The sequence below is a fragment of the Danaus plexippus genome, chromosome 17, assembly GCF_018135715.1.
Source record: "Danaus plexippus chromosome 17, MEX_DaPlex, whole genome shotgun sequence".
NCBI lineage: Eukaryota > Metazoa > Arthropoda > Insecta > Lepidoptera > Nymphalidae > Danaus > Danaus plexippus.
In genome coordinates this window covers 2479016-2623194 of record NC_083548.1, presented here as the reverse complement: position 1 = coordinate 2623194, position 144179 = coordinate 2479016, and the positions used below count along the sequence as shown (strand labels likewise).

General features: G+C 31.8%; 10 protein-coding genes across 12 annotated transcripts; 6 read left to right on the top strand and 4 right to left on the bottom strand.

Moving 5' to 3' along the window:
• The first annotated feature begins 25733 nt into the window (after positions 1–25733).
• LOC116771490 (protein lozenge-like) lies at positions 25734–52465 on the top strand. Of its 2 annotated transcripts, XM_032663335.2 has the most exons (6): positions 25735–26694; positions 30733–30972; positions 36558–36671; positions 40485–40655; positions 51583–51714; positions 51798–52465. In XM_032663335.2, the coding sequence occupies exons 1-6, from the start codon at positions 26583–26585 to the stop codon at positions 52295–52297; spliced, it is 1269 nt and encodes a 422-aa protein (XP_032519226.1). In that variant the 5' UTR covers positions 25735–26582; the 3' UTR covers positions 52298–52465. The 2 variants fall into 2 exon arrangements, with proteins under 2 accessions (XP_061379323.1, XP_032519226.1); XM_061523339.1 differs by lacking the exon at positions 36558–36671 and having other exon boundaries at positions 25734–26694.
• A 1812-nt stretch (positions 52466–54277) lies between these two features.
• LOC116771285 (pre-mRNA-splicing regulator female-lethal(2)D) lies at positions 54278–59532 on the top strand. The gene is made up of 5 exons (XM_032663105.2): positions 54278–54438; positions 54561–54785; positions 57196–57320; positions 57698–58025; positions 58626–59532. The coding sequence occupies exons 2-5, from the start codon at positions 54596–54598 to the stop codon at positions 58877–58879; spliced, it is 897 nt and encodes a 298-aa protein (XP_032518996.1). The 5' UTR covers positions 54278–54438; positions 54561–54595; the 3' UTR covers positions 58880–59532.
• Positions 59533–62978: 3446 nt separating this feature from the next.
• LOC116771245 (centrosomal protein of 162 kDa) lies at positions 62979–74323 on the bottom strand. Its single transcript, XM_032663045.2, has 5 exons — positions 73847–74323; positions 66865–67417; positions 65998–66513; positions 65717–65928; positions 62979–64491 (listed from the first exon to the last, which is right to left on the bottom strand). Exons 1-5 carry the CDS (start codon positions 74219–74221, stop codon positions 64279–64281), a joined length of 1869 nt encoding a protein of 622 aa, XP_032518936.2. The 5' UTR covers positions 74222–74323; the 3' UTR covers positions 62979–64278.
• LOC116771246 (carboxypeptidase B-like) lies at positions 68007–73824 on the top strand. The gene is made up of 9 exons (XM_032663046.2): positions 68007–68166; positions 70726–70986; positions 71070–71261; positions 71773–71906; positions 72377–72537; positions 72607–72741; positions 72919–73015; positions 73237–73383; positions 73469–73824. The coding sequence occupies exons 1-9, from the start codon at positions 68079–68081 to the stop codon at positions 73706–73708; spliced, it is 1455 nt and encodes a 484-aa protein (XP_032518937.2). The 5' UTR covers positions 68007–68078; the 3' UTR covers positions 73709–73824.
• A 540-nt stretch (positions 74324–74863) lies between the features above and the next one.
• LOC116771176 (pre-mRNA-processing factor 6) lies at positions 74864–83382 on the top strand. Its single transcript, XM_061523126.1, has 17 exons — positions 74864–75052; positions 75134–75193; positions 75336–75459; positions 75609–75739; positions 76293–76552; positions 76873–77133; positions 77378–77571; positions 77968–78238; positions 78409–78545; positions 78783–78860; positions 79297–79513; positions 79840–80003; positions 80222–80398; positions 80655–80788; positions 81450–81600; positions 82297–82407; positions 82686–83382. Exons 1-17 carry the CDS (start codon positions 74958–74960, stop codon positions 82908–82910), a joined length of 2790 nt encoding a protein of 929 aa, XP_061379110.1. The 5' UTR covers positions 74864–74957; the 3' UTR covers positions 82911–83382.
• Positions 83383–83574: 192 nt separating this feature from the next.
• On the top strand, positions 83575–85570 carry LOC116771384 (uncharacterized). Its single transcript, XM_061523127.1, has 2 exons — positions 83575–84927; positions 85237–85570. Exons 1-2 carry the CDS (start codon positions 83699–83701, stop codon positions 85472–85474), a joined length of 1467 nt encoding a protein of 488 aa, XP_061379111.1. The 5' UTR covers positions 83575–83698; the 3' UTR covers positions 85475–85570.
• Position 85571: 1 nt separating this feature from the next.
• Positions 85572–87510, bottom strand: LOC116771383 (early boundary activity protein 1-like). The gene is made up of 6 exons (XM_032663227.2): positions 87378–87510; positions 87057–87223; positions 86380–86940; positions 86189–86301; positions 85926–86069; positions 85572–85850 (listed from the first exon to the last, which is right to left on the bottom strand). The coding sequence occupies exons 1-6, from the start codon at positions 87508–87510 to the stop codon at positions 85715–85717; spliced, it is 1254 nt and encodes a 417-aa protein (XP_032519118.2). The 3' UTR covers positions 85572–85714.
• A 2315-nt stretch (positions 87511–89825) lies between these two features.
• LOC116771526 (uncharacterized) lies at positions 89826–91505 on the top strand. The gene is made up of 3 exons (XM_032663401.2): positions 89826–90036; positions 90118–90261; positions 90832–91505. The coding sequence occupies exons 1-3, from the start codon at positions 89936–89938 to the stop codon at positions 91436–91438; spliced, it is 852 nt and encodes a 283-aa protein (XP_032519292.2). The 5' UTR covers positions 89826–89935; the 3' UTR covers positions 91439–91505.
• A 443-nt stretch (positions 91506–91948) lies between these two features.
• Positions 91949–102343, bottom strand: LOC116771179 (endoribonuclease ZC3H12A). Of its 2 annotated transcripts, none has more exons than XM_032662950.2 (4): positions 101953–102343; positions 94969–95139; positions 94431–94675; positions 91949–94263 (listed from the first exon to the last, which is right to left on the bottom strand). In XM_032662950.2, the coding sequence occupies exons 1-4, from the start codon at positions 102175–102177 to the stop codon at positions 93150–93152; spliced, it is 1755 nt and encodes a 584-aa protein (XP_032518841.1). In that variant the 5' UTR covers positions 102178–102343; the 3' UTR covers positions 91949–93149. The 2 variants fall into 2 exon arrangements, with proteins under 2 accessions (XP_032518841.1, XP_032518842.1); XM_032662951.2 differs by lacking the exon at positions 101953–102343 and adding an exon at positions 100687–100844.
• Positions 102344–131775: 29432 nt separating this feature from the next.
• LOC133319295 (protein insensitive-like) lies at positions 131776–133337 on the bottom strand. Its single transcript, XM_061523242.1, has 7 exons — positions 133292–133337; positions 133080–133162; positions 132813–132992; positions 132488–132550; positions 132244–132356; positions 132026–132169; positions 131776–131914 (listed from the first exon to the last, which is right to left on the bottom strand). The coding sequence occupies exons 1-7, from the start codon at positions 133335–133337 to the stop codon at positions 131776–131778; spliced, it is 768 nt and encodes a 255-aa protein (XP_061379226.1).
• Between the last annotated feature and the right edge of the window lie 10842 nt (positions 133338–144179).

The window sequence follows — 144179 nt, the reverse complement described above, 5'->3', positions numbered from 1 at the left end:
TAAATTTGGAACTAAAAAACTATGACGCGTGCCTTGACAGTTTTTTTTAATCTACTACGTCAAAGAGTTCAAATAAACATACTTAGTTACAGGTTGTCTGAAAATTTTCATAAAATCCGCTTTGTTACTTAAATTGCATTTATTTTTAATTTTCTATAATCCTTTTAAAAATACAAGCTTTGATTTTCGAACCTCTGCTTGGATGTAGATCCAAAACAATATATACGAGTTTGCCATCACTCATTGATTTAACATGAATTTAAATTAGCTGAAATTTTATATATATAAGTACAAATCCATTATATAAACTACACTCACAACGTAGTAGACAAATTGTATTTCGTTCATAAAATACACTAAAAATAGAAATCTAATCAGTAGCTAACTCAAAATAAAATGCATAAATAACTCTATAAAGTGATGACTAAACTGTCGCTCTTATAATCATTATTATTATATAGTAAAAAAATAATAATTAATAACTAATTAACTGAGGAAATTTATAAAAGCGACGTGACAAACCGTCACATAGAGCTTAAAGTGGCGTGACACGGCCAGTGAATTTGGTAGCGATTGCAATTTGCGAAGTTCCCTTCGACCCCGGCCCGAATGTTTGTCGGGTGACGGCGACGCATGTCGAAAATACTTATTGGGGCTGTGCCTCATTATAATCCGTGCAACCCGCCCTCGCCGATATTAACACGCTCCTCGGCTGTATGGATACGATCTTCGCTTTTATATTTTAGAAAAATTCATATAACGTTTTAATATTTACCAAAAAAAGGTAGTACTATAAAACTTATGTGTGTATTAATGGACTTAAAACATTTTTGCTAAAAAATTCAATGAATTTTGGTCTTAAATAAGTATTTCAGAAGTGTCATTAAAAAGTACGATTGTGATTTTAAAGAATTTTATATGGGAAATATTATTTAAAAGTTAAGTAGCTTGCATGGTGTTCAATATATTTTTTATAAACGAATATATTCTGATAACAAAGAATAAATATTTTATTACAGCCTCATCCACAATGCTCCGCCGAAATCAGTGAGTGTTAAGAGGGCGAGCGCGGTGTGCCATTGTTATAATTTTCAATAAGGGGCGCGTTCGAGGGGGATCGATCGCAGCATCCCATGCAGTCGACTATGAATATCCGTCAAACTATCACGCACACGCATCTATAAAAATAGTTCCTTGAAATATATATAATCATGCATAAGTCGTAATACAAATGGATTCAGGACAAAACAAATCATATATTTTTTTTCAAATTTTACTTATGTATGGACTGTCAAATATAATTATTTAAATTTCATGAACGCATCCGTAACAATTAAATACGTTATACCTAAAATACTTGGAATGCAACTTTTTTGAAAGAATCTGGAAACGCAACAGTTGTTTCGTATACAACATTTTATAATGTAATATCATAGTCATCGATATAGAAACTGAAAATAAAGAACTCATTTTATGTCTTTTTTCATTACCAACGAAGCTCTTTAATTTAGTAAATATTTAAATTATTTTAAATAAACATAACAGTAAGTAAGACATCTACATTTATTACCATGAATTTGAATATTGAATTACTTCCCCTTATGTATAAATATAACATATTTTAACTATATAATGCTCTTAATATGATTTCAACAAAGTAAATAATCATATGAACGATCCTCGAAGCCGGAGTCTACTACAATATTCGCAATCTATTTAAAAAGCTTTATAAAATTTTATTATATTTACAAACAGAACAATTTGTCAAGTCTACTTTATGAAAACAATTCAAAGCATGCTCTATACACGTGTTAGCTATGCAGTCCATATACCCAGCCACCCGGGGCGATACTGGATTCTATTAAAACAAACAATACCTTACCCCAACTAATATCTGGACTAAATCCCTAATAAGTATGCCATTGTGAGAGGGACGCGACACAAAGAACACGTTATACTGATCCATCAGATTTATTAAGCAACCCCATCAAGGGATTGTGGCCCATGTGGTGATGCGATAAGCGGATATAGTCGCGTGTTTGTTTTGCGTGTGTTGAGACGTTATGGTGGTTGTACTGACGGTCGAGTGTGGTGAGCGTCTGGCCATGGAGGCACACCGAACTTGCCGCACTCCCCTTCCAAACTAGATTTGCAGTCCGTTTATAATACAGTGGCGGTCATTCATTATCGGGCTACGGTTTTGTATAGTTTTAGATGACACTCACATCAAGACACCTCTATAATATTCATATTTGATATATTTAAACTGTTCTTTGTACCACTTCAAATAAACTTTAGAAGCTGCTATTGATTGAAACTTGTATTTTTTTTAATACTTTATTATTTGATACTACTTCAACTTCTACTATTGGTAAGAACAGCGAAGACAGATATTGTTTAGGAAAATTTAAGTAAATAATAGATACATATATCTTTAACATATTCATATTTGATGTCTGTGCTTCAAAAGTTTTTAAATTCATCCAAAAAAAGTCAAGCAAAAATAATACAGTTGTAAAAACATCGAATGCATATATTTAATTCAAATTTAATTCATTCTTTTTGCTATGCATTTTTCGGAACAAGCAACTCGCTGTTCCTGATGATTTTGCAACGGAATAAATTCCCATAAAGAATCCTCTAACACGCTCATTTAACTTTCGCATAAAGAATGACTAATGAACACATTTTCAGTGTCAATTTAGAACAATTAATGGCGCCGTCACTGCATCTGAAGTAGACTGAGCGGTTAAGTATAATGTTAACAGAGCTAAGTGTTTCCCGTGTTCTCGTCTTTGTGGGGAGATCGCTAGGGTTTGATGGAGAGGCTTAATACAATACAATACAATCTGGGACCCAAAATAAATATTTATTTATAAAGTGGCATACATATATACATATATATATGTATTAGTTTTACTTCATGTAAATTCAATTAGGAGATTATAGATGGAATAAATTTAATTATATTATAATTTTTTTTTCTAATCTACGTTACTTTAGTACTGTTTTTATTTTATTTTTATGAAAGTTAAATGTTAAATGAAATAAATGTTCGTAGCCACATTTGATGTGACGTCAGTACCCGTGCGTCGTGCTGGGGTTAAAAGACAATAGCGGCTAACTACCCCTTTCTTGTAAGGGAGGCGCGTTTAACCAAGCATACAGTGCTCTTTGTGGTACGTACAATCCATAACAACGGTTCTAAAATTATTATCTTTATATATAACTGTTTTTACTATACAAATAAATAGGTTTTTAATGTGTTGTGTTTTTTTAAATTTGTACTACATAAAATATATTTAATTTATTCTGACACTTAAATCAAACATGATAATTAAAATGTACTAGGCTTTGAAATGTTAAAACCTACCTACCAACCTTCACTTACCTTCTACCTTCAACTATTGTTACCAAAACTCATAACAGAAAATTCCCCTAAGCGAGAAATAACTAAAAGTACATAATATTGACAAAAAAATCGATAATTCATCGAATACATTACAATGAAATATGATATACGCACGAGTGTACCGAAAACTAGTAGTCGGGGCCCCGCAGACCCACAATGCAGATTTCAAACTGGGGTCGTAACCGGATCACCAAATTGAAATGTTTTATTTCACCCCCCAGCATTATCCGCATAATGGCGACTTTTAAATTGATAACAAGCCCAATGCTATGACAACGAACATTATATATATTTTTTATATTCGGTTAAACTTTAACCGTAACGTTTAATTCCTATAAGCTAATTTGCATGCGACTGTACGTGTTCCCGCCACCGGCTTCTTTATGATTGATGGCCGCAAAATCTCGCACTTCATAAATATATCTGTGGCGTTTTCGACTTGGCACAATTGTTTTATTGTGGGTTATAAATAATATATTCTTTACTAAAAAAATTACTGTGAAATAACGCTATCAATCGAAAAACTTGAAATAATCGAATAGAGTTAAATTCATATTTCAAATGATTCAGCACATTTCTTTGTTTGTTTTTTATTTTATTTTTTTTGTAATATTGTGTTTCTTTATTAAAAATTACACTCGTAATAATTTACAAAGCTGATATATAATTTATCTTCCTTTTATTAAACTGAAATCTCGGAACTGTTAATGTATGTAGCTTCCAAGTAAATCATATATCTCATAAGAAAAATACATTTGATAAAAATCTCTAAAAAGACTGCAATGTACTTAAATTTATTACTAAATTCAATTCCTAAAAAGAATTTAGATATGAATTAAAATGTAAATACAAATGTAGAAATATAAAAGCTCGTAAAAACTTTCTCGAAGCACATCTCACTGTAACTGGATTCGTTACAGCGATAATAAACTTACTCTACATTTAAAGTTAATATTAAAAAATTAATAAAGTCAATACAAATGTACGTAAGCCGTATATAGTATTTCCCACGTCACGGTACCACGTCGATCTCTCTGTACCTATTATCGCAATAATATCGCGATCAATCGGAAAAAAGGGGGGTTCGTGGTAGGGGGAGGGGGCGCAAATAAATGTATCCGTCGGGCGGCGGGCGGATAAATACGCAAATAATACGAAACTACAAAAATCAAAACCCATCCGCTAGTACTCGGAACCAATGATGACATGAACTGTGCTCTTCATTAATTTTATATCTGTACCTACTGCCATACAGTATCTACATACATTCCTATATAATAAGGATTTCTAAAAAAATCTAATAAATTTATTTAAAAACACTTAAAGAGAATATAATAACGTACATATATTGAATTCGTAATCGTATTTGTCATGTATAAAAATAAAATACTGAAGTAGAGCATTCTTCATGATGGCACCCGGGCCCGCGAGGCCATTATCAAGCCTATAGCTATTTGCCCCGAAAAACAAACTCTCGCGGGACGTGGGGGGGCTCACAATGCAACCAACTGCGCGTTCACATCCCCCCTCATGCAGCTGTGCTATAGGTTTGATTTCCACTAATATTACAGAGTTACGGTCATTAATGATATCTATGATATCTATGATAAATATTAACCATAATTATAAATAAAAGGAATCTTTATATTATTATATGATATTTATACTAATTCAAATGAATTTACAAATATCTTAACTTTTTTCTTTTTTGGATTGAATAAAATTTAATCTTTAAAAAAAAATTAAAACGATATTCATGTTAAAACTGTAATAGATAAGGTTTAATTTTGTGAAAAATTGATACCGGGAAACAAATGTCCTTTAATTGATACGTTCAAATTAATTAACACTAACTTATAATAGAGCAAAATCACCGCTTTAAATAAAAACTTTTATCGACAATTGACAGGCTACAATTTGGAAGCTTGTCGGTGTCAAGGTAACTTGTTAGCGAATTTCAAGTAGAGCATATTCCAAACTTTAGTATAGCAAAGTTAACAATTAATAAATTTAATATAAGTTTAATGAAATTGTATGCCATTAATCATATGTGACATGACGTAACTTAAGAATTCATGATAAAATCATGAGTCCTTCATAAACGCAGGTTTAATTAAAAATATCATAAAATTATAAATGTATGTACATAAGTTATGACTAAAATGTATAGATAATGGAGACTTTCGCGAATATTAATTTATATCAAACTAATATTTTCGGATTTTAATGATTACTTTATATTACATACTCCCGACGTTTCGGTTACTTTACAGACATTTCATCTCGTCTGCCCGTGATCACGGTTGCTGCAAAGTAAGCGAAACGTCGGGAGTATGTACTTTAAGTAACAGAATAACGCGTAATAATCCAAAATTATTAGTTTCATTTAGGACTAATCGTTGCACCTATCCCGAAATAATAAGTCTGTAAATAATAACAATGTTCGAAGTTCCAATATTAGTTAAAATAATACATATCTCATGAAAATCTCATCTTATTACAGTTTTTCCGTTATACGCATTTTAAACCGGACGAAATCTATAACATTGTAAATCATATTTTCTTTCATTACTGTTAATTATTATTACTTGATATGCATGCAACATAAATGGTAAAATATTAAAGCTATAAATACATCGTGAAGTTGCAAAGCGACTGGGACTAATGACAACATTCGTATAACAAAATATGGATTCCATGGAAACCAATTTGTAGTATGAAAAACTGCGTTAAAACCACATATATCAGAGGCTGACGGCTCGGCGCAGTTATGGTGGCGTAAAACTGAGATTGGCCGACATATCGACATACGGCTGCAAACAATGCCTGGAAAAACAATGCATTTACTATTTTTAATTATTGAATACACCGATAACGAATTTCATATTTATATAACATTTAAATATCTAACGTTATTAATAAAGTTTTTATTGTAATATGTCATACATTCGGATGATACTACTTATATTAATTATCATTCAGTGTAGAATGTGTTGTAAATTTTGGAATTAGATGTTATCGGCAATTGTTACGTTAATGTTTTAAAAAAAAATACACACTGTATATAATATAAAATTTCTTTAAAATCTGTGGTCACATAATAAAAACTTCCTATATCCAACATATAATTTCTGTGAGGTATTTACTTACATCTATATAATAACACACAAAAACACAAAGAGCCCATAAAACCCTCTCCACACATTCAATAAAGCGTTGAACAAACAAGCATAAATCTGGATATACGCGCGTCCCAAATTATGCCATTAAATGTCACCTAACGTTGACAGTATTTCCATACAAATCGTTTTGCCACGGTTGACCTAACCTCGAGTCACACCTCATATATTTTAATATAATTTCTGACACCCCTGACTTTGACTGGACGGTAATGTAATTAAATTTGGCACAGCCCTGTCTAATGTACTCAATGCGCAATTTGTTACGCGAGTATATTCAACAAATATTGCAAGTAATTTGATAAAAGTAAGTCATATAATATTATTATTATTTTCGACTCATAGTTAGAGACTCTAATTTGAAAATATTATTTTACCATTATATACTACTTCAATTTACCATTCATAATTATTAAAGCGGTCATTGAGATAAATTAATTGCACAACAAACTTTGATTAAATATGCCGAGTAACCTTAAGATTATTGACAATTGACTAGATGTTACTATGTATTTTTAATCCATATACGAATTGCTGTCAATATTATATATTATTCCAAAGAAAAGATATAAAAACTACCATATATCTGGCTTGAATCTGATGAATCTGGCTTTATAGTGCTGAGGGAGGCATTTCGGTTACTGATCTCAATAACAGGCTATAAGGTCTGGCGAGGACGCTTTGCTATTCCGGATAAATCAGCCAAGGTTGTTTAAAACGTCTTTATTTCCGTGACACCCCGAGTTCATTTTCTCTCCGACCATAAGCCGCGTGCACACAGGCAATAACAGAGATAAGGTATCGGAGCTGAAGCCATCTCCGGCTTATTGCTATGTAAATAACCTCCATTGAGCTCTGATTGCCCGATACCCGCCGCGGCAGCGCCTTTATGAGCCTCTTATTATTGTCCTTTACACAAACATAAACAATGTCAATTACATAAGTCAATATTAATCAATATATATATAAAATCCCCGAACAAACCCATATAGCTCTCGTAATGATGCTTATCATGTACCGGTTTGATAAATAAGAGATGGTAGAAGATAAAACCGTATCATTAGCTTAAAAAGCCCCATGAATTACAAACTACAATAACCCGGAATTGTACGTTGAAAAAATATACAATGCTCTGTGTTTTTTCCCTCCGCATTATGGGATGATCCGTCATTGTGCCTCTGGCACACAGATGGCGCTGATAACGCTCATCGCTTTATTAAAATAATACGACCAGAGTACTTTGAGCTCCCTGAGCTAATATACGTATTTGGGTCGAAACGCTTTTATGGAGAATCGAAAAGGGCAGGTGAGTTCAAGTTTTAATGGCTTTATCAGATGTAATACTATCAGACTAGCGAATCTAAGAGTTTCATTCAGTAATACAGTCGTGTGCACTCATATGAGATACCTAATACCTTCCCACGGGGGAGTTGGAGCACACGCCGTACGTGGGAAATATTCGTCCGCTAATAATCACGTTGACCAAATCAGGTGTATGCTCGTTGATATATAAATTGTAATAATGATCATACTGACATAGAGCTCATGAATATTTGACAATTTTATGACTTCTCAAAAAATGTATTTTCGTTCAAAAAGATACAATACTCTTATACGTTCCTCAAATGCAGCAAAGCTTTAGAGCAAAACAGTAATTGTTTACACATTACCAACTATATAATTATGTCAACAATAAATAGGCTGTGTCCTGAATACTAGTAGTGCTGATGCAACAAGTAATATAGGGTTAACATTCTTAAATATACATAAGGCTATATAATGTATGATGATGAAGCGGCGCTCTTCGAACATTTATTAAAAGTTACAGGGGTTGTAGGGAAGCCGCATGAGCCCTAATTAAGCCTTTTTTACAAAAAGGCCGAAGCGAGGGACTTTACCCTTCAGACTCCTTAATGAGCTGTTGTTACCCACCTATAGTGTGGATTACAAGCCATCTTTGTTTTTTTATTTTGACAAGGAGTTGCCAGCTAAGGAAATTAACACGTTCATTGCAAAGGTCTGTGTTTGAGTATATTGAGCAAGGCTACTTACGTCAACAAATATATGATCGGGTGTCATATACATAGGTTATTGTAAATTATATTTATACGCCAGTTAGGTTAATCTTATTAGTTTGGTAGGAGACACTAGTGAACATAGTTTTATATGTATATGACATGACAAAAATCAAAGACTGAACATTCCACTTTTGGGTCACATCAATTGATTTTCACCTATTAAAACAGTAAAATTTATTAATTTTACTCACGTAACAGGTTATGCTTTTGATATTCTCCTTGATGTTATAAGATTTGATAGTACTATGATATGATACTATATTATTCGTGTAAATGAGATACTGGTTTGTTCGTCGGCACCAAAGAATTAAATCAATAAGTAGATAAGAAAGATTTTGAGAAAAATCGAATAACAGGAGCGAATCATAAATCAATGAATTCACAAAAGATAATGAGGAATATATCATTATGGGATTGCAAACGTCTTTTTGGTCATCCTCTTTGGACTCAATTTTTACATATAAATATGATTATTTTTTTTTGTGCGTGACAATTGATAATCTACCTGGTTTGCAAGTTAAGCAAAATTTATTGAAAGTGATTGTTTCATTATATTTGTCTTTGTTATTAACATATAATAGATCATGCTATTTAAGCGTTTTTATTAAAATAATAATAAATATCCTCTGTCATTTAACTTATTTAACTTACGACTAATGTTGAGACCGATTTGCTTTAAACATTTTGGACTTCAATAAGGTTGACCCACGCCAAATGGCTTAAGATCCCTAATTCCTCATTGGACCCTGTAAATGGACTTACTTACTATAACATAAGTAAATCAACTTCAAACACAGGAGTATAAAATTTAACTATATACACCGAAGAATATTATAGGAGCTGCAAGAAGAAAGTCAAACAAAGCGCGCAATGTAAGTTGTTTTATAGATACTTACAAGGTTGTTCCATTGTAAAAACGGAGTATAGTAGGACACTGAAGTAAACTTTCGCAGCAAAAGGATTAATTCAAAACCTTAGATATAATTAGTCGCATGTCATTAAAGTCGGTTAAATCGGTTCATTTTTGTTATCCCGGTAACATTTCAGCCTTTCTAAAGTAACAAGGATAATCTCCCTAATTTTTTTTTACAGTATTAAAATTCTAACAATCCCAAAGCTTTAAAGTGGCCAATTAAAATGATGTAAATATTAAATAAGAATACATTTATGACAAACTAAATTTCAAAGGAAGAGATAAAAAAAAAATGTTTTTATTATATTTGTACTTACATAACAGACTTAATATTTTTGGACCGCTATCGATTTTTGATTACGTTAAATATATTGCAACAATTTTATTTTCCTTTGTCCCTTCTCCCACGGATTTATGACTAAATTCTTTAAACTCATGTTATAATATTAACACACACATTATTTATCCCACTAACGCCTAGTTTTCGTTAAAATATACACATTAAAACCTATTTAGCTTCGTTGGCTTTTTCGTACTTTATTATATGGATGACATCAACGTAGCCTTATTGCTAATTTATACAAATATGAAAACACCCCATGTAGACAACCTGGGCTGACGTCTTGCGATGTGAATGTGACCAAATTGCAAATCCGGAAGTTACATCCGCGACTTGACCGGAACCCGTCCACCCTCCTTGAGACCAGACTCCATACACACAAATGACGGCTTTATTTTACGTGTTTCAATAAGAATATTTCCGATAGCTATGTTAAATTAACCAACCTCTTCAAGTGTGGTTGTTTTAAATTTAATACCTGTATAAATTTAAAAATTAGAGCCACCTTTAATAAAACATTTCGTCAATATTTTTCTATGCGCTTAGTAGGTCTATGTCTGTTGTTTACCTACTATAAGCTATGTAATGGGGACTATAAATAATAGAAAAATGATTCAATCTCGTCTCGTATATCAATGGAAACGCGTTACCAACCAAGTTACCGGGTTCTGTGCAAGTATACATTTGCCTAAATTCATATTCATTGAGGTAGGCCATTACATTTCTGGCCCGACTTAGGGACATTTAAGGTCATAATGCAAATATTGTAATATTCAATATTCCTGTTCATTTCATTTGTACAAAATGTATGGGAAATTCATAATATTTATTCTCAACTACCCATAGGACATATAGGACGAACAGAGCAGAGTTCTAAACATAATAGTTAAATGGCTTAATAAATGTAAAATTGTTAAAATATCATAAAAAAAAAAATTTAATTTAATTCAAGCTTTACAATTTTCTATATTTTAAAACTTGTAATTCCTATGCGTGACTTTTTTTATTTCAAAAGATTAATAAAAAGTTTAATTGAGTACTGTTAGTTAAAAAAGTACAAAAATGTCTTCATATTCTAATTTTTATAAAGTCAACGGAAGACAAATGTCTCTAGAGAAGCATGAATAATTCGTATTATACAAGACAAAATATCGTAAACTTGAAGTCCAAAGTGTATGGCTTAAATGATTTTAAATCAATCCGATCCTTTTCTGATTCTTAAACACTCGACAGAGCCATCGACATCAAAATAAAGCTCAGAATATTCAACTTCAATAAAGCTATCAATGTCACAACAGCGACCATAACGGATCACTTACAGCAATAAGTGTCGCACCGAAACGAGAGCACAAAGATCGTTTAGACAAAGCCGAGGTGCTATACATTGAGTTAAGAGTCAAATCCCTCCGACTATTGCATTCGCACGAACCCGGCAGATGTATGGCCATTGTGACTTGACCAGATCTATATATTGACCGTTGGTTTAAATTTCCTTTATCTTTGGTTATGGACGTTGGATAACTGTCCTGCTTATGTAATCAAATAATTTGAAAGTCTTGTGTTTTATTAATTTATTAATTGTATTCTTAGTCGTTTTTTTTTTTTAAGGTTTGGCACTTTATATTAATTCAATCAGATTTAAAGCTTGAAATTGCTATTTATACAAAAATGAAAATTTTGAATAAAATAATGGGCATTTTTTTATAAAATTTATATATTTTTTTCTTTCTAAACTTATTTGTATTTTTTTATGAAATATAGTTTTTTTTAGTGACTGACCCACGATATTATTCCACTTTCATGATGTGAAAATGTCAGCAGAAAATTTTGTAGCTATGGTGTCTTGAGGGAATTGATCATCTTGAACCCGATATTCCTGAGATTCTAGATTCGAATCTTGCTTGTGTCAATCCACTTTTCCTATATATTTTCTAAGTAAAGTTCGACAGTGCTTTTATGCTAAAAACGTAATTGCGAATAAACAATATATTGCCCTACGTTTACTTCTCTTTCTTTGTATACGCTACTAACTTTAGACTATTATAAAAATAAAATGTGTAACTCTATTCACTATCACAAACACACAAGCGACACAACGTTATAGAATTTAAATATTTCATCGTGCTCCCATATTAAAGAGCTCCACGTTAAAAATATGCAAAAGCCGAGGGGGGGGCGGCTTATACATAACTAGTGATAGTGCGTCCGAAAATCCTTTTAACGGGAACGATCGACACAAAGCGCCTCATCAAACGTCCATCTCCCAGGCTGCGCCTTTGCTTCTTCGTTTTGTTCACCGTCCGGCGATAGTGGCAAAAAGACATAGAGTATGTGCTGACCCGATCATTAAATAGATTGATGGCACCTGGGCGCAAGGCTGGAGCGATAAATAGTGGCGATTCGGGTAATCCTGGAGCGGCCGGTGCCTGCCGATGGGCGGCATTCATTCTCTTTATTGCACCGTGCTTTATAGCAGCCCAGACTTGCCTTGATGCCTACGACGCCGTACCGACTAACATATTGGCTGCGTTATGTGATACGACCTCCCGGAGGAACACGCCGCTTGCTCCGTCCTCCCAACTAACTCACGAATCAAACTGACCGTATTGTATCTTACCGAATGATTAATTGAGCCGTTACCGACGGAGTTCTAGGATTCGTCACAAACTTTATAATCAATTAAGGGTGCTCTTATCTATTTTATGGTTAACAACAAAAAAAATGTTGGCGTCAGCGGGCAAAACAATAGCAAATTAGCTATGACGGTTAAAAATGACGTTCGAATTGGGCAGAGTAATAAATGCAGGATTCAAAAACCGGCGACGCGCCGGCGGCTCCCGATATTAATACAACCTTTGAAATATGCATCGACACTTGGATGAATTTTATTAGCACTTTAAAATAAAAACCCAAAAACTAACATTAGAATATGTTTAGGTTTATTAATTTGGAAGTCTTTTTACGCAAATCCTTTAATGTTAAATAAATCACCTGACTATAAATACACTTAATATATTAAACAATATTAACTTATATTAATAAGACAAATTTCGCCAAACAAGAGTACCCCATAGGTACCTATGTTTTATGTGGTATAAAATGGCACTAAATCATAAGCATTTTTTTCGATAAACAATTGCAACTACCTGAAATCGGTGATAATATTGACATACCCTAACGTCAGATGTCTGTTAAATTAATGACCATGACTTAATGGTGTTTTGTGTTTCGCATAGAGATTAGAAAATGCAGACATCAAGATCGTGCACCATATGAATCTTTGTTGTCAACTCCCATGTAAAGAAAATATATTTAGATGTACTATCACCAACAGCACCCAACACAGACGCTTTTATGTTAAGTTTATTCTTTGGTATTAATCTATCTCATTTTATATTCGTACGTATGTATATCTTGTTTTGTATATATTAGAAAAAAAAATATGTGAATAAAATCGAAAAAACAGCTATTCAATGGTATCATACGAAGCTCTCTAACAACGGGTTCCCGATATATGGACAACAATGAATGTATAAAAAATTATATTTTTTGTCCTTCGCCATGATAAATCCCGATCGCGGTGAAAATAGACACGAGTGCAAGTTTCAAAAGCCAGCAGCAATACATATTTTATAAGTTAGCTTCGATTGTTCCGGTTCGGTTTTAGTTTTTTTTTTTTTTTTATCAGTTCGCGTCCACGTCGACACTCGTGGAATTTTTTCTTGTTTTTAAAATACTAGCGAATTGTTTGTTTGCAAGTGCTTGTTAAGTGATGGACGCACTCCGATTGGCTTATAGATGTCAACGATTAAACCATTAGGATCTAGTAGAACCTTTTAGTATGAAGTTTTTAGGAAGCTGTACGAAGTAGGTTGCCGTCATATAGAATGAAAATGTCCAGTAGTCAATCGCGAATATGCTATGAAACTTACTCACGACATTATGAGAATTTAAAGAGCAGTAGACGTGTTTAATGAAATGAAGTAAAGAATGGACTAGGACAGACAATATTTTTTATATTAGATTAGCATCATTGGTTTTGAAACCCATTTTATGAATTATTTAAAATTATGGATTCTAATAAAACAACATAGTGAAACGTAATATTTTCACTAAACACTCGTGATAAAATAATAAAAACAATAGATACGCTCACAAAAAAAAGCATCGAAAATAGAAATGCAAAATAATGAAAAAAAAAAGAAAAATTATGTTTCCAATATTAAAAAATCCAAGTAGTTTTATTTAAAAAATATAGAATAAAAATAAAATATCTTTTTTCAAACGAACTATATATAATTTTTTTCAATGGAATCACAATGCACTACGCCCGATGAGAACCGCGTAGGTGTATGAATGACGTATAAATATCTAAAGTTTATAAAAAAAAAGTATCGAATATCGATAGCAAGGTATCGCCCCGGGCATCGATCCCGGTACCGGCCGGAAGCTCTTCCTTCTCACATGCCATTATATTCAGACAAAAGCACACTTCCATGACAAATTCGTATCTCACAATCGTAACGATGACAACTGAATACGACTCCTTTGTATGTGTGTGTATGTGTTTAATAAAATTTATTAACACATATAAGTATAACATTCGCGAACGCGTCAGTGAGACGTTTTTACGAGTGTTTACTTTAGGTGGCTCGCACAAAGACTAAATCCGGCTTTTGTAGCTATCTCGATGCCAGATATTAAAAGCACGTGTGGCCAAACAAAGGTTGCGTTATGCGGGGGATTATTTGCCAATTTATGGCACTTTTTGTAAAATTCTGTTGGGAACAAGCTCCGGAAATTTGGCTCAAATTCAACAAATGATATTTTCACTATAAATATTACTTGTAATGTGTCCGCAGCAAAAAACACACGAAATACGACATCATCCGACTGGCTCGTGGGATTTTAAAGCGTTGAAAGAAAATAAGATCCTGTTAATTATAATTCTGTACGTTTAAGATTGAATATGTATCATTTACTACAAAAAATACAATTAAAGGAAATATTTGTGTTACAGAAAGGTTTTCTTAAAATCCAACCATCAAGCAACCTATTAGTCTATTTAAACTATACTATCGTCAAAAAAAATCGGTTTTTAAATGAGCTTAGATCTTAATGTTGTAAAAACAATATTTATTCCACATATCGTAGATTTATAATTACTATTATCATAAAAGAAATATGTCAGTACATTAATAGAATGATTTTCATTAAATATTTGTACGGACCGATGTATTAATTATTTTGAAGCGCTGAATGTGATGTCACACAAATCAGAGCGAGCGTTCATTACAGGTGATAAAAGTTTATGGATGAACCGCCTCCTGGTCTCTGACTTGTTCATGTGATGGGCTCACATGGATTTATTATATTATAACTTATCATATAAGTAGTCCAACATATTCTGATATATTAATCGAAAAACGAAAAAGTATTACATATTTATTAAGATCAATGAAGTTTCGTTAAAAAAAATATTATTCTTTATTATTAAATTATTTGTATTCTTTGCAAATAAAAGCAATTTAATAAAAAATAATAATAATAAATATGTTATTAAAATATATATAATTAATTTATAGATAAAATATGAGATAGCTCCATGTAAGCCGAGCGTAGTGACTATTATTTCGTCACACTAATTTTAGACTGCATTAGTAGACCATTACACTGAAAATTGTTGCACTTAATTACCCATGTTTAACTTCATCCAGCCAAATAAACCATCCGAATCCATTTAAATGCAGTTTTGTATAAAAATACATCTAAGGTGGTCTAGGGCGGGGCTAGATGTATGTCTTCCGTAGATCATAAAATTCTACGATCAACCATACGGCGTTTATAAAAGAGATTATTAAATAAGCCATAAAAATTTATAACAACGTCTGTAATGTGGGTTTATATTTATTTCAACAAATTTTAACAAGATTATTGTGTTATATACTTCTGACGGTCAACGAAATTAAAATTTTCGTACTTGCATCTATTGTACTTGATATTTAATGTATTACTTGAAATTTATTTTAAGATCTCGTGAAATAATTTAACATCTAACATGATTGCGACATCCATAACTCATTCGTCGATCCTTTGTTGGACATCGCAAGACCGAAACGGCTGCAAAAAAGTTTTGAACACATCAATACCAACATTATGTTTATCACCTCCACTTACACTTATCCTGACAATTCAATCGACAGGTTTACTTGGAAAGTTCGAAAAAACTCAGTCGGTTGCACCCCCCGCTGAAAAACCTTTGCGGTCAGAAATGTATCAATTTCGGATATAAAAAAAATAACTTAATAGTTTTCTTTGGCACGCCGAGCAGGTACGGAACCCGCTGTGCAGATAAAATGATTTAAACGACACATTGTAACCAAATTGAGAAATCACTAAAATTCTCTAGGAAGCTGTCTTAGAACAATATTTTGTAATTGCAACTAAAACAAACAACGCTAAGACCCTCTCATTTCAAAGGTTTAATTGCTTTTTTATTTAATTTGCAGAAACACAGCTATTTGCAAAACAAGCTAACAATGAAACCTTGTGCAAATAAATAAATAGTTTTTGCACAACCTTGGCGATTATGAAAGGGTAGTTGGTAGAAAGTCGGCAATAAAAGTAAACCTTTCAGCGGCAAACGCGCCGCAACCGAAGGGTTACTATTTATTTCTATTAGCCTGCAATTTAGGGTTCGACACCTTTAACTGTCAGTCCCACACAGCCAGGGTCCCTGTAAACTTCGTCGGTTAATGCCAACTTTAACAGCCGGTCCATCACTATACAGTTGTAAATGACATAAAAAACTGCCAACTCCAAAATGAAAGCTCACTCATAAAGTAATTTGCACAAATTCGCAAAAGGGTAAATATTCTATTTGAATACAGCTTTTATTTAAACCGTTACCTATTGAATCAAGTTAAATTTTATATTTACAGTTAACTCCATAGTTTTATAACTGTTTTGGTTCTTACTTCTCACTTTAAGACAAACTTGATTTTTTAAGGACACTGGCTTGCGATAGCCTTAACAGCGAATTACTAATTCATATTAAATCGTCCAAATGTTGTCCTGAGTTTGCGTTTATTACATTTATCAGATATTTATCGACAAACCAACATGCAAACATTCTCAGAATATTGCTTTCATTATATAATTATGAATAAAATAGAAAAAGTCCGTAATCGTCGTGACGCGGTTCAACCTATTTAATCAGAAATAAAGTTTGGCATGAATGAAATAAACGCTTCTATATTCCCTTAACCCCATATAAAGCCGACCATAAAATTCTAGAAAGATCGGATCGCCGATATGAGGCGGAAATAAATCGCCATTTAAAATCAATTTGTGTAAAGGGAGTTCGGAAGAAGTTCACGGGTCGAGTGGACTCCAGCCAATAGGTTTATTTAGCCTCATAACACTAACCTACGTAATGGCACACGTGTGAACGGTCGCGATAGTATCGGCCGACCAATAGCGACATCGCGACTGCTCTCAATTCATTCCCAAACTCACAGAGTTAACAAATCGAAAAATATATTATCCATGCACTGAAATAAAATATACGTAATTGTACATAATCGCCCATTAGTTTATATTGCGTTTAATAATTTAAGTTGGTTATAACATTATACTTAAAACAATTCCGTAGTCAATTCATAAGTTTGGAACGGAATTTAAAAAGTATCTCAAAATCTCAGAACTTTATGCCGCGGGGTATCGCTTGCCGACTTTACCCTATAAAGGGTAATCCGCGTACCGTTAAGTAAACAAAAAAGGCAAAGATCGACCCGCGAGGCGACGTAACGAGTAAATCACGGTAAGCCCCAATACGCCGCCGCCGCCCGGGTAAGCCTCCTAACCCCTTTAACTTCACCTTCGATATCCCCGGATGGGAATAAACGGGTATTTGGCGCGATTTTGTTTTTTTTTTTTTTTAATTCGAACTTACATGGTTAGGATTCGATGCTGAATGTTATGACTTTGTAATACCACACAACTACAAACTTTTTATTCAAAAAAGTTGACTGTATAAAGTTGAATAATCAGCTATATTACCTAAATCTTTTGGATTCTTTTAAATTTTTTCAATTAGAAAGATAATAAAAAAAAATAATAATAATTAAAAATCTAAAAGATATAATACTGTTTTTGTTTTTGGGAAATTTTATCATATAATAATTCTATATTGAAACTTGTGTAAAATTTTTCATTCAAAACATAATGACTTGCTAAAAAATTGTGACGTAATATATTATGTATAGCCAGACACGAAGGTCAGTCTAATAGATCATTCGAAGCTAAATTTCTAATAAAAACCGATGAAAATTGCAAAACTCTACAAACATCATTAATCATCATTCTCATCGGAATTGACGATAAATGGCCACAAGCTGTTTACTTCAATTCATTGTAACAGCCCGTGAAATCTTTGCTCGAAACCCATACAACTCCGTTGCGTTCTCATGTATTGTGACATTTAAAATTCAACATTAAACACAAGTATTAAAGTTCACTTCTGTTTATATCAGGTTTTTTTTATATTAAAACTATTTCCATACATAAATCAATGCTGAACAAGATATTAACGCTAAACGTCACAGCGTTGTAGGTGTGAATGAATTCCGGGATGCGGTTTAATGCCCTTTAGTGTGCGTTGACATTCTATTGAACGACCAGCCCTAGGGATTAGTGGACTCGATATGAAAAGACTGAAGTGAAATAATCCAATATTATATTTAGGTATTCTCATATTATGACGTGGTTATGTTAAAGTCCTACACACTGTCGATTAGAAAGATTTCTAGTAGATTAATAAAGCTATGGTCTCAAAGGAAGTCGAAAAATTCTTAAAGACAATTTATAAATGGAAAAAATTACGGTCAATTATGTCATATGAAAATCCGATTGAAAGTTCCAAAAAAATCGTCCAATCTATAAGTGGATTAAAAGTCGTTGAACGAACAGCAAATACAGCTGACAAAATATTTGCACATATTCGGAAAGGTCAACTTAACAACTTAAAGCTAACTTATATATTAGGAAACGCAACGAAAGGTTCCAAAAATATTCGAAGATAATATAATGTCATCACGAAAGAATATATTTTATATTATTTAACAAACAAGTCACTAAAAGTAAAACTCGATTTCTACATAAAATAAGAGTATTTTTTTGTATCTTTATTAAGTACTTACTTTAGTAATTAACAATACCTTTCTACATTCCAAATAAAAGTTAGAATAAGAAAAAATAGCATAAAATTCTCATTATAAATATTATAACACTATACTTCTTCAAAATACTGAGTTCTGAGTTCTGCAAATGACTAAATTTACTAAAGATTACTACGAAATAAAAAAAGTTATTTAGCACACATATCAATTCCTTTTTCAAATCATTACATTTTTAGCGTCCATTTTATTTAAGACAAGTACCTACGTTATAGTCGCTAAACATGTCGTATATTATAAGCCTTATTCACTAATTCCGTTCAACAAACATATATCCTTTCTTTAATGTTGAAAAATTTATAGCAGACCATTATTGATAAAATATCCATCTTATATACATACATATAGCAAGTATTACAAATATTCATTAAATACACCAGCTATAATTATTTAACGGATTTTAATACTGGCATTGGAGCATTGGTATCTTTAGATTTCAACTCTATTTATAATAAATCAAATCGTTTTTTTTATCGACCAAAACCACTACCAAACTTCAATACCATTAAATCATGAACTAAAACAATGCAACTCACAACGCCATCTGTCGTCAGTGAACGCGTTTAATATACTTACGCTCTGTTTGCACACACCGTAGTCGGTACCCCGCGGGGTTATTTTTTATAATTCAATGTACCATGCCCCTGTATTTTGACAAAAAGCGACGACATGCCTCTAAGTGGATTATTCCTTTAAAGTGATTTCACATCACATTTATCCCGTCTTTATCTTGACACAATACAGCTTGTTACGTAGGTGTTTTATGAAGTTCTTTTTAGGAATTCATCTGTAGATATTTGGACATCTGTCTCTAAGCGGACTCTGGCATAGTGCTGTAAAAAGAGCAACTGATTGATAAAAAAATGTACATTTGAAGTGGAGTATAATCTTGAAGTACAAAAGTTTTATACGGATATCTACACGTCACATTGATCTTAAAACCAACATTTTTAAAAGAAACATATTTTTTAGTTACGTAGAAAATGATCGCAAGCGTTATTATACCCTAAAATATTTATTGAAATATGTATGAATTATAACATATTTAATATACATATGTTTATATATTATATACATATGTATATATATTTGTTTAAATGAAACTAGTATTTTTCGGATAGACTACGCGTGATTTATTTTTGTAAAAAACTACATACTCCCGACTTTTCGGTTACTTTTCAGCAACCGTGATCACGGGCAGACGAGATGATTTCAATTAAATGAATAAAACTCGTGAAAATCTTAGATCTCGTTATATATATATTTTACAATAGTGTAAAATAAACTGAATATAAAGATTTTTATGCCATTTTTTTTTCAGTAACTGAAACTAATATTTTTCGGATCACTACGTGTATTTTATTATTTTTAAAAACTACATACTCCCGACGTTTCGGTTACTTTGCAGCAACCGTTATCACGGGCAGACGAGACGCAAAGTAACCGAAACGTCGGGAGTACTGAGCGGGTAAGTAGTTTTTTAAAATAATAAAATACGCAAAGCAATCCGAAAAATATTAGTTTCATTTAAATGAATACTCGAGAAAATCTTAGATCTCATAATGATACTAAACTTATTCTAGCAGATAATATTATGACATAAAACATGCAGTTATTCTACAGCTATATAATAAACATAACAAGATTTATAGCGACGTCTTACACCGACGTGCGGAGGCGTTGCTTTGAAAACACGTGGCTTACAATACAGCATTTCGCGATCAACTATAAATCAAGCATTATTATAAAAATGACTCTTGGAGTGGACCATTGTCACTTTATGGATGTTATGCCATTCATTACACGCCATTAAACGTATTATAATTCGCTCACCAGTCTACCATGAGCCCCCATAAACGCTTGCCAGCTTAACGTTTAACAAGATTTAATGATGTCACTACTAGGTCGAGTTACATTGGACGGCGACACCTCAGGAAGCTTTGTTTGGGCGCGATACGACATGCCATTGATAATATATAATAAATGGCGAATGTTGATAGAAAAATGTGCGAACAATGATTTAAAATACACTGTAGGAGGCAGTGAGATACTTAGATTCTTTATTCTCATACATGTGTGTATAATTATTATGTAATGGCCAAATGGGAGAGGTTGTTAATATCTAAGAGACAACACACTATGATAGCACATAACTGTCTGATACTACGTTCGCTTTATTTGACATACTTAAAAAGTTTCCCAACTTGCAAGGAAACAAACTTTTCTGTATACGTTCGGCTTACAAAAGTAATTTCTAAGAAATGTAACATAAAAAATTCTATCGATCCAGTAGTTTCTCGTGAGTCGTGATGCAAATCTGCAGTCACTATAATTTTATTTATATACTGCAGTCACTATAAAACTCTCGCAAACAGAATCAAAAAATTCTATAAATTTTCACAATTAAAATTTTTACTAATGACAACGATTTCAAAAATACGAATAAAACGTCAGTTGTCACGTGAATTTATATAGTACATTTGACAGTGACAACGTTTTTAGGTTAAGGTACATTTAAAAAAGCGATCCCTTTCCGCCACAGCTCAATCCCACATCTGCCGCATTTTTAAAAGATTAATGTTAACATGTCTTTATATTGAATTCATCTAAAATTTTATGGCGTGGAAACAACAATTTGCTGTTCGGTGAAGATTTCATTGTCACTTAGAGGGCGTGACTGCTCGGACCCTAGTCGTTTCATACAAATATTTTGAGATACACTATATAAATATTGCTAAATGTTTTATTTTGTTGTAATACTGTGAATGAGATCTTTATGTTTCTCGCTATACTCGCGTATTGTCAAAAATAATGTTAGCATTTGAAGCTAGCTATTGTTAAACGTGAGAGAATGTCTGATCGCAAAAACTAAGTTCATTACAATGAATCTCATTATCCTTTTCAATTACATTGGAATAAGTAAAAGTAATTAGTAAAAATTAAATCCCATAAAAATATAATTAAAATGTCTGCTAAAATCTATTAGATATAAATAAAATACTATGTACTACTTAGTACTTACCAGTGTTTCTTTATTAACAAAACTTTCAATCGAATAATTACACCACTTCAGCCATACAAGTGAAAATATTTACCACATATTATAGCTTTCCTATTATCTTTTATCACATCTTATGCTTATTTTTATAAACAAGGTAACCCTTTGGTCAGAGTAGAAATTGTTGTTTGTTTTTAAGTACAGGATAGACCTTTTATATCTAAAAATATAGGTATACGTATGTAAATATTTTGTACTATCTGGCCTCCGTAAAGAAAAAATATTAATACTTTAACACATGTTCCCGAAGTTAAATATTAAATAATGTTAATGTAAAATAGTTACATACTATTTAGAATAAAAAAAATAAGTTTGATTACGCTGCCATCTCTCAAAACACTTGGAAAAACCACTCATTGATCAGCAAAGACAGCAGTTCTGAAGTTTAAACGTATTTATTGAAGAGATATTATAGTACTTACACAGATGGCGCTGATACCAGTAATTAATACTTTTAACAATAGATGTCGCGTTTTACTTATGGTTAAAAACGCCATCTTACGGAAAAAATTGTAAACGAAAGATTACTTAACAAATGATCGCACTAAATCGTATAAATAAATCATATTATGAATTTCTCACTCTACAATTTTTTTGAATAAACTCCTTATCACAACCAAATTTAATTTCTTGTTCTTTTGTTTTATTAAAATTTATTGTCTGGTTCGTTTATGATGATATGATGGTAATCTAGAGGAAATCTTATTAATTACGGAACTTACATAGAAAAGTCTTTACCCAAGAACAACGCCATCTCTACACGATATAATGTATTAAAACTCGTAATCCTGATACTAAAAATCTTATAAGAAAACTATATAAGATTACAATCTGTTTGACAATTCCAACTAATTCATCTCCCTGTTTTTGGTACAAAAATTAATTGGCTTCGTTAATATAGTCAAAGGTTTAAATCTTTTGAAGGAATGTTAACAGGAGAGGCTGTAATCGGCTTAAACATGCACGTGGCGTTAAGAACTCTGTGCAAATATTAAGGGTCAACGGAACAATGCAAATTAATATTTAATATTATCTAATGACTGATTACGATTACATCGATTAAGAATTTGATAAAAAACTCCGTCGCTATTTAAGTTTATAATTTAGTAGTAATATAAATTCTTTATTGAAATTATGTTGCCATGCTTTAAACATAACTGTCCAATATTCTTATGGGTTCTGTTTTAATTATGGCTTTAGCTAGTTAGAAATTATTCTTCTCTTATGTGTCATTATTTTTTAATAAGTTTAATTCTCATCTGTATGCAAAACCTAACATTATTAAAAAAATATTTTATAATTAACGATATATAGACCGTAATAACTAACACTTTCTAATATAGGTAAAAATGTTTTGTTAGTTACGTATAATTTTAATAGTAATAACTTACTAAACCCCCTTATTTAGATTAGTCGCAGTCGGTTAAAAAGCGTTATAACTAAAACAAATGTAAGTTAAATATTTTCAATTAAATCCAAAAACAAAATAACGAGTAAGTAAGTAAGTTTGTTCCTGTATTATTTGTCTTAATTTTCTTTAATTTTGAAGAAGTGAAACGGAATTAAAAATATAGTTTTGATACTAAAAAAATATTATCAATTCCAAGAAAATATATATACAAGTATTCTATTATAACATCACAGAGATACTTACAGAAAAATTTAAACGACGGTAGAATAACAAACAGATTTGAACATTACTATCTTTTCACAAAAACCTCACATAACTATTATTATAAATAACAAGTCTTACATCTGAAATACTTTAATAAAGTATTGCTGAGAGCTACTCAAACTGTTATAGAAACAGAGTACAATGTATGTGTATATGTCTGTGTGTTACGGCCTTGTTTGTAAACAATCAAGCTTGTTAGGCGCCACAGGAATTCATAGACGAGGCCAAAACGTCGTTCGCAATTTCCCATACAATTTCCACTTCCCTTATGTATGAGAGTGGATTTTGTCGATAAAATACGTACATACATAATGTACTTAGATCATATTGATTTATATCGTATATATAGATATATAATATAGATTATTATGTCTATTAAAGGAATCTATAAATAGCTTTTTTTTGGTAATTTTCAAAGTAAATGTTGTCGCATAGAAAATATCTTTTTCGTTAAGTCCAGATTTTAATTAATTATAATTTATCTATAGTAATAAATAAAATTGATGTGTACGTTTTTAGTTTCTAATTATTAGCTTTTTACAAAAAGTACGAGAAAGTATATATCAAAAATGCCATTTTTAAACTTTTATCTGACAGTTTAATTGTTCCAGCTAATCTCTAGAACACCGACACCGATTTTGACCTCAAGTTTACAGGTAGCTAAAATCGTAAATATTAGTTTAGGCTACTTTTTACGATTGTCATATATCGCATATCTCTAAGCGGGTTTAATATAGGTACAGGTCAAGCCGCAGGCAAAAGCTAGTACTGAATAAGAATATAAACTTTCAAGTGTAGTTTAAAATCGGATGTCCAATAGTATAACATTTACGATTTCTGTAATTATTTAACTAAAACATTTTTTTTTATTATATAAAAGAATATATTTCTATATGTTTAAGACTTATTTAACATAAAGTTTTTTTCGATACACCTTATACAACAGGATAAACATATATACAGGGAGTTCATTTTATAACCTCCGAACCATATTATATCTTTACGGCAAACGATTTCATAGAATTCATCTCACCAAGACCTGATCTCCTATACTTCATATCAATATAAAATCCTTCAGTCTAGTATATTTATGCATAGTATTGTAGAAGACGCGTATCCAACAAGTTGTGTATTTTTCCCGCGTCGCGTCTTGCAGGGCGGTCCGACACGCCTACCCGCCCACTCCTTAACACAGCCTCTGGAAAATTTTGATACGCTAATCACAATCTAATAAGATCTAATAAGATGATATAACGATATTTGAACAGGTTTAAATTAACCGAGTTGTTACATCATCCAAATTTTGTTGTCATTAAGCGCTGTAATTTCGCAGTCGATTATGAAGACATAAGGCGAACTCCTGTTTTTACTAATCGTTATAACCATTACAAGCAAATCGTTTGTGTATATCGAAGCAATTAGTGTTTTGGAATTCCTGACATACCTAATTACATTACAAATTCTTTAAAAATCCGTTTCTCAATAGAAACTTTGACTTCAGTTTCGTCCAACAAAACCTTCACAAACAATTAGTTGTAGATGTTGGTCATATAGACATCTCTCTCGGCACAAACCGCAGGAAGAGAGGCTAAAGAGCGAGATACTAAACGCGGTTCTACTATGAAAAACATTATAATATTTCCCTTTCAACAATGGAACTAAACAAAAATGTTTGATAGAATAAAACTTGGCTCCGTCCCGCTCACGCTACAGCACATCACTATGGGTGCGAGCGTGATGTCTGCGGGCACATTTTCCCGGCAAATGAAGCGTGGCCAGACCGCAGATTGACCGCAGAGAATGGAGGCAGCGAGTGACAGGATGGCGGCGGATCAGTAGTGTTTTGTCGCGCGAGCGATCAACACGTGCAGCCTCCCGTGTAGACACGGGGCACGAGTGACTCACGCGTACGTACCTCACGTCTCGGAACTTACTCTCTTAGCAAAAAATATATCAGACGTCTATCTCACCGGCGCTGACGCAGCTGGGGAATACACGTACCATACGATCAGCTGATATCGACGCTGCGTACTCGCTGGACGGTTCGCGCCAGTTTCCACGAACTTAAGCTGCCTCGTCTCGAATGATAGATAATATTTTTGATGATTCCGAGCCAACCCATTCGACCCGTGAGTCATATAAAATGACGAAAGTTAAGTTGAAACACTCCTCAAGGCCCGGTTCCCGCTAATGTGTTGTAAGTTGAGGAAAATTATGTGAGCCAGCGTGATTATAAACCAAGTTCAGTTCTAATTAAGTGAACACGAAAACTCAAATGTGATGTGTTGTTTATAAAACAATTAGCTTCCCATGTATAAACATTTTAATTGTTCAAAGACTACGTACTTCCAAGTGTCGACCCTAACTGTACAAACGAGTGAACCCAATGAACAATAACGCGGAAAAAGTTCTGGCTAAGCGCCAAAGAAGTTAGTTTTGAATACATCAAACATACAATAAATTACTCACCCGTGCAAGTCATACGAGAAAGCTATTCATTCTATATTTACCAAAAAAAAACACTTTAAAATTATTTTGAGCTTAAAGGCTGAAATTGAATATAGGCCAAGAGCTAGCGTTTGGTAGAAGAAAATAAATTAAGGAGTAATTGTCATAAGTGGGACGCATTAGAGCTTGTACCGTCCACGAGCCTACGGCTGGTGTCAAGGATCAGCGGTGATGTGTTAAAGGATGCACTTGCCGTACGAGTCTCGAGGCCGTCGGCGGCGCGAGATGGCCGAACTCGAACCCTGGTGGCTGCAGTCCATCATCGACGAGACCTTAGGAGAGCATCCCGACCTAGGTATATAACTCTTAAACTATAAAATATATAAATAACGTACATAATGCAATCGTCATATTTGAAATCGATATCGTAAGAATGTTTTAATAAAAAAATATAATAATACTCCTTGCTTTTTTTATGCTTTAGATTTATAAAGCAAACTAGACGTGCCTATATAGATATAAATCTGTAAATACGTTTCGTACTCTTTACTAACAATAAACAAACATACATCCATCTATTTATATGTATACATTTCATTCGTATGCCCGTGATCATGTTGGCTGTAAAAAAAGAGCACCAATCGTATGAAACATGTGGACATAAAATAATAGAAAAGCCTAGCATTAAAAAAAATCCATAAACATTATATATATATATATATATATATATATATAGACGCTGAAGTAATAATTAAAACACTTTAAATGTCTCCGCTAATGTATTTTTTTATGAGATCCTCACTTTATTTATAATCATAAATAATATTTAAATAGTTTCATGATGTGTTCAAACCAGTGTATAAATTAAATCGTGTATTTTCCTTTATTTGCGGAAATATTTTTGTCTAAATGCAAACTTGACATTGTTTATTACACGCAGGACGTAAGAATAACGTGTAAGTTGTGGGAATTACCGAGTTTTAATTACCGTCTATAGTATTAGTGATGCCGTTTATGTTTGTATGTCTGTCACCCAATTACTCCGAAACGCAATCCTAAATTCATACAAGCTTTGAAATTATATTTATCAAATTAAAAACTTTTACTTTACGTTTGAAATTTTGATCATATGTTTATATAGCAGAAACTCTTAAGTTTCACAATAAAAATCTTAAATTCTCTTGTCACCTTAAATCAAAGGAACTAATTCTATACTTTTCAAGCAACTTCATAAATGTTTTTCCAATAGTTATAATTAATTACGGTACCGATATGGGACTTTACCTTTATCATAAAAAAAACGTGATTTTATTATTTGCTTAATACGATTACTATTGTTATAGTAATAATCTAAACTTTTCAATTTTATAAATATTATAAATTAAATAATACGTTTGTGACGTCACAATTCTTTTTTTCGACTGTAAAAAGTATTTACTATTTTTTTACCAATATATGAATTTTTTGTAATCGGTAATTCCTAATTTGAATTAATTCTAACAGATATGACTAATTTTTAAGGAGATGATTAGGTTTCATAAACGTGTAAAATGTCGTATTATTATTTCAAATGGGAGAAAGAAGAAGGCTATTGGATTTTAATACAGTACTTAATATAATAAAAATATCAACAAAAATTTAGAATTCCATCTATTCGGATTTGAGAGGGCTTAGATATAACCCGGTCTAACAAAAGACATCAACGCATATCATATACTAAATAATATTGAAGCCTACGTCGTCACTTACGTAACCGAAATATACACATTAGATATTTTAAATATAAAAAAATATATATATTATCGGAAAATAACAAACAAAGAGTCACTAGTGGAGTTAAAAAGCAACAATTTTCAGCACAACTAGTACTATTCTGAAAGCACTGATGGTAATGAGATCGTTCAAGCTGATGAGGTCAGAGCAGACGAAGGAGGATACCTCAAACAAATAGCACGTTAATAAAACGACCTGTGAAGTGAGAGTCTCGTTACTTTTGTTTTTTTTTTTTTTAATTCGACTGGAAAGTGTCTATATTTAAACTTTATAAAGACTATCATTCAACTAATTAGAAGGTGGAAATGTAGGTGGTAAAGCCACTCTTTCGTAACAACCTATTCGCTATTTTCATTAAGACACCCAAATTATAACTCCAAGGAAACAGAATCAGGCAAGCCGTATTAAAGTATTTTCCATACATAAAGCGGGGAAAGAATTGTTTTATGAAATACAAAGGTTTGAGTGTTAAATGTTATATATTTTTAAATCCTATATTTTAAATACACCGATTTAAAAAAAATCATTCACATAACATATTTCGTTTCTAATACACAAAATAAATTTTTCATTTAAATTAAAATTATAACAATACTATCAAGTATTTTGTTTATTAAATTGTATTTACGTGTAAGTCTATAATGAATCGATTTTTACGCTTTCTCTAATCTAAAGATCGTCTCTAACCCTTCATGGTGTTTAGACCGCACCAATCCGCCGCGGCGTGTAATTTGTACAGAACATCCGTAAATAGAGAAACCACAGTTAAAATATTAATGTTTTTTATCACTACCGGACCGCTATCTGTTTTTGTGAGACATTTAAACTTGACCGTTAAAATATTTAAACCGCATCCTAAACATAACCAACCTCATTTCACTTCGATAACAATACATTATACACGTGTTAACTATGTGACTTTGACATTCGTATATTAAAATTATATATGTCATCACACAGTTAATTATTACATAATATGAATTAAAATATTATAAAAAAAAGATCTCTAATAATGTCGTTCAAAAATATATAATTTCTGAACTGAATATATATCACATATATAGTAACAAAAAAATAAAAAAGAATGAATCTGTATTCTCTAAATGATTCTAAAATTGTATCTCGTATATATATCTCATAGAAAGAAATTAAAAGTACATTTTTTGTACCAAATTAAACACATTTATACACAAGACATCAAAGAAACGGACGGGGTCATGACAACCGGATAGTTTAAAACAAATTAAATCTATATAATCTTTTAAAATGTTCGGTTTTTTTTTTATATTATCTTCTATAATTTGAATTAACCACTAATAAACCACAACGCCACACGACCGTTAAGTATTTTTTAACTTCAATCCATCTTAAGGTTTAACTTTGTTGTGGTAGTCGCTACCGCGTCTTCACCTGAGTATGCTTATCAATAGTATCGTAGTCAAACTTATTACTTGCAGTTTCCAGTATCATTGTCAGCTATGACAACTAAGTATTTATTCAAATAAATCTAATACTTTCGGATTACTACGCGTTTTTTTATTATATAAACTACATACTTCAGACGTTTCGGTTACTTTTCAGCAACCGCGATCACGGCAGACGAAATTCTCTTGCCAAATATTAGTTTTATTAAAGGTTCATTAATTTTAGTTAGCGAGGCTTACTCGGTTAAGATCCTGTTCGTCAATATAAACGAATGACATATAGTACAGTGTCTAAAAATGGATTTGTCTTAACTCCACACAACTAAAGTTTATTTGATCGCACCAAGTGTGACGGGTATTCGTTGAATTGAATCTCAACTCAATTATTTTTTGAACGTACCAATATATATTTTTAGAACATAAAATGTATCAAATTAGCTTATATATGAAATTTATGTAATTGTAGTTTTTGTCCGCTATTTATCTTCTAATAGGGTTTTGATGGGAATGTATAAACTGTTAAAACAATAGGTACGGTCATCAAGAAGCAGCGTGTATAGTCGGAATCACGGGACTTCACACCCGGGTACTTCACCGGCTTCCGGGATAAATTATATCCTGTGTCTTATTCTGATATATAAGCTACATTACTATAAAGTTTAATCATAATCTGTGTTCTCGTTTTAACGTAAAAGCGTAACAAACATCCATACATCCTCACTAATTATAGCACTAAAATATTAGTCGGATTAATAGGACTGTCTTCACCTTCAGCAATAGGTATATCTAAATAGTAATAGTAATGATTTTATTATGTTCTTATCTATTTAAAATCATTATGAATCAAATATTTTTTAAGACTTTAATTTCTCAAGACACCGCGATTACATATATCTCCAATAGGTACACGCCCCATTAAGACACTAAGTTAAGATAAGTTACAATAACCAAAAATATCATAAAATATAACACGCTCATTAGTTTTTTAATTATCAATTAGATAACAATGTCCGGCTTTTAGAATGTCAAATGTAATGAGCTATAAACTTAAATTATTTTCCTCGTGTTATCTTAGTCTATGGTATTTCCAATTACATATAATTCATACGTTGAAATTAATATTATTGGCAACAGGGCCTTACGTGACGATAACAATTCGTTTAGTTATGTATATATTAACATAGTTCTTTTTTTAGTGCGAACGGGCAGTCCTGATTACATGTGCTCAATGCTGCCACAACACTGGCGCTCGAACAAAACTCTACCTGGTGGCTTCAAGGTGGTAGCATTGGGGGACGTGGTAGATGGCACACAAGTCACCGTACGAGCAGGCAATGATGAGAACTGTTCTGCCGAACTGAGGAATAATACGGCTGTTATGAAGAATAGGATCGCTAAGTTTAACGATCTCAGATTCGTCGGTAGAAGTGGACGGGGTATGACATTTATATTATTTTTTATTGAAATACATTTTAAAAATAGCACTTTACAGTCTGTCTGTCTTAATATAATCTGTTATTTAGAGTCAGGTGTGTGATTAAATATAAGCTAATCACAAGCGAATCGAACTGTAAAATTTAAAAGGTCATTATATCTGAACGCAAATCGTGCCGGACGTTGGATTAGTCAACTATTATCCTGTGCCGTAGGTATTAGTTCAACGGTTATTGTTGAACCCAAGTTAAATTTTAACATATAAAGTTCAAGTTCAATAACAAAAAATCTATAAAACCTCAATGCAGGCTTGATTACTGATAAATTTTTGAATTTCTCCATATTTGATTTTCCGCTATATATATTTAGTATATTAAAATAAAAATTATAGTAAAACGATAATATATAAGATACTCCATTAGGTATAAAATTAATTTATCCATATTTTTCCCATTAAAAAAAATATTAAATCTAAAAAACTTTCCCCAGCATCAGATTTTAATTTCCAAACCGCAGGCAGTAAACGACGTTCGCGCTTTACTGTTCCATTGTGTTGGCAACACCGACGCCATTACAGGCCCTCATGGACATGTAAAAAGTTGTAAAGTTTCTGCGACTGTTACTAAATATGTATATATCTCTGTTACATGGCCGGCTTTTGTTACACATAACACAACCAGTACATAAGATTATATTACTCATGTAACCGAAGAAATAAAATATGTTTTTCCACTACATTACAATTATTTAACCTTATGCTTTGGATTTACAATTATTTATTAAACTTTTGAATTACCAACAATTAATGCAAAACATACCTTTTCGGGCAATTAATAAATGGTATTCTAACTAATTTTACGATTTATACTAATTAAAACGATCTGAAATATTCTTCATATAGAAGGAAATTAAAAAAAAATTAGTTTCGTTGTCTAAATCTGTCTATAGGCTGTTTAAAATCTATCTATGTCACATAACATCTATAGTTATCTGACCCTTTAACTGTTGGTATACTTTAATACGCTGTTAATATGGTTAGATTGTTATGAATGTAAGTGGATACTACGGTGTTGTGACATATCACAGAGATCGCATCTGACAGGCGGCACTCACTGGTGTGCATTTTGGATATCGGTATAACTTACGTGCTAGTGAGATTGAATGAATATGATATAGGACCTCTCTTAAAGTTATTCCACAGTTTAAAAAGTATATAAAAAAGGAGTTTTGATATAAAAACAAACACAAGCTAGATATATCAGCAGTTATTTAAAAAAAAATTGCTGTACATTTTAAATAGCAATTCGAAAAATATTTTAAAAATATGATCATAAAAAATCACTTCAAACTATATGAATTAGGAGTGCACTGTACTTATGGATATATAAAAAGAGACGAGATCACGCAAATTTATTTTTAAATAAGACGTTACCAAATGTGATCATTAAATGGAGCACACAATCAACGTGCGACGGTCGTGACCAGAGTGTGCTCATCATTATGGTCGGTGAATTCGTTTTGTACATTTTCTAGTTACATGTTTGAAGAGGCAATCTAATGTCATATATTTATTTTTTTTGGAGACCGGCTTATAAATGTTTACTTGTTACTAACCCGTATGATTTTATATTTTTACTATGTACAGCTTTTATGAAATCGAGACTAATTCTTCTGTCCATGAAGTTTGATAATAAACTTCATCTTAAAGTTTGATAATAGCCTTTTTTGTTAATTGTATATAACTTCGAATGTTTATTTTTCTTTGCTTATAGATAGTGATGTTAGCATTCGCTGTATTTCCGAGGATTAAAACTAAAAAATAAAAAACCTTAAGCTAAATAAGGTTTAGAATAAGAAATATATTTTTTTTATATAATATCAAGTTAATATATAATTATTTATTAGATATAATTTTTCATCTGTTCTAAATAAGAAAATGTTACTTTTATAAACTTCGGTCTTTCGGTTCCTATTGTTGACTGTAAGTCTCCCATAAAACTGCACTGAAAAAGCTCTTCACGTAATGAACTTACAAATGCAATAAGCTGTTATCGTTTGGCTGAAACATGTCATAGCTGGTGTAAGCATCCATGAGAGTCCTCTTCACTCACAAGTGTCACTCAGGATTTACGCTCGATCGTAAATCAAAATGGCCGCTACACCCGCCTACACCTCGCCCCCCTGGCCCACCTGCGCCCGCGCACAATAATTGAATATTTCACGCTGCCCTCTCAACACCTCCAGGAGACGGCACTTCAGATACAATGTTATGTTTTATGGCTTCGCACGTATTGTGTTAGCTCCTAAACTGTTGATGAGTGATCATGTAAAATGCATTAAGTTTAATAGCGATTTTAAATGCAATATTTCACATCGTTCACGACACGCCTTTCAGAGTTTAGCGTCCAATGTTTTATGATGATTTGTTCTCGTACTGATATGTACGTCGTCTCGACTCTAATGTTGCTTTGTGACGTGAAAGTGACACCGATATTGTGATATAGTTGAAGCATCAGAATATAATATTTACTGTATAACAATAATTATTATCTAAAAACGATGAAGATATTTTTGGCTTTTATTTTTCAGTGGCTGCTAAGGGTTATTTCGTTTAGAAAGAACTACGAATATAATAGAATTGTTAAAATAAATATATTTCATCGCATGCCGGATAAATAAGTTTCACAGTCTGTGGACAGTTTAAACCGCTGTTTGTTCTGGTAATGTCTTCTTAAATACTGCTAGCACCAGCACTATATTTGTGATCTTGGTCACTTCTCGTAAGAAATGCTTCAATGGTTTGAAATGCAACACGTACTGTTAAGAATTAGTATTCTTAAAGTACACTGGTACTTGTAAGAAGAAAAAAATGAAACTTTACGTGTTCACAACAAAAAAAAATTATCTGTACTCAGAATGTTTATGGCTGTTTAATTTAGAAATTAAAAAATAAAATATATATATTAATAAAATAGACAACGCCATACTTCATAAGTAGCAACCCATAAGGCCTTTAGGATGTATACAACCTTTCGTTATCCGCCTACCCTCGTGTGATTTCAGCCCTAAACTTTATGTTATTATTTAATTTATTTACTGAATATAATTTTATATGACGTTTGATGAACTTCTGTTCAAGCCTCAAACATATGTCTGTGAACATTGATTTTTGTTATTCGACCTAAATACTATGTTAACTTAATGAGATCTAAGACTTTCGCGAGTTTTAACTACTCTCTCTCTGTTACTATGTTTACTCTTAATTTGTGCTTTTTCTCATCATAAATATGAGTATATTACTCTCAGTATTACTTTTCTTGCCTCCGATATACCTGTTATTACATATTATAATATTCTCAAACTAAACAAAGTTTTTAGCCAATCCATTTATAACAGACGTCAATATGTTACTTGCATTGACCAACTTATTGAGCCTTATAATCTTTGCTTTTACGAACTAATATTAATATATTAATCATATATATTTGTTAGCCTGCCTATTCCCATGTATAACTAAAATTTAGATTCAAATTCCCAACGCCTTATAAGCATAGCCTTATGTCCGCTAACCTTCGCTAGTTAGCTAGTGTATCTTGAGATATCTATAATTCGTGACACAATAAATTTTAATTTACATTTCAATGAAAATCAACAATAAAATTATGTTCATAAAATCTATATTTTATTTAACTTCTGTGTTGTTCCTTGAAATTTCAATATTTCTTGAAATGTGTTCTAGAACAGATTTTAGTTATACATTCTCATGATTGTTTCACAGAGATCTTTTTATGATGGACATTCTTTCGAATTCAATTGTATTTATATACTTAAATTCATAATACGCATGGCCGAGATCAAAGATAGTTTAAAAAAATTTTTTTTTTTAATTTTTTTGTTCTCCATGTTTTTTTTTCTAAACAGCTTCGAAAAAGAGTCCTTTAATATACAACCTCATTGGACTATGTATTGTGAAATACTTATTTATTTATCTATGTTAAAAAAACATTACAGTTGAAATGTTACTGATAGGTCAACATTATTTTTGTAGTGACAAGTCTTGACTCGCATGATTTATCAGGAAACTGTTAGCTCGTATTATTGTTATCGGTGGGAACCGCAATGAAATTTAAAAAATCTATGTGTAATATAACAAAATAATTAATTAATATATTTTATTTTTATTCTGTACCCAAGACAATATACATATTTTTCTTTTCTTTTCTATGCAATTTTAATTTTTATTCAATCTATAAGAAGTTTTTAATTTTGTTTATCGTTATAAAGCTTTAAAATAATGGAGATTTTTTTTTTGTTGAAAAAAAAAAAACTATCGTTGACAACCATTTTATTCCTGTACAAGGTCTACATCAGTATGCCAGATATAACATAGGTATTTATTGATCAACGACGATTAAAAAGTTTTAAAAGTGTATAAACGGGTTGTATGAAATGTAATAGGTAAAAGGAATATATAATATGGCTAACTCCGGGTCATGTGAATCAATCATTTATACTAAATAGTGAGCGTTACACGCGAATTATCTGCATTAGACATGTTAATCCACTCATTTTAACTGTAATTTTATTCCGTATTTATCGGTGCATTCATTACTGGTGACCGCAAATCGGGCGCCCAAAAAGCTCGCTATTTTCCCTTGCCTATACATAGGGTTGATACTTAGTAATATCCCAAGAAACATCCTGCGGTATGTTATACATGTATAACAAATCACAACTCAGCAACTTATTAATAGGTCTTATATAAATAACAGAAAATTTCGTTATTCACGCTTGTAAAATCATAAAATTATGTTTAATTATTACATACTATGCGCAAATTCTATATGTCGATCACAATAAATATTCGAACGCTTTTCGTTCATAAACGTCATGCATGTCATATAACAATTTTTAAAACCTGAACATTTAAATATCACAAGGAATTTATTGGGCTATAAAGAATGTGAATTTAAATGAGTTATTGAATGATAGTACATATTTCGTTAGATATTTTTGTGACACCCTGGACAACCCTGGAGCACGCGAAGGTTGGGGATGTGCCACACACGTGATGGACACATTCAACAATATTTAACATACATCAAGCTATTTTGAATTTGTTACAGGCTTGCCTAAATACTGGTATTGTTGATTTAATGCACATTAAATTCCGATGAGCTGCGATACACAGCTGTGTGAAAACCCTTTTGCCAAAAGCAGTGGTTTATTACGTTATATAAAAATGTTATACTTTAAATATTAAGGTAACTGCTGTTAATGGATTCGGGTCTGCGTTATGGATGAAGTACAGATATTGTAAAGTTGCAGCTTATTCTATATGTTTGATCACAACAAGACGTTCCCTACCGTAGTCGGAATAGCCTTAGGGCTAATCGACATATGTGCGTTAGACACACATGCAACCCAAACAAGTCGCATATCTTAGTACAATTAGTATGTGTCATGTTAATTTACAGATAAAATAATAAAAATTTCTTCTAAAATAAATAAACGTGAACCTGGCTTTAGTTTAATATATTTGTATCTATTAAATCAATGACTTAACTTATATTTATTTTTGTTTTAGGTAAGAGCTTTTCATTGACAATAACGGTCTCGACGTCACCACCACAGGTAGCGACCTACCTGAAGGCTATCAAAGTCACTGTGGACGGACCAAGGGAACCACGATCCAAAACTAGTAAGTAAAATAATCAATTTATCTTCATATTTGTGATCGTAGCAAGCAATAGTATGTAGGAATTTTAAATGGCCTTAAACTTGTTCAGGTTAGATTGCGATTCTAGCGAAACCCGTGTAACTTGAGTTGGTAGACAGAAGTGAAAAGTCATATTGTATCATATAACATTAATACTAACCTGGTCGATGTGCAAAATTACTTCATAATTGTTGTAGCTGAGGCATGAATGACAAATAGATCGCTGAGATTTATTCTTACATCATCAAGAATATATATTGTATATATATGCATGAAGGGACCTATTTGAAACCATGTCTCATTTACGCTTAGTCGTAGAACATAAACAATATTTGCTGTAATTGGTAACCATAGACAAAATAAAAGCTCACTCCCAAACTAAAAAGCAAACAAAATATTAAATATTGACATAATTGCAACGAATTTAATTTAAAAGTAAATTAAACACAAATTGATTGGGCATGTCGTTACGTCGGTAGCAAAATATGTCATTATTCGTTGCTATGTTACAAAAACCGCACGAGAGACGTAAACAATTAAAATATATCAGTACTTCTATTATCGTAAATAATTTTCATATGCGATACGCTGCGGTTGTACTATCTGCTGGCAGATAACAGTTTTCTTCCCACGGGATTTCATGTGTCAACGGGTCACTCGGCGAAGGACGTTAGGGAATAATAATACTTCTATTTTTTTAGAATTCCGTACCCAAATGTTAAGACTTGTCTGTCCGTCTGTCGCTAGGTTCTATCTCATGAACACTGAGAATTAGACAAATGAAATTTTAACAGATCATTTATGTATTCCTTTCATATCAACAGATGATAAAATACAGAATAACTTACAACTAATGTCTTTTTTATTGCATATGTTTGTTGCACATAACTTCTCCTACGCGGGTCCACCTCAGCCTTTGGCCGTTTTATACATATTCCTTAACATATTATCATTCTTTCGGAGTATTTTTTTCGGAGTTTTCTGATTATAGCAACACTGTTCAATACTCATGGCTGTGTATTAATTACTTACATTACAGTTGAGCTCAAAATGTGTCCACGGACGTTTTACCATGTATTAATGAAAAGGAAACCGCACAATTTATTTCTACCTATTTAAAGGCACATTATTAAATAGTATAATTTTATAGTTGTTTCACGTTTGGTACACCGAAGATGAAAGAACCATACATATAGTGGTGATGATATTTATAATTTTTAATGAAATAATAGTTATGTTGTACTAAAAAATTTTTGTTAACTTTTTTTATTCATTTCTAATGCTATTTTTCTATATAAAAATAATTTTTATTTTTCTATACGATGATCCAAAAGTAGTTATCAAAAGTATAGCAAAAGCTTAGTAATATATAATTTTTATTATCTATATAGATATTAATTTAGACCGCTTTCTTATAATTTTATGACGAAAATTTTTAAAATATTCACAGTTATTTAATTATACTATAAAATTTATCCAAGATCCTTGTTGTCCACAATTCTTAATTCTACTTTATCTAATATCTATAAAATGAAGCATGTTAGTAAAAATCTTTATTGCTTGCTAATAATCTTATTGTTAATGTGTTTTATTTATTTTTGTATTTTATTTTGCTTGTAACTTTGATTTTATAGAAATAACGAGTTCCTGCTTAGATTGATCCAGGGTAGGAAGAAATAATTTATACTTTTAGTACTTCATAACAAATTTATGTAAACCTTTACATAAATTTAAGTTTCAATACAAAATTAAAATAATATAACAACAATCAAAATTAACGAACTCATTGACCAATTTACCTATAAGCTTATGTTTGGCCGTACTTATTAGCCAATTGGCCACCCACAATCGGTAAACATCTATAAGTAAGGATAGAAAAAAAGGTTTATTACGAATTTCATTAAAAAAAAAATCTATATAATAATACCTGCCTTCCGCCACCAGTCACGCGAAACTAAGGACTTGCCTCAAAGGAGCCAGAGCTATCGAAATTGGCTGAAACGTTACGCCATATGGCCTCAGACAGACAATAGTGGAATTATACATATAATAAGTCCAACTCACGCACGCAACACAACTGCTACCAGTACCTTTGTACCGACGTCCGACTACCAACTTCAGATATATTTAATTAAGCGTACAATATACCTTAAGGAAGCTCCAATATACGAACCTTGAATCTCCGTCTGCGATGGCGTAAGGAATCACCTGGCAAAGCTCTCCGAATTAATAAATTAAATTACATGATATTAATATAAAATATTACTCGAAAAAAATTAATTTAGAATACCTAAACAAAAGAAAACTATTCCACAGTAACAATGCATTTTGTATAGGAAATTTTGTGATATTTAGACAAATATTTTAATTTACGTTCTTAAGTCGAACACAGCCGCAAAAAAGCATGTTTATTATGTTAATGAGGACGCCGTACACAGTTAATACCTGTTTATAAAAATTTTGTTATAAATCTAACTACAGTATTGTGTTTTTCAAACAAATCAACAAGATTCTGATACATTTTAAAATACTTTTCATACTAATTACCACATTAATCCACTATTCAAATACAACAAAGCAACTACTGCATTTACATGATAAAAAAGACAGGCTGGAAATGTTAGCTAGAACAGAATAAAACAAAATTCACCCCTTTCAATAATACTCGCTGTGACGTCACACGTACACTTCCAACAGAAAATCCTGCTTACAGTACAGATATCCAAAAACAAAGAGTTCACAACAAAAGAGGTACTTAGCGTAAGCCTCAAAACTCTGCTGGACAAGAAAGGAAGATCCGAGCACAAGGGACTTAAAAGTTTGAGTTAATAGACTTAATTTGCAGGACCCGTAATCGGCTTCGTAGGGTCACTTTAATTGTGTTGTTCTTGCCTAAGTATCGAATATCGAGTATCGATAACGTGAAATTAATAACGATAACAATTAAATCATAACGAAACTTTTAAAAATTTTCTACATATAACCTACATAGACTATATATTTTATAAGTTTACAAATAAAATGTTTGCGAAATTCACAAATTGGAAATCAAAATTAATTAAATGGATGTTTAAAAAAAACTCGTCATTCAACGCACAACCCTCATATAATCACAATCAAGTCCTGCCTTTGTTAGCGTCGATTTCGTAATATAATTGCGGTGTCGATTATATTCTGGTGCATTGTGTAAACTCATAAACTAATTATGTGCATTTTTTTAGTCATCTACAGTTTCGATAATTGCGTCGGTGCGTCTAAAAGAGGCGGACGATTTCGGCCTTCGGTCTGTCATTTTTGGTGCAAAAAAAAAATATATAATCTTTTGTTCCTAATAAGATGACTGACACATGGCTATTCATTTCGAACACAGGAAATTCAATTTTAATATTTCTTTTCTTCACATCGGAAGTTGTGTTTGTTAATGCATGTATTTAAAAATGATACTACAAATGAATTTATGATTTACATATTTATAAATACACGTGTACTTCAATAATAATAATTAACGACGTAGTTTTTGTTTCTCTTAACCGTGTATCTAAAATAAGTAAAACAAACTTATTATTTTTGTTATAAAATACAATGAAGTTAAAAAAATTCGATCCAAAAAAAAAATCTTTCAATGATTTAATTTCTCGAAGCTCTTTTAACAGAGGACATTTAATATGCATTGATTACAATATATTATTAGATGAATTTATGTGACATTTTCAAAATCTACAATAATATCCGGTTATCAAACACAAATAAGATTCCGTCTCCGAATAACGAATGATGTATTACTTTGTCCATCAGGTACAAACACTTCGCCTCATCCGATACGATCGTTGTCCTTCCAGCGTTCTTTCATTCCAAGCTCCAGCATGGCTATGAGAGACATGGAATTCAAGTCCTCTACCAGAAGTCTGCGGTCATTGTCACACGAAGAAAGAGAATATAAGACTAACGCCAATCTACCGACAGAAGGTAATGTATTATATATATATATATATGTATATGTAAATAACGAAAAGAGTTTTCATGAAACAATCATTGTTTTTGATGATACATACGAATTTCTTTATTATTTAAGCTTGAATGCAATTCAATTATTTAACGTATAGCATTTTGTGAAATTGCACAGCACATTCTGCCAATGTCACTTAGAATGAAAACATTCTTCTTTTATATTTTTTAATCGTAAGTCATGTTATTGATAGCTATGGCTCAGAGAAAATAATTTAGAACGTAATTATTTTCTAAATAAGAACGCGAATGTCCTGAGCCGCTAAATTTATTAACATTTCGCTTATTTCATCTCATAATCAGAACCCTAACAGACTGCCTTATTTACGGAGCGACGAACTAGCCTCTTTAAATCTCACAGACAGACCCAATAATACGTAAAAAAAAAAATGCCTTTAATATTTAAGACCCCTTTAATATCATCATTTTTTTCAATAACTTAAATCATTTCAAACATAAATAAAAATATTCATTTTATGTTTAATTAGTATATTATAAAACCAAGTTATATAAAATAACAAATTCATTATGATAGTCTAAATATTATTTTTAATTTAAAATGTCCGTCCTCTCTATACCTTATAAGGGATAGCACGTTTAAAAAGCAATCGCAACAGCTTTCATCAGCACTCGGCAATCTGCGCGCGCGCCTTAATAGCTTACATTACACGGCATCATGTCAACTTCGTTATTTGATTAACTCGTTTGTATTGAAAATTTTACATTATAATGACATAATTATTCAATTATTATCCGATAAACTTCATTAATTTTACAGATTCGGATGAAAAATACTTAAAGTTTCCGTCATAAAAATTGTATATCCAAATTGATCCATTACCTACATACTTCAAGAACCTATAAATCAAATGTCAAATTTGACAGCTGCATGTTGCCCTTAAAATTGCAGTTCAGAAGAAAAAAATCTTATATAACATTATAACAATAGTAATTCGTGTCTCATATCAATTGCATTCTAAAATTCTATATGTAACCAATAATTTAGATAAATTTTAATTTATTTTTTTTATCAGTCATATTATGTTATTTAGATAACTTACTTTTTCGGTTCAACCAATTACATAAACTTCATTCGTTACAAACAATGAATTATTAGATGGATCGAAAAATTAAAGTACTAATTAAATAAACTTAAAGGACCTTACTATAATATTTAAAAAAATATGGAATCCATAAAGATAAGTAATTTATTTATAAACAACTAACTAATAAGTTACATATGAGAACGATTCCTCCAATCACATGGTTATGTCCATCCAAATTGGCCCCACGTTGGAACAGTAGTCAGAACAACATTTCGATCTGTACGTGCATATTATATGATGATATCGGGGCGAACGGAACGGGTCAATTATACGACTTGATGGAACACCTTGCTCGTTCCGATTTACGACCCGGCAAACAATTGTTACCGTAAAATAATAACAAATAGATAACTCAGGACTGAATTCAATTTGATCGTAATATGTAAGTGGGACATAATACATACATATCTAACGTTCTTGAAATAACATTAGTAATTAATTTGTATTATAGATCTGTCATTTTGTTTATATTTGTACGTATCGTGTAATTAAAAATGAAGCAATTTTTAAATACCTAACAATGTCATAATTGCCATAGAGAACTTAATTTAAATGTAAAAAAAAAAGTATTCTGTCTCTGTCATTTTTTTTTTGGATACAACGTGTAATAAAAATAGAGCAACATGTAAATAACGATCTCATAATGTTGGTTCCATAGACAAAGTCAACGTCCTCCGGATGGGCAATGAGAGAGAATAATAACAATAACTTCAAATGCGATCTGAAGAAAAAACAGATGCCGACACAATGTCATTATGGCAGCGTAACATAGAACTGATAAACTGCTAGAAGTGACAATATTTAATAACCAGCCAGCTTTAATGTTTCCTTAGTAGCTTCAGATATTATGACATCGACATTTCCTTTAGTCATAAAGTGTAGTATAAAATGGTTTTACTTCTTTATACATTTAGAAAAGGATTTAATAGCGTTTTCAAAAACAAAACGCCTTCCCCATTTCTCGAAACTGTCTCCAATTTTATATTCTCCAATTGTTTAGAATGCACCTATTATTAATTTAAATCAAATCAAAAAAAAACTATAGTACGTGTCGGAAGGAGAATGTTGAAAGTAAGAAAGTCATTTTTATAAACATCTGAATTGTTGAACGTAATATTACATCGCACCTCATTTCCGGTCGAATATCATCGGTTTGATTGATCAATTTCGACGTTCTGTATCACGGGTGCCATGATTGGCTACCGGACGATTGTTACGTTTTAAGATATCTTACATTTCACATTACAATAACCGATATATAAAGCTTTATCCTACGGAGTCACAATCGAGCGAGCTTTGTATTACAAAATATTAAATAATCCGTTCAGAATGGTGGCGTCGCGTATTACTGCGGTTACACTTACTCAAATAAAGTCAATCTTGGTGCGGGCGAGGGTCCGTGTGAAAATTTGATAACCTATCTATAGATCGATGAGGCTGTAGGAATCTGTGGTTTCAATCTGTGTGCTACTGTTTTGTGTTATGGCCACGAATTACCCGCAGCATCGCACGCGCTCTCTGCAGTGAGCGCTACATCACTCGGGGGCGTTGGACATTTAGGATTTTTCCGTATTGTCCTTTCATATATATCGTAAAATGATTAATAAAATTACCACCATATTAAGTCTCACTGACAAGTTATTATAAGAAAATATATGTTTGTTTTATTTTATACGTATAATCGTAAGCACCAAAACAATAAATCTCTTTGAGGTATTCTTAAAAAAAAAACTAGCGTTCAAACTGTTTTTTTTTTTTATTATTTCTTACTTTTACTAATATACAAAAATAGTACAATGAGTCCACACGTCATTCAACACAAGAAACTTTAAAAGTTTTTCAATTATATACATTATTGGTTCATGAATAAAACATGAAATTTTAAGCGTTCAGGTATACTATGATAACTCTCACTAATGGTACAATTAAATCAAATTTCTTGGATAATACAATGTTTTTCTTAATCTTTTTAAAGACTCCCTAAGTTTGCATTTAAAATGACATCCATAGCTCGTCTCAACTTAAATACAGTATTAACATCTCGCCACAAACCACAGCTCGTAGATAAACCGGATAACTGGATAGATAGTTTTTATAACGGGTCAAGATCATTATAATACGTACAATATAAAATTCATAGTAAACTATTTTTAGCCCAAAGATGTACTGACTTCTCACAATATCATAAACTAAACACATTTTATCATTCAATCATAAACAGCTTACTAGATATATAAAAATAATCATTCTATTTCTATTTAGGATCGAACTTAATACGTCTGGCCGTGTTGTCTTTATTATTCAGTTTATTTTCCGTTTCCCCCCTCGTTAACAATCAACCACTATTTTCCGCAGCCATCTTTACGCATTTGCAATAAATTCGTAAATGCGCGGTCAAATGAGCCAACCACAGACTTAGCAGATTTACATTCTTATTTTAAGCCAGTCCTAGGATGAATTTAGAATTCAAGTTTTGGTTCCATTTTATGTGGTAATTGGCATAAGTATAAGTTAATGTGTCTCGTTTATAAAATTACTATAATTACCCTCAATTACATCTAAATGTATATTTAATTTAAATAAAAACAACTGACACTTCCATCTCGTATGCCCGTGGTCACTTCACTCACTTTGCTGTAAAGGGACCGAAACGTTGGGATTATGTAGTTGTAAATTAATAAAACACGCGTAGTAATATCTGAAAACCTTATTTTTTAATTTAAATGAATACACGCAAAAGTCTTAGATATCATTATGTATATTTAATTTATTTTATAAACTGTATTTAATAAATTTTTGGATTAGCTTTTTATAATGGCAACAATTCCTAATCAGTCCCAAACACCGCTTTAAGGAAGTTTGAAACCAGTCGGTTCAGACTTTAATATTAATTGATATGTATACATCACAAAGAAATAGCATCGCAATGTATCCTATGCGCCAGTATCCTAACCATTGTTAGGCGGCGAGGAAGTCGGTCTGCGGTTGATGGCCAACGATTTGCAATTGACGTGTCAACTCACACTACAAAACACCAAACGACTATTTAACCGTGTTTATTAAGTCAATGGTACTAAAAATATATTCCAAATTCAAAAATTTCAAAATTCCTTTTCTTGTCTTGTCTATAAATGTAAGGCAAATGTCATCAATGTACAGCCAATATGATTATCGATATAAAATATCTCAATTGGATAAGTTAAATACATCTTGGTCAGGTGGGTCGATGGTGATGTCTCGCATTTGCGGTCACCGGCAGGATACGGTTGTACAGTAATGAGCAACACATAACGAAACCTTACAAATAATTCAACCCACGAAAAAAAGCACACCGAATCACGTACAATCCTTCAGAGGAAAAAGCATATCGGATAGCACCGTATACCCTTTACTCTTTCAACGCTTGAAGTGCGAGAGGGATGCAAATTCCATAATCATGATATTATCTGATACAATTTGAGGTGTGCATACAAAACAATCAATTATTGGTACACGGCCACGATTGCCTTCTGTCGGTTGATAAAAAATATTGTTTGAATTAACTATACATTTTAAAACCGATATGAAAAGTTTTCATATAATGATGCGAAAAAAAATATGTAAATTATTTACACAATTACATATCAAAGATATCAAAGTTGAAGCCACAATAAATATTTCATGTCAATTTAAATTGATTAATTATTCCATCTCATTTAGTTTAAATAAATTTCGTTCGAAATGGCAACACTAATGGTGGTTTTTTTTTTTAATTTCGTATGTTTCGTTTCTTTTGAATTCCGTAAACAATGTATTTATTATAACAATAATTATATACAGCTTGTAATGTGAAGCTGATATAATTGACAAATTATTCGCTATAAATAAGACATTCGAGGTTTATTTCTAAATAGGTGCCCACTGCCCTGGTGCTCTGACGCGACACTAATTTGATTATCTCTGTGAAAGAGCACGATCGGTGATCTGAACAGAAATGTCGATGAGTAGCTCGTTCACAACGCTGTGTTAGTAATTTTACAATGGACTTTCAATATTTTGTCTCCGAAATCTATATCGATTAAGACGAAACCATACTTTTACCAACCATTATAATGATAACAATATAAAAACCTTTCATTAGCTTATAACATTACTTGTAATGGCTCTATAACGAATGAATACAAGCTATTTAAGAAACATTTGTGTTAGATATAAATGTAGATCGCATTGCCAATGAGTAATGTAAAAATAATATCATGATATCGTGTATCTAGAGTAATCAGTAGGTATGTCCGAGATGTGATAGGTAAAGCTAGCCCGCGGATCACGTGTTCATACTATTATGTTACACGCCCCGCCGGCTGTATCAACGATAGCAGATCGGTATACGTTGACTGAAACTATACCTTCGTTGTGGCCACGATTACAGCGATATACAAATAAATATTTTAACATATAATACATTTGTCACAAAAGTTTATAGCTATTGCAGATATAGACCGACGATTGCTCAAAATCTACTCTTTATGTGATTTGGTTAGGACAACGTATGTTAGGTAAATTTCACGACTATAATTACAATCATCCGGTAGCGTAAAACTAAAGTAGTTTAGATGTTAATACTAAACAGAATTGTTATTAGGACATCCGCCAGTTTAAAGTGAATAAAAATATTGTCCTATTAAAATATATAATGTTACTATTTCAATGTTCTTATCGTTATTTATATTATATATTATATAACATAGATCACAACTGCTTAATTTGTGAAGCAGCTGAAAAGGGATTTGTCAGAGGTATGAGATACGAATCCCGCTCGTATTTATGACTTGTTAGTACTTATAATATAGGTATATTATAATTAATGCTTTTAAAATGTTCAGAAAATTAGTTTAAAATCGCTGGTTGCATGGCCTGATCGTTCGTTGAATCGTTGAAGTGTGTTAAGTATTACGACTCAAGCGTCCAATTTAAGTGCTTACTGTTGACAACTGAGATTAGGGAAATATTTTATTGAATAGAAAAGAAAATAATAGAAAAGTACTAGTGTATGGAACTTGTTGAAATTTTAAATAGGTAATGGCTTTGTCTTATAAAATTTGTTTTTCATTATAAAGAATCTAATAAATAGATCGTGTAGATCTTAAGTTTTGTTATTTCCCATAACGTTACCAAAAATGTGAAACTTGTTAAAGTAGTATATATATATATATATATATATATATATATATATAAATGATTAAATATTTATACTAAATAATGTGTAAAGAAAATTAAATCTTATATTTATGTATCATTAAAAATGTTTATCCTAAATCATAATGCATTAACAATATGATTGAAGGATTTAAAACAAAAGCCGAAGCCTGAATCCGTGCACAGGATGTATCGAATTACATCAACTTACGATGTAAATGATCAGTAACAAAAACACAAAACAACCAACATCTCCGAGCTTGAGGGGTGAGAATATTCTTATACGATGTTATAAAGCTTCGGGGAAGTATGCGGGGTTATTAACATAGCCTTTTTTTGTCATATCAGTGTCAAACGAGATTTCATACAAGTCTGTGTTGCCATAAATTCAGATCGTTTTCTTTGTTTAATATTTTTACGACTTAATGAAGACTGTATAAAATTTTTGTCAGTCTTCGAGTAGGCTCTTAAAAAAATCATGAAATTCTCCTAAATGATTTATATTTTTTCTGTCCCCTTCTTTTTATGTAATAAATTATATAACAAGGATTTAAAAACATAAAAACTAATCTTTGGTTCTTGAGCATGTGAATAACTGCTTGGCTTAAAATTATGTACTTATACCTTAAGTTCATACAACGGAAAATACTGCTGTAAGAAATTTATCAATTAGATGAAAATCAGAAACATTTCAAGCCTTTTTATACGATTGGTTATACAGAAAAGAGCAATTTAAATATCCGCCTGTGCATTTTTGTGTTGTTATATTGAGTGCATATTTTTTACAATGTTCTTGTAATATATTTCATACAATTGCTAAAACTAATTTCAGTTTTGACAGATTATAAATATATAAATGTGGCACAGACTGCAAAGAACAGGCGAAATAATTGTTATATGTTTGTGTGACATTTAAAAAAGAATACAATCGACGTTTTTATAAGTCAATATTAAAATAACTTCACCTTGAACACTACGTTGATGTTGTTATAGATTCAATAATGGTTATTTACCACAAAGTTTGCATGAAATGTATGTAACAAGAACGCTGTGATCAAAGGCACCTAATTACCACCTCCCTAATCAACGCCCCTGATTGCTTGACGTATTTGCATACGCGGCGCCGGTGACAGCTTCAACTATTGTCACAACTAAAGTTAAATGTTAAACATCCTAATATTACGGAGAGATACAACTTGTGCGAGCTTTTTTTAACTGTTGTAGCTTATTACAGTTTAAAAAGACGATACTAAATCTTGTTTTTCCAATTTCGAACTAGATTTTTTTTATACCAAAACACATCAAAACTTTCAAGCTTAGTTATTCGAATGCTATGAAATTCTACGTAGCATTGTTCATTAACAATTTCATTTAATCGTTTTCATTCAGTGCAATTTCGTTAAACAGCTCAGTGCTATGTTTTGACAGCTCGCCACGTTGGGGGTGTTAATGTGACATTACCTACCAGGGTGGGAGGCGGGGGGGGGGGGGGTCGGTAATTATCCCACGTCAGCAACAGACCTAGGCTCCCTGTCCGTGACTATGACTGTATGTTAACAGCCATTGCCTTCATAAATCATATTATCAAGAGCAAAAAAAAAAACAGGCATCTACAAAAATTAATTGACAAATTTCAATCACTATATATTAATTAATTTGAAGTATAAATTAACAATATTGGACATATAACTAATGTATACAAAGCGCCGCGGTTTTTCCTATATCACGCACTACATTATTTTACATGACGTTTTATCGCGGACCGCAACCCCGATTCACCGGGCGCTTTTATTTAGACACCTAATTAAATATTTATTAAGTGCATATCTCATTTATACATTAACCCGATTTTAATTTCATGTCCGAGCGCACAAAATTAGGAACAGTGGATAGTTGGACCGCAAAATGAAGTGGGTTGTTCGGCTTCGGAGCGGACACGAGTGCGTTCGAATCGAATGAAAATCATTATAGGATACTTTTCATAAGCGCTAATACGTTTTCAATTATACATCAATCTAAAGTTGAGTGTTCCTGCTTCGTTAATATCCGTGTCCACGGCAATTTTATAATTGTCTCTGAGCGTATTTTAAATGGACATTTTGAATTATTCCGGATTTTTCTATGATCTAACCGTAACGTATTTTATTACGGAAATAGATCTCATTATTATTCTACATCTTTTTATATCTACTGTAATTGCGATCGATAAATCATTGAATGACGCTACTACAGTTTGTATATAAAAAACCCATAAATAATAAACAATGTAGCAATAACTAAATCAATATCGGTTTTTGCACACAAAAAATATCTCTTAACATTATATAATTCAAATTATAATTCTTAAATAATCATTTTATCTCAAAAAATAAATACTTTTTTATAAAATAAACTGAATAAAACAGTTTATTTAGTATCAAGTCGGCTGTATGAGTCACGACTCAATAGTGTGTCAATACATTGACGTATATTACTCACAACGGATACTGTTATTCTAAATTAATACAATTCCGCCAATATTTATACTTTTAAAAAGGCCACTATTCAAACCGTATTTTCTATTTCTATTCTTAGAAAGAGTAATTCTGAAGAAATTGTCTTTACTAATCCATTCTTATTTATCAAGACTGACATTATTATTTATTCGTAATTTAAAACCTTGATTTTTAAACAATTAATGACACTGATGTTATATTTAAAATGTTTACGTTGAAAATAAAACACTTAGGAGTTTTTAATATGTGAATTAACACGTATAACTCAAATAGAATTGTTATTTACATTAACTAGAATTCATTTAAACTCGGGAAAAACCATAACCTTTCATTTGCGTCATGGAGGGAAAAGAGTACTTTAATGAAATTAACAAATTAACTCAATAAACAAACTGGTATGCTAATTTATATAATGATTATATTTATGTTAAATACAAACAATGTCTTTTTTAAACTATGGAATAAAACCTCTTTCGATTCCTATGAATCTTCGGCATTTGCGTCATAAATATACGTCATCTTTCAATTTTTACATTTGTATATCAAACCGTATAATCTTCCAATATATTTATATTACTTTTTTTAGGTTTCTAAGAACTTCCTTTGTTAATTTTACTGTCGCTTTCTTAGCTATCGTCATAGTTTTAATAAATCAATATTTTTTCATATACATATGTATTTAATAGTCCTATTGGATTTTTTAAAACACCATATATATAAATCCATGTATACCACTGTTATTGAGCGAAAATTCCACTGTGATATCGAACTTGAGCTTTGTTCAGATGCAAACCCCTTACAATCATAGTACTTATCCTAGATTTGATAGCCTTTTATTTTCAAAATATTAAATAATTGTATACTAACAATCTATAAAGACGTTAGTTTTGTGTTATTCTGCCTACGTGTCACAGCTCGCGTGTCCATCAAATATACATACAAAGCTCCAGAACAGACGTAGGAATTAGCATAATAATTTGTTTTATCGTCAATGACTAAGAGTCAAAACAATAATAAAAACAATTCACGTCTCACTATGAGTAGTGTTCGGATATGGCATTGAAAACTTTTTCATTAATTCTCATTAGCAAAAGAAAATATTAAAATAAGTTAAATTTGTTTTTTTATTTATATATTATACATAACCTAGGTAAACATACAAATATTAGTACAAAATTTTTCATCTATATACCTTTTTATACTGATACAAAGTTTTAAACTGAATATAACCAAACCGTATATATCAGGTAGAAAAAAAACTATTTAATCAACAATAAAACTATTTAAATAACAACACATCTCCAAAAACGGAACAAGTAAAAAATATAATTTAATTTCTAACCTATATAACCGTTCATAAAGCTGTCAATGTCATTCCATTGTTAATATTTTGGCAGTGACACCACTTTCGTTGACACATTGTGGCCTTATCCGTATGAATCAGCGACAATCCCTCAACGTAAATTCCGCGTTTGACCTCCATAATTAGCATCTGTCAAAGGCAATGGTTTGATTTGGTAATCTATGAACGACCGGTCTTATAAAACACATCGTACTTAAGAAACGTCTGTAAAACGGATATTGATGTGGATTTCCCATTATTTGTTTATAGTTTCAGGGTTTTCGTGCATTCTTTAAGTCTCTTTGTCATATTGACTTTAAATAAAAACGGGAATTCCAATATATCTTTAAATAGTATTATTTTGATATGTTATCGGATATGAAGTTTGCTTTCGTGACTTATTCTTACATAATTTTTGTTTCTATTCCTATTAAAACTTTTACTAAAGGAATTTCGTATCGACCTCCATACTTGGTCGTATATAAGTGAATCATATTCATTTTATTTAAACGAAAAATGAAACTATGTGTATGTTATTATATATTCATACCGCGGCGTAACTTATATTTTTAAAATTACTATTGGCCTGCTGTATTAGAAATTATGAGATAAAAATATTTATTTTCCTTCGGAAAATAAAATATAAATAGGTATACATAAATTAATAAAACGACAATAGTAATATTAGACACGAGCAAACACACCTGTATAGAAAATTTTGGCAACGAGTTTCATCTTAATATACTTATTAAATATTTTTTTTTTTTTAGAAAATACTGGCAGTATCCTAGGAGCTAGCGAGTGGAACACCGGATATCCGTCAACTGCCACCGTATATCCTAGCTACCCTCCTCTCCAGCCGCCATATTACAAACCCGACCCTACCTTACATATACCCGGCGGTAAGCTGCAATAAAATAAGTATAATAAAAGCTCTTTACTCTAAACTGTATATCCTATTCATATATATCATTTGACTTTTCAGTTCTCCCCGAAATCCCTATTGGGACTCCCGACTACGGTTGTTATCAGACCAGTTCTAGCGGCTACGATAAAGGAAGTCCGAGTGGAACGAACAGCAGTCTCACAGATCTCAATTCGCCATCGATGTCCACCCAAAGATACGAACCAAATTATTACAATTCATGGCCTAGCAACAGCTACAACTACCAATACAACAACATCAACAATAATCCCGCCTGTCTCCAATCACACACGCCATATATAAACCCAAACCCCCAAATGATCCTTCCAAATCTTTATTCCACGGTAAACCAGAACCAAATACACGTCCACCTTCACAGCTCATCCGACAAATACAATCTAGAACAATACAAAATAAGCGACATAAATGGCGGGATTTCAATAACCACCGAATTACAAGGTGCGGGGGAAGCGAGCGGTCTAGTGCAAACATGTGAAATAACTGATGACGTGAAACACGGGCTGTACGGAGCGAGCCAAGAAGTTTGGCGGCCATATTGACATATCGCTAAACCCAGCAACACACGCATTGTACATATTGTGATATAGCTATCGACATATTGTAGATAATTGTATATACATAGAAATCAATTAATGTTAAACATTAATAAGATTTTAAATGTTAATAAATGTTTTAATTAAAATAAATTAAAATTTCCTATGTTACAATGTGTTTAATTTTGACGACATTTCAACGAAAATAAATAGTTAAGTAAGTTAAATATGTCTTCATACTGACATGTATTTTTTTATGTTTGAAACAGGACAAAGTTTGAAATGAATAACAAGTACCTAATAAATATCCCTCAAAACATATTTTTTAGCAAATTTATTACGTTAATCTCCATTGTCTCATACAAGACATCTTATTTTTTTTAACAAAAACAAATTAAAATCCCAGCTGGTTTCTAAAAAACAAAATAAGATTACGCAGTTAATTTAAACAATTTTATTTGATATACAAGTAATAATACAGAAGCATTTCTTTTTTTTAGAGAAATTATGCTTACATAAAATGAAATTATCTTTAAAATATTAAGATATAATTCTCGGTAATCATACAATTACGGGCATATTTTATAGTGATATCCAAGATTTTCCTGCTATCACATTTGAAATAAACTAGTTTTTCAGACATACCCATAATACTAGCATTTATCATTAATTTGAAATTATCTTTGATCTCTAAACTGTTAAGTAAACGAAACTTCGGTTAAAAAGTGAAAAAAATAATAAATTGGCCCGCTTTATATAGTATACTAATCAGCTTTTTTATTCAGGAGAGAATATTCAGACACTCTGGAATACTTTAATTTGTTACAAACAAGTAATAAAACTTAACTTAAGCCCATTTTTAGGGCCTTTCGTAATTAAATAAAATATATTTTTCTTGTGGTTATGGGTATTTTTTAAAACTAAAGCTTGTATTGTACCTATATGATTTACAATAACATAAAGTTATTAATGGGATTTTTATTCCACTGTCGATCAGTAATTTTACATGAACGCAAATAAATTTTTATTTTTTAAGTACATAAAATTTAAAACATTGTAGCAATTTCAAAAAAAATTACATGTCATGTAATATATAACACGTTATAAATTTCTTGACTTAGGTACCATATTTAACAAATGATATCAATGTAAATATGCTTAATAGAAATATAGCGACATCTAGTTTTAAATCTTGACAACACAAATATCCTTCGCAATATTCTTACGATCAACATTACGTCACCATAAACTTTTCTTAGATACTTATAGAAAAACCCTAAACGCATTTATTCACACTATTAATTATAATCAAACATGGTCACAGACATATTATTTACATGTAATAAAGATTTAATTTCAAATAAAAACTGATTATTACAAAACAACGAAGTTCAAGCAATGAAAAATGTATACAAAATTATTTCGATATCGTTCGTAAAACTAGTTTTTCGCAAAATAAATGTGAAGGTCCAACCTAATACAGCTTTGGTTACTAAAAGATTTAAGTCTAATGTTATCTAAAACATTGATAGTACACAATATTAATTCGTATTATATTGCCTATGATTGGAACTTATTAAGAACCAAATTTTTTTACTGAAAATTAATGACAAAACTTCGATGGTAGGCTGGGGGTTCAGTCAGAATTGCTACAAATATAAAGAGTGAGTAAAATTTTCCACCAGTTTAAAATTTTCTTTATAAAAAAGCAGTCAACTGTATAGTTTTGTTTATTATAAATTCTGATTTTAATGAAATAAACATGTTGAAGATATGTTATTATTTAAATAGCAATTTAACTTAAAACTAATGTTTTCGATGTAGGAATCAGTTACTCTTTTTTAATATTATAATACGCAATAAATTAACTTACGCAATAAATTTATTACATGACAAAAATGAAGTATTGATTAATATACCCTAAGAATATTACCTATAGCAACATCCAAATTTTTATCATTCATTGGATGTTGTTTAGTGGCAACACTAGTAGAATCTGAGTTCTAAGTACGTGATAAGATGGCGTCTTTTATATTTAAATGGTTTGAATAGTGAAAATATAAAATAAAAGTGATAGTTGTAGCTTATTAGGGATATCTCAATAGCATAGATTTATATTATATTATATAAAGTAATATATATAACGTGTAAGTATGACGCATTTGTCTGTATATTTTCTTCTAGCTGTGTCATTGTTGCAGGTTTCTGATAACGGCGGCTGACAAAACAAAACTTATTTCTAGATTTAACTGTGCTTATTTGGTTGCAGTTGAAAGGGGTTCTTATCATATTAGTGGAAAGGCAATGTCCGAAGAGTCGGAGCGTCACGGTGAGTCGGCGAGTGAAGGCGTCTCTAGCGGCGTCACAAACGTGGCGCGCGTGTTGTTGACCTCGCACCAGATCGACACCGCCACAGCGGAGTCACTTCGCGCCTCGTGGAGAAACCAGGACTTGTACATTGACCATCTCGAAACGTTGAACAAACAGCTGGAAGGTATTTAACACCGTTACATCGGCTTGGTAGTGGTCTCCGTCCGACCCGCGTGATGATTACGTGCAAACAATCTTTAGTCACTCTAATCGACAATGCTTTAACTAAAATTTACTAGTGATACTGTTATTGAATATATTGAATATGTGATGTTGAAATGTTAGTTATAAATTGTGGTACGGGGTGTATCTAGGTGTTAATGTTAAGAAGAAAAAGAGGTGTAAGAGCTGTGCAAGTGGAGTGATCTGTGGAAGTGCATACATCATGTGGGGTTCAGCCAATACAGTGAGTCTCCAAGTTGAATTGGAGTTGTGTCCTTGTTCAGTGCCCAAAAATATGTTATCTGGTGAAGGTGATTCAAGGTCTGCAAGTGGTCCACTTGAAAAAGTAAATATATCAATATTTTTCTATATATTCTAAGTTACACATTTTATTGTTGCAAATTTAATGTTGTAAGTATTGTGAATAACATTGTTAGCTTTGTCTAAAGAAATCGTAACTTAATGTTGTATAAATATAATATTATTGTATATAAGATATTGTTTGAACTGTGTCTTTGAAAACTTAATTATAATATGAACACTTTGAAAACTTGATTATAAACTCTGTTTAGGGACTGAAATTTCAAGAGAATCATAAAAAAAAAATATGTCACCAGATATATATTTATTGTTATTTATATAAAAGTAAATTGTTCGAATCATTTAACAAGCTATTGTTAGTTTAAGCAATAACTTTGTATATACATTACATGTTATGACAACAGTTTTAGTACTTACAAATATTTTTCTTATATGTAACATTAATTATGTGGTCAAAGATATTACTAAAATAATATACAGAGTGATTATTATTAATATTTATCATAATTTAATGTATTTATATGACAAAATCAATGAATAGTATGTTGTGTAGTAAAAGGCATGCATTTGTTTTTTTTTTTAATATTATATAGGTATATATTTTCATAGGTTTTACAGATATAGACAAATACCTCATACGGTTCAAAATGTTCAGTTTGTCACTAGACAAATGTTTTATGTTAGTAACAATTCTTAAATGATCCAGATCTCAATAGCTCCTCTTATTGAAACATGTGTCAAGTTTATAGCTCCCCAGTTTATAATGGGACATCTTTTGAAATCTTCAAATTAGATATATAATAATTACCTATGGATAACCATATTTAAATGAGTTTACAACCAACTTTAACCACATTAACAATTGTTTTAATAAATTATGTTCTATTTGATTTGAATATATAAAAATTCAGAAATTTTTTGACTCATTGTTGATTGTGCTCAACTTTACAATATAAACATCCGGTTTTATAGAATGAACCGGATGTTTATTCTATAAAACGGGTTCATTGTATAAAACGGGATGTTTATTTATTATCTTTTCCTATTATGAAAAAGGTCAAGCTTTAAAATATGTTCCAATTAAACCTACTGAAAATGTTTTAAATATCTTTCTTTAAACAATAAACAAGTCAATTCAAGAGATCAATTAACACAAACATTATTTAAAGAACTGTTTTTTATTAATTAAAATATATTCCCATTAAGAAATATTCTTATAATGTAGTGTTAAAGTTCACCTCATGTGTTCTTTATTTTGAGTGTCCATAGTTTAATTTCTCAATCTTGAATAATCTTAACTTACTATGTTCAATTAACCCGTACATGTATAAACGGAACTACAATAAATACAGGTAGGATAACAGTCAAGCATTATACAGACAAGAAAGAAAAAATATTTCAAATTAGATTTTTTTGATCCATTCTAAATAATGTTTACTAGTAAATTAAAAGTAAATATATCAATTAATCAAAGTTACTTGCTTTTTTGAGAAATTTATAGTAATTAATATTATTTAAGATATTTTTTACGTCCAAATTCAGAGTCACAGAGGTCAAAGAAACATTAAAAAGAGAATAATACTTCTCTTTTTTAAAATAAAGTATGGCAATGGTAATATTATTTGACTTGGAATATTGTATAAGTCTATATATTTTACTATAATAAATAACAAGTCTGAAACATAAGAAAAAAGTAAGCTTTCAAAGTGATACTAAAAGGATATAATAATGAGATTTTTATATAAAAATTTTCTAAGTACACTAAAATCTAATGTTGGGACTAGATAATTAAAAAGGTAGTCTGAAAAAATAAATACAATAATATATTTTAGAATTATGCATATAGATGTTTTTTGATTTGTATGTAAAAAATTAAAACTTTAAATATTAAGGATGTGTTAACTTAGTTAAGGTATTGTCGATTGATATTGTATATTAGAAATAAGTAAGCTCTCAAATAAAAATGTATGTTTTTTTTTTAAAGTAATGTTACAGCTAAGTTTTATGAAAACAGTACTTTTTTATTAATTAGTCGTGATGATTTTCTCCAGGAAGCTTGGAAAAGGCGAAAGAGGTAGAGGAAAGGATCAAACAACAGTACGCTGAGTCACAGCACAGAGAGAAAATACTTGTTAGGAGGCTAGCGGCCAAAGAACAGGAGATACAAGATTATGTAGTAAGTTAAATTTATATATACATTGATTTACACTGTGGCACCTTACATGCACAAACTTTGTATATATTAAAAGTATTAAAGGAACTTGTCTAGTTGCAAAATCGAGTGTAACTCTAATGAGTAAAACATCTAAATATCCTGACTCTAATGTATGTCAAAGTATTCAAACAGATTTGACATTTTTAAACACATGACACTGTTAATGAGTGCACAAAATCAGTTGGTCGAAAAATAAGGACACCTTTTCAGGCAAATTGCACACAATTATAAAAAAACATACGCTTACATAGCCTAAACTACAATTATGAATATATAAGTGCAATGATATAGTAATTAATTATGTAATTCTTATTAAAGACATTAAATTTAAATTTCAGAGTCAAATAACCGAATTAAAATCATCACACGCGAGTCTTAACGGACGGCCGTCTCTACTAGATCCGGCTGTTAATATGGTAATATTGAGGTTGAAACAGGAATTAACATCGACAAAGGCGAGGCTAGAGGAAACACAGAACGAACTGTCAGCATGGAAGTTCACGCCTGACTCGAATACGGGAAAGAAATTAATGGCCAAGTGTAGATTGCTACATCAAGAGAACGAAGACTTAGGACGGATGACATCTAGCGGCAGGATAGCGAAGCTAGAGGGAGATCTGGCGTTACAGAAGAGTTTCAGCGAGGAGGTCAAGAAATCACAATCAGGTTGGTTCAACATAAGATAATTTAGAGCTCACACATTTCGTCCCATAATTAAAAGGGATATTAGATAAAATGTATAGTATGTGGATAGTGTTATAAAAATTTTATACAATATATTTCCTATATATAGTTTTATTGAGATGTTTAGTTATATTTTAAGAAAGAATTGTTTAAGAATTATATAAAAAACACTTGCGAAAAATTTAAACCAACGATTTTTTTGACCAAAATTTCAATGTGTCTGTAATATAAGTTAATTCAGCTCTGATAATATTTTATATAATAATTCTCAACTCTTTGTTACTGAACGGAATATTACTTCCAGTTATATTAATGACTAGCTTCCTGTTCCAGCTTCACATGAGTGTATAAGATTTTTTTTATATCTATTATATTTTTAGTGCAGCACCACAATGTTTTCTGTCAACAATTACAGTCTATGTTACTCAAGTAAACATAGCTTTCCAATAGCCAAAGAATTTTTGAAATTGATACAGTAGTTTTTATTCATTACAAGCATACACACACACAAATATATAAATTTCATCACATTAAAATATTAGTGTAGATATTACGTGTTTAAATAATATATTTCGTTTGCAGAGTTAGATGAGTTCCTTCAGGAATTGGATGAAGACGTGGAAGGTATGCAGAGTACCGTGTTATTCCTGCAACAGGAACTCCGAGCGACGCATTCCACAGTCAATGGGAACAGACCCTCACCAGAGAAACGGATCTATTCTGGTAGCGAGTGCAGCGACACGCCTATCAGCAAGCGGAGACGGGCGTCAGTACTCTCTCTCGACTACAACGAGGAGGAAGAACCACTAACTGTGACGAACGGACAAACAGACTAGCGACCAGTGTTACATGAACTAGTGATCCCTCGCCGGCTGTACTCTGTAGAGTTTCTATATAAGTGGCCAATCTCTGATGGGATCCGACATCGCTCGGAATGCTTCAGTGTATTCTATAAATGTACTTTAGAAGGATATGTTATTATATGTGTCATTTGACGATAAATTTGTTGGTGATTGTGTCAGATGTGGGAGATGTAATAAAACATAATGAACCTATAGTTTTTGCGTTTTGAGCACACGAGTGGACCACGTGATCAGATCTAATAGTGAATCGTTTTGACATTGTTTTATACATACGGGGGAATAAACGAGACAAACACACTGTTGACAATTTTATAATTTATTTATGTAAAGTGCATTACTTGAATGTGATATATTATTATTAGGAAAATCCGACGATACATAATATATTAGCAATAATGAATGTTGTGTTGCCGAATTCAATTGTTTTATGGAATTTGTTTTAATATTATTATTGCATTATTATTATTTTTTTTGTTCATACAATAATGTCAACACCAAGCCTAATATTTTTATTCAATGCCGCGTTTTTATTACATTTGTGATTTTCTACATGAAATGTTTCTATATTTAAATTACAAATAATGTATATAAATAGAGTTATGTTAATTAAACATTACTGGCATAAAGTTTGCTTTCATTTCGTGTGTTGTTTATATGATGGGATGAAGGTCAGTGTCGGGGTAACCGCGTCGCGTTTGCATGGCATCACGTAGTCCTTGTGACGAAAGCGTCGCAGTAATATACTCGGGAACTCCAGCAAAAATTAAGGCAATAAAAAATATGCTCCTCACCTCGGACTTTTTAATCCGCATTCAAAAGAAATACAAAATAATGTTTAATGTTAGCTAAAACTCGTATTTTTTTTTTATTTCAATTACTTTTGACGGCTTAAATGAAACCCGTGTGTAGACTTCTCTAGAAGTATAGAGTAGAAATGTCTTACCATTAAATTATGCCATAGTATTTAAAAAAAAACCTCGCTCATGCAGACTCGGTGCATACCTATTACCTACGATGTCCTCAATATCACAACCGTATCATACAGTAAGAACTATATACCATATATTTTTTTCCTAACAAAAGCGCAAACTAATTTTAACGCTGCGGCTTACCTTACGATTTGTCTCTTAATATTAGCCTTACCGGCTTTGGTACCGTTACTGGAAAGACCGAATGGGACCTATAGTTGTAATTCAGTCCCAAGGTCCCGGGGACTGCGGTTATTCTATGGGCGTCATACTTGGGTGGATTTCAGCTTTAAAGATGGCGAAAAGGGCGTGTTATCAGGGATTGGACAATATGCCGTCTTTCGACGACAGAAACTCCCGAGGACCTGTGAGAATCTCGTCTTTTTGGTTTTGATGTGTTTAGAGCGCATTCATTATCAGTCTATTGATCTGTCGCTAATTTTGTTGTCAGGGTCTAAGAGCGGATTTGGATGAGATATTGCGGTCTCGAAAAATCTCTTTGAGTTTGTCTTGAACTCCGTTCTCGTCGGCACTCGTAAATTCCTATGGAGATCGGAATTCATAACTGCAGTTTTCCGCATAGACATTTGCTTGTTCGGGTCTTCAAAATATGAATTCTTAGGCCCAACCCAACAAGATAAAGTAGGTACCTACACTGCCCTCCAACCAAAGACAGAATCCAGTAAGCTCTAAGCTATCAAATAATGCAATGAAGGTTGTATGCTCATCATGGCCGCAGTGTCACATGAATTGTCCGCTAACCGCCTCCGCATGTAAAGTAGAACTGGTGTTTAAGGAAATGAAACGTCAAACTCGTCATAGGCCTCGTGGCAGTGACATAGCATATTATTCAAAGTTAAAAGGAATCCCAGTATCGCCTTTCGTGAATTATCATCTTTGAAATAGAGTAGTCCTTTTCATGATATTTCTAAATATAACAACCCTGTTGTGTATTATGTTAAAAACACAATTTTCATTGGGTTTCTTACACTTTTTGTTCAAATAAATGACGATTTAGTTTATATTTAATGTAAGAAACTAGAAATTACCTAATAGAAAGGTAATGTTTTGGCCTCAAAAATTCGTCTTGTGGGAAAAGCGGATAGAGCGAATAAGTTATACGTCTCGTCTCGTAATTACAGCTCACGCTCACTACATGATCACGGTTGCTGCAAAGTAACTGAAAGCTCGGAAGTGTGTAGTTTTAAAAAATAAAATAACATTTAGTAATATTCGCAAAAGACTTAGATCTCATTAGGTTATACGTCTTAAAGTCGATGAATGCCGCTACCATTACGTATAACATTACCTCTTTTGCCAGAACGTTACGTCTGAATGCGCAAGTAGTCCTGTGGCGCCCCGTTACCCAGCTAAGGGTAACCGTTGTGGTTTGGTGGGCAGTCTTAGGACTATTCCAGGGAGTCCCATTTACCCCTCCGATAGCGCTTCTGGGTCGGAGGAAAGTAGATAATCGCTAACAAGACAAAAATCCTTACGTCAAGTTAATAGACTTCTAAAATAAGTACATTACATAATTTCTATAAATCTAAAAATTCTAAACTTAAATAACCTTAAACCAAATTGCAAGCAGAAATTAATAAATATAAACTCTTATAAAAATGTTAACGTAAGTTTCAAAAATATGGCAAAAAACTTGAGACTTAGCTTCTCCTATTACAGGAAAAAAAAGTTTTAAATAGGTTAAAAAGAGGAATAAGACTGTGTCAGTTTGTACGGTATGTTTAAAAAAAATCCACTCTACCCTCATTACAAGTTTGCGTCGTCATATAAGTCTTCCTACAAGATAGTATCAATTAAAAAAACTTGCAACGTCCCCATATAGTGAGAATGTGGACGTATTCATGGTGAAGACAGTTATTTTTGCGACGAGTATAAAGAACTGAAGACTATTTGCTTGTGCCTAATCATGAATCATAGCCGCTTTGACCTATGAACGATGATGAATGGACAATTTTCATCCAAAGATTATTGTCACTGCAATAAACAGAACAAAAGAATGTTCGTTCCACAAATAATTCTACAACTTTACTGAGTTTTCTTAAACTTATCCGCCCTTTTCTGTTATGTTTTCATGATTTTTTTCTGGCATGTACTGAACTTTCATCCTTTCCTATGATTTAGGTTTCATATGTATCAAAAAAGTAAAATTGAAGTATCTTTTGTGATTTCAAATTACTGGCTTTCACTAAACGTATATGAAAGTACATAGTATAACTGTGTACACATAACTTAATGCATGCACTTAATTGCCTGTCTGTCTGTCTGTTTGTTCTGATAAATCTCTGAATCAGGTGGAGCGGATTTGATTGTAAAGGAATTGTCCTAGAATGTTCTTTTCCACTAGTTAGGTACTTTCTCTACTATCATAAAACACATTGGTTAGTTTATATATTGATTAATTTATTGATAATGCAGCCGTAGATTTTAAGCTAGAGTAAGAAAAAATAATATGGTATAAGCACGAGGTCTTAGAATGATTCATCAGCGACATTTACGATCAGGCCAGAAAGCTATCCAACAACAAAATCAATCAGTTAAAAACTTTTCCGTTTATACACCAATAAAATACTTCAAAGATACAAATAAAATTCCACTTTCAACACCTCTATTTACACATTACTAGAAATATATAAGTACATATCTTATTATATATGTGTGCACTCTTTAGTACCAATATATAATTAATTTATCATCTTTATATAATTCTTTGATATGCACAGTCTACCGTTAGGATTTATGTACAACGCAGATGTTCGTAAATGGGAAAAACAAATATATTATTCTTTGCTTTATTTTGTACACGAGAATACCATTAAATCACAGTAATTGAGCAATAATTTTAATGTCTTACTGCATTTGCTTTTAGTGTATTTTACTTATAGATTTTCCTCTTATTCTTGTGAGATTGAACCTGGTGGAATCTTGTATTTCGTACTTAGCGCGTGCATACCAACCCTTTAATGATACTCTTAGAATATATTATAACGGATCGACTTACATACCGGTCGGCGAATGAGAATACGGCTGATGACCCTGATCGACGCAAAACAAACAAATATGGCGCTTAAAATAAAACACATTCGTAGCCCAAATAGCTTTATTAAGGCACAACATTAAATTCACATATGTATTTAATTCAATACTAAGTACGCTTAAATTAAATATCACTTCTTATAATTTGACTAGATATTTTTTCTGTCCAGGCACTTGTTATTTTATAGTTGCTGTAATAGCATTCGTTAAGAAAAAAAATATTTAATAAACAATCACAGTTCGTTGAACTACAAAAATATTCATCGATATTTTAATCTTAAAGACACGATAACGTATGGCGTTTAGATAAATGAACTAAATTTATTTGTCACTCTTAACGAATGTCGATTCGGTAATGACTTAATAGTTTTTAAACGCATTTTTTCCCTGTCACGTGATAATAACGACTTTACTTGAATTACCAAAGTTCACAAACCTTTAGGAATTCCTTATATGGACATAATTCATTGTTAAAAGTTCGAGGAACTTTCGATAAATGATGATTTGAATTCAAAAATTATAAATTTACGGTTCAATGCTCATATAAACGAAATGACGGTACAACATAACAAGTAATTATCGAGAGAATTAAAAATATTTATACCTTACCTTGCAAACATAATTAATATATATATAAATTTTATTTATTTGAATACAAAAACAGACGTAACATTCTCAATATATGGCTATAAATCGACAATGTTTTATAAAAATGAATTTGTAAGACATTTGAGTTAGAGATACCGCGTATTTACAGCTGCGCGATGCGAACAGAATGCTACGACGGATAACGAGAAAATGTCAACTTTCAAAACGTGTTGTTAACACAAAGTAATAAAATAGAACAGAGTTACTAATAGGTAGTTCCTTAGAAACATCAGTCCGTAATTAATTTGAAATGTATTTAAACTTAAGATATTAGGCCGACGCACGCTAAGTTTCATATTTGTCAATTTAAAAATATGTAAATGTCGAGCATTCAAGAATTGTTATCACCGGTCGATTCCCGAAAACAGCAAAAAAAACGTGCACTTAGAACAATAGAAGAAAACTTGCTACATCGAAAAACAGTCGCGGGCTGAGTCACATTAAAACTATCACATAATTAAATTGTCACTTAGAAAAGTCGAAACAAATTTTGATAGATAGAGAGGAGCTTGGACGGTGGAGGTAAGTGTTTAAAGCGCGTTAGATCGGGGCCCTTAAAGCTACAGCCGAGTGACAAGTCTCACCCATTGTTGAAGCACTATTGAAGCTGCTCTCCCTGCAACGCGATGGACCCGGCGCCCGCTCGAACAATCCGTGGAACGCTGAGAGGTTTCGTTTTTGATAAACGAATACCTTCAAGTTCTACGAGCGTATGTGTTTGATGTTGTTATCACCGCCAGCGTTGACGTCATTATGGCCGCTGTTGGATCTGAGCAGTTTGTCCTCCGCTGCCCTGACCCGGTCCTGGAGTATTTCAACTGTTCTGTTCAGGAGTTTTATTTCTTCTTGCAGCGGATACAGTTGCATGTTCATCTGCATCAACTCCTTCTCATGGGCCAGTTGTAACGTGTGAAGCTATAGAGGAATTAGGTTATATTGTAGCTAAAGGGAACCTTCTATTTTTTTTGTTAAAATAAATAAAATATATTTAGGTATTATAATATATTGGAAGTCGGCTGTTTTTTGTGGCTTTGTATAGATGCAGGCAATATTTTTGTCAGTTTTCAATTAAAAAAATACCCACAAAGGTTTCAACACTGAGTCATATCTTTATATGGAAATATGTAAATATATTTTTGGTATTGGAATTAATCAAAATATTAAATGTTTCTTATACTTAAGATATACACAAGTTAAAGTATAAGATGTAGTCCCTCGAGGAATACAAGAGACCGTTTAAACTCTACAATCAGCTGTGAGGACATTCACTAATAAAAGTCTGTGCAATCTCTACAAATTAACTGAGCGCGCTAATAAGACAGACCACAAAGTAATATATAAAAACAATCTAGTCCATATAACAAAAGCTTCTTTCACTCATTAAAATTAGGTAATTTAAATTAAAAGAAAAAATTACATAGCGTAGGTACGCTGCGTAATTTTTTCTCATCAATGCTTTACAAATTATTTGTGGTTATAAATATACCACGTAAACGAAATTAATTTAATTCAAATGCATTAATATATATATTAATATTTAGCTGAAATGTCTTAAAAACAATAGATTAAATTTAGTTGCTGTAGTACCATTCCTCAAGGAGACCAGGCTGATGATGCTGAATATTATCAATTAGTTCAGCGAATGACAGTTAAGAGTGCTCCTGAAAATTTTTCAATCTACCAAACTCAAACAAATTCTTTTCTGTTATTACTAAATAAAAACAATTTCCCAAGCAACAATACGATAGACCGGTAACAAAGTTCATCACTATTCATGGATGAAGCCTTACCTTCGGATGGACAAATTGTACTCGAACATTAAAGAGGTAGTTGTGGAAAGCGTGCAATACTATTTAAATGAATTTAAATGAAACTAGTATTTTTCGGATAAACTACGCGTGATTTATTTCTGTAAAGAACTACATACTCCCGACGTTTCGGTTACTTTTCAGCAACCGTGACCACTGGAAGACGAGATGACATCTCGTATTATGTAGTTTTAAAATAATAAAATCCGCGTAGTGTATCCGAAATTTATTAATTCCATTTAAATGAATAAAACTCGAGAAAGTCTTACATCTCATTAGAATGCAACACTAAACATTCTGATGAGATGAGATGAGATGTTTGTAATACATACGTCCTGAATTCTTTTCTTCTTCAACAGTATGAGGTCCTCGTTAGTTCTCTTCAACGACGAGAGCAGACCGGATCTTTCCTCCTTGTATATTTCTTTCTCCTTCTTAATTTGAGACAATTCAGCTTCCATTTCCGTGTTCACTCTTGACAGTATATTCTCCGTCGACTTCGCCTGCTTACAGCCCTTCTTTTGTGGATTCAGATGTATCAAAACTGTAACAAGACATGTTAGTATAAAAATAATTTTATGATTGATTTTACTTGTAAATTATTTTTTGTCACCTTCTTTTTCTTTATGCAAGTTTCTCAAATTCTTTCTCAATTCCTCTGTCTCTCTGTTGATTTTGGATATTGTCCGCTGTTTCGCCGTGAGTTCGGCTTGCAGGCCCTTGATAGTCGCTACCAGATAGCTGTCTTCTTTCAGCTTATTGAATATGAGAGCCGAGTTCTGTGTTAGCCGGCTAACCGCTGACGTTGCCCTATCCGTTTTAAACACGGTCTGCGTACAGACACTGGTCTGCGGTCTCATAACTGTTTGGACAGCCACATGCTTCATATTCTGTCTGTTGATTTTGTTTTTCAGGTCGTTATTAACCTTCCTGTCATCCATCAGCTGTCGTTCAACATCGATGATGTGACTCTCGTACTTTTGCTTCATATCACCAAACTTCTCTTGGAGGGTCATTAGAATGCTCTGAAAATGATTTTCTTTATCTTTCAATTCTTGCTCCAGCCTAGCTATTCTTTCTTCCAATAACTTTTTTTTATTGTCTTCGACGGAAGATGATTTTGATGCAACTGAGAATGTAATAAGTTAATTAATTAATTGTAACAAAACTATCGTCGCTTCTCTACAATGATATATTCTCTGAGACTTACAAACCCGGATACTAACAAAAGTTGTGCTACTTATTGTGTTAATTAATTCTTTGCTAGGACATATTTAAATTAATCAACTTTTCGGATATGACTCGCGTGTTTTTTTAAATTTCATCCGACGTTTTGCTATTACTTTTCCCCTGGTGACGTATCGTGCTCATTTTATAAAAATATAATTGTATATAAATAATAACACCCTTCCCATCGGCACTGTGAATGTAAATATTTATTTACATTTACCTTCACAGTGATATATAATTGCATCATTACCTATCAAAGCCGACACCGAGTCCGGATGCTTTCTTTTCAGAATCATTTCCATTTCTTTAACTTGTCTTTGCAAATCTTGTATTACAATGCCGTCTTTATCGCGCTGTATCGCCAACTGTCTTCTATCATCCTTCGCCTTATTTAATTCAGCTAAATGACAGTTTTCTTTCTGTTTCATTGTTTTTAATTCAGTGTTTTTATTTTCATATTCCTTAGACAGTCTCTGTATGAATCTTTCACATTCGGCTATTTTTAAATCCACCACATACTTTTCCTCGTTTACTTGTTCTAGTTTGTTACGAAGCTGTTTGTTGTCCTCGTTCAGTTTGACATTCAATAGTTCTAAACTTTTAACCCTCTCGATTGTGTCTTTCAATTCTTCTAAAACGGTATCGTTTTTTGTATTAGGGTTTTTTTTCGTTGAGCTCGTCGCTAATCTTGTAACTTTCACATCATCTTTTTTCTTAGAATCTATAACTCCAGCGGAGAAAGGTCTAGATTTAGTTTTTCGTCTCGTTTCCTCTTTGTTGGTATGTTTAAAATTTTGATTGCTCTAAAAACGATAACTGAGCATAAAGAAAATGTATATAGATTATTTAATTCTAGCTAAAACAAAAAACAGATAATATAAAATGTTCGTATTGGTTAAGATCCAGCCGAGAACGTGTTTACCGTAAACACGATTTGTCATTATTATAAAATAACTGCAACTCGAGAGGCAATGACCGGTCACGGCGCGGCGCCAGATACGACCAAGAAGGTTGTCGTTCAAGTTCTTCGAGGAATATTACAGAACAAATCTCGGCTTAGAGAAAAATTTACAAAAAAAAAAGTCTTTAAATTAAACTAATATTTTTCGAAATACTTCGCAGCAACCGTGATCAGGGGCAGACGAGATTTATACATTCTATCTAACATTGCAAAGCTTTGTACTTAAAATAATCCTTTCTTAATTCATTGATCTCTTCACTGGCGTGTTTGCGATATATTCAACTAATTATGCGATTGTATTTGACAGCATTATTTAGAATAACACTGTATAGTATGACATAACGTTCGTCATTTATCAGCATCATTGTGAATTAGTGTGATTCATTGGATTAGTACTGAATGCAGTTAGATTAAAGTTGATCGTATTGTGGTCGGTTCGTAGTGAGGTAAGTGCATCTTCTAACAGTGTCACCGGCGGATAATGGTCTGGCGGCTCAGTAGCCATGGCAAAGCTCTGGTGGACGGTCGTGTGCCTCCTCGCATCCTTGGAGCTCTGCACTCCGCTTATAAACGAATTGCAACCGGGTAAAGGTATGGATATCATATATTTTTAATTTATTTTAATTTATTACTCTCAAATCGTTTTTTTTATTTAACAGTAAAGTTATATTTTCGTTAAGGAGTTCGCTGGTTTTATGCCTATGTTATTTCTTATTAAATTATATAAAACAATAATAGGTTTGCAAATTTTTTATAGTTTTCCTGTTATGTAGACAACATTTATTTTAAAAATTATGTTACGGAAAGAGAAAATTTTACATATATAAATCTAAGCTATATTTTTTCTACTGAGCCCTACTCGTTATTTTCAAGTTCTCTTTAATTTTTCAAGGATTTTAAATTTTTGTAACGGAAACCCACATACATACAAGTTACTTAAAAAGAAATCATGCTTAAAGTTGTTCGAGAATTTCCCTACCATCCAAGGAAAGTCGCGTAAAAACCCTAACGAGTTATGCTGAAGATAAATCTTAATAATTATTAATGATTTCAAATAATTACTAATAAATATAAAAGCAAACGAACGCACGAATGTTAAAAATGGTTGTTTACGTGTTATTGTTTATGATGCTCTTGAAAAAATATTTATTTTGAAATAAACTTGCTTCCAAAAACATATTACAAAATCAGCAAAGAATAATAATAATAATGTAATATATTTGATGAATCTACAAAAAAAATAAATAGATATTACCAAAAACAAAAGAAAAAACACTTATCTACAACGAAAATCATATTCGATTCTTGACTGAATCCTTATCAGAAAAATTTTACATCAAAACAATTTTAAATAAATAATAATAAGAAAATCTGTAATATTAATTAAAAATATTTGAAAGTTACATTGTTTAAGCTGATTTACTATTCGGGCTGATGAATGAGGAAAATTAGCTTTCCGGATATCAACTCACCTTCGGAATACGTGAGCTAAATAAACACATTAATATTGTACGGACATAGGATATAGGAATAAATACATTGTGTTAATATTTGTTATTGATGACACTTTGATTTCAATTCAACCTTATTGGTCGGCTTTAAAAAAAAAACAACATTTCTAATGCAATAAAAAAATAATTTCAGAAACTATCATTACCGTAATTCTCATATTTTATACGCGGATAAATTATTTAATTTTTTTAAATTTTTATATATTTTTTTTTTTTTCATACATCTATACTTCAAAATCTTCGTTCAAAATTTTCGTTGATAGAATTCTTCGGACTTTTTATTTTATTCGTAAATCAGTTATAAAAAAAATAACTTATGATTTATTTATAATTTAATAGATACCAACAAAAACCTCTAGTAATCCTTCGTAATCACGTGTGTTTCGAGACTTAAAAAAATAGGTAATATAATTACCGAAGTACTGGCTGATAATATTTTTTTAGCGTTTCGTTCAATATCTCCATTTAAACTTTAATAATACACTTCAAACTACGAAATTATATTTCTGTAATTGTTGGATATGTATAAAATATAAACGAATAGAAATCAAATAAACTATAATTAAATTAATATCTACATTTATTTAATAGAATTCGGTTCATAGTTTCTTTAATTTTAGTTGCTGTTACTGATATATGTGTCAATTAAAATGCGTCGTTAGTGTCGTGACACGTGACTCGCTAAATGACTTTCTCCGGGCGACACTTGGTCACCTGTTCACATTTATTCTTTCTCGTAGCTAACGGTATACCGGTCTTCGCTTTTACAAATTTAAAACGATGTAATATAAACGAAATTTTATCTAAGTATGTCTGTTAGGAATAAAATTAACGGGTAATATATATGTATATATAAATGTTCATGTGAATTTGAAGGAAAAATGTTAACGTCTTAAAATCTTTCAGCGATTCGTATTAATTGAAAAATATTCTATATTAATATTACATTATTATGGTTTCTTAATACAAACGCGTTTCTTATAATTAACCAGAACTAGGAGAGGAGACCTTACACTTTAACAAATGCTTGTTAAAATTAATGTTAAAATATTACACATAACTTATACATTTACAAAAAGTTTTAAATTGATTATTTTACGATACCTCTATCAGCCACATTAAAGAGTTAATATTTTTTTTTAATTTACTACAAATCTTTTAAACCCGATATAACCCGATCTTTTCAATCAAAATAATAATTTTATAAAAATACGCCTTTTTAAAATAATTTTCCAGATAAAATTAAAAAAAAAATCTCACTCGACAAAAGGACCATATATATTTCCAGAATTTTATTCAAAAAACGACACCAAGTTTATAAAGTTCTCTATGTACGTTTTCCAGTACAATGCTGTATAATAGATATATTTTATTTAAATTAATTATATAAAGCTACAGAACAATAAGTATCATATCATCAACATTTATCTTTTCAAATGCAATTTACATAGACACATCCTGACACGTAACGTGCTGCTCAACCCGACACAATTGAAAACATAGTTGTAATTACATATAATTATTCACATTTAGCATAATTGCTCATGCAAAGTTGGCGCATTCTGTTTTCTGGAACTTAAACAATGTTGTAGGTGGTATTGAACGTAAATAGATTTAATAGATTCGCTTGAATTTCTAGAATGGCCCAAACGTCAATCAGTAAGACAACCTCAGGACGAGCTAGACAACCCTGATGTCACAACGGTTATAGCTGATACAACGGTAGGAGATGTAGTAGATATACCCGAAGATGTACAAGAAGATGTTGAAGAGAACATTCAAACAAAAGCTATAGATGTAGAAGACTCCAAAGTAGATTACTCCGGAGCACAACTGTGGAAAGTGGCGACTGATAAGAACGGAGTAAGAGTACTGTTAGGTAGATTGCGTCGCAGAAATCGTAAGTATCCCAATAAAATATCACGAACGAATTCTTGGAAAGAAAGATTAAAATAAATAATCTTTTTTCTATAATACTATCAGTCATTTCGACGTGGTCGGGGAACCAAACGTACATCGATGTCCTTGTGAAACCCGACGCCGTACAGAACGTTACACGGATATTCAAGAGAGAGAACATTACTTTTGACGTCATTATCGAGGACCTACAAAGGAGAATCAATGAAGAAAACCCTCCGCTCGATGAGAACGAAATTGAGCTACAGGACAGACGAGGTAATGTCAAGTTCATAGGACATAGGACGCCATAAAAACAATCAAAGATAACCCCCAACATATTATTCCAAGTATTTATGTGGTTTTGTTACAGCAAGATCTTACAATTTTTGGCGTTACAGGGCCACCCGATTAGGTGTGATAAAAGCCTTCATGGGCTACAGCTCTCTTAAACTTCCAATGGAGTTTTGGCCATATGCCAACTGGGGTTCGTTGTTGATTCGATATCAACAGTTTTATAGCCATCATAATCGTGTTAAACCCCTTGTTTTGTTAACTATTTGTTTTGGGGGATATTTTTTGTGAAGGTTGCATAGGTCTTCTGTGTTGTGACTAAAAATAGTGCTAAATCTAAAGGGTCCCGACGTTTCTAATTCAGTAACAATAATTTTAACTTTATAGTTATAAGTTAATATTCATAGATTAGGATGGGATTGTTTATTAGTTAATAAAGACTGTGAATAAAATATTGAATAAATAATATTAGTAATATTTTTTTTCTATTTAACAGGTCATCGTATGACATGGAAACAATATCACAGATTGGAAGACATTCACGGCTTTATGGATTATTTAGCCAAAACGTATCCCAAGATCGTGAGTGTGAACTCAATAGGAAAATCCTATGAAGGAAGAGACCTTAAAGTGAGGAAATAAATTATACTATTTATCTTTAATATATTCTTGTCATTTTTTATTCTTGTATATGGTTCTTTTTTCTATATTGCATGTATATTTTATATTTATTCCTCGTATACCATGGACATGTTACATCAAAAGAAACTCATTTATACCAAAAAAAAAAAACATTTCAAAACAGAGGAACATATAATAATTTCCTAGTGAAAATTAAAATTGACAATAAGGACTATTAAGGATATATGAGATAAAATGGAGTTTAGAATTTTTTTGGGTATTTTTATTAGAAAATTATTTCTACGTATGCTTATTCCAAATTAGCATCGTCACTTACGGAGAGTTAATGGTTTTTCATTCACAAATCCTCGCTCCTTATAGCAGAAACTTAGGTTATTGAATCAGACACAGGAAATAGGGATGTAGTGCAAAGTTGTAGGATAAGCAGACCACCCAAATATAACACATAATTTTTACAGGTTCTCCGTATATCAGATGGCAAGCCTTCAAATAAGGCGGTTTTTATCGACGGTGGTATACACGCTAGGGAATGGATCAGCCCGGCTACGGTTACATACTTCATCAACCAAATAGCTGAAAACTTCGACGAAGAATCCGATGACATAAGGGATATTGATTGGTAATTAAATTTCTTTAAAATATATTTTAAATTATCTGTATCATCTAAATGTATTCTATATTTTTAAAGGTATTTCTTGCCTGTTGTCAATCCTGATGGATACGAATACACGCATATCAAAGATCGTTTGTGGAGAAAAAATAGAAAGCCGGCAATTTACGGTGTGAGACAGTGTGTCGGGACTGATTTGAACAGAAATTTCGGGTATGGTACTTTAAATTATACTATATACGGGTAATATCATTATTTACCAACTGTGCGACAATAATTGGTAGTCTTTGTATTCTTAATGAGCACTGCCAACATTGAAAAACCAATTAAATAATGATAAAAAAAAATTACATGTAAAAAGTGACTCTTCTTAACTAATAATTTTTTTAGTTATCGTTGGGGTGGTAAAGGTTCCTCGAGTAATCCCTGCAGTGAAATATATAGAGGAAGTAGAGCTTTCTCTGAACCAGAATCCAGAGCAGTATCGGTATGAAAAATATATATTTCCAGCATTTTACTAATAACACTTTTAATTGGAAAGAAATGTAAATAAACTATATAACTAAAAAAACAAACAAATGCTTTTTCGACTTGGTTATAGCATCAAAGCCTCTTTTGTTGGTTAAGTCTGAATGCTTTAGTCCTTTTGCTTCAAAAGTTTATACATTTTGTGTAAGACTTTTTCTAATTACTATATGATATATCCAGGAATTCATCAAAACAAGTGCAGCTAATTTCTCAGCATACCTGACATACCACAGTTATGGTCAATATTTATTATATCCTTGGGGATATGACAACGCAGTCCCACCAGATCATAAAGAATTAGATCTTGTCGGCAAAAATATAGCAGCGGTAAGCTCATATGACAAAAGTACTATGAAAAGCCAATTTATCATGTTGTATGAAGAATATACCTATAATATTTAAATATTTTCAGGCTATTCAAGCGACTGGAGGCTCTAAATATTCTGTTGGGTCGTCTAGTGGCCTCCTTTATCCCGCTTCAGGTGGTTCAGATGACTGGGCCAAAGGCCAGGGCATTAAATATGCATACACAATTGAACTTAGCGATACTGGCCGCCATGGATTTGTTTTGCCGACAACCTTCATTGAGCCAGTAGCAAGGGAATCATTGTCAGGCTTAAGAGTGCTTGCAGCCCAATTAAGAAAGAACTAAGCATGACTTTATGTTTAAGTTAAAATAGGTTGTGATATCATTTTTGATTTTTTTTTTATAAAAATATATTTATTATGACACTAATTAAAGATTTATAAATTATAAGAACTATGAAATTAGTTTTATTTAATTTCTTACCTTGGCAACTGTATTTTTATTCTCATTCTGAATATTTTCACTTGGTTTTGTGACTTTAATTTTTGGGATACTTCCTGGATCAGTGTGTGGATAAAAGCCGTTCGAGACAGTAGCAATAGGGCTACTTTTTAATAAATTCTCAGTCTCATTAGATATGTCCTCAGCTCTTCTTAAAATCAACTCTACATCTTCAACATCTTCACCAATTTCAGTATCTTTATTTTTTGGATCTGATAGCTTTTTAATCTCATTAAAAATCATTTTTATTTCTTCGTCATCGTCTTTGTACGCTTCACAAGTCTTTTCGTAAAATAGGAACTCATTTGTGCTATTCTCGTTAGAGATTTCTTCGTTAATTTTTTTCATTTCTGCCATACTTTAAAAAAAAAGAAGCGACTTTTTCTTTAACTAGTATAAGCGATTTTCAAAGCTTTCATAAAGTTTTCTTTATTTATTTTAAATTAGAAGTTGCTAGGCAACAACATTTCAAGGTTTTTCCCTAGTTCGGAAACTTGTACAAAGAAATTTTATTATTACCATTTCTTTAAAAAGATGAAATATTATTCCATACTTTTAAAACTATTACATTCCTTATTTTGAAAAAAAATTGCGGTTACATTCAAATACAAAAGAAATCTATAATTGCAATTTTTAAGGTACGTAATGTTCTTTTAAAGTTTAACAAAACTGTTTTGAAATTAATGTCTTAGGTTATTCTTTGGAATTTCTAAGGTGAACTTGGTTATTATATTATCTAAATAATAATATTTATAAGCGTGCAGAAATACAAAGTTCCTTATATTTTCCCACGTTGTGAAATATTTTTCTTAGCAATTTTTTTTATGCTTATCCAATTTTATGAACTACAAATATAGAACTATGATAAAACACGAGCAGCTGATATGAAATAACACTTAAATATATGGCAAGCTTGGTTCGTATATATAGTTTATGAAGAGTATCCGATTAAATATAATTAATGAACTAAATTTAAGCTTCAATTTGACACTGACGTTTAAGACTAATGTTGTTGTTGATGAGATTTTATAAATTTCTAATAAAAAGAAATTAATATATTTTCAGTATAAGTTTCTTATTTTAATTAAACATTATGTCAGTTCCTCCGCAAGCATTTGTAAACAAAAACAAAAAACATTTTCTTGGTATTCCGGCACCTCTTGGTTATGTGGCTGGTGTTGGTAGAGGGTACGGATCTATATACATTCAAGTGCTGTATTCGTTTCAATTAATTATATTCTTAATATAATACTTGCTTTTTATTTTCAGAGCTACAGGTTTTACTACTAGATCAGATATTGGACCCGCCAGAGACGCCAATGACGTATCGTAAGTTTTATAGTTAGTGTAATTGTACCATATACCATAATAATCAACAATTTATCGTGTTGACTTCATAAAATCGTTTGGTATTGGTCTGTAATATATTTATTATTCTATGTAGGATATTCCACAAATTCGTTTGTTTTAGTGATGATCGTCATGCACCCCCAGCAGCCAAGCGAAAAAAAACTGAAGAGGAAGACGATGATGAAGACTTGAATGACTCTAATTATGACGAATTTTCAGGTTATAGTGGCTCTCTCTTTTCAAAGGTACTTTCAAATACACAGTGAAACATTTTTTTCAATATATAATCTTATTTCTTTAATTACGTATCTACTTCCAAGTGCACTCTATTTTATTTGGACTAATATAACAAATTATTAAGAATAATTTAATTGTAAAATGTTAATTTACCTAGGATCCATATGACAAAGATGATGCAGAGGCAGATGCTATATATGAGTCAATTGATAAACGAATGGATGAAAAAAGAAAAGAGTATAGAGAGAAGAGACTTAAAGAGGATTTGGAGAGATATCGCCAAGAGAGGCAAGTTTTATACTAAATTTAGCACATCACAGCTAGCTCAAACACTTCATAATAATTAATAAAACAACCTATTTTTCTTATGATTCTCTACATAAAACAAATTGTTGTGTTTTATTACTCTTCCTGTGAAAGAAACCTTCTTTCAACTAGTTTTTCATGTGAACATTGGAATTGTACTTAGAGAGAAATGTTTTAACTTTAAAGTGTGATAATAAAATAGATATGATTACCAATTACAAGAGACATGGATAGTCTGTGTTATATGACTCCATCCTATGGGGACTACCTGGAATTCCAGGATAAATTACTGCCTATGTCTTTCTGATCTCCAAGCTACATTACTATAAAGTTCAATCAAAATCTGTTAAGTCATTTTTATATGACAGAGCAACAAACACATGTATATCCTCTAACTTTCCATTTAATAATAACAATGAATAAATACACATTATAGATGTGTTAATTAATTTAAAAAAAGATGTGTTGATTGCAATCAGACAAAAATGTTAGCTAAATTAAGCTTCTCACTTCTCTTATAAGCCAAACTTTTCAGACCCAAAATACAACAACAGTTTTCTGATCTCAAACGTGAATTGAAAATGGTGTCGGAGGATGAATGGGCTGCTATACCGGAAGTTGGTGACGCGAGGAACAGGAAGCAAAGGAATCCAAGAGCTGAGAAATTTACTCCTTTACCAGATAGTGTGTTGTCAAGGAATCTGGGTGGAGAGTCTAGTTCAACAATTGATCCCAGCTCAGGCTTAGCTTCTATGATGCCGGGGGTTATGACACCTGGGATGCTGACACCTTCAGGTAACCATAAAGACAAATACAGAATAATTACTTATATAGAATAAAAATAGTAATAATTGTAGTGTTGTCTGTCATACAATTTCTAATCTTGTATAAAGAAATTGTATAAAAAAGGTGGCTTTTTAAACTGTCCATTAATTAATTAATTTACGATACAATATTGTATTGATTATTATATTTATAGAAATACAAATTAACAATTTCATGCATCTCTAACTTTAATTAATTGGATGGATAGCTATAATTGGATGTTCCGACTTGTTTGATAATATGAATATTATAGGAAATTAGTGTTATAAGACAGAATGTTTTATTTCTAGGTGATCTCGATCTACGTAAGATAGGTCAAGCGAGGAACACTTTAATGACGGTGAAATTGTCACAAGTCTCCGACTCTGTGAGCGGTCAGACAGTGGTTGACCCTAAAGGTTACTTAACTGACTTACAGTCCATGATACCTACTTATGGCGGTGACATTAATGATATCAAAAAGGCCAGGCTGCTCCTCAAGTCGGTGAGGGAAACCAATCCTAACCATCCACCAGCTTGGATTGCTAGTGCTAGATTAGAAGAAGTTACTGGTGAGTTTAAGACTATCACAACGTTTTTTTGTATGTACATAAAGGCTATTTACTGGTCTATCTAATAGTGTCACACAATATAATCTTAAAATTACTTATAATTTGTTTTATTTTAAGTAAATAGTCAATTTTTACACTTAAATATGTATATTAAAAACACAGTTATAGTTTATAAATGAAAAAAATCAATATAAACCAAGATATTATTTCTTCCGACATGTAAATGGCTTAATATTTGACATAGGTAAAATCCAGTCAGCCCGCAACCTCATAATGAAGGGTTGTGAGGTTAACCCCAGCAGTGAAGAGCTCTGGTTGGAAGCGGCTCGTCTACAACCACCGGATACAGCTCGGGCGGTTATAGCTCACGCCGCCCGCAACCTGCCTCATAGTGTACGAGTTTGGGTGAAGGCGGCTGAACTGGAACAGGAACCAAAGGTAATACAGGATATTATAGGATAATGTTTTTTAAACATAATATATGCAGCTCATGTTAGTTATCAGTTAGCTATATACACTTCAAGATGCTCAAATGGTGTTTCCCTTATTCTCCATATGTAACATAAGCTGGTCTATACTACATATATAATAATTTTGACCTGATACGATCAACATCTAATTGAGATCATTTCTCTGATTTAAATAATGTGTCAATGATGGGATTATGTCTTCTAACACAGAAATCCTTTGCCATAGGAAAAAAAAAACTTTTTTTTTTAGTTTATATTAGGAACAGAACATATATATGATAATCCTTGCTAAATACTATAGTAGTATAGTAAAATAGTGAATGTTGTCTGAGATATGTTATTAATTTTAATTCTTTTCTTCCAGGCTAAACGTCGTGTTTACAGAAAGGCGTTGGAGCATATACCGAATTCAGTGCGTTTGTGGAAAGCGGCCGTCGAATTGGAGAACCCTGAAGATGCTAGGATCCTGCTTTCAAGGGCCGTGGAGTGTTGTCCGACGAGTGTAGAACTATGGCTGGCTCTGGCTAGACTGGAAACATATGAAAATGCAAGAAAAGTACTTAATAAGGCACGTGAAAATATTCCCACCGATAGACAGATCTGGGTAACAGCTGCTAAACTTGAAGAGGCTCAAGGTGAGTCAAATATATGTCCGTTTAATAAATACGTAATGAAATTATCTTGTGATTGTTTTTAATGTCTAGTTTACAAAAAAAAATAGTTTTCGCTTCTGCAAAAAGGTTTATAGAAGAATTATTTATATTCATCATCATGAAATAATTATTTCAGTTTTTTTTTGTTACAGGCAACACTCATATGGTAGAAAAGATTATAGACCGTGCCATAACGTCGCTTAGTGCTAATGGCGTTGAAATAAACAGAGAGCATTGGTTCAAAGAGGCGATGGAGGCTGAGAAATCTGGAGCAGTTCATACGTGTCAGGTAGTTACTCTAACACAATTTTATATAATGTTACTTTATGCCACTTTAAATAAAATGACTCATTTTTTATTCAATTTTTTGAGGTGTTGCCTATATATATTTTTTATAATTTGGTTCATTAAAACAATATATATATATATATATATATATATTTATTTATTTAATAATTTTACATTGTATAATATTTTTGACGTCGTTTTATTTTATATTATTTAATTTCGTTATATATGTTTTCAGGCGATAATTCGTTCGGTGATCGGTCACGGCATTGAACCAGAGGATCAAAAACATACTTGGATGGAGGATGCTGATGCTGTGAGTAATATATATAAGGGAGCAGATCGTTATCATTTTATTGGAATCTCTCTAAATAATATCAATATATAAAAGCATGTAATTAGGTACAATGACTTGTAAAAGAATTTTTAAATTGATCGAAAATATTGTCTGAATGAAAATTTTAATTCTTCTAAATCAATACAATATGCAGATTACGTGTGAATTAATAGCGAGGATACGCAGATTAAATATAATTCCTATTCTCTCAGATAACATTTACATACGACAAATTGCCTTATTAACAAAAAAAAACAGTGTTACTGTTTATATCATCTGTATGAGTAAGATGTTAATAATAAAAAAAATCGGAAAGACCCTACAATTAACAAATACATATAAATACCATTTATACTAATTGTCTATTACAAAAAATAATAATAATAATACGATGAATACATTTTTTATTCCTCAGTGCGCCAACGAAGGTGCGTACGAGTGTGCCCGGGCGGTGTATGGGTACGCGCTATCAGTTTTCCCCTCGAAGAAGTCCATCTGGCTGAGAGCCGCCTACCTCGAGAAGCAGCATGGTACGAGGGCGACGTTAGAGGCTCTGTTACAGAGGGCGGTCGCTCACTGTCCCAAGAGCGAAGTCCTATGGCTCATGGGGGCGAAGTCCAAGTGGCTAGCGGGTGAGCATTTTTATACCAATTAGAAATTTTGAATTCCCACTCCGGTTAGGCCATATATTAATAAAGCGCGGGTTCTGTACCATTTTCTGAAACCCTTTGATTGGCTGAAGATTCTTCAGTAAATTTCATTATAAATAGAAACCCTCTATATAATTCCACGTGTGTTTTAACATCAAGAAATGAATATGTTTGAATGAATGAATTTTTCAGTGATTCCTTAGTCTTAAGCAGTAATTATTCCAAGAGGCATACATTGAATTATGCTCTTGCCATTTAACTTGTTAAATCACAGTTTTGATTACACAATATTTTTTTTTTAATTCCAGGTGACGTGAGAGCGGCTAGACAGATCCTGTCGTTAGCTTTCCAAGCCAATCCTAACTCGGAGGAGATCTGGCTGGCCGCTGTCAAACTGGAGAGCGAGAACAAAGAATATGATCGAGCCAGGAGGTTGTTGGAGAAAGCCAGAGCGTCCGCACCCACACCTAGGGTGAGATCACCTATTAATTTCATTATTATTAACCGACTTAATATAATGTAGGTTCTGTATTAAATTTTTATTTACGTCATCCAATATATAAAATTTAATTCATCATTCTCAATATAAACTATTGATTTTATTCAGTAATTTTTTTATATATTGTAAGTAGTTTTTTTTTCTTTAATTTATTAATAATCAAGAGACTAATCAAATATTTTTCTTTCCAGGTCATGATAAAATCAGCAAAACTAGAATGGGCTTTGAACAAATTAGACGTAGCCCTGAACCTGTTGTCTGAAGCTATCACAATATTTGGGGATTACGCGAAGCTACACATGATGAAAGGACAGATAGAGGAGCAGATGGGGAGAGATAGTGACGCACACAACACATACACGCAAGGGGTATTGATATACACATATATATAAGATATATTATATATATTAATAAATATATATGTAGGTATTATCTTATATCGCTTAACATGAAGCTTATATAGACAAAATAATATTAATATTTTTTTTTAATGTGAATATCTTAACTTTTATTCAACTATATGTAAAATCAAACAGTCGTATATTTAATTAGTCGTAGTCGTAAAATTTAATTTAGGCATTTTGTGAATTAACAAAAAAAATAATGAAGAATTTATAATTTCAGTTGAAGAAGTGCGCTACCAGTGTCCCTATGTGGATACTACTGTCGAGATTGGAAGAAAAACTCAAACACGTCACCAAAGCCAGATCTGTGTTGGAGAAGGCGCGTCTCAGGAATCAGAAGAACGCCGAGTTATGGTAATACTATACAATAGGTATAATGTTGTAGTATAGAATAGACAATAACTTCATTGAAGCGCTGAGACAATGTCAGGATTTATAGACACTGTTAAAAATTTTATTTATATTTAAATCTTACCTATAAATAGGAATTTTGCATGTGTGTCTAATGTATGCATGTGTGGGTTTTTGTCGTTTAATATGAGAAATAATATCCTGTGGACTGAATTTTGTATTAAAGTATGTTAATTTTGTAATAATATATAGCTATTTCACAAACAAAATATACCGCCTAGTTAAGAATAGTAAATTAATATCATTTTTATTTAACCATTAAAACTCTTTACGGGTTTAAAAATTCGGAATCTGGCAATACACAGTAAAATTAATGACAGTAATAAAAGAAGGAGTAAAAACTATAAGCAGTCGTAGCTATTATAAAAATACGTAATTTTACATACGCCTCTGGTATTGGATGAATTCTGTAAAACCTTTGTCTTAAAAAAAAAGCTGATAGATTTTTTTATAATGTTATTTTAGTAACGTCAATGAAGTATTGTAATAAAAATCAAATTGAAATTCAAATAGTTTATATGTAACGAAATACTTACAAACACTTCCAGGACGTCGAAGGAATTAAAACAGATGTTAAGAATACATAATGTTAATATGTTTGAAGGTTGGAGAGTGTTCGCCTGGAACAGCGAGCTGGTTGTGTGGAGGCGGCCGGCTCGTTGTTGGCGAAGGCGCTCCAGGAGTGTCCTACGGCCGGCAGACTGTGGGCCCTCGCCGTCTTCATGGAGCCCCGCCCGCAGAGGAAGACTAAGAGTGTGAGTATACACACACACACATACATAAAGACTTAAACACACAAAATACAAACACTTAATAGTCTCTCACACACACATGCACACGCCCATAAATGTAAGGCCCTAACACATCCGCATTTTTATCATTTCAGTACTTCATAGTAATATAATATATTATATATGCAAAATTTTGTGTGAATGTATGTATGTAGGCATGTTCGTTGTTCCTTCACGCAAAAACTGTTTAACGTATTTCTACGAAACTTTACAAAAGTGTAGCTTTAAAATTAGATTAACATATGAGCTCTAAATCATCCCAATATTCCGTGTACTACCAGCTCATAACATTTGTATTTCATTTAAAGTCACGCGGCACACACTATAGATGTCAACGACAGTTAATACCATGGTTTATATTTTTTACATTCCTCTGAACGTTATTCAGACGTCCATTTGCGCGGAGTCATTAGCAAAAAAATAATGTAAATTTAAATGACTATTCAAATAAGGAACTTAAAAAGTTAATTGGTGTAATGAGATCTAGGACTTTCGCCAGTATTCATTTAAATGAAAATAATGTATTCGGATTACTGCGCGTATTTTGTTATTTTTAAAAACTATGCAGGAGTATTCCATTTTTAAAAATAATAGAATACGCGTAGTAATCCGATAATATTAGTTTCATTTCAAATTGGTATATGTATGTTTTTTTTTCAGGTGGACGCCCTGAAGAAATGTGAACACGACGCTCACGTCCTGCTGGCGGTGTCACAGCTGTTCTGGACGGAGAGGAAATTAAATAAATGCAGAGAATGGTTCAACAGAACTGTTAGTGTATAAAATTAATACTTATATTCATCACAAATAGATTCGACTGAATTATAGATTTTTTTTTATTATTTATAATTAACTTAATAAAATATGTTCATTCAATACAACTTACGATCACAAATTTTCTTTAATATTCCCAAATACATTAATAGAATATAATTTTTTTTTGTTGTGTAACCAAAATAAATTTACCTACTAACAAAAAATTTTAAACATATTTACAAATATCTTATTGTTATTTCTTTTTTAATCTGTTAAATATATTTGGTATACAGGTGAAAATCGACCCGGATCTCGGTGACGCTTGGGCTTACTTCTACAAATTCGAATTGCACCACGGCAACGAACAGCAACAGGAAGACGTGAAGAACAGGTGCAAGGCCGCCGAACCCCACCACGGAGAGAACTGGTGCAAGGTCTCCAAAGACATAGCCAACTGGTGTTACAATACAGAACAGATATTGTTACTGGTGGCTAAGAATCTACCCGTGCCCACGTAGAATTGTATACAGACAATTTAAAATAAGAACCGTTCAAAAATATTAATTAGTTTAAAATAAAGTTAACCTGTGTTTTGATTAATGTTCTACAATATTAAATTTGAATTTTTTACCCATTACCCATACTGTTGTATAGATTTAAAGTATAATGAGTGAAAGAATTATGATTATAATCCTTGTCAAGATGGAAAAAAAAATAGTGGAAAATTACTAATGAAAGCAGTTTGAAATTTAATGATAGTTATTTTAGATCACTAGGATTTAAATACAGAATATTTTTTTTATTCTATGGCTTCATTCGCGCGGGAAACGTTGAATATTTTGCAAATGTCATGATACAGAGGTTTATTGTAAGTCTATATTATCTGACATCACTATTCTATAAGTGAAATATAGTTTTTTAACAAAACATTATATTTTTATTCCTGATGTAAACTTTTTTTATAAATAAACATTGAAAATATGAGTTTTATTTAACCTTTTTATATTAAAAGGTTAAGATCCAATTACAGAATTACACATTACACCAGTGGCGTATCATATTTTGGAAGTTTAATTCGTATTGTGTAGTGTAAACACGGTTTGCATATAAAAGTTCTATAAATAATGGTAGAGCGTGTTTGAATTAACTGGCGTCGTGCCAGACGTGGGTCGCGCGCTAAATAGCTTCACGGATTTTTCATTTCTTTTCGCTCCAGAAACGAAAGTCGTGTAACTGAAACAGTTATGCTCGATATATATAAAGTATAGTGATATTGTATTACGTTTAGTGTTATTGTGCTGTGAAAATGTCTCCCAAATGTCCAGTTCTACCGTTGCAAGAACTTAGTTTATCTTTAGTAGCTAGACAATTGATTCATTCACTGTCTCGTGTGATAACAGAGGAGGATGTGGCGCTGCCTTTCGCGATGGTGTCCTCTTACTACGAAATCATGGGCGCAACGAATGATATATTTCAGGATCTTCTAAATTTAATATTGAGCTCAGAATATCTAGATCCTTCCATCAGATATTATTCTATGAAGTTGCTATTAAAAGAAAATGTCAAAAGCTTAGCGACGGGCATCTTTCCTTGTCAGTATTACAGAAAGATCCTTGAACTAATTTCTGAGCAAGGACGACATCTGCACTCTCTCAACCTTAAAGGCGTTTGGGTAAAAGACGAGCAGTTAAATCTATTGTATGATATAATAAAAAATCTTAAACATTTAACTGCGCTTAACATACCGTACACAGCTAATGACGAAGTGCTCAAATTTATCGGTGAAAATAACAAAGTTCTAAAACTGCTGGACGTATCTGGTGAAACCGATATAACTGAGATCGGTATCGATGCAATGCTGTCAGGTAATCCACAGCTGACTCAGAGTTTAACTGTCATCAATATTGGAATGTACGGCGAGGAAAACATCGACCATACCGATGTAGCACTTTTTATACGATATCTACCAAACCTCACGAATCTAGGAAGTTATTCGTATGTCGGTAAAGCTTTGTACTACGTACATAACAACGACTGTCCTCCCGGCTTTAAAACAAAGTTACAGTATGTGCACGACATAGAAACCAATATGAGGACAATGAAAGCTATAGTCACGTTATGTCCTTTAATAGAAACAATTTATTTAGAACATCCAGAACCGGGTGTTTTACAAATGTTAAAAGATTTGAATAATATGAATAAAATTAAATTAAACAAATTCCAATGCCACGAACTCCACCAGTTGTTGGATAAGATTGGATATAAAATTGTCACGCTTATGCTGTCAGGTTCACTGGGTTCTTTTAATTTCACGAGAATAGCAGAAACTTGTCAGAATTTGGAAAGTATAGAAATTTACTCGATACAGACAGCAACACACGAAGAGGAGGTGCCATTTAATAAGCTTGAACATATAGAAATAATTCAAGGAAATCTTTCAACTTCATGTTTAAGATACCTCATGACTGGCAGTCCAAAACTAAAAAAAATCATTATCGGAGATGAAATTAAGTTAGATGACCAAGACATGGCGCGGTAAGTTGTTCGATTATTAAAAAAATGTTGACTGAAAAGTTAGAATGTAAAAATACAGAGTATATAAACTTGATCCTTCAGAACTAGATTGTTCTTTTAGCTAATTAATTTTATATAATTACTCAAACAACAACCAAATAGTAGGTGTTTGGTTGTTGCTTATGTTATATGCGCCAGTTTATTTGATTGTTGATAAATATTTAATTGAGAGTAAAATAATTGTGTATTTTAACATTACTCTTGGCATTGAAAATGTGAAATTCAAAAAATGGTAAAATACTTTATTAATTATGTATTTATTTTTTATAGGATGATACGTAGGTACAAATTCGATAATTTAGAAGGAATCTGGTTTCCAAACGCGCCTCGTCTCACACGTGATACAGTGGAACTTTTAATGGAGAGCTGTCCGAAGCTGCAAAGCCTTGGACAGTTGAGTGGTTGGAGGTTCACCCCTGATGATATGATGCTTATGAGAGCCATTATCGCAAGCACTAACACGGACCTAGTGCTGTTGCCGCTGGGAATATTCCAGCAGGGAAATTAAATTGTACGAAATAAATATATAATGTTTATTTATTGTATGGTTTTAGTATAGACTAGGTATTTTAATAAGAAGAAAACGAATTTAAAATTATAAAAAGTTTTATTTTATTTTAATAGATCCAAAATAATACAAATAGCAACTTAAATGAGAATTAATGGTACCGCCACATCGTATACATGTCCTTTGGTGATTCATACAAACAAACAGTTTCAAACTTATAAATATGTAGTTACAACAATTCTAAGAAACCTCCTTGTGAGTTTCTTCTCTTGCATTTATAGCTGGAGGTAGATTTTCTTGATCTTTAATTTTTTTGTTCTTTGTCCTTGATTTGTACATTTTACATTCATCCGCGCATTTTGTTGTTATAATGCTCCTGAAACAAATAATAATAATAATATGTTTCCTTTTACGATGCAAAAATTTTCAATTATTTAGCGCTTAGTATTACCTAACCAAGTTTTCTTTAACTTTAAACTTCGATGTTATTTCAAGAATAATGTCGGATACAATTTTTGGGTCGAGACACATTTTTGCGGGTTTATTTTGAAAGGCCGGAGACCGTTTTCCCGTCAATGAGTGTGTTGCTAGTATCCTAAAAATAAAATATACTAAAATTTCTGCTTGGATTGTTAATGATTAGACAAATTATGAATTATAGTAAAATTATTGTTGATACCACAAATTGTATAAGTAAAATGTAATAGCCCTTACCTTCTTGGAAATGTCGCTAGCAACAAGGTTCTTGTGGCTATGGTGTAAGATTTCCAATTCACCTTTCTGTATTTGTCTTTATGTATTAATGTTTTACCACTGCCTATTGGGATCTGTAAAAAAAATTGTATCCATTCAATTGACAGTTAGACAAACAGAACAAATTAACATAATTTAAATGATTTTTTTACCCATTCGTTTTCATTATTCGGCGACTGTTTTTCTCGAGAGTTGTCTGATATGACTCGAGCCTTGCTGTATTTATTTGTAATTAGGACGTTATCATCCGAACGATTTAAATCCTCACTTTGGTTATCTTCGCTGTGTTCGCTTTCATATGAAGGAATATTGGATTTTTCGTGCGTTGTGATATCTTTGAAACTGTTTATTTCTGTATTATTTCCTGTTTCGGGTTTCAAATCATTCAACAATCTAAATAGTTCTTCAAAACTTGCTTTAATATCTAAGAGATCTTTTACATTTATACTAAGGGTTTCCGTTTTAACTTCTTTAGATGGGGAGGGGTTTTTTCTTGTGGAATCAGGTAAGGATTTATTGTGTACAAACTCTTTGTACTTTCTCTTACGACTCGAGTTATGGCTCCTATTGTTTTCATTTATCTGACGTTCTTTTAAAACATTTACAACCGCATTTGGTCTATGTACAGGTACTAAAGCCTTTTTACTATTTCCTTTCCTAGAATAACGACGGATATATTGTTCCATCTTCATAGTCTTCGATTGTATTTCCTCCTAGAACAAAACATCGATACATGTCGAATATGAGGAATAATTTAACAAGTATAAATAAAAAAAAATTTAAGTGCAGTAAGGGCCTTAAATTATTTTTCATACATTATAGTCCATACTTTATCAGAATCTTCCGATGACGAAGAACTTTTGTCCGTTGGTTCCCAAGACGAACCACTTGGCGAATAATCCTCCTCGACCTCATCTTCGGGAACACTCTTCACTGGCACTGAACCGCTCTCATTATTAGACTGCCTATTCTGATCCGAAATATTATGTTGCTGAACTGTAATATTACACTTTAAATTTTTCCCGCGCTTTTTCCCATACAGCAATATAAAAAAAACTATCAATCGATTCATATAAGACCTTATTGGAGTATGCTTAATGTGGAATTTAAATTTAATAACAATAAATACGTTATGTTCACGTGGACTTACATTCCGTTATAGTGACTTTGTCGTCTTCCTGGTTCGGTGTCACAACTACCTTCATATCTTCACTCACTTTGATTACTTCTTGCATTCGTCTACTAGTACTCCAATCCGCTAACAGCCATTTCTCAATTTTCATTTTCGAACTCATTGAAACAACACTGATCACTATCGCTCACTGTATGTGACTAATGTAAGCTGTGCATTACCCGGGACTCAGGTAAAAGATTCATTGCACCCTTACTGCAGTCATTATTGCAGCCCCCGCCCATCCCTTCCGGAACAATACGGATTCGCTAACCGCCTCGGCGCCAACAAAAAATTAGACCTTTTTGCAAACCGTTTCTAAGTAAGAGATTTATTTGTGAATAGAATAGAGTATGCTCATTGTGTTTACCTATCGTAAAACTTGTTAAGCAGAACTTCCATGAAGAAATAAAATTCTAACTAAGAATTTACTCATAGTTAAGTTATTTGATTGTTTAAAAATTCATATCAGAATAAGTATCTGTAAATAAGTCCCAATAAAATTACATGTTTATAAGTTTAAATAGACCTATACATTTTAACCTATTATAATTGCTTTTACAAGCATTTTAAAGCACAATACAATCGAAAGAAGTGATTATCTTTATAACATATATATCTAACAATTATACCTTTAACTGGAGAAACATTCGTTACCTGTTGTTTTAATCTACTTAAATAAAACTAATATTTCGGATTTACTACGCATTTTTTATTATTTTCAAATAATATTCCAGGCGTTTCGGTTATTTTACAACAAATGACCACGAACAGACGAGATGAAAATGTCTGCTAACTAACGAAAACGTCGCGTCGGGAGTATGTAATTTTAAACAATAATAATCGCGTAGTAAATCCGAAAATATTAGTTTTATTTAAATGAATACTAGCGAAACTCCTAAATCTCATTTTTAATCCACGTTGATTTCTAAAACAAAAATACATTGATCAACTCATTTATAACATTATACATAACTAACTTTATTGCGTTTTACCATTAGAATTGAAGTTAAAATACTTTTAGTATTCATTATGAAAATATCATAACTAATTTTAAATACTTAAAGAAAAACTATAAAATGAATGCAGTGGATATTAAATAATTCGTCTCTCAGCTGTGGTGTGTGTTATCGTCTACATATTTTATATGTCTACATATTTTATATATTTCGGCTACCCGTCTGCTTGTGATCATGATAGCTGTAAAGTGTAAAGAACCGAAACTCCGAAACTATGTACCTAGTTAAAATAATAAAAAAAAAACTCGAAAATATTAGTTTCATTTAAATGAGTACCTACATGAGAGATCTTAGATATTATTGTCTACGTAAATTAAATTATCTAATCGTTTATTATATTTCAATGAAGCTAAATTTATTTTAGGGAAAAATATTGTGATTTACTATACTTTCATGACTAAGTAAAATATTGAGGTATACCTAGGTATTATTCAAACTAATATCCTATTAAATTTAAATACCAATACAAACTTTAGTCGTATCATGATTAAAGTCAAAATATAAACTAAATAGTCGTTATTTCTATGAATATAATAATGCGACTAGTTCCTATGTATTAATCTCATTACTATTTCGACGGCTATTGTATTAGTACGTTATCCATTTAGATAAAAATGTGGTAACCATTACCAAAAGAATTCGACGAAAAACTTCCTTAAGTAGGATAAGGGAAATTTAAAAACCTTGAAGATTAATTTTTAGGATTATTTTTTTTAAATTATTATGTTAAAAAATGTATATCCTTAATTATTCTATCTATGTCGTTTTACCCCCAGTCACTGAGTATTGACAATTGGAAATGCAGAAAGCGTCATTATATTAATTTTGCGAATACTAAGCTTTATTTATTATTTTATATATACATAATCCCGGGAGACGACATGAAAATGTCTTATGAGCGATTTATCATTACCTATCGTTTTCATTGTTCAAAATCCATTCCAATCTAGTTCATTGTCAAAATTAAAAACGGGATTTGAATAACCAATATTACATAATTTTCAAAAAAGCGTTGATAAATTTACACTGTAATTAAGATAAATCGTTCGACAGTTTAAGGTAGAGCTACACTTAGTCGATAAGGATCAAAAGAAAACGGGATAAATGAGGAGTTTATTATTTGTTTGTCTAATTTGTATAAGCAAACCGCAAGCACTAGCAAAAGCACTAGCTAGCTTTTATTAACAGCAAGACAGTGCAAACTGTCTGTCTATACACAATATTTGTTATATTAATCCCACTATACACTATTTCATGTGTGACTTTTTTCTCTTTAAATAACTTATTTTTCCAATTAATATATTTTTATATTATTGAATTACAATTTTTATCAATGTCGTTCCTTTTTCCCCTTCACTTACTAATTTAGAATCTCTTTTGCTATAACAGAAATGAGTCCGCTTCTGTCATTATTCTCTGTCAGTTGTCATGTGCAAATCCGAATATTTTAGGTTATTAGAGCTAAAATCAAAATAAACATAGTGTGAATGGGGTTATAGCATAAATAAATAAATAACCATGGAAGCACAGAAATTAAAACAAAATAAAATGATAGGTCGAAAAGGTAAAATAAAAAAAACTATAAAGAATGTTCTATGCCGACCTGACCCTGTAAAGTGGTAAATATAAATGTTTTTTTTTTTAAATAAATATATATCATAACAAACCAATGAAATAACAAATAAAAATATGTTTTATAGGCCTTTAATAAACGATGTCGAAAGAAATTCCCTAAAATCAGTTCTGGAGTTGTATAAAGTTCATGTTCCACAGTATAAAAAACCACACTGGAGTGAAATTAAGTTGATACCCAAAAGCGATCGGCCAAAACCTTCGCCAATTAAGTGAGTTAAATTATATTAGTTACTTTTTTTTTCTCTTTTAGTAGAGATGAAATGGATATTCAATACCCAGCTCAGTTTTCTCTGTGGTATCAGGTTGAATTCCAGACACTAAAATTAAAAAAAATACTTAACTAAACCCCTATAAATTAACAAAGATGTTAACATTTAACAAAGAAGTCAACAAAGATGTTCTATTAATTTGTAGTTGATTTCACAATTGGCAATTGTAATGAAAGAATGCCAATTTTTTTACATTTGGTGGTAAGAGTGGTTTTACTTGGCTTCATTTATCACTCAAGCTTCCAACGACAACCTTGACAAATGTGGTTGTAGGTTTAAATTATCTGAAAATACAAGTGTTGTGACTGTGATCAGTTCTAGATGTATTTCATGAAACATCAACCTCATTGGTGATTGGTTTTTGAGCAAATATTTGGTTTCCAGTCAAAGAACTATCCTTTTGTCCATCCATTTCAACCTTTTTATAATGTGTGTTAAAAATTTAATTATACAATATTTTTATACAAATTATTACAATGTGCTGTTAGTAATATCAAATTTTCTTTCCAGGAGAGTAAAAGGATTATTTTTTGGTATATCAGAATGTAAAAATGCCATTACAGATGGTCAATGTTGTTCAGTACTTATAGAAGCAAATGTGAACCCTAGGACCATAGTTCAACCAATTATTGAAAAATGTTATTCCTTAAATATACCCATACTATGTGTAGAAAATTTAAGACAATTGAGTAAAATATATTTTGGCATAAAAACCAGCTGTTTATGTGTCACGAATGATTGTTCAACAGATTTGGGTATTGAAATAAAAGAAATATTTAAAAATTACAAACTGAATACACACATTAAGTTTGATAAGACTATAGATGACACTGAAAAGAATGATAGAGCCGCCCAAACTAATGGTGACAAGAAAATTACTGAACCTAATATTGCGGAACCCTACTTGTTTCGTACTGACAAGAAAACTAGAGTGTTCAATCCGTCTGGAGGTCAGGAGAAAAAAGATACAAATAAATTCAGTGGCCAGCAATACATTAAAGTGTCCGATGAAAAAATGGAGGTGGATGTAGCAAATGAAACGGAAAGAAAGGCTTACATGAGAATGATATTAAAAAGGATATCTAATAATCCAAACAGGGTTAGAAGTAAGCAATGATTTGACGTACCTTTATATGTTTTATACAATTTATAATGTAAGCAAAAATACATGACTACAAATACAAGCAACATATTTTTTTTATACCTCCAAAAATGGTTGTTTTGGCTTATTAAACATAATGTTATATTAATAATTATTTATTAGTAATATATTAAAGACCACATCATAACTCTTCTTGGATACAATTCAATTATTATTTTTTTTTAAATCATAAAATTATAGTATTAATGTTATGAAGAGAAAATTAAATATGTAATATTCAAATCACGTTGTGAATATAAAATGCGTATTTTCAGCAAGATTTCTTTGGCTGTAGCTACGTGATGTTGATAGGAAAATAAACTCCGAAATGATTGTTCGTTAGTTAACAGTTGCCATATAAGTATGGTAAAAATATGAAAAATCATAAGTATATCATTTTATGAGACAAGCTATCAAATCTATTTAGCAGTTAAAATTAAATAGTAAATACACTTGTTCACTGAACAGGTGTGAAATGAAACATACTTCTTATATTGAGATTTATTATTTTTCTCTTAACTTAATTATATATGTCTATATACTATAATATAACAGCACTCAATAAATATAATCTTAAATTGTTAGTAATATAACTAGGACCTAGTCTAGATTAAGATATGAGTACTGAAATCAAACTTCACCAAGTACAAACCGAATGTGTATCGGTGAAATTTGTGTACATTAATGATTTGGTATACTCCATACAAAACATTTAATTTTATATAAAGTATGACCAAACTAGCTGATAAATTTTATCTTACATTTGATGCATTGCATTTAGTTTTGTTTTTATATTATTTTAAACAGTTCAATTTAATAAAATCAAACAACATGTATATTGTTTACATAACTTAAACATTATAACATATGTATGTGTTCTTGAAGAGCACCTCCTTCAATTCCACACATAATGTGTGATCGTCATAACCTTGTGTCAGCTAACAGTTTGTAAATGCTGAGTGAATCGCTCATTTAAATTACAACTTACACACTAAATAAACTATCAGATATTCAACTTTTAATTGGTACATAGTACCAAATATATTCATCACAAGAATTATTTTTTTTTTTAATTCGATATACATTACATATGTATACAGTTATATTAATTAACTAATTATATGTTAAATGTGCAGCATAATAATGTATGTGGTGTCTGAAGCTTTTCCTACATATATTTATAATTGTTTTGTCAAAGTAGATCCAGGTAAAAAAAGAAATCTTTAATTTTCTCCTTTGTCTCACTAAGAGCAAATGTTGAAATCAATGTCTGATTATGTTTTAGTGTAAAAAAAATTGTTATTTGCACATTTCACAGATAATAAACTTATTTCATAGCGACATATGCTTCTCAGAAGTATGTGTCTATATATGAGTTTTCATCAAGTCCGTTTGATTTGTCCCAGTAATGGACATTCTAAAACAAAACGAATCAACAAATATAAAAGATGACGTATACATTATCATAGTCTACGAATATATCGCATTTTTTTAATTTGTTTCAATCGTATGCCTTTCCATCTAATTATTAAAAAGACAATGACCGTATGATTAAGCTTTACGTATCTTTTATTACACGAATATAATACTCGATTTCCAAAAGAAATTGAGTTCAATTCTATAATAAACAGCTTCTAAGTATGTATATGCGAATGTATTGATATTTACAATCTACCCTCACATCTTGTCAGTGGGTAGGCCGTGGTGGCAGCGACTCGCTCGGACGGTATCTGTCTAAAATGATAGCGCACATCTTCTTTGCGTCAGTTTCATCTGGATATGAGGCCATCGCTTCCGCGACTTGAGCTTCAGGGAACACACCGGCCAAATGGAAATGCATTCTACGTCGAGCCTCCCAGTTCTGCAAGGCGCCCTCGGAGGCACACGGCGAGAGGGAAATGTTGTTGTAAGTATGTAGGGCCGCGGCCGCGCCCACTGGGGCAGACGATACTCTAACCGCTGTAGCGTGGAGTCGCGGGTCACACGTTGGGTTGAGTGTCAGCTGTCTGGCGAGTTTGCGGTGCGGGTTATGCTCTGCCTGCGAGGGTCCTGGTATTTGGGCTCTGTCGAAATTCGATATCAGCGAAGCGTCAGCCAATCGCGGCGTGGCAGAATGGGCTCTGGCCAGAGGTCTTTTACTGTCCGCGGGTCGACCTCCCGGTGGAAGACTGAGAGTATGTAAATCTTTCGCCTTCCTAGCGGCACGTTCGGATAACTTCTCGGCTACGGATTTGTGAGGCCGTCCGGCTCGTTCGGGATGATGGAATTTGCATTTATTCCCGTACGTGCATTTCCTTCCGTAAGGACAAGCAGGTGGTGGGCCGTACGGACCGTATGAACGAACGTCGTTACGGGACGGTGGTGCTCGAAGGAAGGTGTCCAAAGTAGGTCCTGATCGTCCGAGAGGATCGTCCGGTGGCATGAATCTGTCGTTGACGAAGGAGAACATGAGCAAGCGTTCTTCCACAACTTTTCTGAATTCAGGGCTCTCCGCCGCTAGATCTCTGTAGTTGTCGTTTGAGACGACTATACCGTCCGTCTCTGCCGCTAATCGCAGGATGTATCTGTCGTCGTAACAGATGAGACGTTTCCCTCCCAAGAGTCTACTGGGCGTGTACACCAGCACTCGGTTCCGTTCCAATCTATCGAGAGCGTCTCTATCGGCGACCGGATTGTCCGGTCTGGAAGCTTCTTTCCTCCATTTCGGCACAAACACTGTTATATCCTTGTGACCCCTTGCTCTGAACCAGTCTACGCAGATCTCGATGCCGCGGCACGAGAACACTTCCTTGTTGCCATGGCTGTGAAACGAGTTGATGAGGAATATTATTTATAACGAATATTTTTGCATAAATTAATAATAAGAATATAAAATATTTTCGGTCACATAAATCGACTATTATCATTAAACGTTGGATGCGAAGTTTTCTTATGTAGTCTTATGTATATATAATTTACTACAGCATACCTCATGGCAACATTGCTTCCATCAATAACGATGTGTCTAAGAGGTCTGTCGGGGAGGTCGTCCGTGGGTGGTGGAGGCGAGGCTGTCGGAGGTGGGGGGGAGGAGGTCCCCGGAGGCCTCTTAGCAGCCAGCTTGATGAGCTCCGCCAACAGCTCGTTCCGAGGCGGATCTGAACCGAGCCGCTGCAACGCGGTACGAGCCAACCGCTCCGAGTAGCCCAGTTTCACGGCAAACTCGATTTTCGCCTGTACGAAATTTGTTGTGTAACATACTTTGCAACAAAATGACCACGATAAATGTATAACTTTAACAACTAACATGCACTCATTGGATGTAATCTCTGATCGTACGATTCACTGCCATAAATTATATAATCTGTAGTAATAAGAAGCATGACATAATCGATAATTTACAACAATTTAAAGAATTTACTGTCGGTATTAAGATAGGATACGTATCATACCTATTCATTCCTTAAGCAAATCTTTACAACTTCCTGTATTGAATACAGCTCGCTGCCTAATGAGGTATTGTTTACCTGATTGGGTTGTGGTTGCGCAAGCGTGACGTACTCCGCAAACTCAGCCGCCAGCGTGTCTGAAGGTGTGCGAGAGGCGGTCCGATGACTGGCATCATCATCACACTCGGAGTCATAGCTCGAATCTTCACCACGTTCGCCTGTCCAGCCCAATGATGACTCCACATATTTCTAACAACGAGAAACATAATATTTAACACTCCTATACAAAATTATTTCATAGATTTCACGATACGTAAATTTTTATAGGTCCAAATATCCTCGTACAAAAGCAAATATAACAACTGACTCGTTAAGATGTACAACAAATACATATTCAAATAATCAAAGTGTTGGTTGCTTCAATCGGCGCCACCGCAGGTCATGAGGGCGTCGAGGCGGATCTACGGATGATCATTGACCTTTAGTGTGCGCAAATCCTCAATATACCGGTTATAATTAATTATAACGACGGTAACAAAACATACATACATTGAACCGAATATTAAATATAATATCCCACTGATATCTATATATTTGGTTTAGTTTTCCGATACTTGAAAACCAGTTATGTTTAAACTGAAATGAAACGTTTGCCTCATGATTGCATGGCAACATCCGCGTTGAGTCGCGCTCACTTCGAACCAGGACACGAGATCTAATTTCTGATTGTAGATTTCGTACTTTTGCTAGATTTGGTATTATTGCAACGAATAACTTTTCCTCTATATAGTGTTAAGTTACGAGTTAATTTCAATAAATATTCGAGATATTAGGTAGGCAGACCGGTGCAATTCATACTAAACAAATTGCACCTAATGTTGCTTGCATATAAATTAAGCTTAGAAATTATAATACTTAGATATTAATTGACATTTCAGTATATTTTAATTATTTCCTAACTTTATATTATACAAAACGTGTTAGTTTTATAACGCCAAAGACATAATATATATATATAATTAAAAGATATTTATTTTTCGCCGTCGTTTAGTTTCAACGTCTTATTATATATAAATATGAAAAATTATTCTTAAGTATGTATTTGAAACATAAAATATTATAAAACCCACATCAAAACGGACCCAGAACACAACGACTAGCGCGAACCGGATGCGACTTTCTAAAAAATATAGCGCGCGATATCACTACTACTTAAGAAACCGATAGTTTATCGGTTTAACAATAGATAACTTACCGGTTATTTGTAAATTAGACATAGCTGATTTGAAATTGGAAAAACATTTGTAAGAAAATTATATTATCAATGAAAATTGCTGTTCCCTTTAATCTGTTGATATTTAAAGAAGCGGTACCAGTTCTGATAATATTACCAGTGATAATTGTTGAACGTCAAAATTATCAAAATAATAAGATATAAATATTTTCAATTAATAAAAATTAACGTGTTTTTATCATATCATATAATCTTTAAAAATATCCAAAAACTACAGAAGCTTTGCAAACATATATACACAAAACAAATTAAATATATAGATAAAAAGAACTGTGTCCAATAAATCTTTTTCCAACAAGGAAACGAAAATAGCAATGGCAAAAAACCCATTCACCCTAGCGTACGACAATTGACAAAGGCAGATTTGCCATATAGACAATGACAGCTGACATTTCCCGCGTTCTAATGGAGGTAAAATTAAAATAGAATAAAAAAACCACCGGATTCTCCCGTTCTAACAGCTTTACGTTCGCCGATTTGTTTATATATTTTTTTTATCCTGTTCGAAACTCGTACGTCATAAACGGGAGCAGTTCACAATAAACGAGATCTCGAAAATAACAAGGTCGGTTGTATAATAGATTAAAATTTACCGTTACAGTGAAACGCTTACGATACACATTGTTATAAAATGCAATGTGCATTATTGAACACAACAGATCGTGTAATCATTACAATGGCTCTTAAAGATTACCAGTTGGATAATAATTATTGAAGACCTTGACGAGAACTAAAAAAATATAGAGCAAACAACCAAAAGCCTTGATTTCTTCGCGACCCAGTTTTTATTCGCGAGGCCGTAACACGTTTAGGCTACATGGCGTAACACCGTGTGTAAACAAAGAGACGACACATTATTTACGGACAAACAAAGACGTAACAAACTTAACTATGTCTAAGTTAGTAATGTTATTTATAGCTGTCATATATATATGAAAATTAATTCGTATACTTAAAAACTATAACTTCAGAAATTAATATGAAAGCAAAGAATTGGACTTAGTAGAGGGCGAGAAAAAAAACACAAATTTTAAATGAAATAAATTTCATAGAAGAAACAATATAAAAATCTTTTTATAGTACAGGATTTAGAAAGGTTCGTTGCTCAATGCCTATGCTTCAGATAGGAAGCAATTGATCACCGTAATTAAAAAAAAATTAGAAGCATCACGATACTAAGAAATTCATAAAAGTCACATGGCAAAAACACGTCTATTTCGCATTAATAATGCGCAGTTAAAACAAGTTATAAACGATGGGTTATCATAAAATCTATATCCTGGATGCAGACTTTCAAACACGATTCAGCAGAAGATTTAATTGCATTAATTAGTTAACCGAAAAACTTAAAGATCACAAAACAGAAACCCTAAAGTAATTAATCCCGTTAATGGCATAAATGTATTGTGAGCAAGAAGTTTTATTATAAAATCTTGAATGGAACTCTTTTGAATATTCTTTTATACGTCGCGTAGAAACGCAGAATAAAAAAAAAATCACATCCGGCTTAGCAGGCGTAGTTGCGGGAAGACACTAATTTATAATATGTTATCATGTAATTCATTATAGGTTATTATGTCCCATTGACACAGATGTTTACAAGCGTAGGTAACCAAATATAACAGAGGTTATCACTCATACGTCACTATTGACGGAGATCTATCATGTACTATATTTGTCTATTGTAGATAAATATTAGTCTTTTTATATGTATTGTAATTTATAATATAATACCCATCCTGCAGCCTCGCCCGCGGACCCGGATGTCATAGTTAAATCAGAACGTATGTACCATAATATTCAGAAACGTTATTCGTAATATTGTTCGAGTAGTTTTTAAGTGAAAAATAACAAATTAACTTATTCTTGTCAAGGTAGGTGTGTCGTTTCCTTACGTAATTGTTTTTGTTTGCAGCCACACTTAAGACTATTTTATTAATATCACACAAATAGAATATTAAGTAGAAAAAACTATGCCAAAACAATATATCGATTTCAATACACATACAAGTACATAAATGTGTCACTAAGGAGTTATTGCAAGAAAGCTGGTTATATCTAAACAGAGAATGATCATGACTAACCATTTCCGAGGATCAACCCTTAATTTCATAAAGTAAAATTTTTAAGTACAAACAACCGATTAATCCGTTAAAAGATTACATATCGGATACAATTAGTTCCTTTTACTAGAGAAATTCTATCGCACGATTGACCGTAGAGATAACAGCGGCCAATGATGATGGAGTATTCGGGCTACGTCGGCTCGTGCGATGTTTCGTCACCGGCGAACAGGATGCTAGAACTCTGAACGGCACACTTACACACAATGCAACACGCACACAGACACGAAGCCGCAACGATCTTTTGTTTTGATATCATTATTCATTGAATTCCCATCGGGGCGACGTCAATTAGTTATATTGTGGACATTTAAAAATACAGTGTTGCCAACATCACACGTTTCGACTTAATATCAATGTCATTAATGATTTATGTTCCAACCGCAGGAATCTAAACAATTATTGAATATATTATTCCATAGCGTTTCTTGTATGGTATACAATGTATTAATCTGGATTATTAATATAATATATTTTGAAAAAAAAAAAAGCATTGTATAGCAACAACATATCTCGTAATAACATTGACAATCGAGACATTTAAAACATATTTTAATAATCGTCATATGTTAAAAGCGAAGCTGTCTGAGGGCCACCAGCTTATGAATTATGTATAGAAATGAAGGATGACGTCATTTCTATTGGGTGGCCTTCTCTGTCCATGCTAATACTGAAAATAAATACATACATGTATCGGTATTACAATTGTTATTACTTTCAAGACATGTTCCAAAGGATAATAACATGTTTCGTTACGTAACATTAAGAGCAATTATAAAAATACAGTTGTAATAGATTAAATTGGATATTCTTTAAAAAAAATATGCTCTAACTACCTCATTATCACTATTATATACAATTATTAAAATGTAATACATAAAGTATATCAATTCCATTAAGAATTAAAATTAATAAATTCAGTATTATGATCTCTCTTTATAAAATTTTAGAAATAGTAAAGAATAATTTATACAAATTTCTTTTCACAAAAAAGAACAATGATAAACTGTTACGGCACTTAAAATCACAAGTAAATATCTTCCCGGATATAAACATAAAGTAAGCTTCGTGAGAACCGCGCTCCTATTATAACCTTTAATATAATGTGCGGAATGATTTTAATAAATTGTTATTAACATATATATGAAATCAAAACTAGTTCAAAAATTGTGACAGCTAGAAATCTAGACATGATAAATTGAACTGTTAACCTTTTAAGCATTCAAAAGCTCGTTTACAGCTGGATAGTGAGTGAAATTGGCGTATTTAGGTTATTTAGGCACCTGTGCTTATCCGCTTTGCCAACTTTCTAGATTACAGAAACTTCAAGATTGTCACGATGTTCTATATCCTGTTGAAATATTAACCATCATTTTACAACTTAGTATATAAACGAGCAATATTTTATCACTGTTTCACATTGCCTCTTACATATATTTTAGCGGGAAAAAGTGACACTTTAATATGGATATACCATAGAGTAAAAACTATGTTAATCCGTTAGAATCATATCCGTGATCGGATATCGTGGATAACTTGTGAATACAAAATCACTGCCGTACGGTCAAGTGAAAGTCTGTTATAATCTAACTCTCGTAAGTCGTAAGCAACCACCAGCCGCGGATCTAGATAAGATTTACTTTTACTATTATAAATTTTAATTGTTTTATTCACCTCTGTTACTTCATGCAAAATAAACATATTGACATTTCGAGGTTATATTAAATGCGATTTCTTAACTTATTGAAATATTCAAGAAGGTTTCTATTATAATTTAATTAATTATTATTTCCTGAATAATAATTGAATGATCTAAAATTATCCTATTACATAGATAACTTGGACTTGTATTGTGGTAGTAAAATTAAATTAAATTAAATTAAGTGACCTAAATCATAATAATTATAATATTGTCTTAGGTTCTACTTAACTGAAACATTTAAGATAATTTTATTTTCACATAAAAACAACAGAATCTTGCAGAGACAATAAGTTTCATTGCTTTATATATTTATATTGTTTACCTTGCTTATAAAATCAAAATCTATTTTTAAACTATCCTCGTATATTTATTGTCATAATGACTTAGGACATAAATGTGAATTAAACTTGGACGATACACTTTTATACTGAATGACATCCATCTTGATATTCCTCACAGCACATTATGCATAAAACGTTTAAAGCTACACATTACGTTTAATCTATTCTTAAACAAAGTCGATGTTTTAATTAGCATACCTATATGACGTTAACGAACCGGCTTTACTTCCGTGAACGTTACATCGTTTACAATGCGTTACATCGTGATACTAGCGCTGGCGGATCCGTGACGCGAATATGCTTTTTTTTTTATTAATGGGATAAGCTCACGCTCACCTGGGAGTTGTCGATCGCGTACATAATAATGTTACAACGGCGCGCGTGTCATGACGTTGTTAGCGCGTCGTGTATCGTGGCAATACTAGCGGCTTGCGACTATCGTTGTCACACGAGCCCTGGTGAAGGGGAAGCGGGGCAGAGATCCGGGTTGCGCGCCCACTGCAGCGGGCGGCCCCCAAACAACGCACTGTTGACGGTTGACCTCTGTCACTCAAACGCAACTGTATGTGTCGGGTAGCGCATCTCACGATCACCGAATGTATTCAATAAATTATTTTAATTGTAGCCATAACAATAATTACTGATTTCTTTCAATGGTCAGTTCATTAGCCGAATGATACAAACAACTTTATAAAATTATCAATATAGTATTTGATTAAATATTGAACAAGTAAACCGCCTCCGAATATTAAGGAATTTTGTTGCAGTATTTTAATTTGTGAAAAATATTTAATTATGAATGATAATTAAATAAGGGAGTATTTTTTTTACTTAGAATTAACGATATTAGCGTCAAAATGAGAAATTACCTTAAAAGTGAATATGCAATGTATAGGACACTAAAGTAAATTTTATTTATTTAATTACTTAAATTTGTATTATAACATTATTTTTTCTATTAATATTATATTATACTTGAAATAAAATTGTTATGAGAGAGATTTATTATACACACAAAATAGTCTATTCTGTTTAATGTTAAAAAAACTTACACATATGTATTTTTTTATTACTGTTTCACATAGCATATATATATATATATATATATATATATAAGTTTTTATTTTATTTTATTATGATATGGTAAGTATAATTCAAAGCAAGAACACTTTGAAATTTTAACAAATTTATTGATACCGGTTTTGAATTAGTTTCGTTTCCAATGAAACTACTTTTTTTTATTATTAAGCTAACCTTAATGGATTTCAGGCTCAATGGAATTTCTTTAAAAAAAAAAGTTTATCTTAATCTATGTAACGTCTCCTACTAATCTTATTTAGCAAAATTAAAAAGGTATTTCTACCCGAATTTTGTTAATAAAATTTGCTAATCAGATTTGGTAAATAATAAATAAAAATAAAAATTCTCCTTTAGTAATAGACATATATGATCTGTGAAATGTATATTAAATATCTAAAAACTTGATACACTTAGGTTTTGAACAAAATTGTTAAAATTCATTTTGTGACCTTATTAAACAAAAATGTTTCTGATCTCTAAAATTTACAATTCTATTGAAAATATGTTTATTTTTAGACTTACCTGAATTCTGTCCACAAGTTCCCTTGGAATTAAATTGCTCTCAACTGGATTTAAATTAAAAGTTACTTTGAAATACACATATTCCGACTGCTCACTCGCGACATCGGATTTCTTTTCAGAAAGCGTAACATAGTAAAAAGTTTCCACCAAATGGAGATATTTACTATAAAATTCGGTTAAGCACGACCGAGGAACCGATATAGACAGGTCTGTTTCGTTTGACATTATATTGATATTCCCGCGTACTAAATTCTACACTACCGCAATTTCATTGCATAATTCATATCAAAACATTAAGCAACACAATTTTTATACAACACAGTTCACCGATTTCATTGAGATTAAAACATTTCTCCAACTTTTGACGTTTCACTGTCTCCACTTGACATATGACTGTCTAGTCGTAGTCGACGACCTGACGTTGACGTTTAGAAATTGTTCACTTGACAGGTACTTAAATAATTTGCACGTCATTTTGTTTCTATGCTTTATTTTTAATATTGAATAATTATAATTTTTAAAAGATTTTATTAATATGATAGCTTCAAAATTATAACACATTATAGATTTACTTGATGCAGATGAATTATATAAAAATATATCAACAAAACAAGTGAACGGATCTTCTTAAATTTTTTAACCCGTAATTATTACATTGCTAAAAACGTCGGACAGAATGAACTACGTTAAAATAATTTTAGAGTTGAAATAATATGTTTCAATACATACTTAAGAGAAATATTTGAACACGCCAGTTAATAAAGCGTACTAAGAAATGCAAGCCGTAGGTATTAAGGGCTATTGAATAAAACATGATGGACACGATCTTGAATTTTAATAATCTGTAAAAATTACATGTTCACAAGCACAATTTCAAACTTTTCTAATATAATATAAAAATATAATTATACACTAACTCCCCTGCTTAATCCTGGCTTCAGACGGACATTGGTGCTGCCAGCGGCAGAGTTACGAAGCTAACACGCCGCGCCGTATTATTTGTTTATCACGCACAGGGTCCTTATGTCTGTAAACAAAAAAAAAAATACTTAGCATTGAATTCAATATTCGCGAGGTCTCCTTTATTGACATGAAGTGAGATGTTGATGAAACTAGAACATTTACGATTTTTTTGTATCGTCAACACTGAACTGACTTTCAACCAAAAACAATAATATATTACATTAAGAGTGTATTCAACACGAAATTTGTATTTGTTATTGAAAATAATTAAAGCGACGTATATAATAAAAGTAACAGACGTTCACTTTAAATATATATTATTAATGATAGTAATTAATTACCTGACTAGTATTATATATTATCTCATGTTATTTCTTAGTTTTTTTTTTTATAATTATAAAAAAAGATTCTTCTGATTCATCATTTGGGGCGATATTTTCTTTTTTTGCAGCTTTTTTCTTCTTTTGTTTTGGTCGCGTGTTGGGAACATTTTGCTTTCCTCCGCACACTTTGTTATGATACTAGTCCTGAAATTACAATTGAGATTTTTTGTTGAAATCCCTATCACAATATTCCTTTACGATAATCTTAAATTTCTTTTTCATATAGGAAAATATATTATTTATATTATTTTTATACCTGACAACATTTTCGGGGACGCAACATTTTTCTACTACCGTCTGTACAATGTCATTTACCAACTTTGGATCCAGCTTCTTTTTAGCTGGTTTGTCTGGAAATGCTGGAGAAGGTTTTCTAGTTAAAGATTGATGTGCCAGTTCTCTGAAAATATAATTATTATTTACTTATTATACTGGAACGAGTTTTTCCAATATGAAATTGAAGTTTTCTACTGACTTTCTCGAAAATACAGCAGTTAGTAGTTTTCTTGTAGCGTTTGTGTATGAAGTCCAATCCATGTGCCTAAGAAGCCTGGCTGGGACCACAGCATTTCCATCACCGATAGGCACCTATAAATTGAGGAATATTATAGCATATATAGCAATAACATAAACAACATAATTATAAAATAATTTGGTTTACCGAGTCGTTATTAGTCTTAAGATTATTTTTCGGCGTCAAAGCATTTATTCGCTTTACATCGTTCTCTATAGAATCATCTTTGTCTTTATTGAATGCAGAATCGCAATCTCCCATTGAACTCTGAAAGGATATGTTAATTAGAAAGTTTCAATGGTAAAAAGGGGACTACTTATATCCTTTATAATTTTACTTACGGAGTCTGTGGTGACTGTCAAATTTCTTTTTCGCTTATTAGATCTCCTTCTTGGTTGTGGTCTGAAATAGTCGTCACTCGACTAGTCTGGCATTCGTTCGAATGAATCTGTAACTGAGGGGGTCTCTGGCTTTTTGATTTTAAGTCTCGCTTTCAGTACTTCGATTTTGGAACATAAATCTTTAATAACTTTTTCCATTTCTTTCTATTTGAGGTACTTTAATATCGAAATCCGTTTGGGTGGCCACCTCGTATGTTATTTTCTTCTTGGGGACTGGTTGCTTTTGGTGTTTTCTTCCCGGCGAAAAATTCCACGATTTTTGCTCGGCGGTTGTCTTAGCGGTAGGGCTGGTACTCGGTGAATGCGATGTCTGAAATTAGTGAAATATTTATTAGTAGTAACAAAACCATTAATCGTTTTTCATAAATGTAATAACTGCTAATATTCTTAATACCTTAGAGGTTATATAACTGTTTAAAATTGTTGCAATATGAACAGGCCCATCCATGTTTGTCATCCATGTTTGTCATACGGGAATGATCTCTCTCTGAAATTAATAAAATTCATAATAAAAACAGATATTACAATTATACCTACATACAAATTTATTGGTGTAGTCATGTAATACTGAAAATATCAACTGGACTGTCGCAGGCACAAAGTTTCGTTTGTCTTGACGTACACCACGTTTAATAGTAACATTCTTTATGTATTCTTGTTGCAGGCTTGAGGCTACCATCCATGAATCTATTGTTTACTTGCTATATCCTTTTGGATCAGATTATGTCTAAATAACATCTTTTATTTTAAACACTTCTACCTGCCGACCGTTTGTTGGAAGTCTAAGCCTAGTACTTCTACATTATATATTTTTCATCAATATTGAGGACTGCTTAAATATCTTATATTTAGTACATTAGTAATAGTATTCTTTTATATCCTTGTTACTCAAAAAATTTTCTTCTCGTGAATATGTAAATTAAATTTATTTATTATTTATACTATTGAAATGAAAGTCAGTATTTCGGATACAGCGCGTATTTTTGTTAAACGATAATAATGAGAAAATACTATTAAACTTAGTTGTATCTAAATGAGTGCAAACAAAAATCTTTTTTATTATAATATAATAAAGGGTAAAAGGATGTTTTGTTTTTAATATTATTTATGAATTATGGGTATAATGTGGGTAACTGTAGAAATATTACTAATCTGAGACTTCATCGATGAAGTATTGCAGTCGGTACTTTTGAAAATATGGTCAGTCGCCATGGCGCCGGCGCCACCAGACAGTACCAAAAAGGTGGTCGCACAGGCATTCGATATATTCGCACCCAATCGTTTGGAGAAGTGATCAGTGCTTGTACAGTGAAAAATACATATAATTGCCCGAGTATTGTGTCGCTAAAGTGATTCAATGAAACAAGAAAGTCTCAAAGGATGGATATATACATCGAAACCATCTGAGTTTTGGAGTTATAACCCGTTGTTTAACAATTCAGAAGTGGGATAGTAAGGGCTATATAAAATTTTCCTCTGCGCCTACTGAATGTAAATGTAAGTAAAGTTAATTTCTTTTTTATCGCTGATAAGAACATTAAAAAAGACTTAGGAGGTAAAAGGGATTTTTTTCTTTTCGATTAAGATATACACCAACTATTTTAAGCATATTTCATAAATAAAAAGAAGGAAGATTCCGAAGACAAATTAACATTATTTAAATATTTTCTTAGCAGTCGTTTAAATTTACTGCCTATATTGAGGTTTGATTGTCAGCATGCCCTTTCAATTAGTCATTGCGTTACCTGAAAAACCTTTTATTATCGATATCTAAAATGTCTATATTATAATCTATATTAGTAACTTAATAGCAGACTTCAACAATAAGGTAATAAATAACTCGACAAATTAAAGTGTGCGGTGGTTTCCAGCTGAGATCAATTAATAAATATACATATACATATATGTATATACAGTTGTAGTTGTTATTGTTCGAGGTACTGTTTAAGATTTGTTTTTCAATGATTCAGCGTTACTTCCAGTAATGTTTTACAAAATGGCTGAAGTCAGTATTTTTAGTTTTCAAATTCAAGATGAAACTTAGGTGCCGTCGTTATAAAATTACAATGGTTCAGTATTATAATTAGTTATAATTAGTCAAAAAATTAATTATATTATAGTGTAATATTATACTATATTATAATCAGTACGGCACAGATGGCGCCACTTGTAACACTAAGTCGCAGTATGCAGTTTCAAATTCTATCATGTACCTATAGTTAGATAAATGGAAGAAATTTCTAATTTAAAATGTTTCTTTAAAAAAAAAAAAAACTAAACTATATAATTATAATATAACTTTATAACAAATTTTAAGTAAACATCGCAGAGGTTCTTTGACATTTTTCACTAAAAGATACGGAATTAACAATACTGTCAAAATTAAGGCATTGTTGATCGGATCATAAAAGAGAAGCGAGTCGTATTAAATACGGTATAAAACTTTTCATAAAATTGACTAAGGAGAGCAATACTAAATAAATTTAAAGGTTAGAAAATTACTTAATTTTAATCCTAAAATGAGATTATCCGAGATGCAAACAGATGCTCCAGATAGGACTTTTTAAAATCGAGTATCGAGTATTGAAGGTCTTTAATCAAATGGACATACTGAAGTCGATATTGTGATGAAACAATCGAATGTTAGCAAAGTATGAAAAGTGGCCCAGTAACGAAGAGTCACCGATGTTTCAGCTTTGACTGAATATTATAACAATCCATGGATGTTTAAATAACATCTTTTATTTTAAACACCTCTACCTGCTGACCGTTCCTTGGAAGTCTAAGCCTAGTAATTGTACATAATATATATTTTTAATCGATATTGAGGAGTGCTTGAATATCTTAAATTTAATACATTAGTTATAGCAACTTTTTATGTCCTTGTTATTTTTAAAAAATCTTTTCTCTTTTCTTTTATATGTACATTAAATTAATATTTAAACTATTTAAATGAAAGTCAGTATTTCGGATACTGCGCGTATTTTTGTTAAACGATAATAATGAGAAAATACTATTAAACTTCGTTCCATCTAAATGAGTACAAACGAAAAGCTTTTTTAGTTTAATATAATTAAGGGTAAAAGAATGTTTTGTTTTTAACATTATTAAATCACCGCCTGTCTCTGATTTTTACCAATATAAATAACAGTGCATTTTTAAAATCTTAATTATTTAAAGTTAGGTAAGTATTTTATCTACAAGAACATGAAATTTGCAAAATTATATTTTTATTTTATTTAAAATCACTTATATATACAACCTGATACAACAATAACGAACAAGTTAGAGCTCGAATGAAATTATGTACCTACACGTAAAACATATTTCGTTTAAATTTAAATATTGAAAAATGTTAAAATTTAAACTTACCGATATTTAAAACTACAGCCACAGTTAAAATATCACAATGACAACAAGTGTGGTTACTTCCTCAGTTACTGAGTGTATACTGACCAATATTCGCAACAGGGTTGACCAAATCAGCTCGCCTTCGGGTAGCTTTGGGGGTTCCATTATATTACTCTTTTGTTTCTTTATCAGGTATATTTTCTTTTTTTTGTGGCTTTTTTCTTCTTTTTGTTTTGTTCCCGTGTTCGGAACATTTTGCTTTCGTCCGCACACTTTGTTGTGATACTAGTCCTGAAATATCCATTGAGATTTTTTGTTGATATCTTGATCACAATATTCCTTTCCGATATCCTAAAAATTTCTATTTCATATAGGAAAATATAATATTTTTTATACCTGACAACATTTTCAGGGACGCAACATTTTTCTACTACCGTCTGTACAATGTCATTTACCAACTTTGGATCCAGCTTCTTTTTAGCTGGTTTGTCTGGAAATGCTGGAGAAGGTTTTCCAGTTAAAGAGTGGGTTGCCAGTACTCTGAAAATATAATTATTATTTACTTAGTATACTGGAACGAATTTTTCTAATATGAAATTAAAGTTTTCTACTGACTTTCTCGAAAATACAGCACTTAGTAGTTTTCTTGTAGCGTTTGTGTATGAAGTCCAATCCATATGCTTAAGAAGCCTGGCCGGGACCACAGCATTTCCATCACCGATAGGCACCTATAAATTTAGGAATATTATAGCATATATAGCAATAACATAAACAACATAATTAATACAAATAATTTGGTTTACCGAGTCGTTATTAGTCTTAAGATTATTTTTCGGCGTCAATGCTTTTATTCGCTTTACATCGTTCTCTATAGAATCATCTTTGTCTTTATTAAATGTAGAATCGCAATCTCCCATTAAACTCTGAAAGGATATGTTAATTAGAAAGTTTCAATGGTGAAAAGGACTACTTATATCCTTTATAATTTTACTTACGGAGTCTGCGGTGACTGTCAAATTTCTTTTACGCTTATTAGATCTCCTTCTTGGTTGTGGTCTGAAATAGTCGTCACTCGAATAGTCTGGCATTCGTTCGAATGAATCTGTAATTGAGGGGGTCTCTGGCTTTTTGGTTTTAAGTCTCGCTTTCAGTACTTCGATTTTGGTACATAAATCTTTAATAAGTTTTTCCATTTTTTCTAATTGAGGTACTTTAACTTCAAAATCCGTTTGGGTGGCCACCTCGTATGTTATTTTCTTCTTGGGGACTGGTTGCTTTTGGTGTTTTCTTCCTGGCGAAAGATTCCACGATTTTTGCTCGGCGGTTGTCTTAGCGGTAGGGCTGGTAATCGGTGAATGCGATGTCTGAAATTAGTGAAATGTTTATTAGTATTGACAAAAATCGTTAATAGTTTTTCATAAATAAAATAACTACTACTATTCTTTATACCTTGGAAGTTACATAATTGTTTAAAATTGTTCCAATATGAACAGGCCCAACCATGTTGGCCATAGGCCGGGAATAAACTCTATCTGAAATAAATAAAATTGCATTATACATACAAATTTATTGGTGTAGCCATGTAATACTGAAAAAATCAACTAGACTTTTTTAAATTTATTATTGGGAAAAAATATTTACCATTATTACTCCTGTGTAAATCCAATAAGGCCAGTGCCGCATCCATTTCAGATGTTATGATAACGGATGTCATTATAAACTGAAAAAATAACTATTGCTTAACAAATTTATAAATAACTTTTGCTATTAATAAACACGAAGTTAGACAAAACTAATACATATGAAAATACGAAGTCTCTCAATTGCATGTCGCAGGTACAAAATTTAAATATTGAAAAATTTTAAAATTTTAACTTACCGATATTTAAAACTACAGCCACAGTTAAAATATCACAATGACAACAAGTGTGTTTAATTCCTCAGATACAGAGTGTACACTGACCAATATTCGCAACAGGGTTGACCAAATCAGCTCGCCATCGGGTAGCTTTGGGGGTTCCATTATATTACTCTTTTGTTTCTTTATCAGGTACATCCTCAATTCTTATTGCCCTCTATTGTTTTTAATTCTTTCAAATACAGATAAGACTACGAAGAAAATTCATTCACTAGTAACTAGTTTATCCTTTTATTGAGCTAATTAGTTTTCAAGCGTATTTCTTATAGGGATTTTAAATATATTTTATTTTTAAAATAGCAGAAATTGTTTTGTTCCTTCTCTGAAACAATTAAGTAAGTATGTTGTTATTATTATTTTAGTGTATTTTGAACAATTTAGTTCGCCTTACAGTCGTTGGCTACAAAATTCAACTGTTTTTAAATACCTTAAATATAATTAATTTATATAGGTAATATAGATAATTAATGTTTGCAAACTATACTAATATTTAGACGTGGTTTCGCTTGACTGTTTAAAATTATAATTACAGGCTAACTTCAAACAGCATACGAGTAAAAATAATAATATCATATTAAAAACTAAAATAACTTTGTTCTAATCTTTTTCCAACTTTCGTTTTGATTGACAAACATACTTTTATTAATCAAAAATTCCTATTTAATTGGATAGAAGAGTGCCATTACTTTCTTTAAAATAACCAAAACTTTTCGGTTTCAAAAAAATATGAAATTAAAAATGAAAATTACTATACCTAGTAATTAAAAATTGAAAAATTGATCACAAATTTTACGATCGGTTTCCTAATGTTTTTTTACCTTAGTTCTATCTATTAATATTTATTTTGAGTCATACCACAAACCAGTTAAATTACCCTTATTAATAATAAAAAAAAATTTTTGATTGTATCGGAGCCCACTGCTGAGCAAAGGCTTCTTCTCACATGGAGGAGGTAAGAGCATTAATCACCATACTTACTCAAGACGGGTTGGCGATTTCAATCTTATAATTTGAAATTGTAAGACCAGGTTTCCTCACGATGTTTTCCTTCACCGTCTGTCAGTGGTGTCTAAATACTCTTAGAAAGTACATATGACTCGGGAAAAATCAAATTGGTACTTGCCAGGTTTCGAAACCGCGCCCTCATGCATCAGAGGTGGTATTTTAACTTCCAGGCCACCACGACCCTTATCTTGAATTAATTACCGTATTTCAAAATTGTTTAAAAAGGAAGGTATATTATAGCTTAATTCCTTAAAGAAGAATTTCTAATTTATGAGTTTCTCACTTTTTAACAATCTATCTTTATGTATACATATTAGAAAACAAAGTCTCTCGCCGCGTCTGTCTGTCTGTTTGTTCGTAATAAGCGAAAAAAGTACTGCACCGATTACCAAACAGATATCACCACACGATAGCGTGATTCTCGAGTAAGATTTAAGTGTATAATTTGTTAAGTTTTTGTATTTACTTGTGTGTACATTAACGATATTTGTTGAAGATGTCGGGAAAACATGAGCCGTCTGAGAGGTTTTAACGAAAACGCTGCCTGAAGTCTTTGAGATGTCACAAAATAATAATATATGGTGGAATTGTGTATCTTATAAAGGTATACAGAAACGTCCGCGATGGCATATGTCTGTACCTTAAGGATAACATATTGTTTCCATTTTACAACTTTTAATAATCTGCATTCCTTAAGCGTTTATTGGGAAGCTTCTTACAATAATACGGTATTAAGTCTCATCAAAATAAATTACTTCGTTTTCCAGCCTATATCAGTATCATCATGTAAATAACTTTTTAAATCGTTTAATTCGGGCCTATCATTTCAAAGTTATTATAATATAAGTTTAGTATTTTTCAAAATTAAATGAAAGCTATTTATTAGTTTTTGTAAAGAGCCCGTGCCAAGCCGGGGCTGGTACCTAGCACAAGTTATAAACTAATGTCTGTTGACTCCATTTGATTTCGGGTTTTTCGGAAAATTGGCTAATTAGTGACCGGAGTTCCTTTTCTTATAGGTATTAACTTAGGAACTTTTAAACTTTCTTGAAATTAACAAAGGACTACGTTAAAATAATTTTGGGTTTGAAATAATATGTTGCAATACATACTTAAGAGAAATATTTGAACACGCCAGTTAATAAAGCGTACTAAGAAATGCAAGCCGTAGGTATTAAGGATTATTGAATAAAACATGATGGACAAGATCTTGTATTTTAATTATCTGTAAACATTACATGTTCACAAGCACAATTTCAAAATATACTTATAAATAATTTAAAAATATAATTATACACTAAATCTCCTCCTTAATCAAGGCTTTAGAGTGCAACTGGGGTTGCCAGCGGCAGAGTTATGCAACTAACACGCCGTCTTATTTGGTCCTTATGTCCTTATGTCTGTAGACAAAAAAAGGGTCTTTATGTCTGTAAACAAAAAAAACATACTTAGCATAGAATTGAATATTCGCGAGGTCTCCTTTATTGAGATGAAATGAGATGTTGATGAAACGAGAACATTTACTATTTATATCGTCAACACTGAACTGACTTTCAACCAAAAACAACAATATATTACGTCAAGAGCGTATTCAATACGAAGTTTGTTTCTGTTTTTGAAAAATAATTAAAACGAATTAAATAATAAAAGTAACAGACGTTCACTTAAAATATATTTTAGTAATGATAGTAATTAATTACCTGACTAGTATTTTTCAATTATCTCGTGTTATTTGTTTGTTTTGTTTTTCTAATCAGAAAAAGAAGAGTCTTCTGATTCATCATCTGGGGCGATATTTTCTTTCTTTGTGGACTTTCGTTTGTTTTTGTTTAGTTCGCGCGTTCGGAACATTTTGCTTTCGTCCGCACACTTTGTTGTGATACTAGTCCTGAAATATCCATTGAGATTTTTAGTTGAAATCTTTATCACAATATTCCTTTACAAAATATATTTAATATTTATTTGATATAGAAAAAAAAATTCTATATATTTTTATACCTGACAACATTTTCGGGGACGCAACATTTTTCTACTACCGTCTGTACAATGTCATTTACCAACTTTGGATCCAGCTTCTTTTTAGCCGGTTTGTCTGGAAATGCTGGAGAAGGTTTTCCAGTTAAAGAGTGGGTTGCCAGTACCCTGAAAATATAATTATTATTTACTTAGTACACTGGAACGATTTTTTCTAATATGAAATTAGAGTTTTCTACTGACTTTCTCGAAAATACAGCAGTTAGTAGTTTTCTTGTAGCGTTTGTGTATGAAGTCCAATCCATATGCTTAAGAAGCCTGGCCGGGACCACAGCATTTCCATCACCGATAGGCACCTATAAATTTAGGAATATTATAGCATATATAGCAATAACATAAACAACATAATTAATACAAATAATTTGGTTTACCGAGTCGTTATTAGTCTTAAGATTATTTTTCGGCGTCAATGCTTTTATTCGCTTTACATCGTTCTCTATAGAATCATCTTTGTCTTTATTAAATGTAGAATCGCAATCTCCCATTAAACTCTGAAAGGATATGTTAATTAGAAAGTTCCAATGGTGAAAAGGACTACTTATATCCTTTTTAATTTTACTTACGGAGTCTGCGGTGACTGTCAAATTTCTTTTACGCTTATTAGATCTCCTTCTTGGTTGTGGTCTGAAATAGTCGTCACTCGAATAGTCTGGCATTCGTTCGAATGAATCTGTAATTGAGGGGGTCTCTGGCTTTTTGGTTTTAAGTCTCGCTTTCAGTACTTCGATTTTGGTACATAAATCTTTAATAACTTTTTCCATTTTTTCTAATTGAGGTACTTTAACTTCAAAATCCGTTTGGGTGGCCACCTCGTATGTTATTTTTTTCTTGGGGACTGGTTGCTTTTGGTGTTTTCTTCCTGGCGAAAGATTCCACGATTTTTGCTCGGCGGTTGTCTTAGCGGTAGGGCTGGTACTCGGTGAATGCGATGTCTGAAATTAGTGAAATGTTTATTAGTATTCACAAAAATCGTTAATAGTTTTTCATAAATAAAATAACTACTACTATTCTTTATACCTTGGAAGTTACATAATTGTTTAAAATTGTTCCAATATGAACAGGCCCAACCATGTTGGCCATAGGCCGGGAATAAACTCTATCTGAAATAAATAAAATTGCATTATACATACAAATTTTTTGGTGTAGCCATGTAATACTGAAAAAATCAACTAGACTTTTTTAAATTTATTATTGGGAAAAAATATTTACCATTATTACTCCTGTGTAAATCCAATAAGGCCAGTGCCGCATCCATTTCAGATGTTATGATAACGGATGTCATTATAAACTGAAAAAATAACTATTGCTTAACAAATTTATAAATAACTTTTGCTATTAATAAACACGAAGTTAGACAAAACTAAAACATATGAAATTACGAAGTTTCTCAATTGCATGTCGCAGGTACAAAATTTAAATATTGAAAAATTTTAAAATTTTAACTTACCGATATTTAACACTACAGCCACAGTTAAAATATCACAATGACAACAAGTGTGTTTAATTCCTCAGATACAGAGTGTACACTGACCAATATTCGCAACAGGGTTGACCAAATCAGCTCGCCATCGGGTAGCTTTGGGGGTTCCATTATATTACTCTTTTGTCTCTTTATCAGGTACATCCTCAATTCTTATGAACTTCTTAGGAACTTTTAAACTTTCTTGAAATTAACAAAGGACTACGTTAAAATAATTTTGGATTTGAAATAATATGTTGCAATACATACTTAAGAGAAATATTTGAACACGCCAGTTAATAAAGCGTACTAAGAAATGCAAGCCGTAGGTATTAAGGATTATTGAATAAAACATGATGGACAAGATCTTGTATTTTAATTATCTGTAAACATTACATGTTCACAAGCACAATTTCAAAATATACTTATAAATAATTAAAAAATATAATTATACACTAAATCTCCTCCTTAATCAAGGCTTTAGAGTGCAACTGGGGTTGCCAGCGGCAGAGTTATGCAACTAACACGCCGTCTTATTTGGTCCTTATGTCCTTATGTCTGTAAACAAAAAAAGGGTCTTTATGTCTGTAAACAAAAAAAAACATACTTAGCATAGAATTGAATATTCGCGAGGTCTCCTTTATTGAGATGAAATGAGATGTTGATGAAACGAGAACATTTACTATATATATCGTCAACACTGAACTGACTTTCAACCAAAAACAACAATATATTACGTCAAGAGCGTATTCAATACGAAGTTTGTTTCTGTTTTTGAAAAATAATTAAAACGACTTAAATAATAAAAGTAACAGACCTTCACTTAACATATATTTTAGTAATGATATTAATTAATTACCTGACAATTTTTTTTTTAATTATCTCATGTTATTTGTTTGTTTTGTTTTTCTAATCAGAATAAGAAGAGTCTTCTGATTCATCATCTGGGGCGACATTTTCTTTTTTTGTGGACTTTGGTTTCTTTTTGTTTAGTTCGCGTGTTCGGAACATTTTGCTTTCGTCCGCACACTTTGTTGTGATACTAGTCCTGAAATATCCATTGAGATTTTTTGTTGATATCTTTATCACAATATTCCTTTCCGATATCCTAAAAATTTCTATTTCATATAGGAAAATATAATATTTTTTATACCTGACAACATTTTCAGGGACGCAACATTTTTCTACTACCGTCTGTACAATGTCATTTACCAACTTTGGATCCAGCTTCTTTTTAGCTGGTTTGTCTGGAAATGCTGGAGAAGGTTTTCCAGTTAAAGAGTGGGTTGCCAGTACTCTGAAAATATAATTATTATTTACTTAGTATACTGGAACGAATTTTTCTAATATGAAATTAAAGTTTTCTACTGACTTTCTCGAAAATACAGCACTTAGTAGTTTTCTTGTAGCGTTTGTGTATGAAGTCCAATCCATATGCTTAAGAAGCCTGGCCGGGACCACAGCATTTCCATCACCAATAGGCACCTATAAATTTAGGAATATTATAGCATATATAGCAATAACATAAACAACATAATTAATACAAATAATTTGGTTTACCGAGTCGTTATTCGCAACAGGGTTCTCCAAATCAGCTCGCCATCGGGTAGCTTTGGGGGTTACATTATATCACTCTTTTATTTTTTTATCAGGTATATTTTCTTTTTTTGTGGACTTTCGCTTCTTTTTATTTAGTTCGCGTGTTCGGAACATTTTGCTTTCGTCCGCACACTTTGTTGTGATACTAGTCCTGAAATATCCATTAAGATTTTTAGTTGAAATCTTTATCACAATATTCCTTTACAAAATTATATTTAATGTTTATTTGATATAGAAAAATATATTATATATATATTTTCATACCTGACAACATTTTCGGGGACGCAACATTTTTCTACTACCGTCTGTACAATGTCATTTACCAACTTTGGATCCAGCTTCTTTTTAGCTGGTTTGTCTGGAAATGCTGGAGAAGGTTTTCCAGTTAAAGAGTGGGTTGCCAGTACTCTGAAAATATAATTATTGTTTTCTTACTAAGTACTGTAACGAATTTTTCTAATATGAAATTAAAGTTTTCTACTGACTTTCTCGAAAATACAGCAGTAAGTAGTTTTCTTGTAGCGTTTGTGTATGAAGTCCAATCCATATGCTTAAGAAGCCTGGCCGGGACCACAGCATTTCCATCACCAATAGGCACCTATAAATTTAGGAATATTATAGCATATATAGCAATAACATAAACAACATAATTAATACAAATAATTTGGTTTACCGAGTCGTTATTAGTCTTAAGATTATTTTTCGGCGTCAAAGCTTTCATTCGCTTTACATCGTCCTCTATAGAATCATCTTTGCCTTTATTAAATGTAGAATCGCAATCTCCCATTAAACTCTGAAAGGATATGTTAATTAGAAAGTTTCAATGGTGAAAAGGACTACTTATATCCTTTATAATTTTACTTACGGAGTCTGCGGTGACTGTCAAATTTCTTTTACGCTTATTAGATCTCCTTCTTGGTTGTGGTCTGAAATAGTCGTCACTCGAATAGTCTGGCATTCGTTCGAATGAATCTGTAATTGAGGGGGTCTCTGGCTTTTTGGTTTTAAGTCTCGCTTTCAGTACTTCGATTTTGGAACATAAATCTTTAATAACTTTTTCCATTTTTTCTAATTGAGGTACTTTAACTTCAAAATCCGTTTGGGTGGCCACCTCGTATGTTATTTTTTTCTTGGGGACTGGTTGCTTTTGGTGTTTTCTTCCTGGCGAAAGATTCCACGATTTTTGCGCGGCGGTTGTCTTAGCGGTAGGGCTGGTACTCGGTGAATGCGATGTCTGAAATTAGTGAAATGTTTATTAGTATTGACAAAAATCGTTAATAGTTTTTCATAAATAAAATAACTACTACTATTCTTTATACCTTGGAAGTTACATAATTGTTTAAAATTGTTCCAATATGAACAGGCCCAACCATGTTGGCCATAGGCCGGGAATAAACTCTATCTGAAATAAATAAAATTGCATTATACATACAAATTTATTGGTGTAGCCATGTAATACTGAAAAAATCAACTAGACTTTTTTAAATTTATTATTGGGAAAAAATATTACCATTATTACTCCTGTGTAAATCCAATAAGGCCAGTGCCGCATCCATTTCAGATGTTATGATAACGGATGTCATTATAAACTGAAAAAATAACTATTGCTTAACAAATTTATAAATAACTTTTGCTATTAATAAACACGAAGTTAGACAAAACTAAAACATATGAAATTACGAAGTTTCTCAATTGCATGTCGCAGGTACAAAATTTAAATATTGAAAAATTTTAAAATTTTAACTTACCGAAATTTAAAACTACAGCCACAGTTAAAATATCACAATGACAACAAGTGTGTTTAATTCCTCAGATACAGAGTGTACACTGACCAATATTCGCAACAGGGTTGACCAAATCAGCTCGCCATCGGGTAGCTTTGGGGGTTCCATTATATTACTCTTTTGTCTCTTTATCAGGTACATCCTCAATTCTTATGAACTTCTTAGGAACTTTTAAACTTTCTTGAAATTAACAAAGGACTACGTTAAAATAATTTTGGATTTGAAATAATATGTTGCAATACATACTTAAGAGAAATATTTGAACACGCCAGTTAATAAAGCGTACTAAGAAATGCAAGCCGTAGGTATTAAGGATTATTGAATAAAACATGATGGACAAGATCTTGTATTTTAATTATCTGTAAACATTACATGTTCACAAGCACAATTTCAAAATATACTTATAAATAATTAAAAAATATAATTATACACTAAATCTCCTCCTTAATCAAGGCTTTAGAGTGCAACTGGGGTTGCCAGCGGCAGAGTTATGCAACTAACACGCCGTCTTATTTGGTCCTTATGTCCTTATGTCTGTAAACAAAAAAAGGGTCTTTATGTCTGTAAACAAAAAAAAACATACTTAGCATAGAATTGAATATTCGCGAGGTCTCCTTTATTGAGATGAAATGAGATGTTGATGAAACGAGAACATTTACTATATATATCGTCAACACTGAACTGACTTTCAACCAAAAACAACAATATATTACGTCAAGAGCGTATTCAATACGAAGTTTGTTTCTGTTTTTGAAAAATAATTAAAACGACTTAAATAATAAAAGTAACAGACGTGCACTTAAAATATATTTTAGTAATGATATTAATTAATTACCTGACAATTTTTTTTTAAATTATCTCATGTTATTTGTTTGTTTTGTTTTTCTAATCAGAATAAGAAGAGTCTTCTGATTCATCATCTGGGGCGACATTTTCTTTTTTTGTGGACTTTGGCTTCTTTTTGTTTAGTTCGCGTGTTCGGAACATTTTGCTTTCGTCCGCACACTTTGTTGTGATACTAGTCCTGAAATATCCATTGAGATTTTTTGTTGATATCTTTATCACAATATTCCTTTCCCATATCCTAAAAATTTCTATTTCATATAGGAAAATATAATATTTTTTATACCTGACAACATTTTCAGGGACGCAACATTTTTCTACTACCGTCTGTACAATGTCATTTACCAACTTTGGATCCAGCTTCTTTTTAGCTGGTTTGTCTGGAAATGCTGGAGAAGGTTTTCCAGTTAAAGAGTGGGTTGCCAGTACTCTGAAAATATAATTATTGTTTTCTTACTAAGTACTGTAACGAATTTTTCTAATATGAAATTAAAGTTTTCTACTGACTTTCTCGAAAATACAGCAGTAAGTAGTTTTCTTGTAGCGTTTGTGTATGAAGTCCAATCCATATGCTTAAGAAGCCTGGCCGGGACCACAGCATTTCCATCACCAATAGGCACCTATAAATTTAGGAATATTATAGCATATATAGCAATAACATAAACAACATAATTAATACAAATAATTTGGTTTACCGAGTCGTTATTAGTCTTAAGATTATTTTTCGGCGTCAAAGCTTTCATTCGCTTTACATCGTCCTCTATAGAATCATCTTTGCCTTTATTAAATGTAGAATCGCAATCTCCCATTAAACTCTGAAAGGATATGTTAATTAGAAAGTTTCAATGGTGAAAAGGACTACTTATATCCTTTATAATTTTACTTACGGAGTCTGCGGTGACTGTCAAATTTCTTTTACGCTTATTAGATCTCCTTCTTGGTTGTGGTCTGAAATAGTCGTCACTCGAATAGTCTGGCATTCGTTCGAATGAATCTGTAATTGAGGGGGTCTCTGGCTTTTTGGTTTTAAGTCTCGCTTTCAGTACTTCGATTTTGGTACATAAATCTTTAATAACTTTTTCCTTTTTTTCTAATTGAGGTACTTTAACTTCAAAATCCGTTTGGGTGGCCACCTCGTATGTTATTTTTTTCTTGGGGACTGGTTGCTTTTGGTGTTTTCTTCCTGGCGAAAGATTCCACGATTTTTGCGCGGCGGTTGTCTTAGCGGTAGGGCTGGTACTCGGTGAATGCGATGTCTGAAATTAGTGAAATGTTTATTAGTATTGACAAAAATCGTTAATAGTTTTTCATAAATAAAATAACTACTACTATTCTTTATACCTTGGAAGTTACATAATTGTTTAAAATTGTTCCAATATGAACAGGCCCAACCATGTTGGCCATAGGCCGGGAATAAACTCTATCTGAAATAAATAAAATTGCATTATACATACAAATTTATTGGTGTAGCCATGTAATACTGAAAAAATCAACTAGACTTTTTTAAATTTATTATTGGGAAAAAATATTTACCATTATTACTCCTGTGTAAATCCAATAAGGCCAGTGCCGCATCCATTTCAGATGTTATGATAACGGATGTCATTATAAACTGAAAAAATAACTATTGCTTAACAAATTTATAAATAACTTTTGCTATTAATAAACACGAAGTTAGACAAAACTAATACATATGAAAATACGAAGTCTCTCAATTGCATGTCGCAGGTACAAAATTTAAATATTGAAAAATTTTAAAATTTTAACTTACCGATATTTAAAACTACAGCTACAGTTAAAATATCACAATGACAACAAGTGTGTTTAATTCCTCAGATACAGAGTGTACACTGACCAATATTCGCAACAGGGTTGACCAAATCAGCTCGCCATCGGGTAGCTTTGGGGGTTCCATTATATTACTCTTTTGTTTCTTTATCAGGTACATCCTCAATTCTTATTGCCCTCTATTGTTTTTAATTCTTTCAAATACAGATAAGACTACGAAGAAAATTCATTCACTAGTAACTAGTTTATCCTTTTATTGAGCTAATTAGTTTTCAAGCGTATTTCTTATAGGGATTTTAAATATATTTTATTTTTAAAATAGCAGAAATTGTTTTGTTCCTTCTCTGAAACAATTAAGTAAGTATGTTGTTATTATTATTTTAGTGTATTTTGAACAATTTAGTTCGCCTTACAGTCGTTGGCTACAAAATTCAACTGTTTTTAAATACCTTAAATATAATTAATTTATATAGGTAATATAGATAATTAATGTTTGCAAACTATACTAATATTTAGACGTGGTTTCGCTTGACTGTTTAAAATTATAATTACAGGCTAACTTCAAACAGCATACGAGTATAAATAATAATATCATATTAAAAACTAAAATAACTTTGTTCTAATCTTTTTCCAACTTTCGTTTTGATTGACAAACATATTTTTATTAATCAAAAATTCGTATTTAATTGGATAGAAGAGTGCCATTACTTTCTTTAAAATAACCAAAACTTTTCGGTTTCAAAAAAATATGAAATTAAAAATGAAAATTACTATACCTAGTAATTAAAAATTGAAAAATTGATCACAAATTTTACGATCGGTTTCCTAATGTTTTTTTACCTTAGTTCTATCTATTAATATTTATTTTGAGTCATACCACAAACCAGTTAAATTACCCTTATTAATAATAAAAAAAAAAAAATTTGATTGTATCGGAGCCCACTGCTGAGCAAAGGCTTCTTCTCACATGGAGGAGGTAAGAGCATTAATCACCATACTTACTCAAGACGGGTTGGCGATTTCAATCTTATAATTTGAAATTGTAAGACTAGGTTTCCTCACGATTTTTTCCTTCACCGTCTGTCAGTGGTGTCTAAATACTCTTAGAAAGTACATATGACTCGGGAAAAATCAAATTGGTACTTGCCAGGTTTCGAAACCGCGCCCTCATGCATCAGAGGTGGTATTTTAACTTCCAGGCCACCACGACCCTTATCTTGAATTAATTACCGTATTTCAAAATTGTTTAAAAAGGAAGGTATATTATAGCTTAATTCCTTAAAGAAGAATTTCTAATTTATGAGTTTCTCACTTTTTAACAATCTATCTTTATGTATACATATTAGAAAACAAAGTCTCTCGCCGCGTCTGTCTGTCTGTTTGTTCGTAATAAGCGAAAAAAGTACTGCACCGATTACCAAACAGATATCACCACACGATAGCGTGATTCTCGAGTAAGATTTAAGTGTATAATTTGTTAAGTTTTTGTATTTACTTGTGTGTACATTAACGATATTTGTTGAAGATGTCGGGAAAACATGAGCCGTCTGAGAGGTTTTAACGAAAACGCTGCCTGAAGTCTTTGAGATGTCACAAAATAATAATATATGGTGGAATTGTGTATCTTATAAAGGTATACAGAAACGTCCGCGATGGCATATGTCTGTACCTTAAGGATAACATATTGTTTCCATTTTACAACTTTTAATAATCTGCATTCCTTAAGCGTTTATTGGGAAGCTTCTTACAATAATACGGTATTAAGTCTCATCAAAATAAATTACTTCGTTTTCCAGCCTATATCAGTATCATCGTGTAAATAACTTTTTAAATCGTTTAATTCGGGCCTATCATTTCAAAGTTATTATAATATAAGTTTAGTATTTTTCAAAATTAAATGAAAGCTATTTATTAGTTTTTGTAAAGAGCCCGTGCCAAGCCGGGGCTGGTACCTAGCACAAGTTATAAACTAATGTCTGTTGACTCCATTTGATTTCGGGTTTTTCGGAAAATTGGCTAATTAGTGACCGGAGTTCCTTTTCTTATAGGTATTAACTTAGGAACTTTTAAACTTTCTTGAAATTAACAAAGGACTACGTTAAAATAATTTTGGATTTGAAATAATATGTTGCAATACATACTTAAGAGAAATATTTGAACACGCCAGTTAATAAAGCGTACTAAGAAATGCAAGCCGTAGGTATTAAGGATTATTGAATAAAACATGATGGACAAGATCTTGTATTTTAATTATCTGTAAACATTACATGTTCACAAGCACAATTTCAAAATATACTTATAAATAATTTAAAAATATAATTATACACTAAATCTCCTCCTTAATCAAGGCTTTAGAGTGCAACTGGGGTTGCCAGCGGCAGAGTTATGCAACTAACACGCCGTCTTATTTGGTCCTTATGTCCTTATGTCTGTAAACAAAAAAAGGGTCTTTATGTCTGTAAACAAAAAAAAAACATACTTAGCATAGAATTGAATATTCGCGAGGTCTCCTTTATTGAGATGAAATGAGATGTTGATGAAACGAGAACATTTACTATTTATATCGTCAACACTGAACTGACTGTCAACCAAAAACAACAATATATTACGTCAAGAGCGTATTCAATACGAAGTTTGTTTCTGTTTTTGAAAAATAATTAAAACGACTTAAATAATAAAAGTAACAGACCTTCACTTAAAATATATTTTAGTAATGATATTAATTAATTACCTGACAATTTTTTTTTTAATTATCTCATGTTATTTGTTTGTTTTGTTTTTCTAATCAGAATAAGAAGAGTCTTCTGATTCATCATCTGGGGCGACATTTTCTTTTTTTGTGGACTTTGGCTTCTTTTTGTTTAGTTCGCGTGTTCGGAACATTTTGCTTTCGTCCGCACACTTTGTTGTGATACTAGTCCTGAAATATCCATTGAGATTTTTTGTTGATATCTTTATCACAATATTCCTTTCCGATATCCTAAAAATTTCTATTTCACATAGGAAAATATAATATTTTTTATACCTGACAACATTTTCGGGGACGCAACATTTTTCTACTACCGTCTGTACAATGTCATTTACCAACTTTGGATCCAGCTTCTTTTTAGCTGGTTTGTCTGGAAATGCTGGAGAAGGTTTTCCAGTTAAAGAGGTGGTTGCCAGTACTCTGAAAATATAATTATTGTTTACTTACTAAGTACTGTAACGAATTTTTCTAATAAGAAATAAAAGTTTTCTACTGACTTTCTCGAAAATACAGCAGTAAGTAGTTTTCTTGTAGCGTTTGTGTATGAAGTCCAATCCATATGCTTAAGAAGCCTGGCCGGGACCACAGCATTTCCATCACCGATAGGCACCTATAAATTTAGGAATATTATAGCATATATAGCAATAACATAAACAACATAATTAATACAAATAATTTGGTTTACCGAGTCGTTATTAGTCTTAAGATAATTTTTCGGCGTCAATGCTTTTATTCGCTTTACATCGTTCTCTATAGAATCATCTTTGTCTTTATTAAATGTAGAATCGGAATCTCCCATTAAACTCTGAAAGGATATGTTAATTAGAAAGTTTCAATGGTGAAAAGGACTACTTATATCCTTTATAATTTTACTTACGGAGTCTGCGGTGACTGTCAAATTTCTTTTACGCTTATTAGATCTCCTTCTTGGTTGTGGTCTGAAATAGTCGTCACTCGAATAGTCTGGCATTCGTTCGAATGAATCTGTAATTGAGGGGGTCTCTGGCTTTTTGGTTTTAAGTCTCGCTTTCAGTACTTCGATTTTGGAACATAAATCTTTAATAACTTTTTCCATTTTTTCTAATTGAGGTACTTTAACTTCAAAATCCGTTTGGGTGGCCACCTCGTATGTTATTTTCTTCTTGGGGACTGGTTGCTTTTGGTGTTTTCTTCCTGGCGAAAGATTCCACGATTTTTGCTCGGCGGTTGTCTTAGCGGTAGGGCTGGTACTCGGTGAATGCGATCTCTGAAATTAGTGAAATGTTTATTAGTATTGACAAAAATCGTTAATAGTTTTTCATAAATAAAATAACTACTACTATTCTTTATACCTTGGAAGTTACATAATTGTTTAAAATTGTTCCAATATGAACAGGCCCAACCATGTTGGCCATAGGCCGGGAATAAACTCTATCTGAAATAAATAAAATTGCATTATACATACAAATTTTTTGGTGTAGCCATGTAGAACTGAAAAAATCAATTAGACTTTTTTAAATTTATTATTGGGAAAAAATATTTACCATTATTACTCCTGTGTAAATCCAATAAGGCCAGTGCCGCATCCATTTCAGATGTTATGATAACGGATGTCATTATAAACTGAAAAAATAACTATTGCTTAACAAATTTATAAATAACTTTTGCTATTAATAAACACGAAGTTAGACAAAACTAAAACATATGAAATTACGAAGTCTCTCAATTGCATGTCGCAGGTACAAAATTTAAATATTGAAAAATTTTAAAATTTTAACTTACCGATATTTAAAACTACAGCCACAGTTAAAATATCACAATGACAACAAGTGTGTTTAATTCCTCAGATACAGAGTGTACACTGACCAATATTCGCAACAGGGTTGACCAAATCAGCTCGCCATCGGGTAGCTTTGGGGGTTCCATTATATTACTCTTTTGTTTCTTTATCAGGTACATCCTCAATTCTTATTGCCCTCTATTGTTTTTAATTCTTTCAAATACAGATAAGACTACGAAGAAAATTCATTCACTAGTAACTAGTTTATCCTTTTATTGAGCTAATTAGTTTTGAAGCGTATTTCTTATAGGGATTTTAAATATATTTTATTTTTAAAATAGCAGAAATTGTTTTGTTCCTTCTCTGAAACAATTAAGTAAGTATGTTGTTATTATTATTTTAGTGTATTTTGAACAATTTAGTTCGCCTTACAGTCGTTGGCTACAAAATTCAACTGTTTTTAAATACCTTAAATATAATTAATTTATATAGGTAATATAGATAATTAATGTTTGCAAACTATACTAATATTTAGACGTGGTTTCGCTTGACTGTTTAAAATTATAATTACAGGCTAACTTCAAACAGCATACGAGTATAAATAATAATATCATATTAAAAACTAAAATAACTTTGTTCTAATCTTTTTCCAACTTTCGTTTTGATTGACAAACATATTTTTATTAATCAAAAATTCGTATTTAATTGGATAGAAGAGTGCCATTACTTTCTTTAAAATAACCAAAACTTTTCGGTTTCAAAAAAATATGAAATTAAAAATGAAAATTACTATACCTAGTAATTAAAAATTGAAAAATTGATCACAAATTTTACGATCGGTTTCCTAATGTTTTTTTACCTTAGTTCTATCTATTAATATTTATTTTGAGCCATACCACAAACCAGTTAAATTACCCTTATTAATAATAAAAAAAATTTTTTGATTGTATCGGAGCCCACTGCTGAGCAAAGGCTTCTTCTCACATGGAGGAGGTAAGAGCATTAATCACCATACTTACTCAAGATGGGTTGGCGATTTCAATCTTATAATTTGAAATTGTAAGACCAGGTTTCCTCACGATGTTTTCCTTCACCGTCTGTCAGTGGTGTCTAAATACTCTTAGAAAGTACATATGACTCGGGAAAAATCAAATTGGTACTTGCCAGGTTTCGAAACCGCGCCCTCATGCATCAGAGGTGGTATTTTAACTTCCAGGCCACCACGACCCTTATCTTGAATTAATTACCGTATTTCAAAATTGTTTAAAAAGGAAGGTATATTATAGCTTAATTCCTTAAAGAAGAATTTCTAATTTATGAGTTTCTCACTTTTTAACAATCTATCTTTATGTATACATATTAGAAAACAAAGTCTCTCGCCGCGTCTGTCTGTCTGTTTGTTCGTAATAAGCGAAAAAAGTACTGCACCGATTACCAAACAGATATCACCACACGATAGCGTGATTCTCGAGTAAGATTTAAGTGTATAATTTGTTAAGTTTTTGTATTTACTTGTGTGTACATTAACGATATTTGTTGAAGATGTCGGGAAAACATGAGCCGTCTGAGAGGTTTTAACGAAAACGCTGCCTGAAGTCTTTGAGATGTCACAAAATAATAATATATGGTGGAATTGTGTATCTTATAAAGGTATACAGAAACGTCCGCGATGGCATATGTCTGTACCTTAAGGATAACATATTGTTTCCATTTTACAACTTTTAATAATCTGCATTCCTTAAGCGTTTATTGGGAAGCTTCTTACAATAATACGGTATTAAGTCTCATCAAAATAAATTACTTCGTTTTCCAGCCTATATCAGTATCATCGTGTAAATAACTTTTTAAATCGTTTAATTCGGGCCTATCATTTCAAAGTTATTATAATATAAGTTTAGTATTTTTCAAAATAAAATGAAAGCTATTTATTAGTTTTTGTAAAGAGCCCGTGCCAAGCCGGGGCTGGTACCTAGCACAAGTTATAAACTAATGTCTGTTGACTCCATTTGATTTCGGGTTTTTCGGAAAATTGGCTAATTAGTGACCGGAGTTCCTATTCTTATAGGTATTAACTTAGGAACTTTTAAACTTTCTTGAAATTAACAAAGGACTACGTTAAAATAATTTTGGATTTGAAATAATATGTTGCAATACATACTTAAGAGAAATATTTGAACACGCCAGTTAATAAAGCGTACTAAGAAATGCAAGCCGTAGGTATTAAGGATTATTGAATAAAACATGATGGACAAGATCTTGTATTTTAATTATCTGTAAACATTACATGTTCACAAGCACAATTTCAAAATATACTTATAAATAATTTAAAAATATAATTATACACTAAATCTCCTCCTTAATCAAGGCTTTAGAGTGCAACTGGGGCTGCCAGCGGCAGAGTTATGCAACTAACACGCCGTCTTATTTGGTCCTTACGTCCTTATGTCTGTAAATAAAAAAAATCATACTTAGCATAGAATTGAATATTCGCGAGGTCTCCTTTATTGAGATGAAATGAGATGTTGATGAAACGAGAACATTTACTATTTATATCGTCTATACTGAACTGAATTTCAACCAAAAACAACAATATATTACGTCAAGAGCGTATTCAACACGAAGTTTGTTTCTGTTTTTGAAAAATAATTAAAACGGCTTAAACAATAAAAGTAACAGACGGTCACTTAAAATATATTTTATTAATGATATTAATTAATTACCTGACTAGTATTTTTTAATTATCTCATGTTATTTGTTTGTTTTGTTTTTCTAATCAGAAAAAGAAGAGTCTTCTGATTCATCATCTGGGGCGATATTTTCTTTCTTTGTGGACTTTCGCTTCTTTTTGTTTAGTTCGCGCGTTCGGAACATTTTGCTTTCGTCCGCACACTTTGTTGTGATACTAGTCCTGAAATATCCATTGAGATTTTTAGTTGAAATCTTTATCACAATATTCCTTTACAAAAATATATTTAATATTTATTTGATATAGAAAAAAAAATTCTATATATTTTTATACCTGACAACATTTTCGGGGACGCAACATTTTTCTACTACCGTCTGTACAATGTCATTTACCAACTTTGGATCCAGCTTCTTTTTAGCCGGTTTGTCTGGAAATGCTGGAGAAGGTTTTCCAGTTAAAGAGTGGGTTGCCAGTACCCTGAAATATAATTATTATTTACTTAGTATACTGGAACGATTTTTTCTAATATGAAATAAGAGTTTTCTACTGACTTTCTCGAAAATACAGCAGTTAGTAGTTTTCTTGTAGCGTTTGTGTATGAAGTCCAATCCATATGCCTAAAAAGCCTAGCTGGGACCACAGCATTTCCATCACCGATAGGCACCTATAAATTTAGGAATATTATAGCATATATAGCAATAACATAAACATCATAATTAATTCAAATAATTTGGTTTACCGAGTCGTTATTAGTCTTAAGATTATTTTTCGGCGTCGAAGCTTTTATTCGCTTTACATCGTTCTCTATAGAATCATCTTTGTCTTTATTGAATGCAGAATCGCAATCTCCCATTGAACTCTGAAAGGATATGTTAATTAGAAAGTTTCAATGGTAAAAAGGGGACTACTTATATCTTTTATAATTTTACTTACGAAGTCTGTGGTGACTGTCAAATTTCTTTTTCGCTTATTAGATCTCCTTCTTGGTTGTGGTCTGAAATAGTCATCACTCGAATAGTCTGGCATTCGTTCGAATGAATCTGTAAATGAGGGGGTCTCTGGCTTTTCGGTTTTAAGTTTCGCTTCTAGGACTTCTATTTTGGAACATAAATCTTTAATTACTTTTTCCATTTTTTCTATTTGAGATACATTCACTTCGAATTCCGTTTGGGTGGCCACCTCGTATGTTATTTTCTTCTTGGGGACTGGTTGCTTTTGGTGTTTTCTTCCTGGCGAAAGATTCCACGATTTTTGCGCGGTGGTTGTCTTAGCGGTAGGGCTGGTACTCGGTGAATTCGATGTCTGAAATAAGTGAAATATTTTTTTTTGTATTAACAAAAATCATTAATAGTTTTACATAAATATAATAACTACTAATATTCTTAATACCTTGGAAGTTATATAACTGTTTAAAGTTTTTGCAATATGAACAGGCCCATCCACGTTGGCCATACGCCGGGAATTATCTCTGTCTGAAATTAATAAAATTCATAATAAAAACACACATTAGAATTAATCATACAAACTATATTGATCAAGTCGTGTAATACTGAAAAGATTAACTGGACTTTTTAAATTTATTATTGGGCAAAAATAATTACCATTATTACTCCTGTGTAAGTCCAGTAAGGCCAGTGCCGCATCCATTTCGGATGTTATGATCACGGATGTCATTATAAACTGAAAAAATAAATATTGCTTACCAAATTTATAAATAGCTTTTGCTAGTAATAAACGCGAAATTAGACAAAACTAGTACATGTGAAAATACGAAGTCTCTCAATTGCATGTCGCAGGTACAAAATTTAAATATCGAAAAATGTTAGAATTTAAACTTACCGATATTTAAAATTACAATCACAGTTAAAATATCACCCTGACAACAAGTGTGGTTACTTCCTCAGTTACTGGGTGTACACTGACCAATATTCGCAACAGGGTTGACCAAATCAGCTCGCCTTCGGGTAGCTTTGGGGGTTCCATTATATTACTCTTTTGTTTCTTTATCAGGTACATCCTCAATTCTTATTGCCCTCTATTGTTTTTAATTCTTTCAAATACAGATAAGACTACGAACAAAATTCATTCACTAGTAACTAGTTTATCCTTTTATTGAGCTAATTAGCTTTCAAGCGTAATTCTTATAGGGATTATAAATATATTTTATTTTTAAAATACCAGAAATTGTTTTGTTCCTTTTCTGAAAGAATTAAGTAAGTATGTCGTTATTATTTTATATTTATTTTAGTGTATTTTTAACAATTTAGTTCGCTTTACAGTCATTGGCTTCAAAATTCAACTGTTTTTAAATACCCTTGTTATATAATAATTAAAGGGAAATCATTTATATAGCTAATATAGATAATTAATGTTTGCAAACTATACTAATATTTAGACGTGGTTTCGCTTGACTGTTTTAAATTTTAATTACGGGCTAACTTAAAGCATTATACGAGCATAAATAATTATATCATATTAAAAACTGAAACAACTTCGTTCAAATCTTTTTCCAAGTCTGATATAAAAGAATTCGTATTGAATTGGATATAAGAGTCCCATTACTAGCTTAATTATTTAAAGTCCTGCTATGGAGTTAATGATGATTTATATACAAAAAAATTCTTTAAAATAACCAAAACTTTTCTGTTTCAAAAAAATATGAAATTAAAAATGAAAATTACAAAATTTGAAAAATTGATCACAATTTTACGATCGTTTTTTTAATGTTTTTTTTTATACCAGATTACAATTTGTTAATTTTGTTGGTATCTCATCTATAACAAAGTAAGATATTAGAAAATATACGCTATGTTTTTATTTTGTAAATTAAGGTTTAGTTTGATTTTGAAATTTCATTTCATATACTTATGTAGGGAAAGTAAGAAAAAATGATTTATTTCTACTGCTTCATTTTTATACCACCAAATGTACCCATACATATACACCTTGTATTATATGGAATAAAATAAAATGGATGTTTTAATAATCTATTTTATTAAATGTGTTCTAAAGGTGTTATGTTTTATTGAAACGAATAGCTGCTCACAAGTGACTATCTATATAAAAAAAAATCTAATTAATTGATTTTCACCAAGTTCATTGAAACAAGAAAATTCAAAAAATTAACTAATTAGTGACCCGAATTCCTTTGCTTATAGGTATTAACTTAAGAGTTTTTCTGTTGAACCCATAATATATAAGTATAAGTATCTATAAATCGTACTTATTTTAACAACACAAAAAAATACAGCTGGTTATAGGTATGTTATATATAAACATATGTTTTTTTATTTTATTTGAATTAAGAGAAATTTTCAATGGTTAAATTTCTAGAAAATGAAATTAACGATATTTGTTGAAGATGTCGGGAAAACATGAGCCGTCTGAGAGCTTTTAACGAAACAGCTGCCTGAAGTCTTTGAGATGTAACAAAATAATAATATATGGTGGAATTGTGTATATTATATAGGTCTACAGAAACGTCCCCGGTGGCATATGTCTGTACCTTAAGGATAACATACTGTTTCCATTTTACAACTTTTAAAACTCTGCTTTCCTTAAGCGTTTATTGGAAAGCTATTTACAATAATACGGTATTCAGTCTCATCAAAATAAATTACTTCGTTTTCCAGCCTATATCAGTATCATGATGTAAATAACTTTTTAAATCATTTAATTCGGGCTTATCATTTGTAAGTTAATATAATATAAGTTTAACAATTCTCAAAATTAAATTAAAGCTATTTTATAGTTTTTGTAAAGAGCCCGTGCCAAGCCGGGGCTGGTACCTAGCATAAGTTATAAACCAATGTCTGTTGACTCCATTTGAATTCGGGTTTTTCGGAAAATTAGCTAATTAGTGACCGGAGTTCCTTTTCTTATTGGTATTAACTTAGAAACTATGAAATTTTCTTGAAATTCAGAATGGACTACGTTAAATAATTTTGGAGTTGAAATAGTATGTTGCAATACATACTTAAGAGAAATATTTGAACACGCCAGTTAATAAAGCGTACTAAGAAATGCAAGCCGTAGGTATTAAGGGTTATTGAATAAAACATGATGGACAAGATCTTGTATTTTAATTACCTGTAAACATTACATGTTCACAAGCACAATTTCAAAATATTCTAATAAATAATTTAAAAATATAATTATACGCTAACTCTCCTCCTTAATCAAGGCTTTAGAGTGCAACTGGGGTTGCCAGCGGCAGAGTTATGCAACTAACACGCCGTCTTATTTGGTCCTTACGTCCTTATGTCTGTAAATAAAAAAAATCATACTTAGCATAGAATTGAATATTCGCGAGGTCTCCTTTATTGAGATGAAATGAGATGTTGATGAAACGAGAACATTTACTATTTATATCGTCTATACTGAACTGAATTTCAACCAAAAACAACAATATATTACGTCAAGAGCGTATTCAACACGAAGTTTGTTTCTGTTTTTGAAAAATAATTAAAACGGCTTAAATAATAAAAGTAACAGACGGTCACTTAAAATATATTTTATTAATGATAGTAATTAATTACCTGACTAGTATTTTTTAATTATCTCATGTTATTTGTTTGTTTTGTTTTTCTAATCAGAAAAAGAAGAGTCTTCTGATTCATCATCTGGGGCGATATTTTCTTTCTTTGTGGACTTTCGCTTCTTTTTGTTTAGTTCGCGCGTTCGGAACATTTTGCTTTCGTCCGCACACTTTGTTGTGATACTAGTCCTGAAATATCCATTGAGATTTTTAGTTGAAATCTTTATCACAATATTCCTTTACAAAAATATATTTAATATTTATTTGATATAGAAAAAAAAATTCTATATATTTTTATACCTGACAACATTTTCGGGGACGCAACATTTTTCTACTACCGTCTGTACAATGTCATTTACCAACTTTGGATCCAGCTTCTTTTTAGCCGGTTTGTCTGGAAATGCTGGAGAAGGTTTTCCAGTTAAAGAGTGGGTTGCCAGTACCCTGAAATATAATTATTATTTACTTAGTATACTGGAACGATTTTTTCTAATATGAAATAAGAGTTTTCTACTGACTTTCTCGAAAATACAGCAGTTAGTAGTTTTCTTGTAGCGTTTGTGTATGAAGTCCAATCCATATGCCTAAAAAGCCTAGCTGGGACCACAGCATTTCCATCACCGATAGGCACCTATAAATTTAGGAATATTATAGCATATATAGCAATAACATAAACATCATAATTAATTCAAATAATTTGGTTTACCGAGTCGTTATTAGTCTTAAGATTATTTTCGGCGTCGAAGCTTTTATTCGCTTTACATCGTTCTCTATAGAATCATCTTTGTCTTTATTGAATGCAGAATCGCAATCTCCCATTGAACTCTGAAAGGATATGTTAATTAGAAAGTTTCAATGGTAAAAAGGGGACTACTTATATCTTTTATAATTTTACTTACGAAGTCTGTGGTGACTGTCAAATTTCTTTTCGCTTATTAGATCTCCTTCTTGGTTGTGGTCTGAAATAGTCATCACTCGAATAGTCTGGCATTCGTTCGAATGAATCTGTAAATGAGGGGGTCTCTGGCTTTTCGGTTTTAAGTTTCGCTTCTAGGACTTCTATTTTGGAACATAAATCTTTAATTACTTTTTCCATTTTTTCTATTTGAGATACATTCACTTCGAATTCCGTTTGGGTGGCCACCTCGTATGTTATTTTCTTCTTGGGGACTGGTTGCTTTTGGTGTTTTCTTCCTGGCGAAAGATTCCACGATTTTTGCGCGGTGGTTGTCTTAGCGGTAGGGCTGGTACTCGGTGAATTCGATGTCTGAAATAAGTGAAATATTTTTTTTTGTATTAACAAAAATCATTAATAGTTTTACATAAATATAATAACTACTAATATTCTTAATACCTTGGAAGTTATATAACTGTTTAAAGTTTTTGCAATATGAACAGGCCCATCCACGTTGGCCATACGCCGGGAATTATCTCTGTCTGAAATTAATAAAATTCATAATAAAAACACACATTAGAATTAATCATACAAACTTTATTGATCAAGTCATGTAATACTGAAAAGATTAACTGGACTTTTTAAATTTATTATTCTGCAAAAATAATTACCATTATTACTCCTGTGTAAGTCCAATAAGGCCAGAGCCGCATCCATTTCCGATGTTATGATCACGGATGTCATTATAAACTGAAAAAATAGCTATTGCTTAACAAATTTATAAATAGCTTTTGCTAGTAATAAACGCGAAATTAGACAAAACTAGTACATGTGAAAATACGAAGTCTCTCAATTGCATGTCGCAGGTACAAAATTTAAATATCGAAAAATGTTAAAATTTAAACTTACCGATATTTAAAATTACAATCACAGTTAAAATATCACCCTGACAACAAGTGTGGTTACTTCCTCAGTTACTGGGTGTACACTGACCAATATTCGCAACAGGGTTGACCAAATCAGCTCGCCTTCGGGTAGCTTTGGGGGTTCCATTATATTACTCTTTTGTTTCTTTATCAGGTACATCCTCAATTCTTATTGCCCTCTATTGTTTTTCATTCTTTCAAATACAGATAAGACTACGAACAAAATTCATTCACTAGTAACTAGTTTATCCTTTTATTGAGCTAATTAGCTTTCAAGCGTAATTCTTATAGGGATTATAAATATATTTTATTTTTAAAATACCAGAAATTGTTTTGTTCCTTTTCTGAAAGAATTAAGTAAGTATGTCGTTATTATTATATATTTATTTTAGTGTATTTTTAACAATTTAGTTCGCTTTACAGTCATTGGCTTCAAAATTCAACTGTTTTTAAATACCCTTGTTATATAATAATTAAAGGGAAATCATTTATATAGCTAATATAGATAATTAATGTTTGCAAACTATACTAATATTTAGACGTGGTTTCGCTTGACTGTTTTAAATTTTAATTACGGGCTAACTTAAAGCATTATACGAGCATAAATAATTATATCATATTAAAAACTGAAACAACTTCGTTCAAATCTTTTTCCAAGTCTGATATAAAAGAATTCGTATTGAATTGGATATAAGAGTCCCATTACTAGCTTAATTATTTAAAGTCCTGCTATGGAGTTAATGATGATTTATATACAAAAAAATTCTTTAAAATAACCAAAACTTTTCTGTTTCAAAAAAATATGAAATTAAAAATGAAAATTACAAAATTTGAAAAATTGATCACAATTTTACGATCGTTTTTTTAATGTTTTTTTTTATACCAGATTACAATTTGTTAATTTTGTTGGTATCTCATCTATAACAAAGTAAGATATTAGAAAATATACGCTATGTTTTTATTTTGTAAATTAAGGTTTAGTTTGATTTTGAAATTTCATTTCATATACTTATGTAGGGAAAGTAAGAAAAAATGATTTATTTCTACTGCTTCATTTTTATACCACCAAATGTACCCATACATATACACCTTGTATTATATGGAATAAAATAAAATGGATGTTTTAATAATCTATTTTATTAAATGTGTTCTAAAGGTGTTATGTTTTATTGAAACGAATAGCTGCTCACAAGTGACTATCTATATAAAAAAAAATCTAATTAATTGATTTTCACCAAGTTCATTGAAACAAGAAAATTCAAAAAATTAACTAATTAGTGACCCGAATTCCTTTGCTTATAGGTATTAACTTAAGAATTTGTCTGTTGAACCCATAATATATAAGTATAAGTATCTATAAATCGTACTTATTTTAACAACACAAAAAAATACAGCTGGTTATAGGTATGTTATATATAAACATATGTTTTTTTATTTTATTTGAATTAAGAGAAATTTTCAATGGTTAAATTTCTAGAAAATGAAATTAACGATATTTGTTGAAGATGTCGGGAAAACATGAGCCGTCTGAGAGCTTTTAACGAAACAGCTGCCTGAAGTCTTTGAGATGTAACAAAATAATAATATATGGTGGAATTGTGTATATTATATAGGTCTACAGAAACGTCCCCGGTGGCATATGTCTGTACCTTAAGGATAACATACTGTTTCCATTTTACAACTTTTAAAACTCTGCTTTCCTTAAGCGTTTATTGGAAAGCTATTTACAATAATACGGTATTCAGTCTCATCAAAATAAATTACTTCGTTTTCCAGCCTATATCAGTATCATGATGTAAATAACTTTTTAAATCATTTAATTCGGGCTTATCATTTGTAAGTTAATATAATATAAGTTTAACAATTCTCAAAATTAAATTAAAGCTATTTTATAGTTTTTGTAAAGAGCCCGTGCCAAGCCGGGGCTGGTACCTAGCATAAGTTATAAACCAATGTCTGTTGACTCCATTTGAATTCGGGTTTTTCGGAAAATTAGCTAATTAGTGACCGGAGTTCCTTTTCTTATAGGTATTAACTTAGAAACTATGAAATTTTCTTGAAATTCAGAATGGACTACGTTAAATAATTTTGGAGTTGAAATAGTATGTTGCAATACATACTTAAGAGAAATATTTGAACACGCCAGTTAATAAAGCGTACTAAGAAATGCAAGCCGTAGGTATTAAGGGTTATTGAATAAAACATGATGGACAAGATCTTGTATTTTAATTACCTGTAAACATTACATGTTCACAAGCACAATTTCAAAATATTCTAATAAATAATTTAAAAATATAATTATACGCTAACTCTCCTCCTTAATCAAGCCTTTAGAGTGCAACTGGGGTTGCCAGCGGCAGAGTTATGCAACTAACACGCCGTCTTATTTGGTCCTTACGTCCTTATGTCTGTAAATAAAAAAAATCATACTTAGCATAGAATTGAATATTCGCGAGGTCTCCTTTATTGAGATGAAATGAGATGTTGATGAAACGAGAACATTTACTATTTATATCGTCTATACTGAACTGAATTTCAACCAAAAACAACAATATATTACGTCAAGAGCGTATTCAACACGAAGTTTGTTTCTGTTTTTGAAAAATAATTAAAACGGCTTAAACAATAAAAGTAACAGACGGTCACTTAAAATATATTTTATTAATGATAGTAATTAATTACCTGACTAGTATTTTTTAATTATCTCATGTTATTTGTTTGTTTTGTTTTTCTAATCAGAAAAAGAAGAGTCTTCTGATTCATCATCTGGGGCGATATTTTCTTTCTTTGTGGACTTTCGCTTCTTTTTGTTTAGTTCGCGCGTTCGGAACATTTTGCTTTCGTCCGCACACTTTGTTGTGATACTAGTCCTGAAATATCCATTGAGATTTTTAGTGGAAATCTTTATCACAATATTCCTTTACAAAAAAATATATTTAATATTTATTTGATATAGAAAAATATATTCTATATATTTTTATACCTGACAACATTTTCGGGGACGCAACATTTTTCTACTACCGTCTGTACAATGTCATTTACCAACTTTGGATCCAGCTTCTTTTTAGCCGGTTTGTCTGGAAATGCTGGAGAAGGTTTTCCAGTTAAAGAGTGGGTTGCCAGTACCCTGAAAATATAAGTATTATTTACTTAGTATACTGGAACGAATTTTTCTAAGATGAAATTAAAGTTTTCTACTGACTTTCTCGAAAATACAGCAGTAAGTAGTTTTCTTGTAGCGTTTGTGTATGAAGTCCAATCCATATGCCTAAAAAGCCTAGCTGGGACCACAGCATTTCCATCACCGATAGGCACCTATAAATTGAGGAATATTATAGCATATATAGCAATAACATAAACATCATAATTAATTCAAATAAATTGGTTTACCGAGTCGTTATTAGTCTTAAGATTATTTTTCGGCGTCGAAGCTTTTTTTCGCTTCACATCGTTCTCTATAGAATCATCTTTGCCTTTATTAAATGCAGAATCGCAATCTCCAATTGAACTCTGAAAGGAATTGTAATTAGAAAGTTTCAATGGTAAAAAGGGGACTACTTATATCCTTTATAATTTTACTTACGAAGTCTGTGGTGACTGTCAAATTTCTTTTTCGCTTATTAGATCTCCTTCTTGGTTGTGGTCTGAAATAGTCATCACTCGAATAGTCTGGCATTCGTTCGAATGAATCTGTGAATGAGGGGGTCTCTGGCTTTTCTGTTTTAAGTTTCGCTTCTAGGACTTCTATTTTGGAACATAAATCTTTAATTACTTTTTCCATGTTTTCTATTTGAGATACATTCACTTCGAAATCCGTTTGGGTGGCCACCTCGTATGTTATTTTCTTCTTGGGGACTGGTTGCTTTTGGTGTTTTTTTCCTGGCGAAAGATTCCACGAGTTTTGCGCGGTGGTTGTCTTAGCGGTAAGGCTGGTACTCGGTGAATGCGATGTCTGAAATTAGTGAAATGTTTATTAGTATTAACAAAAATCAATAATATTTTTACATAAATATAATAACTACTAATATTCTTAATACCTTGGAAGTTATATAACTGTTTAAAATTGTTGCAATATGAACAGGCCCATCCACGTTGGCCATACGCCGGGAATTATCTCTGTCTGAAATTAATAAAATTCATAATAAAAACACACATTACAATTAATCATACAAACTTTATTGATCAAGTCATGTAATACTGAAAAGATTAACTGGACTTTTTAAATTTATTATTCTGCAAAAATAATTACCATTATTACTCCTGTGTAAGTCCAATAAGGCCAGAGCCGCATCCATTTCCGATGTTATGATCACGGATGTCATTATAAACTGAAAAAATAGCTATTGCTTAACAAATTTATAAATAGCTTTTGCTATTAATAAACGCGATATTAGTCAAAACTAGTACATGTTAAAATACGAAGTCTCTCAATTGCATGTCGCAGGTACAAAATTTAAATATTGAAAAATGTTAAAATTTAAACTTACCGATATTTAAAATTACAATCACAGTTAAAATATCACCCTGACAACAAGTGTGGTTACTTCCTCAGTTACTGGGTGTACACTGACCAATATTCACAACAGGGTTGACCAAATCAGCTCGCCTTCGGGTAGCTTTGGGGATTCCATTATATTACTCTTTTGTTTCTTTATCGGGTACATCCTTAATTCTTATTGCCCTCTATTGTTTTTAATTCTTTCAAATACAGATAAGACTACGAAGAAAATTCATTCACTAGTAACTAGTTAATCCTTTTATTGAGCTAATTAGCTTTCAAGCGTAATTCTTATAAGGATTATAAATATATTTTATTTTTAAAATACCAGAAATTGTTTTGTTCCTTTTCTGAAACAATTAAGTAAGTATGTCGTTATTATTTTATATTTATTTTAGTGTCTTTTTAACAATTTAGTTCGCTTTACAGTCGTTGGCTTCAAAATTCAACTGTTTTTAAATACCCTTGTTATATAATAATTAAAGGGAAATCATTTATATAGCTAATATAGATAATTAATGTTTGCAAACTATACTAATATTTAGACGTGGTTTCGCTTGACTGTTTTAAATTTTAATTACGGTCTAACTTAAAGCATTATACGAGCATAAATAATTATATCATATTAAAAACTGAAACAACTTCGTTCAAATCTTTTTCCAAGTCTGATATAAAAGAATTCGTATTGAATTGGATATAAGAGTCCCATTACTAGCTTAATTATTTAAAGTCCTGCTATGGAGTTAATGATGATTTATATACAAAAAAATTCTTTAAAATAACCAAAACTTTTCTGTTTCAGAAAAATATGAAATTAAAAATGAAAATTACAAAATTTGAAAAATTGATCACAAATTTTACGATCGTTTTTTTAATGTTTTTTTATACAAGATTACAATTTGTTAATTTTGTTGTAATATAAATAATCTATAACAAAGTAAGATATTAGAAAATATACACTATGTTTATATTTTGTAAATTAAGGTTTAGTTTGATTTTGAAATTTCATTTCATATACTTATGTAGGGAAAGTAAGAAAAAATTATTTATTTCTACTGCTTCATTTTTATACCACCAAATGTACCCATACATATATACCTTGTATTTTATGGAATAAAATAAAATGGATGTTTTAATAATCTATTTTATTAAATGTATTCTAAAGGTGTTAGGTTTTATTGAAACGAATAGCTGCTCACAAGTGACCATCTATATAAAAAAAATCTAATTAATTCATTTTGACCAAGTTCATGTAAACAAGAAAATTCAAAACATTTTTAACGTTTTGGTACTTTAGTTCTATCAATTAATATTTATTTTGAGCCAAAAAACAAACCAGTTAAATTACCCTTATTAATAATTAAAAAAATAATTTGATTGTATCGGAGCCCTCTGCTGAGCAAAGGCTTCTTTTCACATGGAGAAGGTTAGAGCATTTATCACCACGCTTGCTCAAGACGGGTTGGCGATTTCAATTTTATATTTTGAAATTGTAAGACCAGGTTTCCTCACGATGTTTTCCTTCACCGTCTGTCAGTGGTGTCTAAATACTATTAGAAAGCACATATGACTCGGAAAAATCACATTGGTACTTGCCAGGTTTCGAAACCGCGCCCTCATGCATCAGAGGTGGTGTTTTAACCTCCAGGCCACCACGACACTTATCTTGAATTAATTACCGTATTTCAAAATTGTTTAAATAGGAAGGTATATTATAGCATATAATAATAAATAATGCTAACAATATATAAAACTTTTGATATTTACTTATATTCGTTTGTGATTTTATTTTTAACACGAAATGTTAAAACTTATGAAAATTATATGATTATTAATTCTTTTGAGAAGACTTTCTAATTTATGAGTTTCTCACTTTTTAACCATCTATCAATCTATCTTTATCTATACATATTAGAAAACAAAGTCCCTCGCCGCGTCTGTCTGTCTGTATGTTCGTAATAAGCGAAAAAAGTACTGCACCGATTACCAAACAGATATCACCACTCGAGTAAGACTTAAGTGTATAATTTCTGAAGTTTTTGTATTTACTTGTGTGTACATTAACGATATTTGTTGAAGATGTCGGGAAAACATGAGCCGTCTGAGAGGTTTTAACGAAAACGCTGCCTGAAGTCTTTGAGATGTCACAAAATAATAATATATGGTGGAATTGTGTATCTTATAAAGGTATACAGAAACGTCCGCGATGGCATATGTCTGTACCTTAAGGATAACATATTGTTTCCATTTTACAACTTTTAATAATCTGCATTCCTTAAGCGTTTATTGGGAAGCTTCTTACAATAATACGGTATTAAGTCTCATCAAAATAAATTACTTCGTTTTCCAGCCTATATCAGTATCATCATGTAAATAACTTTTTAAATCGTTTAATTCGGGCCTATCATTTCAAAGTTATTATAATATAGCCATGTAATACTGAAAAAATCAACTAGACTTTTTTAAATTTCTTATTGGGAAAAAATAATTACCATTATTACTCCTGTGTAAGTCCAATAAGGCCAGTGCCGCATCCATTTCGGATGTTATGATCACGGATGTCATTATAAACTGAAAAAATAACTATTGCTTAACAAATTTATAAATAGCTTTTGCTATTAATAAACACGAAATTAGACAAAACTAGTACATGTTAAAATACGAAGTCTCTCAATTGCATGTCGCAGGTACAAAATTCAAATATTGAAAAATGTTTAAATTTAAACTTACCGATATTTAAAACTACAGCCACAGTTAAAATATCACAATGACAACAAGTGTGTTTACTTCCTCAGTTACTGAGTCTACACTGACCAATATTGTTAACAGGGTTGACCAAATCAGCTCGCCTTCGGGTAGCTTTAGGGGTTCCATTATGTTACTCTTTTGTTTCTTTATCAGGTACATCCTTAATTCTTATTGCCCTCTATTGTTTTTAATTCTTTCAAATACAGATAAGACTACGGAGAAAAATCATTCACTAGTAACTAGTTTATCCTTTTATTGAGCTAATTAGCTTTCAAGCGTAATTCTTATAGGGATTATAAATATATTTAGAAACAAGGTAAGAATTGAATTTTTAAAAAATAACATTCGATACAATTCCACTACTAATTTATTAAATTTACACAAAAATAAAAACAATTCTAAATGAATAATTTTCAACTATCTTTATTTAAACTAATCGTTAAATGAAATCCGAATATAACACAATTGAAAGATTTAAACACACTTCGAAAATCTACTAACGACTAATCTATCACACCAACGCGCGTTTCGAACGAAAAAGAGCCCTGATGTCCGCTGACAACTGCTTATATGTCGTTTGAGTCTCTCCTACCCTCTCATATTCCTACATAGATTCTCTCCTACCCTCTCATATTCCTACACGGCCTTTCCTGGCATGAGCACGTCCTCGGGCTCCTTTTTGTTTAACTTTCATGATTCTGGACGTAGAATTGGCACCAAGGGCAGGAAATTCTCTTCATTCGCAGTAGATGTATTCAGTTTTTAATGTCTTGACATTCCAGAAGGGCCTGGTTGCGGCTCACTCTCTCCCACAGGCTATTCAACCTCGGGAGGCAAGTTGGCGTCATTACATAACTAATCTCCTTCATTGTCTACGTCTGAAATTGAGAAATATAACGGCAGAAATCTTTTCGATTCTTGATTTCACTTAACTGTAACATCATGCTTAACGTCACTGTACAGTGAGCAAAATAAACATGGTCCACACAAAGCGGTTGTAAAACATTCCAATATCCGAACCAACTACTTGGGGCGGGACTTGTCGGAAGATCGCCCCCTCATAGAGACCCTCGTCAGACACCCACAATGAATTGCTTAAAGCATGACTTGTCGCGTGTGTGAAGGTTAACATAAAGACATGCTTCAAACCATACCATCTGATACATTACAGGCAATGTTGGCCGATCAACATCATAAATGAATTCATGATCTTTTAATACCAAGCTCCAAGACAATTCACTATCAAAGTCAAGTTTCCGAGCATAGTCAATTAATTCCTAACGAAGAGACCAGATTCTCAGGATAACGTATCCGATGCATTCCAAGATAAACGATTATGACAGACTCATCCTCCTCCCGCGATACCCGGCCCGATGCACTCCAAGGCAAACGGCTATCTCAGGCTCTACGTCTCTCTTGTGATAACCGGCCCGATGCACTCCAAGGCAATCGGTTATCCCAGACACAACACCACTTCTAGGACAACCGGGCCCGATGCACTCCAAGGCAAACCGTTGTCCCAGGCACAGCGCCACTTCTGGGATAGCCTGTCCGATGCACTCCAAGACAGCTATTCCAGATCCAGAGATCTAACCTCTAATACAGCGTGTCCGATACACTCCAAGACAAACGCTCTCATCCTAACAAGTAACTCGTGTCCCCTCGCTTTAACCCCAATAAATTTAGAGATTCGTGTCAAAACAAAATTAAAATAAAAAGTATAATGGGATTAAGTTTCAATAAAATCTCAAAAGGGGTTTCAGTCAAAATCTCAGGTAGAATAAGGCAAATACCTCACCATCAAAGAAAGAAGAACACACATCGGGAGTCCATTCTCCCTTCCACGGAATGATATATTTCGCAGCTGCTCGAGTCGATTTGCCGTATTAGCCAGCTAACAGCTGCAGCTAATATCAGCCGTATGATAGTATCTTCATAACCCGGTATGGTCCCCACATACATGAGTCCAGCTTCCTTGTTGACTGAGCCTCCTTGCTAACAAAAACTAAGGAATGTAGTTCAAAAGATTGAGCCAGTTTACGTCACTGATTAGCATAGGCATCTTGACGAGCTTGGTTGGCACGAAGGAGTTCAGATACCCTCTAACGACTCATCTGACGAAGGGCTTCCCGATTACCACTTGACCCTTCAATAGTAACGTCTCGTATCAAACTACGTATGAGCGGTGTGGCAGCTTCAATGCCTATGAACAGCTTTATGGCAGAATATTGAGTTGTCTTGTGTTTTGTTATGTTTAGGGTCAGCTGTAACCTCAACAAAACAGCTGGCCATGTCCTTGACCCAATTAAGGAAATCAGTACTTTGAAACATGCGTCCCCGATCAGTGACAATTAATTTTGGAGTTCCAAAGAAAGAAACCATGGTAGTGAAGTGCTGCTTTAGTTGTCAGTGTGTGTGTCAGTGTCTTGTCGAAACATGGGATACAATAAACAAAATTTTGAAAACGCCTCTATAATAAATAATAAGAACATGACAGTAACCGTCAGTTTCTGGTTGGGGGCTCAAGGTGACCATATGGACTGTCTCAAAGGGCACGTCTGGTTTTTCCCATGAATGAATGGGCTGTGAAAAAGCACGAGCTACCTTTTTATTAGAGAGGCAAACCAAACAACAGGAAATGTATTTTTTTGCAAATGTTCTCAACCCTGGGAACTAAAAGTTTTTTGTTATCAAATCCACAGTTTTATCAACCCCTTGATGATCATGTTCGCCGTGAAAAATACGCATAAGACAGTCTATGACCTTTTGGAATATAACAACAAAACTTAGGATTTTCACCAATAGGTGAGACATAAAGGATGTCGTTTTTAACAACATAACGACTGGGGTTGAACTGCCCGTCCACCAGTCTTTGTTTTAGAGAGTGAGTTTTCTCGTCAGAAGCCTGAGCAACTTGCAATCAATTTAACGGCCTTTTAATGGTACATAAGTTAACCGGATTGCGGCTAAGATAATCTACATGGGATAAAAAACAACCTTTCCCATATTCCAGGTTAGAATCGAATTCTCGGAGGTATACCCACCATCGGGCCACCCTTGGCAACAAGTCTTTCGTACGTTGGGTAAGTTTTAACGCGTTACAGTGAGTAACCACGGTGAAGTGTGCAACCACAAGATAATGCCTGAATACTCTAATGCCTTAATCACTGCCAGCGTCTTCAGTTCGTACGAGTGGTACTTACTCTCAGCCTCCTGAGTGATTCTACTAAAATAAGATAATCAAAACAAAACAATAAAAGTACTCACGAGCGGCTTCACGTCGAGTCACATGCGTCAGGTCGAGTCACATTCTATAGGGTACATGATGATCGGAAACGCCAGATATATCGCGGACGCGAGTTGGTGTCAGCAACTGTCGTTATGACT

Excerpts from the sequence above, each read along its gene's own strand:
- LOC116771176 (XM_061523126.1), top strand. The coding sequence starts at position 74,958 with ATGTCAGTTCCTCCGCAAGCATTTGTAAACAAAAACAAAAAACATTTT. Across the intron at positions 80,004-80,221 it reads CGTCCGCACCCACACCTAGG|GTCATGATAAAATCAGCAAA; the intron begins GTGAGATCACCT and ends TTTTCTTTCCAG. Across the intron at positions 80,399-80,654 it reads ACAACACATACACGCAAGGG|TTGAAGAAGTGCGCTACCAG; the intron begins GTATTGATATAC and ends TTATAATTTCAG.
- LOC116771383 (XM_032663227.2), bottom strand. The coding sequence starts at position 87,510 with ATGAAAATTGAGAAATGGCTGTTAGCGGATTGGAGTACTAGTAGACGA. Across the intron at positions 87,224-87,377 it reads CAAAGTCACTATAACGGAAT|TTCAGCAACATAATATTTCG; the intron begins GTAAGTCCACGT and ends GTAATATTACAG. Across the intron at positions 86,070-86,188 it reads CTAGCGACATTTCCAAGAAG|GATACTAGCAACACACTCAT; the intron begins GTAAGGGCTATT and ends TTTTATTTTTAG.
- LOC133319295 (XM_061523242.1), bottom strand. The coding sequence starts at position 133,337 with ATGGATGCGGCTCTGGCCTTATTGGACTTACACAGGAGTAATAATG. Across the intron at positions 133,163-133,291 it reads CTTACACAGGAGTAATAATG|ACAGAGATAATTCCCGGCGT; the intron begins GTAATTATTTTT and ends TATTAATTTCAG. Across the intron at positions 132,357-132,487 it reads ATGATTCTATAGAGAACGAT|GTGCCTATCGGTGATGGAAA; the intron begins GTAAAGCGAATA and ends CTAAATTTATAG.
- LOC116771245 (XM_032663045.2), bottom strand. The coding sequence starts at position 74,221 with ATGGCAGAAATGAAAAAAATTAACGAAGAAATCTCTAACGAGAATAGC. Across the intron at positions 66,514-66,864 it reads CTCGGTGTCGGCTTTGATAG|TTGCATCAAAATCATCTTCC; the intron begins GTAATGATGCAA and ends TTACATTCTCAG. Across the intron at positions 64,492-65,716 it reads AGAAGAAAAGAATTCAGGAC|CTTCACACGTTACAACTGGC; the intron begins GTATGTATTACA and ends ATTCCTCTATAG.
- LOC116771285 (XM_032663105.2), top strand. The coding sequence starts at position 54,596 with ATGTCCGAAGAGTCGGAGCGTCACGGTGAGTCGGCGAGTGAAGGCGTC. Across the intron at positions 54,786-57,195 it reads GTTGAACAAACAGCTGGAAG|GAAGCTTGGAAAAGGCGAAA; the intron begins GTATTTAACACC and ends GATTTTCTCCAG. Across the intron at positions 58,026-58,625 it reads GGTCAAGAAATCACAATCAG|AGTTAGATGAGTTCCTTCAG; the intron begins GTTGGTTCAACA and ends TTTCGTTTGCAG.
- LOC116771490 (XM_032663335.2), top strand. The coding sequence starts at position 26,583 with ATGCACTTGCCGTACGAGTCTCGAGGCCGTCGGCGGCGCGAGATGGCC. Across the intron at positions 26,695-30,732 it reads AGGAGAGCATCCCGACCTAG|TGCGAACGGGCAGTCCTGAT; the intron begins GTATATAACTCT and ends TTCTTTTTTTAG. Across the intron at positions 51,715-51,797 it reads TACCTTACATATACCCGGCG|TTCTCCCCGAAATCCCTATT; the intron begins GTAAGCTGCAAT and ends TTGACTTTTCAG.
- LOC116771526 (XM_032663401.2), top strand. The coding sequence starts at position 89,936 with ATGGAAGCACAGAAATTAAAACAAAATAAAATGATAGGTCGAAAAGGT. Across the intron at positions 90,037-90,117 it reads CGACCTGACCCTGTAAAGTG|GCCTTTAATAAACGATGTCG; the intron begins GTAAATATAAAT and ends TATGTTTTATAG. Across the intron at positions 90,262-90,831 it reads CCAAAACCTTCGCCAATTAA|GAGAGTAAAAGGATTATTTT; the intron begins GTGAGTTAAATT and ends TTTTCTTTCCAG.
- LOC116771384 (XM_061523127.1), top strand. The coding sequence starts at position 83,699 with ATGTCTCCCAAATGTCCAGTTCTACCGTTGCAAGAACTTAGTTTATCT. Across the intron at positions 84,928-85,236 it reads GATGACCAAGACATGGCGCG|GATGATACGTAGGTACAAAT; the intron begins GTAAGTTGTTCG and ends TATTTTTTATAG.
- LOC116771246 (XM_032663046.2), top strand. The coding sequence starts at position 68,079 with ATGGCAAAGCTCTGGTGGACGGTCGTGTGCCTCCTCGCATCCTTGGAG. Across the intron at positions 68,167-70,725 it reads CGAATTGCAACCGGGTAAAG|AATGGCCCAAACGTCAATCA; the intron begins GTATGGATATCA and ends TTGAATTTCTAG. Across the intron at positions 71,262-71,772 it reads TGAGCTACAGGACAGACGAG|GTCATCGTATGACATGGAAA; the intron begins GTAATGTCAAGT and ends TCTATTTAACAG.
- LOC116771179 (XM_032662950.2), bottom strand. The coding sequence starts at position 102,177 with ATGTCAAACGAAACAGACCTGTCTATATCGGTTCCTCGGTCGTGCTTA. Across the intron at positions 95,140-101,952 it reads AACTTGTGGACAGAATTCAG|AAATATGTGGAGTCATCATT; the intron begins GTAAGTCTAAAA and ends TCTCGTTGTTAG. Across the intron at positions 94,676-94,968 it reads CGCAACCACAACCCAATCAG|GCGAAAATCGAGTTTGCCGT; the intron begins GTAAACAATACC and ends AATTTCGTACAG.